This window comes from Telmatherina bonti (assembly GCF_933228915.1).
Source record: "Telmatherina bonti genome assembly, chromosome: 12".
Lineage (NCBI taxonomy): Eukaryota > Metazoa > Chordata > Actinopteri > Atheriniformes > Telmatherinidae > Telmatherina > Telmatherina bonti.
This window is the reverse complement of record NC_136610.1, coordinates 2,760,218-2,874,640: the sequence shown is the minus strand read 5'-3', so window position 1 is coordinate 2,874,640 and position 114,423 is coordinate 2,760,218. Positions and strand designations below refer to the sequence as shown.

At 44.2% G+C, this 114,423-nt stretch overlaps 1 protein-coding gene across 1 annotated transcript; it reads left to right on the top strand.

Moving 5' to 3' along the window:
* Positions 1–21,164: 21,164 nt before the first annotated feature.
* On the top strand, positions 21,165–108,378 carry LOC306763032 (F-BAR and double SH3 domains protein 1-like; the record flags this gene model as incomplete). Its single annotated transcript, XM_079249700.1, has 20 exons — positions 21,165–21,185; positions 28,388–28,485; positions 28,601–28,646; positions 30,828–30,901; positions 42,020–42,164; positions 42,271–42,407; positions 62,285–62,348; positions 62,493–62,621; positions 82,496–82,618; positions 83,828–83,923; positions 86,143–86,259; positions 86,424–86,528; positions 86,607–86,762; positions 88,581–88,706; positions 92,930–93,013; positions 93,090–93,225; positions 94,218–94,318; positions 107,474–107,593; positions 107,672–107,804; positions 108,305–108,378. 20 exons carry the CDS (start codon positions 21,165–21,167, stop codon positions 108,376–108,378), a joined length of 2,085 nt encoding a protein of 694 aa, XP_079105826.1.
* Positions 108,379–114,423: the final 6,045 nt, after the last annotated feature.

The window sequence follows — 114,423 nt, the reverse complement described above, 5'->3', positions numbered from 1 at the left end:
GAATCGCCCTCCTGTCGGGAAACGCCCTCCTGTCGGAAACGCCCTTCTGTCGGAATCGCCCTCCTGTCGGGAAACGCCCTCCTGTTGGGAACGCTCTCCTGTCGGGAAACGCCCTCCTGTTGGAAACGCCCTCCTGTCGGGAAACACCCTCCTGTCGGAAACGCCCTTCTGTCGGAATCGCCCTCCTGTCGGGAAACGCCCTCCTGTTGGGAAACGCCCTACTGTCGGAAACGCCCTCCTGTCGGAAATGCCCTCCTGTCGGGAAACACCATACTGTCGGAAATGCCCTCCTGTCGGGAAACGCCCTCCTATCGGAAACGCCCGCCTGTTGGGAAATGCCCTCCTCTCGGGAAACACCATACTGTCCCAATCGCCCTCCTGTCGGGAAACGCCCTCCTGTCGGAATTGCCCTCATGTCGGGAAACGCCCTCCTGTCGGGAAACACCCTCCTGTTGGAAACGCCCTCCTGTCGGGAAACGCCCTCCTGTCGGAAACACCATACTGTCGGAAACACCCTCCTGTTGGAAACGCCCTCCTGTCGGGAAACACCCTCCTGTCGGAAATGCCCTCCTGTCGGGAAACGCCCTCCTCTCGGGAAACACCATACTGTCGGAAACGCCCTCCTGTCGTGAAACGCCCTCCTCTCAGGAAACACCATACTGTCGGAATCACCCTCCTGTCAGGAAACGCCCTCCCTGTCGGAAACGCCCTCGTCTCGGGAAATGCCCTGTTGTCGGGAAATGCCCTCCTGTTGGAAACGCCCTCCTGTCGGGAAACGCCCTCCTGTTGGAAATGCCCTCCTGTCGGGAAACGCACTCCTGTCGGAATCGCCCTCCTGTCGGGAAACGCCCTCCTGTCGGAAACGCCCTCCTGTCGGAAACGCCCTACTGTCGGAAACACCCTCCTGTCGGGAAACACCCTCCTGTCGGAAATGCCATCCTGTCGGGAAACGCCCTCCTGTCAGGAAACACCCTCCTGTCGGAAACGCCCTCCTGTCGGAAACGCCCTCCTGTCGGGAAACACCCTCCTGTTGGAAACGCCCTCCTGTCGGGAAACGCCCTCCTGTCGGAAACACCATACTGTCGGAAACACCCTCCTGTTGGAAACGCCCTCCTGTCGGGAAACACCCTCCTGTCGGAAATGCCCTCCTGTCGGGAAACGCCCTCCTCTCGGGAAACACCATACTGTCGGAAACGCCCTCCTGTCGTGAAACGCCCTCCTCTCAGGAAACACCATACTGTCGGAATCACCCTCCTGTCAGGAAACGCCCTCCCTGTCGGAAACGCCCTCCTGTCGGGAAACGCCCTCCTCTCAGGAAACACCATACTGTCGGAAATGCCCTCCTGTCAGGAGATGCCCTCGTCTCGGGAAATGCCCTGTTGTCGGGAAATGCCCTCCTGTTGGAAACGCCCTCCTGTCGGGAAACGCCCTCCTGTTGGAAATGCCCTCCTGTCGGGAAACGCACTCCTGTCGGAATCGCCCTCCTGTCGGGATCGCCCTCCTGTCGGGAAACGCCCTCCTGTCGGAAACGCCCTCCTGTCGGAAACGCCCTACTGTCGGAAACACCCTCCTGTCGGGAAACACCCTCCTGTCGGAAATGCCATCCTGTCGGGAAACGCCCTCCTGTCAGGAAACACCCTCCTGTCGGAAACGCCCTCCTGTCGGAAACGCCCTCCTGTCGGAAATGCCCTCCTGTCGGGAAACACCATACTGTCGGAAATGCCCTCCTGTCGGGAAACGCCCTCCTATCGGAAACGCCCGCCTGTTGGGAAATGCCCTCCTCTCGGGAAACACCATACTGTCCCAATCGCCCTCCTGTCGGGAAACGCCCTCCTGTCGGAATTGCCCTCATGTCGGGAAACGCCCTCCTGTCGGGAAACACCCTCCTGTTGGAAACGCCCTCCTGTCGGGAAACGCCCTCCTGTCGGAAACACCATACTGTCGGAAACACCCTCCTGTTGGAAACGCCCTCCTGTCGGGAAACACCCTCCTGTCGGAAATGCCCTCCTGTCGGGAAACGCCCTCCTCTCGGGAAACACCATACTGTCGGAAACGCCCTCCTGTCGTGAAACGCCCTCCTCTCAGGAAACACCATACTGTCGGAATCACCCTCCTGTCAGGAAACGCCCTCCCTGTCGGAAACGCCCTCCTGTCGGGAAACGCCCTCCTCTCAGGAAACACCATACTTTCGGAAATGCCCTCCTGTCAGGAAATGCCCTCGTCTCGGGAAATGCCCTGTTGTCGGGAAATGCCCTCCTGTTGGAAACGCCCTCCTGTCGGGAAACGCCCTCCTGTTGGAAATGCCCTCCTGTCGGGAAACGCACTCCTGTCGGAATCGCCCTCCTGTCGGGAAACGCCCTCCTGTCGGAAACGCCCTCCTGTCGGAAACGCCCTACTGTCGGAAACACCCTCCTGTCGGGAAACACCCTCCTGTCGGAAATGCCATCCTGTCGGGAAACGCCCTCCTGTCAGGAAACACCCTCCTGTCGGAAACGCCCTCCTGTCGGAAACGCCCTCCTGTCGGGAAACGCCCTCCTGTCGGGAAACGCCCTCCTGTCGGAAACACCATACTGTCGGAAACACCCTCCTGTTGGAAACGCCCTCCTGTCGGGAAACACCCTCCTGTCGGAAATGCCCTCCTGTCGGGAAACGCCCTCCTCTCGGGAAACACCATACTGTCGGAAACGCCCTCCTGTCGTGAAACGCCCTCCTCTCAGGAAACACCATACTGTCGGAATCACCCTCCTGTCAGGAAACGCCCTCCCTGTCGGAAACGCCCTCCTGTCGGGAAACGCCCTCCTCTCAGGAAACACCATACTGTCGGAAATGCCCTCCTGTCAGGAAATGCCCTCGTCTCGGGAAATGCCCTGTTGTCGGGAAATGCCCTCCTGTTGGAAACGCCCTCCTGTCGGGAAACGCCCTCCTGTTGGAAATGCCCTCCTGTCGGGAAACGCACTCCTGTCGGAATCGCCCTCCTGTCGGGAAACGCCCTCCTGTCGGAAACGCCCTCCTGTCGGAAACGCCCTACTGTCGGAAACACCCTCCTGTCGGGAAACACCCTCCTGTCGGAAATGCCATCCTGTCGGGAAACGCCCTCCTGTCAGGAAACACCCTCCTGTCGGAAACGCCCTCCTGTCGGAAACGCCCTCCTGTCGGGAAACACCCTCCTGTTGGAAACGCCCTCCTGTCGGGAAACGCCCTCCTGTCGGAAACACCATACTGTCGGAAACACCCTCCTGTTGGAAACGCCCTCCTGTCGGGAAACACCCTCCTGTCGGAAATGCCCTCCTGTCGGGAAACGCCCTCCTCTCGGGAAACACCATACTGTCGGAAACGCCCTCCTGTCGTGAAACGCCCTCCTCTCAGGAAACACCATACTGTCGGAATCACCCTCCTGTCAGGAAACGCCCTCCCTGTCGGAAACGCCCTCCTGTCGGGAAACGCCCTCCTCTCAGGAAACACCATACTGTCGGAAATGCCCTCCTGTCAGGAAATGCCCTCGTCTCGGGAAATGCCCTGTTGTCGGGAAATGCCCTCCTGTTGGAAACGCCCTCCTGTCGGGAAACGCCCTCCTGTTGGAAATGCCCTCCTGTCGGGAAACGCACTCCTGTCGGAATCGCCCTCCTGTCGGGAAACGCCCTCCTGTCGGAAACGCCCTCCTGTCGGAAACGCCCTACTGTCGGAAACACCCTCCTGTCGGGAAACACCCTCCTGTCGGAAATGCCATCCTGTCGGGAAACGCCCTCCTGTCAGGAAACACCCTCCTGTCGGAAACGCCCTCCTGTCGGAAACGCCCTCCTGTCGGAAACGCCCTACTGTCGGAAACACCCTCCTGTCGGGAAACACCCTCCTGTCGGAAATGCCATCCTGTCGGGAAACGCCCTCCTGTCAGGAAACACCCTCCTGTCGGAAACGCCCTCCTGTCGGAAACGCCCTCCTGTCGGAAACGCCCTACTGTCGGAAACACCCTCCTGTCGGGAAACACCCTCCTGTCGGAAATGCCATCCTGTCAGGAAACACCCTCCTGTCGGAAATGCCCTCCTGTCGGGAAACACCCTCCTCTCAGGAAACACCATACTGTCGGAAACACCATACTGTCGGAAACACCCTCCTGTCGGGAAACGCCCTCCTCTCAGGAAACACCATACTGTCGGAAATGCCCTCCTGTCAGGAAATGCCCTCGTCTCGGGAAATGCCCTGTTGTCGGGAAACGCCCTCCTGTTGGAAACGCCCTCCTGTCGGGAAACGCCCTCCTGTTGGGAACGCTCTCCTGTCGGGAAACGCCCTCCTGTTGGAAACGCCCTCCTGTCGGGAAACACCCTCCTCTCGGGAAACACCATACTGTCGGAAACGCCCTCCTGGTGGAAACGCTCTTCTGGTGGAAACGCCCTCCTGTTGGAAACGCCCTCCTGTCGGGAAACACCCTCCTCTCGGGAAACACCATACTGTCGGAAACGCCCTCCTGGTGGAAACGCTCTTCTGGTGGAAACGCCCTCCTGTCAGGAAATGCCCTCGTCTCGGGAAATGCCCTCCTGTCGGGAAACGCCCTCCTGTCGGGAAATACCCTCCTGTCGGGAAACGCCCTCCTGCTTGCCACTTTGAAGGCTGCAGAGAGGATTGCGATTTAGAGAGAAAGCTTTAAGTATGGAGAATTTTATTGGTAGAAAACAATCATATGGGAAAACTTCCACCTTGTGTCACCGACAAAGAAAGGAGGATAATAATAATAATAATGGCAAAAGATTAGATAGTATTAGATTACATAGTACTTACTATAATTGTTAATGCACTATTTAGTATAATATGGTGTTGCTAAATAGCTCTGCGACATTGGCTAGGATAACCGAAAACAGTAGATTATTTTATATTAAAATATAAATATTCATGATGTTCAGGGTGTTGCTGACTGATGAGGCTATCACTCAGACATAAGGAAAAAGCACATGAACAAAATTTAGGATTGTTCTAAATAATTCCCGCTGAGATGCGTCAGCATTTCTCCCAAAAACTGCTGTGGGTTTGGTTGTTTATATTTGTGTGAAATTATCTTTATGTGAAGTTAATGTTACTAATTGGTATTGAATTTTATCTTATTGTACATTTGGAAGTAAAAGGGAGCTGCAGGATACTGTAGTTTCTGGACATTTTTGACAGCTAAATAATATTAGACCGGGTCCTGATAAAAATATTGCATTACTTAGACTTTTCAAACCTGCACTTAAAAATTGTACACATTAAACACCTTCATAAAGTCTATAAAGTTATATATATTTCAACATTTTTAGAAAAATATAAAAATATTTTATTCCTGGTGGATTTGCTCCAGTAGATCTGGAACCAATCATGGATCCTGGAACATCTTAAAACATCTGTTTATATGTGTAACTTGCTGTAGTAGGTGGGTCTACATGATGCTGGTTTGGGGCAAACAGGGTTGACACTTAGAACACATTTACATCAGCCTTTTTGATTAGAATCTGACTCCGTTTGCTTGGAAAATCCACTGTGTTTGGGGAAATGTGAATGCACCAAACGAATTCTGATTCGGACCAAAGAAGCGGACTCGGTCTGCCAACAAACGCAGGTGTTTGTCCTTTTCAAGTGGACCAAATACAGGAAGTGAACTACAAAAAAGTTCCTTCCTGGGACACTCTAGAATGTAGTTTGATGATCGACTTTGTAGTCTTATCATTGCAGTTTCATGTCTTGGACACTCAGGTGAAGAAGGGGGACAGTGCAAATCTAATGGTAAAGCATGTCCAAGGCAGCTGTTGAGTATCGGCAAGCTAAGCAGAATGCAGCTTTGGTGGTTGCCAAGCAAAAACTCTTTGAATAACTTCCGCATGGCTTTGAGAAGATTCTGGTCCACCATAACCATGGCTCAGGAGGGGGAAGCAGTGTTCCATCAACACTAAGGTCCGTCAACAAACCGATGCGACTGGATATTTGGTACAACAATTGAGAGATACAGCTGTTTTGGTAGCAGGCAAGTTTCAACACACTGGGGAAACAAAAATCCAATGTATTTTAAAAGAAGGAAGGGAAGCTTGACAGAAACCATGCTCTTTGTAAACTGTGTATAGTATTGTTGACATACACTGGTGGCACTATAAATATCGACCAGCATGTGAGGAGGAAACATGATCAAGAGTATGGTGAGTTCAACAAGAAGGAGCATGAAGCAAGCAGTGACATACAGCCAAGAGCAGGAAACGTGGTTTTAGACTTTTTCTGGCTACCTGGTCACAATTCAGCACACGCTAAGGAAATCAAGGCATCAATAATGAGTTTTATCGCTTAGTGATTATGTCATTACAGTATAGTTAAGGGGGAAGGATTGCAGAATCTGATTCCTATTAGAGACCAGGTGTAAGATACCTCCACGAAAAGCTACAGCAAGCATGCATGCCTGTGTTGTATGCCCAAGTGAAGAACCACAGTGAAAAAGAACTGGCAAATGCAAAGCGAGTGGCAATAGCAAACAAACGCTTGGACTTCATGTGTGACAATCTTACATCACGGCCCTCCATATTGTTCCTGAATGGAAGTTAAATTTTCTGTCATGATGTGATGTTTGTGTTGTCTCTTTAGTTCAGGTTTCCTGTTTTATTTTGTAGTTTGGTTTCCATGTGTAATGTTGCCCATTTTGCTTACTGTTAATTAGCTCATATGGTTTTGATTTTCTGATTCATTTCACCTGTTTCTCGTTACTCCAGCTGTGTAATTTTCACCCTCAGTTGCAGTTTTGCATTTGCTGGTTCATCATGTTTGTTGAGGAAAAAAGTCGGTCAAATGATGAAGTCTGGTTCTGAAGTGAAAAAGATTATAAAGTTGATTGAACAGAAAATAAGAAGGAACAGAATATTAGAAATTGCAATTTTGAAAAACCCCATTTGGAAGTCTGAAATAGCAGAGATCTGAAGGGGCTCTGACTACAGCTAGACTAAACCATATTTTAAACACTTGCATAAAGGACGTCAATTGCATGTCATAAATTAATGCTAGTTTAAATAGAGGAACATTTTGTTGCTTCTTAGAAGAGGTTAACTCGACCGCTAAAAGGAGTGGAAGAGGGTGATATCAACCAGATGCCAGACCCCTGCACTAAACTAAGCTTTGAAGTTCATCTTCAGCACGGTAGTATTCATAATGATTATATACTAAAGACTATGAAATATATGAATATCTAAAGCTAAAATATGAAATTCTACCACATGTTTTGCTTGTCTGTAGTCATCTGTATAGTCTCCTGTTCAGTTCTGTTCTTCCTGCATCTGATCTGCCTCCTGCCTTTCTGTTCTGCAGCTGGGTCTGCACACCTTCACGAACCTTGACATGTTCATGTCTGTAAGACATGAACATGACGGGGCATTCAAAGGATCCCACACTGGGGAGAATGTCAGCACCCTATTGAAACAGGCCAATCCAAGACTCATCCAAGACATGCCCACCTGGTGCAAAAGTATGCAGAATTTGTTTGAAGGGATCTCAGAAGAGGTGAAGAGGTTAAGGCTAGCACAGGGAAAATGCACAGGCATACTGTGAGTGAATTACTTCACTGAGTGTGAGGTAAACCTATAATTATTAGTTTTATAATTTAGATTTTATAATTTTATAATTTAGATTGCATTCTAGATTGCGCCGTCTGTTGGCAGCAAATTATAGTAGCTCTGACTTGCAATCTTGATTTTTTTTTAAGTACAAACTCTTCTCACATAGATATTACCTAAAATTAAGTATTTTTTTTCTGAGGATTTCATGCCGGTTCGGAGGGTGTGCTGCAAGGAAGATTTTTCTGCATTTTTTTGCTCTTTCGAGACTTGTTATGATGAGTCTCCATAGCAACAAAACACTTGTTTTAATCAACTGATTAGCCTCTCCCAAATCAGGATTATCAGCGAAACAACACATTAAATCCCCGATAGAGTTGAAAAGAAAGAGAAGAGGATGCAGAGCGGGAGTCAGACAGCGGAGAAAGCAATGGAGATTTAAACCATTTCCCACAACCATCCTAATGGGTAACGTGAGATCGCTAGCTAACAAAACGGACGAGCTCGAGATGCTAACAAGGTCTCAGAAAGAATACAGAGTGCAGTATTATGTGCTTCACCGAGACATGGCTGCATGAACACATCCCTGACTGTAATGTGTCTGTACCGGGCTTTAAAACGGTCCATGCAGACCGCAGTAGACAACACAGCGGAAAGCTAAAGGGTGGTGGAATTGCAGTGCTGGTTAACCAGCGTTGGTGTCATCCTGGACATGTTACTGTCAAGGAGAAGATATGCACAAGGGACATGGAACTGTTAGCTGTGAGCTTCCGTCCATATTATTTACCCAGAGAGTTTACCTGTGTTATTCTGGTAGCGGTTTAAATAATACCTGGTACCGCACCAGACACAGCCTGTGATGTCATCAGCTCCGTTGTTGCTCGGCTACAAACACAGCATCCAAACTCATTCATGGCGATCTCCGGAGACTTCAACAACGTCTCCCTCTCTGCAACTCTACCAACATTCCAGCAGTTTGTCAGCTGGAATACGATAATAAGATGTTGGACTTATTTTATGCAAATATGAATAATTGATCCAGTTGTTCTGCCCTGCCTCCTTTAGGAAGATCTGACCATAATCTGGTTCTTCTCACCTCCACCTACAAGCCCATCGTTCAGCAGCAACCAGTCATCACAAAGACTATCAAAATCTGGTCTGCTGAAGCTGAAGATGCTCTTAGAGGAGGCTTTGAGGCTACAGACAGGAACGTCCTCTGTGAACCTCATGGAGACGACATCAACGCCATGACTGAGTGTGTGACAGATTACATAAACTTCTGTGTGGACAGCATCGTCCCAACAAGAACAGTGAGGTGCTTCCCCAATAACAAACCCTGGATCACCAGTGACCTGAAAAAGCTGCTGAACATCAAAAAGAAAGCCTTCAGGGATGGAGACAGGGAGTTCTTGAGGGCAACACATAACAACTTCAAACACAAACTAAGAAGTGCAAGGAGGACTACAGGAAGAAGTTAGAAAGTCAGCTCCAGCAGAATAACCTGAGGGATGTGTGGTCTGGAATGAAGAAGATCACCGGCTTCAAGTTAAAGGGGGACCAGCCTGATGGAGGTCTGGACAGAGCTAATGAGCTGAACATATTCTTCAACAGGTTCAGTTCACCCCCTACCTCCAGCCCAACAGACCACACACCCTCCATAAGCCCACTGCTTTCCTGTCACGCCTCCAATCTGTCACCCTGCAGCTCAGTCATGGACCAGAACACAGCTTCATCTCCCTCCACATCAGGACATCCTGAAACCTCCACCTTGTTAGTCTCCTGCAATCAGGTTAAGAAGCAACTTGAGAAACTGCACCAGAACAAGGCTGCAGGTCCAGATGGTGTCAGTCCCAGAGTTCTCAAGACCTGCTCAGAACAACTATGTCCGATTCTCCAGCACCTTTTCAACACCAGTCTGAGACAAAATAGAGTCCCAGTGCTGTGGAAAACCTCCTGCCTTGTTCCAGTGCCTAAAAAAACCCAACCAGCTGAACCAAGTGACTACAGACCAGTTGCCCTGACATCTCACATCATGAAAGTCCTGGAGAGACTCTTACTGGCTCACCTCAACAAGCAAGTAAACACCTTTCAGGACCCATTCCAGTTTGCATATCGTAATGGACTTGGGGTTGAAGATGCCATCATATACCTGCTCCAGAGAGCACACTCTCATCTGGACCATTCAGGCAGCACTCTGAGGGTCATGTTCTTTCATTTCTCAGTGCTTTTAATACCATTCAGCCTGCTTTGTTATGTGAGAAGCTCCATAAATTCCAGGTGGATACCTCCACAACCACCTGGATCTATGACTACCTCACAAACAGACCCCAGTTTGTGAGACTGAAAGGTTGTGTGTCTGAGATGGAGGTCAGCAGCACTGGTGCACCACAAGGAACTGTACTCTGGCCATTCCTCTTCACTCTGTACACCTCAGACTTCCAGTCCAACTCTGAGTCCTGTCATCTGCAGAAATACTCTGATGACTCTGCAGTTGTGGGGTGTATCAGGGATGGACAAGAAGCAGAGTACAGAGAACTGGTCAGTCAGTTTGTTAAATGGTGCGGTGACAATCATCTCATATTAAATAGCAGCAAAACAAAAGAGATGATTGTTGACTTCAGGAGGAAGAAGAATAAACAAAGCACTGTTTCCATCCTGGGAGAGGAGGTGGAGGTGGTGGAGGAATACAAGTATCTTGGAGTTCAGCTGGACAACAAACTGGACTGGAAATGCAACACTGACTACATCTACAAGAAAGGTCAGAGCAGACTGTACTTCTTAAGGAAGCTGAGATGGTTTAACGTCTGCACCAAGATGTTGCATATCTTCTATAAGTCTGTTGTGGAGAGTGCAGTCAGCTTTGCAGCATCTGCTGGGGTAGTAGCATCAGAACCAGAGACTTGAAGAGAATCAACAAACTGATCCAGAAAGCTGCTTCTGTGCTTGGAGTAACTCTGGAGCCGCTGGAGCTGATTGTCCAAAGAAGAATGCTGCACAAGCTGATGAAGATGATGGAGGATTCTTCACACCCTCTCCACAACACAGTGATGAAACAACAAAGTGTGTTCAGTGAGAGGCTTCTTCAGGTCCGATAGAAGATACAGAAGATCATTCCTGCCAGCAGCCATCAGCCTCCGGAACAAGACCTCCTCTAGTTATTATTATTATATACTATAATATTGAATTTCCCTTTTGGGATTAATAAAGTAGTTTTCATTTCATTTCATTTTCATTTTATTCATTTATACATATATATGTATTTATTTTCTGTAACTTTCTACACAAAGCACTTGTCACTGTGTTATTCACCGTTGAGTGTGTATGAGTGTGGTTTTGCTTTACCTTCCACTCTGGCCTGAGACAACATTGTGAGATGACCACCAGGGGTCATTGTTGTGAGGTTATTGTGATATGGCTTGTTTATAGGTCTGTAAGTTGTTTACATTCTGTTCCACTTCAACTTCTAGAGTTCCCATCTAATAATTCAGCCAGACTGTATATTGGTCTATGTCTAAAAATAAATACACTGACGTGATTTTGTTGATCTGTTTTTATTTATTTTTTTGTCAGTTTTGTTTTTGTCAGTGTTTTAAAGCCAGAGTGCATGAAGATATGTGGTCTTTACATATTTTGAAAGAAAATATTAACTTTCATAGATTTAGTTTCTTTATTTCATTAATTATCTACAACAAGTAATAACCGTCGAGTCAATTCAAATTGTTCTTACACTGTATCAAATCGATTTGTATTGAATTGGTCTGGAATAAATTAAAGGATATTGTTTTTATAATTGAATCGTGACCTGTGCATGGTTTTTTGGAACGATAACTTAGAAGACTCCAATCTTACAATCACATCTTCCGAAGAGAAGCAGAGCCGGGGGACTCAGGGGTGCTCCGCTATCTCTGGGGCTGAGATTGCTAAGGGGGGTCGAAATGCTCCTTAGTGATTAGTGAAAACATCTGCAGGATTCCACATGTTGTAGCTGCAGTGTCTGAAAAGTCATGTTGATCAGCTGTTTCAGTTTAGGAAGCTGCACAGATTTTTGATCTGTTGCTGATGTTATTTATTCATTCATTATTGTAGTCAGTATTGTTTATTATGGTCATGTTAATTACATGACCATAATGACCATGACAATGATATAATATGTTAATACAACTAAATAAAGAAAACTTCAATGTAAACCTGGAAATTATTTCCTGTAATGAGACTCGGTACATGTGGAGGACGGAACAGGGTCTACAGAATTACTCAGCCCAGGGGCCCAACAGGAGGTAAAGGCGGCCCTGGCTGTAGAATAGTTCTGTATGTGGCAGCACTCTGAGTCATACTTAAGGTTTGCTGTGTAGAGGGTATACAAAAATGTTGGAAGGAGGGGGGGATAGTGAGATGAATATTGAGTAGACATGTTTCTTGGAGCTCCTTATGGCACACCAGCAACATTTTAAAAATACAACCACCCATTGATTATCTGTCTTTCTTAGAGCAATACTTTTCCTAATCAAATTCTATTTACAACGACCAACTGAAAGGAAATCATATCAAACAAGAACACAAGAGGCCTCAGAGGAGCAGCTGCGGCTAATGCTAGCTGCAAGAAATCCACCCAGGCTAGTCCATTCATTACTGCATATCAGGAAAGATGACGATGATGACAAGCTCCTGCTCATTGGGCAGAAGGTGTCAGCTATATTCTCACAATCTATCAATGACCATTTCAATAAATTTGAGTAGATTTCCAGAGCATGCTGATTGTTCAACAAGTGCGGGCAGGAAGGCTAACAGCCACAGAGAGCCAAGCTACAGATCATGAGCTACGGAGTAATGCAATGGAAAGTTCAGTTGCAGGTCTACAGCTTGAGAACAAAAAATCAAGAGCCAAACTGTCAGACCTTGAAAGAAGATCCAGGCCAAATAATACAGAGATTGTCAGTGTTCCAGAAGTCAAGGAGAAAGGGAGATGGACCATGATTGCTTCCAGCCTTATCCTGAAGTTGCTGCGGAGCAACAACTTCGAGAAGCCAATTGATATTAATAAAGCACACCATATTCAGCAGCCCTCAATGCTGAATATGAGGGCTGCTCCAGACCTCGCACCATTATTGGCAGGGCACTTTTTGCACAAGATAAAGAAAAGATTTTGCAACTTGGAAAACAGAAAACTCTGGATTACGGAGAACACTGCATCTTGATCTTCCCTCATTGCACCACAAAGGTAACGGAACAAAGGCGAAATTTCCATGAAGTGCTGCAGCAACTGAGTGAAAGGAATGTACAGAACACACTTCGGTTCCTGGCTAGGCTTGTGGATGAGAGCTGCCCAGTTTCGTTTGGGGAAGAAATGGGTGGGGTTCTTTTTGTGGATGTGTTATTTAGACACTGTTGTGGTCCTATTCCCTGGTGGGCGTGTCTGGCATCCTGGCACCTGGATCAGCACCTGATCTTCATCTGGGCAATCAGCAACAGGACTACTTAAGACCTGCCCAGCCTGCTGTTCATCGCCAGATTGTTGAATGCCCTGCGGTACAACTCTCGGCCTGAAAGATTCTTCCAGTGTGAATCACAGATCGTTAACCTGTGTGTTTTTTCCCCGTCAGAGATCCTGCCTGCATGCCCGATTGCTGCCCTACCGCTTGCCTGCCTGCCCGCCTGCCCGCCTGCCTGCTCGCCTCTCTGTCAGCCGGTTTACCTCCCCGCTTGCCTGCCTGCTGACTAACCTATCTCCTGCATCCACCTTGGAAAGAACCCGAAGTCAGAAAGAAACAAATAAAGTATTGTTTGGAACTCCGAGCTGAGTCCGCATGTGAATGCCACGCACTTAACGTCAGCATAACAGACACTGCTTGTACCTCGTCCTGTTAGTCTTTGTTTTTTGTTTTCCTGTTTTGTTTTTCCTTCGGTTGCCAGACCAAATGTTCTGTATTTGTACCACTGCAATGCAAGTAATGTCTCATGTAAATAACAACTCAAACTCCTTGTCCCTTGTCTGTGGTCTCAACAATCCAGTTAAACGCTGTAAAATATATTTCTATATGAAATCACAGAGGTCAGATATTATATTTTTACAAGAAACCCATTTATCAGCCACCCAAAACAGAATACTCTGGGCTAATTGGATTTCACAGACCTATCAGTAAAACAGTTAGCTAGAGGTGTCATATTCTTCTACGTATTCAGTCTGCCACAACTGACTCAAATGGCAGATCTGTAATCATAACTGGGCATATAAATTCACTTCCTGTTACACTTGTTAATGTTTGTGGACCAAACGCGGATTACACAACCTTCTTTTGCAAGATATTTGATCTAATCCCAGATAACGACTCAAGATACATTCTGATTGCAGGTGATTTTAATTGCTACGTAGACCCATATTTAGACAGTCTTCTGCACCCTACTAGGCATTTCAATAGTACAAACCCTTAAAAGTTTGATGAAGTCCAAAAAATTGATAGTTAATTGTAAAGTGAAACATCCATCTGATCAGGAGAATTCTTTCTATTCACATGTACACGAGTCAGTTGCAAGGATTGATTATTTTTTCTTCAATTCAACTGAGTTCAACTATCAGCCATACCAACATGACATAATGTTATCAGACCATAGCCCTGTTAATCTAAACCAGTCTTTTCTAGTTCCAGTCCTCAGGCCCCCTGCCCTGCTTGTTTTTGACATGATCCTCCTCCAAAGCACCTGAGTCAGATTATTGAACTTCCTCATTAAGTTCTTTTTAACCTGTTAATGAGCCCTTTATTCCATTCAGGTATGTTTAAATAGGGTTGCCTATAAAACATGCCTTGTTTTTTTCAATTGTTTTTCAGCCTTTTTTTTTTATTTATTTTTTTTACCTTGCTTAATCACTGCTATTTTTGTTTTCTGCACACAAAACAGATTATCAAGACTGTCTTTGTGTTTGTTTTTTTTGTGGTAAAAGATGACTTGTTTCTTTATTTGCATTCCCTTGCTGTCAATGAACCTGTGTTTCAAAATAATCTAGACCTGGTTCAGTCAGAACTTCATAAGGTTTAACAGCATATGAGCGTGGCTTGACTTCCAGACCACTAACAATGACATCATTTATCTGTAGGTGTTGCTCCTGATCATCAATTTGAGCCTCCAAAATTGGAATTTTTTTTTGTCCTTTTCAGTAGCTTGTCTTTTCAATTCTTTAATTTTTTACATTGGGTTCATAGTATGTTTTTGTTGCTTTGATATATTTATAACCTTATCTGACAGAAAAGTGTAAGACTTTTTTATGTTCTCTATTTCTTCGTCATTGATTGTACTTTATTTCTTAGGCCTCATTCTACCAATTTAATACACACACAACATTGAATGTCCTATAAAAACTGAAAGTCTACCTTGAAGCTAGTTGTTGGTTAGCTGCTCATACAGAGTCTGAGCATAGCAGATCATGGGCCTAAAGGCAGCTGGCAGATCCCGATGAAAAATGCAAGCCAGCAACTAACACTACACCCTGGTACCCTGTTAAGAGTAACCTGGGCCCAATGGCAAGTGATGAATCCTAGGCCTGGTGTAAACGCCATCATCCAACAGATGCAATTGTAAAAGATGATTTGGACTCTGACTTCACATTGTCAGAAGACATAGAAACCATTAAATCATTCTCTAATGGTAGGTCACTGGGCCCTGATGGATTTGGAATAGAGTTGTCATACTGGTATCTCCTATGCTGAGAATGATTCACGGCAGCCTCATGACCAGAAAGCTTCCACCCATCCTTAATGAAGCCAACATTTGTGTCTCACTGAAGAGGGATAAGGAGGAGACAGACCCAGGTAGCTACAGGTCTGTCACCCTTTTAAACTGTGTTCTGAAAATCATTACAAAAGTACTACGACTCAGGAAGAGTACAGCAGATATAATCCACCCGGATCAAACAGGTTTCATTCCAGGTTAATTCTCCTTTTGTAATGTACGGAAAATTCTTCAAATAATGTATCCAAGATACAGGAAAAATGACAAGGCTGTCATACTGGCTCTGGAAACCCAAAAAACCTTGGATATAGTAGCCTTACCTTATAGCAACACTGACAAAATTTGGGTTGATGACATTTTTGTTGATTGGGTCAACATATTTTCTGACCCTAAATTTTACTTCCTTACGAATGGAGATCAGTCTGCAGAATTTCTCCATTTACCTTACAATGTGGAGTTTGCCAGGGAGACCACTTTCTCCCCTTCTTTTGTCATTGCACTAGACCTCCTTTTTACAGGCATTAAGCTAGGCAATATCAAGACTCAAGTTGCCTTATATGCAGTTGTCCTTTTGGTCTACTTAGCAGCCTAGCAACACCCATCCCCAATCTTTTACAATTTATAGATTCCTTTGGGAACGTTTCTGGCTGTAATATAAATGGGGGAGAGAGTGAATTTATGCCATTGATGGGATATGTCTCTCAGAATTTCCTGAACAGGTTAAAGAGGGACAGTTTCACTTATCTGGGACTTGAACTGACAAAAATTCCTTAGCAACTTTTCAAATAGAACTTTGTGAAGGCCCAAGAAAAACTTGAGGCTGATATTGAGTGCTGGATGTTGCTGTCTATAATTGGTAAAGTATATGCCATCTAAATGGTTAGCCCTCCTAGATTTTTCTATCTGATTCAGATTTTGCCTATATATTTAAATTAATCCTTCTTTAAAAAGTCAACTCATTAATACTGTCAGTTATTTTGGGATATAAACACCAACGAATATCCAAAGCCCATCTGCAGAAACCTTTTAAAGATAATGGTTTGGTTCTGCCAGTCTTCAAACACTACTATTGGGTAACTAATGCTACCTTCATCTATTGGAAGAATAATTGTATTGAGGTAGAAGAAAATCCTTCATGGTTGCAGTTGGAAGCTGCCACGATTCAAAAGTCCTCACTTCTGGCCATCTTGCTCTTGAGTCTTACTTTAATGCCCAGAACAAATTAACACAACTTTATCGTAAAGAAGTCCCTGCAGGTCCTAATCCAGATAACGACAGATTATTAGGCATCATCAAATTTTTCCTTCCAGGTTCATATTTGGCCTGAACACAAGTTCACCCCTTGCAAACAGGATGCAGCATTTATGGCCTGGAACAGGAAAGGTGTCAGAACATTTTTTGACCTGTTTATTAATGGCAGTTTGGCATTATTCGCACAGCTTAGCTCCATCTACAGCCTCCCTAATTTGCGATTCTTTCGTTACCTTCAAGTCAGGCCCTGTGTCAAGAAAAGGTGTCCACAGCTCAAGTCACCCACAACACACTCCCTTTTTGAGAATCTTTTGCTTACCCGTCATTCCAGGTGGATTATAGCCAAATTTGTTCATTGCTTTATGGCCGAGGTCTCTTCAGATTCTATCAAGGAAGTCTGGGCTGGAGATTTGAACTGTGAAATGCCTGAGAACCTCTGTAGAGAGGCACTTTCCCAGGTTCATCGGAGAGTGATTCATTTTTACCAAGTTCTACATAGACTACATTATTCCAAAACAAAGATTAATAAAATGTTTCCTTCTGTATCCATAAACTGTGATAGATGCCAAACAGGCTCACTGACCCACCTACTTCAGTTCTGTCCCTCTTTTTATAGTTTCTGGTCTGCAGTCTTTAAATGCCTTTCAGATGTATATGGTATAAAGATCAAGCCCATCAGCAACTTGGCCATCTTTGGATGTTCCCCATGGACTTATAAGTTTCCACAAGACGTACAAACATCTCTGCAGTTGGGAATGGTGGCTAAAACCTCATTCTGCTGAACTGGAAATCCACCACTCCACTCTCATTTAAACATTGCCTCACATAGATAATGCATATTTTTCAGTTATACCGGCTGTGTCTCTACAAACCTCACTCTCAGATCAGACTTGAGTCTGTCTTGAGACATTTCCTGGCATATCACAACATATCCTGACCTACCTTGTGATCTGGATTTTATGGCCTCTATTGGAGGCATCTGGATCCTGGCTTTTCTTGAGTGTAATTCCGTTACATGTAAATATTATGTTTGGTAACATCATCATTTTATTTATTTTTTATTTAATTTTTTAAATGTATTTATCAATTTATTTTTCATTTTTTTCATTTGCTCTCTTGTGATTATTCTTGATTCAAGTGTGAAAACTTAAAAATAAACCATTATTTAAAAAACAAATAGTGCAAGCACCGTGCCATGTGGGGCTCCAGTGCTACTCCTGGTGGTCTCAAAGACAGTTCCCATCCAAACATACTGAGGCAGCCTTGTCAGGTAGTCTGTTATCCAGGAGGCCAGTGAAACATCCACTCCACCCCCTTCCATCTTGTCTCTTAGTAGGAAAGGCTTGTATTGAATGTACAGGTATGAGTAAACTCGATGTACAATGTAGAGCACAACATCCTCCACTTTCATGTGTTCCTCATAAGCAAACTGAAGAGAGTCATAGAGCATAGGACTAGCTGCTCCATGGTCTTCAAAATGTGTGCTGCTAAGGCTACTGGCCGGTGATCATTAAGTCCAGTAGACCTTCCTACTTTGGGCACAGCTTGTTGTAATGACAAAGCCTATAATTAGATACATTTTTTAAGTCTTGTCCCCCTCAACTATAATCCTTCTCAGTGTGAGAAATCTGGGTGTGTCTTTAGAGCTGCATTTTATTCCACACACTAGAAATGTCTCAAAAACAGCATTTGATCATCTTACAAGCATCTCCAGACTCCAGACATTTCTCCCTCTTACCATCTTCATCTTCATCTTCATCTTCATCTTCTGCCGCTTATCCGGGGTCGGGTCGCGGGGGCAGCAGCCTAAGCAGGGAAACCCAGACTTCCCTCTCTCCAGCCACATTTGCCAACTCTGCGGGGGGGATCCCGAGGCGTTCCCAGGCCAGCCGAGAGATATAATCCCTCCAGCGTGTCCTGGGTCTTCCCCGGGGTCTCCTCCCAGATGGACGTGCCTGGAACACCTCACCAGGGAGGTCCAGGAGGCATCCTGACCAGATGCCCGAGCCACCTCAACTGGTTCCTCGATGCGGAGGAGCAACGGCTCTACTCTGTTCTCTTCCCGGATGACCGAGCTCTTCACCCTATCTCTATGGGAGAGCCCGGCCACCCTGCGGAGGAAACCCATTTCAGCCGCCTGTATACGAGATCTCGTTCTTTCGGTCACGACCCACAGCTCATGACCATAGGTGAGGGTAGGAACGTAGATCGACTGGTAAATGGAGAGCTTCGCCTTCCGGCTCAGCTCCTTCTTCACCACGACAGACCGGCACAGAGTCCGCATTACTGCAGACGCCGCACCGATCCGTCTGTCGATGTCGCGCTCCATCCTTCCCTCACTCGTGAACAAGACCCCGAGATATTTAAACTCCTCCACTTGAGGCAGGACCTGACTCCCGACCCAGAGAGGGCAATCCACCCTATTCCGGCTGAGAACCGTGGTCTCAGATATGGAGGTGCTGATTCTCATCCCAGCCGCTTCACACTCGGCTGCGAATCGCTCAAGTGAGAGCTGGAGATCACGACCAGATGAAGCCAACAGGACCACGTCATCTGCAAAAAGCAGAGACCCAATCCTGAGGCCACCAAGGCAGATCCCCTCAACACCTCGGCTGCGCCTAGAAATTCTGTCCATATAAGTTATGAACAGAATCGGTGATAAAGGGCAGCCTTGGCGGAGTCCAACCCTCACTGGAAACAAATCCAACTTACTACCGGCAATGTGGACCAAGCTCTGACACCTGTCGTACAGGGACCGGACAGCTCGTACAAGGGGGTACGGTACCCCATACTCCCGGAGTATCCCCCACAGGAGCCCCCGGGGGACACCGTCGAACGCCTTCTCCAGGTCCACAAAGCACATGTAGACTGGTTGGGCAAACTCCCATGCCCCCTCCAGGACCCCAGAGAGGGTATAGAGCTGGTCCACTGTTCCACGACCAGGACGAAAACCACACTGCTCCTCCTCAATCCGGGATTCGACTATCCGGCGGACCCTCCTCTCCAGGACCCCTGAATAGACCTTACCAGGGAGGCTGAGGAGTGTGATTCCCCTGTAATTGGAACACACCCTCCGGTCCCCCTTCTTAAAAAGGGGGACCACCACCCCAGTCTGCCAATCCAGCGGTACTGTCCCCGATGTCCACGCGATGCTGCAGAGGCGTGTCAGCCAGGACAGCCCCACAGCATCCAGAGCCTTAAGGAACTCCGGGCGGATCTCATCCACCCCCGGGGCCTTGCCGCCAAGGAGCTTTTTAACCACCTCAGCGACTTCAGCCCCAGAGATAGGAGAGTCCACCCCTGAGTCCACCAGCTCTGCTTCCTCATCGGAAGACATGTTGGTAGGATTGAGGAGGTCTTCGAAGTATTCCTTCCACCGACCCACAACGTCCCGAGTTGAGGTCAGCAGCTCCCCACCTCGGGACATGAGGGTGGTATGACGGCCCGACGTCCACAGGTGGGGGTTGTGTTTACAGCCCAACACCGTGCAAGATGTTTGGCATTTGCCAGAGAACACCAAGATTGGTAAATACTCCACTGGCGCCCTGAGCTCTTCACAGATGGAAGCAGGTTCACACTGAGCACATGTGGCAGACGTGACAGAGTCTGGAGACGCCGTGGAGAACGTTCTGCTGCCTGCAACATCCTCCAGCATGACCGGTTTGGCAGTGGGTCAGTAATAGTGTGGGGGGGCATTTCTTTGGAGGGCAGCACAGCCCTCCATGTGCTCGCCAGAGGTAGCCTGACTGCCATTAGGTACCGAGATGAGATCCTCAGACCCCTTGTGGGACCATATGCTGGTGCGGTTGGCCCTGGGTTCCTCCTAATGCAAGACAATGCTAGACCTCATGTGGCTGGAGTGTGTCAGCAGTTCCTGCAACACCAAGGCATTGATGTTCTGGACCGGCCCGCCCGTTCCCCAGACCTGGATCCAGCTGAGAACATCTGGGACATCATGTCTCGCTCCATCCACCAACGCCAAGTTGCACCACAGACTGTCCAGGAGTTGGCAGATGCTTTAGTCCAGGTCTGGGAGGAGATCCCTCAGAAACAGAAACAGAAAATATTTTATTCATTCAGATCTACAACATGTTACTTTAGTGTTCCCTTTATTTTTCTGAGCAGTGTATGTATGAATGAATGAGTGTGTGTGTGTTATCTCTCTCTCTCTCTCTCTCTCTCTCTATATATATATATATATATGTGTGTGTGTGTGTGTGTGTGTGTGTGTATCTCTCTCTCTCTCTCTCTATATATATATATATATGTGTGTGTGTGTGTGTGTGTATCTCTCTCTCTCTCTCTCTCTCTCTCTCTCTCTATATATATATATATATATATATATATATATATATATATAAATAGAGAGAGAGAGAGAGAGAGAGAGAGAGAGAGAATCTATATATATAAATATCTATATATATGTGTGTGTATATATAACGTGTGTGTGTGTGTAAAGCATATATAAGTGTATGGGTCTCCGAATAGTTTTGAAAATATTGTAAAGCGATAGAGAGGAGGGAGGTAGAGAAAGACAGAGGGAGAGAGAGAGATGGAGAGGCGAGGGGGGGTTTAATATGTGAGAGAAAGTCGGAGCTGAAACAAAGTAACTTGCAGAAGTCGGACTGTGAGCATCCAGACATGCAGCCGCCACCCAGGAAGGTGAGTCAAGTTATTTCTGTTCATGTTATATTTACATTGTCAGCAATACTTATAGCTCCCAAACAATCTGATATCTTGGTAGGTTTTCCCCTTTCACCAGAAATCAAAGTAGCGGATTTTCAGTGTCCTTCAGGTCAGATTGTTGCGGCAGAGATCTGGAAACAAATAAAAATGTCTTAGTTTAACCACAACTTCGGGGATTTGAGCAGGTTTTGGAGTGGATGTTAAAGGTTTACAAAGCAATAAAATGGCATCAAACTGTTTGCAGCTGTATCCGAAGATCCCGTTCTGCTGACACTTAAGCCAGAACTCAGATTTCATCGTCTTCAGACTTCCACTACTCACCCCACACCCACCTCCACATTAAACCATATTCTACTGGTATTTGTGGAAGATTTTTAGAACACATTTATTGTGCTGTTAGGAGAGTATTAGAAGCAAACTGTTCAGATGACGCTGGTAAAAATGTATGCAGAGGTTGAAATGGGATTACCAAGAATGGAAGGGGCTGATCAGCTTTATGGTAGTTACAACAGAAAAAAAATGGATCATTTAATCATTTTTATTGAATTAATGTGTTTTTTTGTTTTCAGAGAAAATCAAAATCTGATAAATATTTATTAAAGGCAAGGTATTTTTATATCAGCTGTACTTTTGGTCATAATGCAGCATTTATACAGCGTCATGTCACCAACTGTCTTTTATTATTTTATAAAATAGGAAGTCAATAAACCTGAGAATTCATTCTCCTCACAGTCTCCTGAGACGTCTTCTGTCTCCACCTCTATCCCGTCTGTCTCCTGAGACGTCTTCTGTCTCCACCTCTAGCCCGTCTGTCTCCTGAGACGTCTTCTGTCTCCACCTCTATCCCGTCTGTCTCCTGAGACGTCTTCTGTCTCCACCTCCAGTCCGTCTGTTTCCTGAGACGTCTTCTGTCTCCACCTCTATCCCGTCTGTCTCCTGAGACGTCTTCTGTCTCCACCTCTAGCCCGTCTGTCTCCTGAGACGTCTTCTGTCTCCACCTCCAGTCCGTCTGTCTCCTGAGACGTCTTCTGTCTCCACCTCCAGTCCGTCTGTTTCCTGAGACGTCTTCTGTCTCCACCTCTAGCCCGTCTGTCTCCTGAGACGTCTTCTGTCTCCACCTCTAGCCCGTCTGTCTCCTGAGACGTCTTCTGTCTCCACCTCCAGCCCGTCTGTCTCTTGAGACGTCTTCTGTCTCCACCTCTAGCCCGTCTGTCTCCTGAGACGTCTTCTGTCTCCACCTCTAGCCCGTCTGTCTCCTGAGACGTCTTCTGTCTCCACCTCTATCCCGTCTGTCTCCTGAGACGTCTTCTGTCTCCACCTCTAGCCCGTCTGTCTCCTGAGACGTCTTCTGTCTCCACCTCTAGCCCGTCTGTCTCCTGAGACGTCTTCTGTCTCCACCTCCAGTCCGTCTGTCTCCTGAGATGTCTTCTGTCTCCACCTCTATCCCGTCTGTCTCCTGAGACGTCTTCTGTCTCCACCTCTAGCCCGTCTGTCTCCTGAGACGTCTTCTGTCTCCACCTCCAGTCCGTCTGTCTCCTGAGACGTCTTCTGTCTCCACCTCTAGCCCGTCTGTCTCCTGAGACGTCTTCTGTCTCCACCTCCAGTCCGTCTGTCTCCTGAGATGTCTTCTGTCTCCACCTCTATCCCGTCTGTCTCCTGAGACGTCTTCTGTCTCCACCTCTAGCCCGTCTGTCTCCTGAGACGTCTTCTGTCTCCACCTCCAGTCCGTCTGTCTCCTGAGACGTCTTCTGTCTCCACCTCCAGTCCGTCTGTCTCCTGAGACGTCTTCTGTCTCCACCTCTAGCCCGTCTGTCTCCTGAGACGTCTTCTGTCTCCACCTCTAGCCCGTCTGTCTCCTGAGACGTCTTCTGTCTCCACCTCTATCCCGTCTGTCTCCTGAGACGTCTTCTGTCTCCACCTCCAGTCCGTCTGTCTCCTGAGACGTCTTCTGTCTCCACCTCCAGTCCGTCTGTCTCCTGAGACGTCTTCTGTCTCCACCTCTAGCCCGTCTGTTTCCTGAGACGTCTTCTGTCTCCACCTCCAGTCCGTCTGTTTCCTGAGACGTCTTCTGTCTCCACCTCTATCCCGTCTGTCTCCTGAGACGTCTTCTGTCTCCACCTCCAGTCCGTCTGTCTCCTGAGACGTCTTCTGTCTCCACCTCTATCCCGTCTGTCTCCTGAGACGTCTTCTGTCTCCACCTCTAGCCCGTCTGTCTCCTGAGACGTCTTCTGTCTCCACCTCCAGTCCGTCTGTCTCCTGAGACGTCTTCTGTCTCCACCTCCAGTCCGTCTGTCTCCTGAGACGTCTTCTGTCTCCACCTCTAGCCCGTCTGTCTCCTGAGACGTCTTCTGTCTCCACCTCTATCCCGTCTGTCTCCTGAGACGTCTTCTGTCTCCACCTCTATCCCGTCTGTCTCCTGAGACGTCTTCTGTCTCCACCTCCAGTCCGTCTGTCTCCTGAGACGTCTTCTGTCTCCACCTCCAGTCCGTCTGTCTCCTGAGACGTCTTCTGTCTCCACCTCTAGCCCGTCTGTTTCCTGAGACGTCTTCTGTCTCCACCTCCAGTCCGTCTGTCTCCTGAGACGTCTTCTGTCTCCACCTCCAGTCCGTCTGTCTCCTGAGACGTCTTCTGTCTCCACCTCCAGTCCGTCTGTCTCCTGAGACGTCTTCTGTCTCCACCTCCAGTCCGTCTGTCTCCTGAGACGTCTTCTGTCTCCACCTCTATCCCGTCTGTCTCCTGAGACGTCTTCTGTCTCCACCTCTAGCCCGTCTGTCTCCTGAGACGTCTTCTGTCTCCACCTCTAGCCCGTCTGTCTCCTGAGACGTCTTCTGTCTCCACCTCTATCCCGTCTGTCTCCTGAGACGTCTTCTGTCTCCACCTCTAGCCCGTCTGTTTCCTGAGACGTCTTCTGTCTCCACCTCCAGTCCGTCTGTCTCCTGAGACGTCTTCTGTCTCCACCTCCAGTCCGTCTGTCTCCTGAGACGTCTTCTGTCTCCACCTCTAGCCCGTCTGTCTCCTGAGACGTCTTCTGTCTCCACCTCTAGCCCGTCTGTCTCCTGATACGTCTTCTGTCTCCACCTCTAGCCCGTCTGTCTCCTGAGACGTCTTCTGTCTCCACCTCTATCCCGTCTGTCTCCTGAGACGTCTTCTGTCTCCACCTCCAGTCCGTCTGTCTCCTGAGACGTCTTCTGTCTCCACCTCCAGTCCGTCTGTCTCCTGAGACGTCTTCTGTCTCCACCTCTAGCCCGTCTGTCTCCTGAGACGTCTTCTGTCTCCACCTCTAGCCCGTCTGTCTCCTGATACGTCTTCTGTCTCCACCTCTATCCCGTCTGTCTCCTGAGACGTCTTCTGTCTCCACCTCTAGCCCGTCTGTCTCCTGAGACGTCTTCTGTCTCCACCTCTAGCCCGTCTGTCTCCTGAGACGTCTTCTGTCTCCACCTCTAGCCCGTCTGTCTCCTGAGACGTCTTCTGTCTCCACCTCTATCCCGTCTGTCTCCTGAGACGTCTTCTGTCTCCACCTCCAGTCCGTCTGTCTCCTGAGACGTCTTCTGTCTCCACCTCTATCCCGTCTGTCTCCTGAGACGTCTTCTGTCTCCACCTCTAGCCCGTCTGTCTCCTGAGACGTCTTCTGTCTCCACCTCTAGCCCGTCTGTCTCCTGAGACGTCTTCTGTCTCCACCTCTATCCCGTCTGTCTCCTGAGACGTCTTCTGTCTCCACCTCCAGTCCGTCTGTCTCCTGAGACGTCTTCTGTCTCCACCTCTAGCCCGTCTGTCTCCTGATACGTCTTCTGTCTCCACCTCTATCCCGTCTGTCTCCTGAGACGTCTTCTGTCTCCACCTCTAGCCCGTCTGTCTCCTGAGACGTCTTCTGTCTCCACCTCTAGCCCGTCTGTCTCCTGATACGTCTTCTGTCTCCACCTCTATCCCGTCTGTCTCCTGAGACGTCTTCTGTCTCCACCTCTAGCCCGTCTGTCTCCTGAGACGTCTTCTGTCTCCACCTCTAGCCCGTCTGTCTCCTGAGACGTCTTCTGTCTCCACCTCTAGCCCGTCTGTCTCCTGAGACGTCTTCTGTCTCCACCTCTATCCCGTCTGTCTCCTGAGACGTCTTCTGTCTCCACCTCCAGTCCGTCTGTCTCCTGAGACGTCTTCTGTCTCCACCTCTATCCCGTCTGTCTCCTGAGACGTCTTCTGTCTCCACCTCTAGCCCGTCTGTCTCCTGAGACGTCTTCTGTCTCCACCTCTAGCCCGTCTGTCTCCTGAGACGTCTTCTGTCTCCACCTCTATCCCGTCTGTCTCCTGAGACGTCTTCTGTCTCCACCTCTAGCCCGTCTGTCTCCTGAGACGTCTTCTGTCTCCACCTCTATCCCGTCTGTCTCCTGAGACGTCTTCTGTCTCCACCTCCAGTCCGTCTGTCTCCTGAGACGTCTTCTGTCTCCACCTCTAGCCCGTCTGTCTCCTGAGACGTCTTCTGTCTCCACCTCTAGCCCGTCTGTCTCCTGAGACGTCTTCTGTCTCCACCTCTAGCCCGTCTGTCTCCTGAGACGTCTTCTGTCTCCACCTCCAGTCCGTCTGTCTCCTGAGATGTCTTCTGTCTCCACCTCTATCCCGTCTGTCTCCTGAGACGTCTTCTGTCTCCACCTCTAGCCCGTCTGTCTCCTGAGACGTCTTCTGTCTCCACCTCCAGTCCGTCTGTCTCCTGAGACGTCTTCTGTCTCCACCTCCAGTCCGTCTGTCTCCTGAGACGTCTTCTGTCTCCACCTCTAGCCCGTCTGTCTCCTGAGACGTCTTCTGTCTCCACCTCTAGCCCGTCTGTCTCCTGAGACGTCTTCTGTCTCCACCTCCAGCCCGTCTGTCTCTTGAGACGTCTTCTGTCTCCACCTCTAGCCCGTCTGTCTCCTGAGACGTCTTCTGTCTCCACCTCTAGCCCGTCTGTCTCCTGAGACGTCTTCTGTCTCCACCTCTAGCCCGTCTGTCTCCTGAGACGTCTTCTGTCTCCACCTCTAGCCCGTCTGTCTCCTGAGACGTCTTCTGTCTCCACCTCTAGCCCGTCTGTCTCCTGAGACGTCTTCTGTCTCCACCTCCAGTCCGTCTGTCTCCTGAGATGTCTTCTGTCTCCACCTCTATCCCGTCTGTCTCCTGAGACGTCTTCTGTCTCCACCTCTAGCCCGTCTGTCTCCTGAGACGTCTTCTGTCTCCACCTCTAGCCCGTCTGTCTCCTGAGACGTCTTCTGTCTCCACCTCTATCCCGTCTGTCTCCTGAGACGTCTTCTGTCTCCACCTCTAGCCCGTCTGTCTCCTGAGACGTCTTCTGTCTCCACCTCTAGCCCGTCTGTCTCCTGAGACGTCTTCTGTCTCCACCTCCAGCCCGTCTGTCTCCTGAGACGTCTTCTGTCTCCACCTCCAGTCCGTCTGTCTCCTGAGACGTCTTCTGTCTCCACCTCTAGCCCGTCTGTCTCCTGAGACGTCTTCTGTCTCCACCTCTAGCCCGTCTGTCTCCTGAGACGTCTTCTGTCTCCACCTCTATCCCGTCTGTCTCCTGAGACGTCTTCTGTCTCCACCTCTAGCCCGTCTGTCTCCTGAGACGTCTTCTGTCTCCACCTCTATCCCGTCTGTCTCCTGAGACGTCTTCTGTCTCCACCTCTAGCCCGTCTGTCTCCTGAGACGTCTTCTGTCTCCACCTCTAGCCCGTCTGTCTCCTGAGACGTCTTCTGTCTCCACCTCTATCCCGTCTGTCTCCTGAGACGTCTTCTGTCTCCACCTCTAGCCCGTCTGTCTCCTGAGACGTCTTCTGTCTCCACCTCCAGTCCGTCTGTCTCCTGAGACGTCTTCTGTCTCCACCTCTATCCCGTCTGTCTCCTGAGACGTCTTCTGTCTCCACCTCTAGCCCGTCTGTCTCCTGAGACGTCTTCTGTTTCCACCTCCAGTCCGTCTGTCTCCTGAGACGTCTTCTGTCTCCACCTCTAGCCCGTCTGTCTCCTGAGACGTCTTCTGTCTCCACCTCCAGTCCGTCTGTCTCCTGAGACGTCTTCTGTCTCCACCTCCAGTCCGTCTGTCTCCTGAGACGTCTTCTGTCTCCACCTCTAGCCCGTCTGTCTCCTGAGACGTCTTCTGTCTCCACCTCTAGCCCGTCTGTCTCCTGAGACGTCTTCTGTCTCCACCTCTAGCCCGTCTGTCTCCTGAGACGTCTTCTGTCTCCACCTCTAGCCCGTCTGTCTCCTGAGACGTCTTCTGTCTCCACCTCTATCCCGTCTGTCTCCTGAGACGTCTTCTGTCTCCACCTCTAGCCCGTCTGTCTCCTGAGACGTCTTCTGTCTCCACCTCTATCCCGTCTGTCTCCTGAGACGTCTTCTGTCTCCACCTCTAGTCCGTCTGTCTCCTGAGACGTCTTCTGTCTCCACCTCTAGTCCGTCTGTCTCCTGAGACGTCTTCTGTCTCCACCTCTAGTCCGTCTGTCTCCTGAGACGTCTTCTGTCTCCACCTCTAGTCCGTCTGTCTCCTGAGACGTCTTCTGTCTCCACCTCTATCCCGTCTGTCTCCTGAGACGTCTTCTGTCTCCACCTCTATCCCGTCTGTCTCCTGAGACGTCTTCTGTCTCCACCTCTATCCCGTCTGTCTCCTGAGACGTCTTCTGTCTCCACCTCTAGTCCGTCTGTCTCCTGAGACGTCTTCTGTCTCCACCTCTAGCCCGTCTGTCTCCTGAGACGTCTTCTGTCTCCACCTCTATCCTGTCTGTCTCCTGAGACGTCTTCTGTCTCCACCTCTATCCCGTCTGTCTCCTGAGACCTCCTGAGTTCTGGTTTGTTAAACATGATGGTGGACTCTGCTCATCTTCATCTCCACACAGTAATGCGTTCAGCAAATGAAAGAAATGAGCTGTTTGTGGCCAGAAGTTCTGGAGGACCAGCCCTCCAATAGCTGCCTGATGATCGGAAACATTTTTTGAAGCTCCGGATAGATTGACTCAAGTATCGAGGCCTAATTTAACTGCTGGATGAAAACGTCAATGAGTTTCAATTCGAATTCTGCCTGAAAATATGGAAACACTGTTGAGATTTTGGATAAAGTTGTTTGTTTCCTTAAACGTTATAATAGAACTCTGGGCACGAGAACAAGATCTGTTCTTTTCATCTGGCTTGTAGGTCGTAAAACATTTGCTGATGATACAAATGTGTGTTCAGATGAAGGAGAGCCAACAGCTGAAGCTCGTGTTCTCAGAGCAGCTCAGTAAACTGCAGACCAAACAGCATCAGGACATGGAGCTACTGGAGGAGATCAGGTAAGCTGGGGTTCACCGGGCTGACAAAATCTGCACCAGTCAGATATGGATCAGTTTAAAAACACTGGATCGAAACTGTTAATCTGCAAGATGCAACATGACTTGTGTCTTTCAGGTCTTTCAGTAAGCAAAGAGCAGCTATAGAGAAGGAGTACGGTCAGGTGGGCAAATTCTATTTCAGTCCAGTCTTACTGTCACTGATCCTTCCTATTGTTTACTGGAAATGCTCATAATTTATTGATCTGAGCTCCACATTAGGGCTTTTCATGGTGGTTAAAAACCACATGAAAACAAGAAAAACTGTGACCAGATCCAAATCTGAAGAAAACACCTAAATCAAGCTTTAGTTTCAGGCGAGTGCACAAACAATTCAAAGGCCCAAAGCCAAGAAGGAAACCTTGTCGAAGTGGGACATGAGGCTGATCCAGGAGAGATTTTCTTTGTGAAAATTTGATTGATGAAACTTGTCTGCAGAAATGTAAGTGAGGCATTTCAGGAAAACAGTGTCAGCTCTGTGTTTCTGCACATTGGTGGAGAATTCCTTAAGCATGTGTGCGTAAACATCTGATAAATGTGGATGTATGTGGAAAAACTCAGCGCTATGCTGAAAGAATGAGGACAAATATCTCTACAGAATTCTCTAAGCAGATGACAGAGAGAGAAATGGAGAACTGTAGAATCAGTTCATTTGTATTTTTCTAGTTTAAAATCCACAGAGTTGACCCAGGGCTGCAGGTTCTACTCTATGTTGCAGCCAAATATTCCTAAAACAGTAAGCTCTCCAACATAAAATTGATGAATAATGAATAAAAATTAACAATCTGTAATTGTTAATTTAACAGAGCAAAGAAAAACATTAATTTCTATCCAGTTCAAAATGTATTTATTGGGCACATATAACAATTTGACCAAAGTGCTTCATGATAACAACTCCAGTCAAAAGGCACAAATAAAATAAATAAAATAAAAATAACAAAAACAAACACTACATTTAGCTAGCATTGTAAAGCCAAGGAGAAGAGATGGCTTTCAGTTTAGACTTAAACTATCCTGAAGATGGGATGGACCGGACAGACAGAGGGAGACTGGCTCACGGAGCTCGATCACCTCTGCTTTCTAGTGGGCTCCAGGGACCACCGGTGGGAACTGGTCTGCTGACCTCTGGACCAGACCTGGCTGCAGAATCATTTTCTCTCACCAAAAAACAGCAAAAAACTTTGCACATCATTTAGTGGTTTTCAGACCCCTCTAGAGACAGAAAAAGCAACTCTCAATAAGTCTATTAACTTTTTCTGGTGTTATTCAAGACTTTTGGTGAGCAACATTAAAGCATGTATTGTTTACTCTTCTCTGTTAGCAGAAGATGTTGCTGCAAAATTCCAAGCAGCAACTTAAAAGTGAAGCCTATGCAGATGTGCCAAAAACTACAGTTCCCCCCTCAGCCATCCATTTGAGGTTTAAAATGTCAGGTTTACCTTCACGACAGCTTTCTAACTTCTCTGTTTAGAAATTCTGCATATTTAGGGACAGTTAACAGTGTGATTTAGCTTTGGCTTGCTTACCCACTGGTTAGCTCCTGTTAGCTCAGATAGTTCTTAGCTACAGGCAGGTTGGAGTTCGACAGATGTCATTCATCCATGCCCAAACTCACAGCCCCCCTCTCAGCACCACCTCTTTCCCCATTTTTGTATTTTCTGGGAGAGACAACACACCTGACGCTGCCAAGATGTCGATGGTAGGAACTGCCCAATGAGCTTCAAGTAAGCCCCTTAGAAACCTACTTGTGACGTCACAGAGGCCTCGTCCATCTTTTTTTAAGTACAGTCTCTGTGTACAGTAAATTGCTCCAATATTTGGCTCATTTTTTGTCTCTTTTATATATATATATATATATATATATATATATATATATATATATATATATATATATATATATATATATATATATATATACATACATATATATATACATATATATATATATATATAAAAGCTGTGGAAATCAGTGTTGTCTCCTGATGACGTCCCCAAATGCTAATGTGTAGATTAAAAAGTACTGGGCTTAGGATTGATCCTTGGTGAACGCCACATTTTATTTGATAGATTCCTGAGGAGCATGTAACCATACTTGTTGATCTGAAAGGTTGAAAATAAAACCACTTGAGACCAGTACCTGAGAGGCTCACCAAACACCTGAGTCTGTTTAATAGAATTTGATGATTTATTGTATCAAATCCAGTATTGTAACTGGAAGATATTGAAACAGTGACTCCAGAATATTCATATGTCCATACTTTGATCTGAGCTTAGATAAGAAATCAGGTGGTTGTAATGTTTTGCAGGCTCTTCAGAGATTAGCTGTTCAATACCAAAAGAGAGACTGGCAACGAGGAAATACAGACGACATCACTTCTGGGTAACAGACCACACACAGTGCTATGCACTACCCTACACACCTTCCCGATACACATTCTGATGATATATTGTCTACCTGCTCTGATTAAACAATGTGAAAAGTCTAATCGACTAAACTCTTTCCTAAACACCACAATGCTGAGACAGTAAAATGCAAACTGTTGCATTCTGACCAATTGTTACCATGGTTACAGAGTTTTGGATAGATCTAACCCCAAAGTCCACCTGATTTATTTTTTTTTTTTATTGCAAGGCAAGTCCTGTCAGTGTGGAAGTGGAATCTTTTTTTTTTTTTTTTAATTTATTTTTTTTAACCTGTCCTGTTCAGCATCTCAGCATACAGAACAGCAATCTGCGTGCCATATTTTTGCCAGACAGATTTGCTCTGTCAAGGGAGACATCTCATGTATATAGCTGCCCTTGATAATCTGAATATTTTTATTATTATAATAATCATTTTATTTTGTTTATTTAATTTATTTTCCTTTTATCATTTTGCAATCATCGTCAGTCTTGATATGGCCGAGCTGGACCTGGCAGGGAAAGAGGAAAGAAAAGAGGAAATGAAAGGAGGAAAAAGAGAGAGAGAAAAGAAAGGCGTGTCTAAGCTGCTAAAGTTACCGTATTTGCAAAACAATATAAAGTACTGAAAAAATACAACAAGACATAAGTAGGATAGTGACAATATTCAAAAACAGACAACAAAATGAAAAATAAAAGTAAAAAAAGTAAATGAATTAATAAAATAACAATTACAATACCAACCGGTATTAAACATACCTACAGAGAGTCATCAGCAACATTTAGTAGGAAGCAGATGGGAAGATGAGTGCATGTGGGCGTGCACGTGTGAGTGTTCAACCTGTGGAATCTTTTGGCTACAAGGGCACCTTTCACATTATCTTGAACTCGCAAACACAGACCCTGCTAAACCCATGAAAATGGCAAACCTGCCACTGGCGGCTCTACTTCTGGAGGGAAGCTCACTTCCCTCTGGACCTAAATCCCCATACCACTCTCCTACCCCGCTAGTGAGGAGTGGGTGAGTGGAGGTGGGGGTGGGTGTGATGGGGTGTGTGTAAGGGAGAATATGTGAATATGGGGGTTGGGTAGGGGGTTGCTTGACGGGATGAGTGAAGGTGTGTAGAGGGGGCATGGGGCCCATGTTCTATCTGCCCTGGGCGACCAGTGCCCGGCAGGGCTGCACTTTGCCGCTCCGGACATGCTGGGGCCTGTTCCCCCTGACTGTCATGATGAGTGGTGGAGGTGGACCCAAGAGCAGGAGCTGGAGGCAGGAAGGCTGAATGTAGATGTTTATTGCCAAATACTTGACACAGGAACACAGAAAGATAACAAAATGAACCAGTAATGAGGAACAGAAACCAAGGGGTATAAATCCACAGGATCTAAATGAGACACAGGTGGACTAATGAACCAGGCATGAGACAACTAAACAAGGAAAATTACAAACTAAAACAGGTGACCAGTACTAAGATATAAAACAAGAGTTGTTGCCTGTGCGGTTGGGGCCTGTGCTGGAGTCTAGGGTGGAGGAAACAGCTGCAGAGGTGAAAGGGGCACCCTTGAAGGTGGGCACAGCATTGCCAAACCTGACATAGTACTGGTTGAGGAAACTGGCTTTGTCTACATCATCCTCTATAGAATGACAGTTGTCATTCTATAGAGGATGATGTAGCCAGTGATGGTCTTCATTCCCCTCCACACCTTTTTGATGTCTTTGTTTTCCCAGTTGGTTTTCCACCTTCCTTTTGTACTCCAGCTTGGCATGCCTCAGAGACCTTTTAAGCTCCTGCTGCACATTCTTCTGCTTTTTCTTGCCCCCTGACTGGAATGCCCTCTTTTTTTTTGTTCAGGAGACCTATGATGGCACTGGTTATCCATGGTTTACAATGAGGATGGAACCTAACAGTCCTGACTGGAATCACAGTGTCTCTCCAGAAACTTATGTATTCTGTAATGGTGTCAACATTCCTGTCCAAGTCCTGCTCCTCCAGCAATACAGCTGAGTCAGTGCAGCCAAAACAGTCCCTCAGTGCATCCATTACCTCTGGTGACCACTTCCTGAAGGTTCTGGTGATAAAAGGAAGTTTTTGTACACAAGGTTTGTATGTGGGTTGAAGATAGACCATGTTGTGATCAGATCTGCCCACTGGTGAAAGGGACCTGTATACTTCCTTCCGATTGGCATACAGCAGATCTAGAGTCTTCTTTCCACGTGTTGAATAGTCCACATACTGTACAAAATCAGTCAGGCATGATGTCAGAGAGACTTAGTTTAAATCTGCCAAACGATGAACGCCTCCGGGTGTTGATTTTGTATCCGAGCAACCGTGTCATGTATGACGACACATGCTACTGTCGGCACTGCTCTGGGGGGGAAATATAAACCAAAACAACAACGATGTATGGAATGCTCTGTAGCATATCGGATGCTCAGAAACCAACAGAAAGCAGTTCAATGTCTGGACAGCAAACTCTCTCTCTGACTGTCAAGAACAGGATAACACCCCGACCTCTCCTCTTTCCACTCCTCTCCACGTTGGCACGCACAGATGTGAAGCTTGTTAGATCCACACATTAGTCCGGCATGTTGTTATGCAGCCAAGACTCCGACAAACAGATCAAGCTACACTCTCTGTACAGCTGTTGGTTCCTCCAGTTCATTGCACTTATTCTGCAGCGAGTTGGCATTTAGAAATGTCTTGTACCTCCACCTGTTTTAAATTTTTTGAGCCTTCCTCATTACTCTAGCTCTGCATCCACAAAACAGCCTCACAATTATTTTTCCCCTGTTAAGTTTAAACCCTTAACATCTTTAACACAATAATTATTAATAAGCAGGAAACCAGACGAGGCGTTCTTGTCTTGCAAGGGAGTTCACCCGGTCGGGTGCTACAACCCAGCAAACTCGACCTTCAACAAACCACTTGCATTTTATTGAAAGGTACCACATGACATTCATACAAGTTGATACAAATCAATGTGTGTTAGGTGCACAAACGTGCACGCATGTGTGTGTAACTTCAGTCCATGTGAATGTGTTTGCACAGACTGTGTGTGTGCGTGTTTGCTTGGTTCAAAAGTCCAATGCATATGTGTGCTCTTCTTAAAGACACCATCCTGATAGGAACCAAATGTTTATCAAGTTTAGTCAGACTACTCTGACCTTGCATGTCACTGGAATGTCCTGTTTATCCAAACAGCACACAGAGGAAAAACTTTTAACTTGTACATGAACATTAATGAAGAACAAGATTAATAAAAGATTATCATAATATGAACTGAAAATATTATAACAACTGAAATTCCCAACATCCCCCCAGCATACAATGTTCTCAGGAGTAGATTATATTTTTTTCCACCCCAGATGTAACTCCAACTGTAGATAAGATGGTACTCTTGCTTCGTAATATCGCCGATCAGAATGTATGTATGACCTTATTTAATTTTGACTTCTCACAAGGTAACCCGTCCAGGTGGAGATTTAATAAAACTCTGTTGAATGATGAAAAATACAGTGCTCAGGTTAGACATAAACTTGTGGAATTTATTAGTATTAATACAGACTCAGTTTCAGACAAAGCGACTGTTCTGCTAGCTATCAAAGGCTTTATGCGCCACAATGCATTTGGTTTCTAATCCTAAACGGAGTAGAACACAAAAGATAACCCAATTGGAAAAGACTTGCGATAAATTAGAGAGGGAGCTTAAGGACAATTGTAGTAACAAGGTGGCAGCAAATCTTAGGTCTGAGTTAGATGATATATTGAGACAATGCATTGAATTTCTTATGGACATCACCAAACATAGTTATTAAAGTGACAGCAGCAAACTCAGTCATCTCCTTGCATTGACACTGAAACAAGAAAACCAATTCAGTATTTCCTTTATTAAATGTCCGGTGAATGGGCTGGTTAACAAACAGCAGATATTAGTAATACATTTACATAATGTTTGAGGCTCTCTACTCTTCGAAAGACCAATTCTTACAGGACTCTTTTGATTCTTTTTTTGGCAACCTGAAATGACCTGTGCTGTCAGATGATGAATCTGAGGATGTAGTCATAACGTTAGATGAACTACACAGAGCAGTTTAATTAATAAAGGGAACTCAACAGGAATTGTTCAGCATTTGACTCTCATCAACAGATGTCTATAGACAAGTGTTGAGGATGTATGTTAGATTTGCCAAGTAAACCAAAGTTTGGGGCACCACCTGACAAGTCAGGAACAAAGATACTGAACAATGCCTCAGTCTCAAGAGTCAGCAGTGAAGGCGGAGATAAAGCACTGGCTTTGTCACTGGCAATTTGACACAGACGACTGCAAAATAAGCACAGACGACTTCCGTTGAAGATACACCAGAATTTATTAAACAGATTTTCATCAACAGGTTAACATCAATTGGTTCAATCAATGTGATGCACTCAAATTTCCTATGCTAAAATTTTGTTAATCTAACTACAAAAATATATTAATAAAATGGTTAAGGCATTCATTCATTCATTCATTTTCCGAACCGCTTATTCCAATTCAGGGTCGCGGGGAAGCTGCGACCCTGAATTGGACTAAGAACACTCAGTCATGGCGTTGATGTCGTCTCCATGAGGTTCACAGAGGACGTTCCAGTCTGTAGCCTCAAAGCCTCCTCTAAGAGCATCTTCAGCTTCAGCAGACCAAATTTTGATAGTCTTTGTGATGACTGGTTGCTGCTGAACGATGGGCTTGTAGGTGGAGGTGAGAAGAACCAGATTATGGTCAGATCTTCCTAAAGGAGGCAGGGCAGAACAACTGCATCCATTATTCATATTTGCATAAAATAAGTCCAAGATCTTATTTTCTCTGGTGGAGCAGCTGACAAACTGCTGGAATGTTGGTAGAGTTGCAGAGAGGGAGACGTTGTTGAAGTCTCCGGAGATCACCATGAATGAGTTTGGATGCTGTGTTTGTAGCCGAGCAACGATGGAGCTGATGACATCACAGGCTGTGTCTGGTGCGGTACCAGGTATTATATAAACCGCTACCTGAATAACACAGGTAAACTCTCTGGGTAAATAATATGGACGGAAGCTCACAGCTAACAGTTCCATGTCCCTTGTGCATATCTTCTCCTTGACAGTAACATGTCCAGGATGACACCAACGCTGGTTAACCAGCACTGCAATTCCACCACCCTTTAGCTTTCCGCTGTGTTGTCTACTGCGGTCTGCACGGACCGTTTTAAAGCCCGGTACAGACACATTACAGTCAGGGATGTGTTCATGCAGCCATGTCTCGGTGAAGCACATAATACTGCACTCTCTGTATTCTTTCTGAGACCTTGTTAGCATCTCGAGCTTGTCCGTTTTGTTAGCTAGCGATCTCACATTACCCATAACAACGGTTGGTAGATATGGTTTAAATCTCCATCGTTTTCTCCTCAGTCTCATCCTGCATCCTCTTCTCTTTCTTTTCAACTCCATCGGGATTTGATGTGTTGTTTCGCTGATAATCCTGATTTGGGAGAGTTTAATTAGTTGATCACAATTGTAAACAAGTCTTTTGTTGCCATGGAGACTCAACACAACATGCCGTGAGAGTACCAAAAATATGTAGAAAAATCTTCCTTGCAGGGCACCCTCCGAACTGGTATGAAATCCTCAGAAAAAAAGACCTAATTTGAGCTAATATCTATGTGAGAAGAGTTTTTACTTTAAAAAGTTAAGATTGCAAGTCAGAGCATGACAATTTGCCTCCATCAGACGGTGCAATCTAGAATAGAACGTCTAATTTAGCAGATTGCAAAGTGGTGGACACTCAACAGGAAAGAGGAAGCTTGAACTTCAGCTAGCATTCAGCCGTTCAATGCTGATGTTAGCCTAACCAATGCTAATGTTAATTTAGCAGATTACTAAAATGGCTGACAGGAAGGAGAACAAGATGGCAGACACTCAACAGGAAAGAGGAAGCTCAAGCTTCAGGTAGCGTTAGCCGTTTGATGCTAATGTTAATTTAGCCGGTGCTAATGTTAATTTAGCAGATTACAAAATGGCTGACAGGAAGAAGGACAAAATGGCAGATAGCCATGTGGTCTTAAGATTCTCAGGTCTCTGGAACTTTGAGGGAGACAAAGGAAAGTAGAGAAGTAGGAGATGAAAGCAGTAAAAAAAATTACTTGAATTGGCAGTTCTGAGGTCCTAACACAGGCACAAACATGAGATCAGCTCCCATGGTTGTGGCTGGAATTTAGAAAGGTAACACAGATTTTTCAAGAGGTTTACATAACAATGAGCTCAGTTTTCACTCCAGAAATTGAAATGATTGGAGAAAGGACCCAAAAGCAGCACAAGAGATCTGGGCAGGTTAACAGTCTTTATTTTAGCCACTTGGTGAGGTTCGGTGCTGGAGTTGAACTCTGGTTCCCAATGAGCAGAGCAGAGCAGAGCAACTTTCCTCTGGGCCGACAGAGTTGACACCTAGCACAACAAGCTGAGTGAAAATCCACAACTCACGGTTGGGGGTCCTCCAGGACAGAAACCCAGTAACCACTGGGGAGCAGGCTCCAAGGGCAAGGCAGGAAGCGGAAGTCGGGGACGGATCAGGTCGGTAACGGGCAGGCAATTGTGGTCGGAGTGCTGGAAGGTCAGGCATGAGAGCAATGAACTGATTAGGGGTGTGGCAAGCAGCAATGTTGGAGGAAGCAAGGCTGATTGTGACAGAAATTAGATAAATGTAGATAAACTCAGAAACAAATATAAACACAATAACCAAACCAGCAGCAGCAAAAACAACACAAATCAAAGGGAGATTGCGCTGTCCCCCTTTCATTAGCTAGACCATTAGTTAATATGGTCCCTTAACAATAGTAAAGGAAAGGAAATCACTCTCTTAAACTATCTCTGCTCAGACACAGAAACCTCTTACTTGGCACTGTTTTCGGTAACAGCGAAAAGTCCTCTTTAATCCTACGTAATTCTGGATCCGGAAGCACTTGCAGAGTAGGTCTTGCAGCAGGCCTTGGTTCTGTAGAGATGATCCCTCTGGTAGTAGCAGTAACGTTGACGATTTCAGGTACCTTAAAGGGTTGCCGGATACACAAACAGCTAACCCTTGTAAAGAATTGCTGGATACACAAACAGCAAGCTTAAGGAAGAATTGCCGGATACACAAACAGCAAATCTTTGTTGGATCCAATGGGGCCTTGACTCGTCCAGTGAGGAAAGGCAGATAACAGTTGCAACTTGTCTCTGATGCAAGAAGCAGTGGAAAGACAGAGTGGTCTTCGTAACTGGGGCTTTTAAAGTCTCAGTGATGTTGGTGGGAGACCCTGCAGTAAAAGTGGGCCCTCGGCCAATTAGTGGTGCTAATTGACTGAGGGCCAATTAGCATTGTCTTACACCCCTCTTTTCACACATTGGTGTGAATGGCTGTGCATGCTGGGATTTGTAGTGAGACTCAGGACCCTTTGTTTTCTGAGCCATGTGGCCGAAGGCTTTGTGGGGTGATACATGCCCAATACGTCAGAATATTCTAGGACCAATTTGGCTAGATACTATAAATTCAACTGTAGAAAAAAGTGTTTTTCTCACAGGGACCTAAACACAGCATTTATTTTGGTACTCCCCAAACCAGGGAAGGATTCCCAGAGCTATCCAAGCTATCGCCCAATATCAGTAATTAATGTAGATCTAAAGTTTTTTTTTCCAAAGTTATTGCCAAGCATCTTGATAAAGTCTTTGGGAAATTAATCAATCCAGATCAGACAGGTTTCCTTAATGGACGATTAGCATCAGATAATGTCCGCCGGCTCTTGTTCTTGTATTATCTCAGAAACTAAAAGTCTGACCTACCCTGTGGACTTTTCTTTCTTGATGCTGAAAAGGCAATTGATCACCTGAAGTGGAGATAATTGTAGAATGTCCTGAAAATTTCAAATTTGGCCTAAATTTGATCAAAATGATACAAGTACTATATTCTAATTCCTCTGCAAGGGGGGTTACAGATGTTCACCTTGGTTCTAGACAAGGGTGCCCAGCTTCCTCCTCAACTTTAATTTGTCCCTTGAACCACTGGCCCAATACATACAACAAAGCACATTACTAATTCCAATTAAAATAGGGTCCACATCACACTCCGTATCTTTGTACGCTGATGATACACTTATTTACCTCTTAAAATTGGAATGGTCCTTTCCATGTTGTTCTAAAATGTTCTAAAAATCATTTAACAATTTGGTACAATTTCTGGCTACAACTACTCTCAATCAATTTTAATGCTGTTGAATACTGATTTGATGATGTTAAACCTCCATTCTAGTTTACTGGTGGTGCAAGAAGTGACATATCTAGGTGTTAAAATAAGCCCTTTTATCCAGGTAATAGGCAGAAATAATTTCTCATCTATTCTGAGGAAAGGGTTAGGGTTAGGGGATGACCTTGTAGGGTCACCATTCCCATCATCCATGACTACCAGAAAGGTTACAATAAAAAAAAGAATCTTCTTCCACGTATAAATTTGATTAGTTCTGCTTCCAATGCCACCACTGGCAGGCTACTGGCAGATACTAGAATCAAAGCTTAAAAAGTTCACCTGGAATGGGAGGAAACTATGAATCAAGTGGTTAACATTGCAACGGGATAAACTCCATGGTGGATGGGCATGCCCGAATTTCAAGCTATATTATTGGGAGTTTATATTACATTCTCTAAAATACTAGTTTGATGCAGACTTAGCTTTACCTTGGAAAACACTAGAACATGAGCTTTTCCCCCACCCCCAAGGCTTCAGGATGTGGGCTTCTCTGGGCTCAAATATAAAAAGTGTTATTTAACCTCTTAACAGTCACCCCCGAAAATGCCAAAAATGCCTAAACAGACATACCCAAATTAAATTAAATGCTGTTCTTAAATCCTTTGGAGTACATTAAAAGCATGGTTTCCTTATAAAGGACAACACTTTAAAGTTTTACCCTGAGCTTTCAAATCTTTTGTAACTGTAACCATTCATTCATATTCTGAACCGCTTGTTCCAATTCAGGGTCGCGGGGAAGCTGGAGCCTATCCCAGCTGGCTTTGGGTGACAGGCAGGGTACACCCTGGACAGCTTGCCAGTCCATTGCAGGGCCACACACAGAGAGACAAACAACCACACTCATGCTCACACTCACTCCTAGGGGCAATTTAGAGTGACCAATTAACCATGCATGTCTTTGGATGGTGGGAGGAAGCTGGAGTACCCAGAGAGAACCCACGCATACACGGGGAGAACATGCAAACTCCACACAGAAAGGCCACTGACCAAACCAGCCAAGGATTGAACCAGTGACCTTCTTGCTGTGAGGCCACAGTGCTAACCACTGCACCACCGTGCAGCCCTAACTGTAACCAGCATAAAGTTGTTGAAGTTGGAACACAAGGAAATTAAAGTTTTTTCCCTCGCCTTATTTTTTCTTCTATTTTGTCAATATGCTCACATGGACACATAGAGATATGGACTGGAAAATCAAATGTAGCTGTAGCATGAAACCTTGCCTATTACCAGTTAAAATTTGGTGACAATAACAGCCAAAATGACTATTCTATGAGTGCTTTACTGTAAGTATGTTCATGCGCTCCCTAAATTGGCTATTTGGAGTCTCCAAATGACCACTTGGGATAATTCCAACTCTGATAAGCTGTAACTCCAGAAGAATTCAACATACAGTCATCAATGAGACTCTAATAAAAGGTGGCATCAAGAGGAACCCTGCTGTATAGTCATATTTACTTTAAGCATTATTGAAATTCACCAGGTGATGCATAAACACACTAAAAACCTCATTTTTTCTATTGTGAATTATAATAAAAGAGTCAGAATAAGTTAAATGGTCATTATTTTTATATATGTAAACAATAAAATGCCATGTTATGTAATATAAACAAAATGGAACAATTAAAACACCATAACACAATACAATTGACATATTAGTGGGTATTTGTGTTTTGAACGATTGTCTCATAAAGAGTGTTTGTGTAAAAATAAGTAAAAAAGTTGGAGGGCAGGAAATGTAGCTGTGATGATTAACAGGAGTCCTGGTGGTCTGAAGAGCAGGAATGTAGGCTGAGGTGGTATTATATCGGCCTCATCAACACCATGCCAGCTTTCCAAACCTGGAGTGTATGACTCTCCCCTGCTACTGCTGCTTCTTCCCTCCACTGTTGTCCCTCTTCCTCCTCCTCTGCAAGGAGCTGGTCCTTCTTCATCTGAAGAGCTGCTGGGTTTCCACTCAGATGACAGACTAATAAAGACAAGCAAGAAGAAGTTAGGTTTTTATCCCACATTAGTACTGCAACAGTAATAAGTGTATGCTCTAACACACACATCGCAGGTCTGGAAGAGGAACAGTGTGTGATTATCAGACCACTTGGGTTAACACTCAGTGGATATTATTGGCTAAGGAAGGACAATGGAACAATGCAGTTGGTAAAAAATTATGTCAATCAGAAGGGGAGAGCCTATCAGTGCCTCATGCGTAGTTTTATTGAAATAGAAAACGTCTAAGATATTGTAGGAGCATCCCCTTCCTGGAAGGGGAGGTGGGGAGGTGAGGAGAATGAGGAAGGGGAGGTGGAGATGAGGAGAATGAGGAAGGGGAGGTGGAGATGAGGAGAATGAGGCAGGGGAGGTGGAGGTGAGGAGAATGAGGAAGAGGAGGTGGAGATGAGGAGAATGAGGAAGGGGAGGTGGAGATGAGGAGAATGAGGAAGGGGAGGTGGAGATGAGGAGAATGAGGAAGGGGAGGTGGAGATGAGGAGAATGAGGAAGGGGAGGTGGAGATGAGGAGAATGAGGAAGGGGAGGTGGAGATGAGGAGAATGAGGAAGGGGAGGTGCAGTGGGGATCAGGGTTGATCTGTTTGTACTGTAACTGGGACAGATGCAGAAGAAGAGCAGCAGCCTGGAAGACTGCGTCGTCTTGCTGAAATCTGCAAAACCTTCCTGAAGGAGACGTCTGCTAATGCTGCTCTTCTTCTGCATCTGTCCCAGTTACAGTACTGGGACAGATGTGAGGAAAATGTTTGCCTGTTTAATGGAGGTGAAGCCAACAGAAACTGGTATGTTCAGATGGTTCTCATGTTTCAGGAGTGTGTTTGGTGTGTGGCGGGCGGTGGTCGACGCTACAGCTCAGTGTGCCACCACACGACTCAGCGCTGCAGAGGAATACCGCACACTGATTGGACAAGCTTCCAGAAGTTTCCACAATGCAAAGGACATTCGAAGTAAAAGGGTGAGTTCATACACAAGCATCAAACCCACCTAGGCTACTGTTGATGAAGTCATGGCGTAGACAGTGATGGCTGAGTGAAAGATCCTGGTGTGTGTGTGGTTATCAGGGGCTGGATCGACTGCAGAGGGTTCACGCTGAGGTGGTGGATACACTGCGGGAATTGCACCAGGTCAGGAAGAGGTACCACCAGCTTAGTCACATCACCTGCGTAGCCAGAGAGAAAGCTGCTGACGCTCAGGCCAGGTGAGTGTGTTTGAGGCTGGAGTGGAGAAACCTGGGGTGTCAGTCAGTGCACTAACACGACTTTGAGCTCTATGTTGAAGTACGTAGTGCGTTTGCGCTGTCATTTAAGCAACAAACTCAGTGCACTGAGAGTTCCAAGATAGTCCAAAAAGCTAGGGTGAAATGATGAACACTTGGCACACTAGATCAACGCCATGTTGCTGGTGTAGCGGAAGAGGAAGGACTTTCGACCAATTTTCCAGAGTTGAACGATAGCAGGGATGACCTCAGCGGTGACGGTCCCAGCACAGAGTAATTTGCATAGCCGTAAGTATTAAGTTATTCTGTTATTATTCTAATGTATACTGCAGCCTGCTAGTCTAGCTCTGTTGACAGTTATAGATCCGATGATTTGTTTGAGGCTATGGAAACCGACTCAGTAGAGTTAGCACACGTCAGCTGTTTTTAGCCAGTGTAGCGGGCATTGATAAGTTACGCGTGCTACAAATTATGATTGTTATTGGTTGTGTGTGTTCATTTATCATTGGTGAACTTCCAGACTAAGCATTCTGGTGTCTATGATGTAAACTAAATGGTGCCAGTTTTTAGAGAACCAGCCGGTGTCCATGGTTCCGCCCATGTATCTGAAGAACATATATTGGTTAGAAAATATAGGAAAATCACAAGACCACACAAATGTATTTGCTTCATATGAAGGTGTGTGTGTGTGTGTGTGTGTGTGTGTGTGGTAGAGGAATATTACACACCCCAACCTTTGCAGATTGACAGTAATTGTACCACAGCAGTTCACGATGTCATTTCATATCTTTTTTCCCGATCAGTCTGGGTACTTCAGATATGTCCCATAAAACATCCTAATGTAAAAATATGTCTTTATAGGCCTTCATATATATATATATATATATATATATATATATATATATATATATATATATATATATATATATATATATATATATATATATATGTATGTATATATATGTGTGTGTGTGTGTGTGTGTGTGTGTGTGTGTGTGTGTGTGTGTGTGTGTGTGTGTGTGTGTGTGTGTGTGTGGAGACCAAGACCCGGAAGAAAAGGTGGGAGAAGCTGCTCTCCAAAAACAAGGCTAGACATGCCGTCTTTGCCTTTGTACAGTAAATATACATTTTAATCTTTATTGTACAGACACACAATTTTTTCCAATTAGCCAAATTACTTATTGTGTAGATTTAAATGTAGTTGTGATCTGGGGAGTAATATATCATTGCCATCCTCAGACGGTTCCTGGAGGTATTGGTGCTGGTCCTGCTGCTGCTCCTGCTGCTGGCTGTTACCCAGCTGCCCTCCTAGCATCTACATCACCATCTGGCTCCAGTAGGTCACCGTTACTCGTACAGATGTGGTGGAGGACAGTGCAGTCAACTGACCTCTGGCACGTACTTCACTTCCACCTCCAGAGCCTTCAACAAGATGGACCTCAACCTGGTCTTTAGTGTCTCACAACACGCCTGGCCTTTGACAGGTAGCAGTTGAAGCAAGCTTGCAGGTGGTTTTGGACAGGCTACCTGAAGGGCGTTATGAGGCAGATGGGTTGTGACAAGCAGGAATAGCCACCATCTCTAAGTAGGCAGTACCCTGGTGGGGGGTAGGACTGCTCGTAGTAGCTGGGGCTGTTCTGTAGGACTCAGGCATGAACTGATCCCACATGTTCCAGCTGGACTGAGTGGAAAAGCTTTCTGTTAAAATACCGGGCAGCATCCTGTGCAGGCGGCCTCACCTGGACATGGCAACCATCAACGGCTCCCACCACTAGGCTAAAGGCTGCAGATCCAGCTAGACATGCGAAGCGGGCTCCCAAACAAGGGAGTTCCTCTGCTGTGGGATGGCAGACCAATTGGTAGAGGAGGTCAGCGATTTTTGCACTCACTCTGTTTCCACTCAGGGAATGGTTGCTTGAGTCATGTCAAAAGTCCTCACAACCACGCAGTCAGAGGTAACGCTGGCAAGGCAGAACAGAAACACCAAGGTGTCGATTTCTGGGCCCCAACCATGGTCAGAGGTTTCCAGCACAGCCATTAGGGCGTTGAAGGGCCACCTTATCAGGCGGAAGTCAAACTATAGGTCACTGTGGCCATTAAAGTACTTAAACAGAACACTTGGTTTTGTGCATGAATCGACTAAAGCAAGCTTTCTGAACTACTCTAACTATGCAGAATATGTATTTTGTATTATAAAAGAGTAACATTAAAACAACTCTGTACATAATGCCACCACTACAGGTATGTGACTGCTAAACAGCTTAACTTAGCACATCCTGGTGGCATGATCATTATTGCACCTCTACAACATCAACAAGGTAAGACAAAAAGGACTTCACAATACTGTGCTAAAAAGAAAGAGGTGAAATAACACAAAATGAAAATAAGTAAAAAAAAAAAAAAAAAAAAAAAAAAAAAAAAAAAAAAAATTAATTAGATAAAATAAAGTAAAATTTAGTTAAATGCTAAGGTGAAAATGTGGGTCTTGAGCCTCTTCTTAAAAACATCAGCAGTCTCTGAGGCTCTCTGGCAGGCTGGTCCACAGTCCAGGACCATCACCATGGAAAGAGGTCTCACCGTATGTTTTAGTTCTGACTTTAAAGAAAGAGAGATAAAGAGAAAGTAGCTCAGTGTATCAGGAAATGTCCCTCAGCAGTCTAAACCTATAGCAGCATAACTAAGGGATGCTAACCATCCCTAGCTATAGGACTTATCAAAAAGATAAGTCTTCAGCCTAGTCTTAAAGGTGGGGAGGGTGTCTGCTTCCCTAACACTAACTGGGAGCTTATTCCATAAGAGAGGGGCCTGATAACCAAAGGCTCTGCCTCCTGCTCGGCTCTTTGAGACTCTAGGAACCACAAGTAAGCCTGCAGTCTGCGAACGAAGTACTCTGCTTGGTATATAAGGAACTACGAGGACTTTGATATATAGTGGTGCCTGGTTGTGGAGGGCTTTATATGTAAGGAGAAGGATTTTAAATTCTATTCTAGATTCAACAGGCAGCCAATGAAGAGAGGCTAAAACTGGAGAAATATGATCTCTCATGCTGGTTCTGGTCAGGACTCTGGCTGCAGAATTCTGGATCAGCTGAAGGCTTTTCAGGGCATATTTAGGACAGCCCAGTAATAGAGAGTTACAGTAATCTAGTCTCGAAGTAACAAGCACTTATGAGATCATATAATGATTCCTGATACAATCTTATCCTCTTCTTCTTTATTCATTTTAGTTTTAGAACTTCCTGTTTTACTCAAAACTTTGCCCACTTCAAACCTTAACAGCTCTAGTGAACTGATGGTCTTCTATAGCCTTAGAGGAAAAATCTGTGTTTATTCTTGATAGCAGCTTTTTTATCTTCATATTTTAGTAATATTTTCCAATTTGAGCTACTGGGTGTTTTATCGCGGTCAGATGCAGATAAAAATGGTTTTATGGTCAGTTAATGGAGAGGGTCCAGTTTCAATGTCTTTGTTAAAGCACTCCAAGACTAGCCAGAAATCCAGCCGGGATTGTCTTGGACCTGATTTATTGCTCCAAGAAAAGGACTTATTATTGGGATTTTTTTACTCTCCAAATATCTATTAGATTAAATTAATCCATAAATCTTTTAGGATAATCATATGTTTTATTTTGTTGGGCAGCAGGGAATTTATCCAAATTATTGTCAAACGTTTGATTAAAATTCCCTCGGACTATTAATTATCAATTTTTATTCGTAAATGTTGGTCACAAAAACTATGGCATTATTTTGTCTAATTATTTCACTAATATAACATTTGTTCGGATCACATTCAGGAAGTATGACTTCACCTGAAACCTGTTTTTCAAAGTATACTGCTGAATAGCGTTCAGAACCATGAAAAAGCCATAACGTATTGCCCCACTGGGTTCTCCAAAAATATATTTCTTCTACAGTAGAATGATCTTCTTGTAGGTAAATGAAATTATTTTTAAACTGCTTGGTGTAAAGAAAAATAGCTTTACATTTGACTAAATCATGTAACCCCTTGTATTAGAAGAAACAAAGGATTTTTGTCCTTTTTTAACAAAAGGAACAAAGAATACATAGAATTTTTGTGCTAAAACTTATGGAGGCTTTAAAAAGCACCAAAAATTACTCCATAGCAATGAGATCAACACCAAATAGTGACTAGACTAAATGTCTAACCAGAATTAAACCCAAAGAAAAAAGCTGGGGATAACAAAAAAACATCCTGAATATGTCTAAAATACATCCTGGTCCCTGCACACCAGCCTAAACCAACACACACAGACACACACACACACACACGAGTGTGGCTACACGCGCGCACACGCAATTAAAACAATACAACAGTAGTCGTGGAGAATGTTGGTGATCAGAGGAACTGAGTGTTGCAAATGTAGGTGTAAAATGGCACTTATCCAAGTGTCCAGAGACCGCTCACATCAGTCTGATTGCAGAAGGCTGAAACTAACAAGGTGAGAAGTTGTCCTCCAAAGCAAAACAGCAGTGACAGTCCTCTGCAGGACGGATCCAACGTCACACTGCTGCACCGTAGTTCCATTGTGCCGTCTGAAACCGCAGTTTGTAGACCAGCCGATCACAAGCTGTCATCCTCTGGAGGTGATATGCAAGCTATGCTGTCACGTTAACGCTAGCACCCAGCTCCAGGCCTCACAGAATAGGATGAACAGCTGACGTTGACAGCGGCATGCAGGATCGCAGCTTAGAGCTGTCTTCTGGGCTCGATAAGGAGCACGCAGCCGGCAGCAAAACCCATGAGTCTCTAGAAGGTTGACCAGAGTGAACAACTTGAACGATACTGAACAAACAACCTGTAGCTGCAGCCACGACCTGCCTGCCACCCATCGGAGGATTTGCCACAGACCCAGAAATGAAGTACCGCTGGTTACCAGCAAGCAAGACCCAGAACATAAGCCCTGCATTTTCAGTGCTGCACCCTCTACCAATTGGCTGACAGCAATTGAATGCAGGTGTTCTCTGCAACACCATACTTTTCTAGCTTGTTTGATGGTCAGCCATAGTCTCTGACGGAGATCACAGTCTTCCTTCAACAAGTCCTCAGTGAAGCGCTGGCCTTTGCTCTGAAGGAAAGCTAAGTTTGCCTCTCTATATCTTCTGATTACGAAGTGGTAGATGATCCCACAAGGTCTTAAGTCGTTTTGACGTAGTTTCCCCAGTCGATGAGCCACGTCCACCGCATCTGGAATCCTTACCTGTTGCAATGTCAGCAGCTGCTGACACACCACAATGGCCTCTTCTCTGACATCCTCATCTTCTTTCACAGGTACGCCGTAGAGCCTCTTGTTCCGGCACTATCGGAACTGCTCCAGCTCAGAAACATGGTTTAAACAGTTCTGGGACAATTTTTCATTCAATGCCCTTCATTTTTCCATTCATCATTTTTAACTCTCCACAAACCTTTTTTCAATAGCATCATGTCTTGTGTTGATAAGGTTGCATAGCATACTGTATGTACCACATTGACACTGAAGAATCTGACAGGGCGCTGACTGGTGGTTTTTTGGCTAACGCTTAGTAGGAGTAATAGGAAAGGGTGGGGATTCCTTTTCGCAATCCATTTGTAGCTGACATACTGTGGCTTCTACGTAACTGGTCATTGGCTACAATACATGTCTTGTTAGATTCACATGGCCTTTTATTGGCACTTTTGGGCATTTTCATCCAACTTAGAAGAAATATGATTTAACGAGTCAAATCAAAGAGCTATACAAAAACTTATAGACAGGTCTGGTTGTGCTCTGTCCGCAAAAAAAAAAAAAAAAAAAAAAAGAAAAAACAAAAAACAGAAATAAACTTTGGTGCTGAGAGCTCATAGTCTCTTGACAATTCACACCACCATCTTGAGCTGTCCCCCCTTTATTTAAGTTGAAATACCACAGGCTTTCAATAAGCATGCATGTAGGTGGGTCATACATGTAAAAAAACAACAACAACAACAAAAAACAACTCATGTTCAACCAATCGAAACATTGTCTTGGATGCAACATAGTTTCATGACAAATAGGAAATTCATCCCTCTGAACCAGCACTTTTCTTTAGTTTTGGCAGGCAGAAGAATCATGGTCAAAGTATGTCACTACCGGTAAGTGCACTCTGTCCAGTGGTCCATTTGGGACAACACTTACCCACAACAGTGTGCACTACAGAAAAAAGTGTGCAGTGCCCACTATGCACTACATTCCAGTGCACTAACGTATTGAGACATAGTGCTGGAGCTTCTTGCTTACTAAGCTTCCTAACCTCCTGCTGTATCAGTTCTCATGTTACTTACATATTATATATTTTTATGAAGTCCCTTTTTTTCAAGAAATCACATTTAAAGATAAAGTGAAACTCAAGTCTGCAGTGAGCTTTGTGCTCTGAGTCGGTGTTAAGTTTAAACCCTTAACATCTTAACACTATTATCATTAAATAAGAAGGAAGCCAGACGAGACGATCTTGTTTAACTTGCAAGGAGGCTCATCCCAGAAGCCTGAGCTTAAAAAAAAACAACTTTAATTTGGATTTACTAAGGGAAAATCCTTAGCTCAACTTTTTCTACAGATACCAACGGCCCCGACCATCAAGAGGAAATGTACAGATACTGTTCTTCGTGGCTCTTCTCCATGGCGCAGGTCCCCCCGAGTCCACCGCCCTGTAAAACACAGTTAGATCGCTCTTCCAGTCCTCGATCCTCCACAGAGGAGGGTTTCCTCAGGTGTGCCACACAGTCGTTCCTGCCATGTTAGGTGAGACACTAGTCAGCGTCCTCCGTTTCGGCTGGGAACTGAAACACACGCTTCACATGCGATGCATGAGTCCAGGAAGATTTCCCTTCAAGTTTGACAGCGGTGGGGGTTGCGAGTAAGACACAAAATGGACCTGCCCATCTTGGAGAAGCCCAACACTTCCGCTTGAGAATGCGTACCAGGACGAAATCCCCCGGGGGCCAAAACCGATGGTTCCAACAGAGAAGGAGAAAAGACTGGCAGATCATTGCTTTTAAAAACAGATTTATTCTTAAACATTTGTATCATCCAATCTGCTAATGTATTTTCTTGGTCGGCCTTAGCTTCATCATCCCCAAACATTGGTAGTTTAAAAGCTCTTCCATACACAATTTCGAAAGGGGTTAATCCATTTCCATCTTTGTGATACGCATATACAGTTTAACTAAGTCTAAACAGTCAACCCAATTACGTCCTGTGTGTTCCATTGTTTTACGTAACCTAAGCTATATAGTATAGTTTGTTCGTTCAACTAACCCTGCAGATTGTGGATGATAAGAACAGTGGGTTCTTTAAAGTGATTCCTAAATTAACAGCAATTTCAGAAATTACTTTACTTGTAAAATGGGAACCTCGGTCCGACCAAATAGTTCTAGAAATTCCATGTTGTGGATGTATGATCTTACATATGGCTTTTGCAACTGCTAATGCATCAGCGTGCTTGCTTGGCACGATTTCAACCCATTTAGAAAAGGGACAAATAAGTACTAAACACGGGTTTGTCTTGGATAAAATAAACATCATTCTTCAGCTCGGCTCCTGCAGCTGCTTCTCAGATGTGGGTGAGTTTTGCTGCAAGTCTTTAATGATCGAAACATCAATGTGTGTATGCTGACTCTCTGTATACAATGTTTTTAGACCGTGCACTCTGGTTGCTGCCTGTTTGGCAACTTTATCTGCAAAAGCATTTCTTAAAGCTATGTCTGATTTCTGTGATGCATGAGTTGAGCACTTGCACACAGCAATCTTCTCTGGCAACATTACTGCTTTTAGTAAGTCTGTTATCAAAGATGCGTGCTGAACTGGCTTTCCAGATGACATTACCATCCCTCTATGCTCCCATTGAGCTGCAAAAAAGTGTAAGGTTGTGTAGCGTATTATCATTAACGTTAACCTGGGATCCAATGTCGGAGCGACAGTGGGTGTTTTAATTATTAATTCTCTGTGTCCTTAGACAAGCAGACGATCTCGGGGCACCACCCAGCCCTAAATTTGTTATACGGTCAGGCAGGGAATACCGTAATATGACAATGATATTTGTCTAAAAACAGATAACCATCAGTCTAAATACGCTTACTGTAAGTTCTCGTCAGAGGGAACAAATCACCTCCTTAAAGATCGATCACGCTACCACGACTTCTTAAAATATAACACACTTTATTAAAAACCACACCGGTTAAAATCATTTTTTAAGGCTGTAAGCCTGTCAGTGGGAGCATTACTCCATCACACATGAATACTGGATGAGTGGTGTGCCTGCATGGGCGTCGTCTGGCCTGGGTATTCCCGGCTTGAGCCCCGAACATTTCTCATCTAGCCCCGAATGATTTTTCAGCCCAGAAGAAATAAAGTTTACATTAACTCATCCGCCTTATGATATTAAATAAGAAGGTAGTTTTTTTTAATTTCCTGACTTCAGTGAATGCAACACAGGTACAACAATGTGACCAATCAGAGAAGAAGTTTAATGAAGCGGGGACACCTCCATGTTTTATTGGCTGACAGCCCGGAGTTTTAGTCCTAATCTGAACTCTGCTATTATTTTTAATTAGGGTGGACATCATCAGCGGTTAAAATACACATCAGATTATTTTTTTTAAAGAGGAGAAGCAACACTTGGCTACCAGTGGACAGCCACTGGGTATCTGGATCAACATATGAAGTAGGTAAACAAACTACTCATTTTTATTAGTATGTCTTCAAAATAACATGAACATGAAGCAGATCATTCATGACAGTACTGATACGTCCTAGGTTAAGCTAGTTATGCCAAACCGTTAGCCTGGTATTTGTTCCATACATTTGCATTAAATCCAGTGGGAAAGTGTGTGTGAGACTGCAAAACGTCCCGAATTTCCCAAAACCACGAAGGAGGATGAGCTGCTGGGAGTGTGCACATGCGTGCGTCGTGTAGCAGTAGATAAAAACAGCTTTGACATCAGTGTGGAAGTTTTGTTTCTAGATGCAACTTCAGATGTAGATAGGAAACAAACAGCTTTATAATATTTACTAATTAGTTTACCTGCAGGTCTGCTTCATTATAATGTTATTTACTGTTTACCTGCAGGTCTCTGCTTTATTATAATGTTATTTACTGTTTACCTGCAGGTCTGCTTTATTATAATGTTATTTACTGTTTACCTGCAGGTCTGCTTTATTATAATGTTATTTACTGTTTACCTGCAGGTCTGCTTTATTATAATGTTATTTACTGTTTACCTGCAGGTTTCTGCTTTATTATAATGTTATTTACTGTTTACCTGCAGGTCTCTGCTTTATTATAATGTTATTTACTGTTTACCTGCAGGTCTGCTTTATTATAATGTTATTTACTGTTTACCTGCAGGTCTGCTTTATTATAATGTTATTTACTGTTTACCTGCAGGTCTGCTTTATTATAATGTTATTTACTGTTTACCTGCAGGTCTGCTTCATTATAATGTTATTTACTGTTTACCTGCAGGTCTGCTTTATTATAATGTTATTTACTGTTTACCTGCAGGTCTCTGCTTTATTATAATGTTATTTACTGTTTACCTGCAGGTCTCTGCTTTATTATAATGTTATTTACTGTTTACCTGCAGGTCTGCTTTATTATAATGTTATTTACTGTTTACCTGCAGGTCTCTGCTTTATTATAATGTTATTTACTGTTTACCTGCAGGTCTGCTTTATTATAATGTTATTTACTGTTTACCTGCAGGTCTGCTTTATTATAATGTTATTTACTGTTTACCTGCAGGTCTCTGCTTTATTATAATGTTATTTACTGTTTACCTGCAGGTCTGCTTCATTATAATGTTATTTACTGTTTACCTGCAGGTCTGCTTTATTATAATGTTATTTACTGTTTACCTGCAGGTCTGCTTTATTATAATGTTATTTACTGTTTACCTGCAGGTCTCTGCTTTATTATAATGTTATTTACTGTTTACCTGCAGGTCTGCTTCATTATAATGTTATTTACTGTTTACCTGCAGGTCTGCTTCATTATAATGTTATTTACTGTTTACCTGCAGGTCTGCTTTATTATAATGTTATTTACTGTTTACCTGCAGGTCTGCTTTATTATAATGTTATTTACTGTTTACCTGCAGGTCTCTGCTTTATTATAATGTTATTTACTGTTTACCTGCAGGTCTCTGCTTTATTATAATGTTATTTACTGTTTACCTGCAGGTCTGCTTTATTATAATGTTATTTACTGTTTACCTGCAGGTCTACTTTATTATAATGTTATTTACTGTTTACCTGCAGGTCTGCTTTATTATAATGTTATTTACTGTTTACCTGCAGGTCTCTGCTTTATTATAATGTTATTTACTGTTTACCTGCAGGTCTGCTTTATTATAATGTTATTTACTGTTTACCTGCAGGTCTGCTTTATTATAATGTTATTTACTGTTTACCTGCAGGTCTCTGCTTTATTATAATGTTATTTACTGTTTACCTGCAGGTCTCTGCTTTATTATAATGTTATTTACTGTTTACCTGCAGGTCTGCTTTATTATAATGTTATTTACTGTTTACCTGCAGGTCTCTGCTTTATTATAATGTTATTTACTGTTTACCTGCAGGTCTGCTTCATTATAATGTTATTTACTGTTTACCTGCAGGTCTGCTTCATTATAATGTTATTTACTGTTTACCTGCAGGTCTGCTTTATTATAATGTTATTTACTGTTTACCTGCAGGTCTGCTTTATTATAATGTTATTTACTGTTTACCTGCAGGTCTCTGCTTTATTATAATGTTATTTACTGTTTACCTGCAGGTCTCTGCTTTATTATAATGTTATTTACTGTTTACCTGCAGGTCTGCTTTATTATAATGTTATTTACTGTTTACCTGCAGGTCTACTTTATTATAATGTTATTTACTGTTTACCTGCAGGTCTGCTTTATTATAATGTTATTTACTGTTTACCTGCAGGTCTCTGCTTTATTATAATGTTATTTACTGTTTACCTGCAGGTCCGCTTTATTATAATGTTATTTACTGTTTACCTGCAGGTCTGCTTTATTATAATGTTATTTACTGTTTACCTGCAGGTCTGCTTCATTATAATGTTATTTACTGTTTACCTGCAGGTCTCTGCTTTATTATAATGTTATTTACTGTTTACCTGCAGGTCTCTGCTTTATTATAATGTTATTTACTGTTTACCTGCAGGTCTCTGCTTTATTATGATGTTATTTACTGTTTACCTGCAGGTCTCTGCTTTATTATAATGTTATTTACTGTTTACCTGCAGGTCTGCTTTATTATAATGTTATTTACTGTTTACCTGCAGGTCTCTGCTTTATTATAATGTTATTTACTGTTTACCTGCAGGTCTGCTTTATTATAATGTTATTTACTGTTTACTTGCAGGTCTGCTTCATTATAATGTTATTTACTGTTTACCTGCAGGTGTAGTCCAGCTGTTAAAGACGGTTTTACATCTTATGTTGCTTTACAGTATATTTGGAATAGAAAACCAGTTTTATCATGATCTCAGCTGTTGGGTGGCTATGTATTAATGAGGATGGTGGTTCTTGTATGTGTGGGTTGCTCCAGGATGGGCTGTTGGAGACTGGGAGGGACAAATCACAGTAGACCACTAGACTGAGCTGTATTTGATGTTTGCAGTTATACATGTAGAGATTCGTCAATATGATTATTACCTCTAGTACGACTGTCATTTAGCATTCTTTATATTTTAACAGAAGTAATATTGTGGGGTGGGGGAAAAGCCTGTTGCATTACATGTCAGCAGTCCACCAGCACCTTCCTATGATGTCCTCTAGTGTTTGATGTCCTGCTTGTGTTCTCAGTATGCTATGTAAGACTCTTTGGATAAAAGCGTCTGATATATGACAATAGAATAAAATAGAATTGCAGACATGACATAAATAACACAAGCAGTAAATCAGACAGGAGGGTCCGGCGTGATGAGTGCAGGTCAGACTGCTGGGAGTCCAGTTGGACACAGGTCCTGCCATGCAGTGTGAGAGGATTTTTCTTTTTGTTTGTTAAGATGAGGCTTCCTGATAGAAATGTTCAACATTTAATTTAATAATTTGATTTACTTTGAATGCTTGACTACCATATAACTGAGTGACCTGTCCTGTCGCCTTGCATTCCAAGATTTACTCTGGAAAATAAAATGTTTTCATTATGTTTGCATTTTAGATTTATCATATACACAAATATTTTCCTGCAGGCATAATATCCAACTATCCAGAAAGGATAAATCTAATACATTTAAACCGCTTAGTCGCATATTTCATAAATATACTGGATTGTTGAGCCTATATCCCCAATGAATGAGACTTGAAGGTAAATAATGTTGCAAGGGTCAGTTCCTTTTGAAGATGAGCATGTGGTGTAATTAATTTTGATAAAAATAAATCTGACAAATCTTAAAGAGAACCAGGACCAAGAAGACAGGACAGACTAGAAAGCTTAAATAAAAAGCATTTTTTATGCGTTGGTTCACAGAGATTCCTCTACGAAGTTGTGGGCTCAGCCCCCAATGTAATTATTAGTTAGTTTATTAGTTTATTAGTGATTATTAGTTATTGTAAAGTAGGGACTGAGTTTAAAAAATAATGAGGAGAAAGTGAATAAAATTAAGAAAAAAATGTAACGTTCTGTGTTGGTTGTTTTTGTTGTTTGCTGAACTATGCCAGCTTAGTTTTATATTTTAGTTTATTGTTATTTGGCTGTCTAATGAGACATTGGTTATGTTGTTAGCTGTTAAAACTTTGATGATTGGTATTTGTAATTTTTTTTCTTACTTTAATGTATTTAATATTTGTATATTTTGTTTCCCCTCTGAGGGAATGCCACCTTATTGTGGTTTGGAGTTTGATGTTCTGCCCTGTTTTTGTTGTTTGTGATAGGCCTAACTATTTCAACTTAGCTTAATAGTTTAGTTTATTGTTATTTGGCTATCTAATGAGACGTTTGTTTTGTTGTTGGTTGTTAAAACTTTGATCATTGATATTTCTTATTTTTTTTATTATTTAAATGTATCTATAATTTTGTATTCCTTTCCCCCTCTGAGGGATCGCCACCTTATTGTGTTGAGAGGGTTTGCGTGCCTCAGTGACCCCAAGAGCTATACCAGCAGGAGCTGGTGGGACACCCAAGCTGGACAGGTCTTTGGTTCGAGGCCTTACAAAGTGCAATCTATTTCTTTAGAGTGTGAGACTCTAACAGTCCCATTAACAAATAACAATAACAACAAAAACAGCACAAGCGTGATGTGCACGCATGATGCCCCCTTCACATATCTGCCTGCCCCCTCAAGTATGCATTACTTTAGCATATTAGCCGGCCTTGTGTCAGAAGCAAAAAAATAGTTCAGCCAGAATTGGATAAGTTTTCTGGTGTTAAGCAGTCGAGCGAGCTCACTGTAATAAATAACGAACACAGCGCCAGATGGAGAAAAACACGACTAAAGCAAACATCAAACGAAAACAAGAGAAAAAAACAAACAAAAAAACAAGACGAAACAAGAGAAAAGCAAAAAAAAAAACAAAAGAAGAGGAAAAAAAGAGAAAAACAAGAGAAAACAAAAGAAAAAAAACAAGAGAGCAAGTTCTGGGAAGACCCGCAGTTAAATTTGCCGGCGCTCTGGGGCGGACTTTAGATTATCCAGTCAGAGCGCAGGGGACTGCAAATTGACACCCCTGCTGTAAGGACTCTGGGGTCCAGGTCAGCACATATGACATGGACTTTGGCTGCTTGTATTTTATATCCAATAGGGGTTGAGTAATTTCTACATAGTTAGGAATCCAAGCTCGACAAAAATTAGACCAAGAAACCTGCATCATTTGTTTCTTGGTCACTGCTCGTGGTGCATTTATCATTGTTTCCTTTCTGTCTTCACACAGTCTTCTCCCTTCAACACTTATTAAATTAAACTTCACTTCCTCTTTTACCCACTGAAGTTTTTTTAGTGAGACTTTATTTCCGGTATCAGCTAAGAATCTGAGAAGTTTGAGTGACATTTCTCTACAGTTTTCTTTGCAGTTCGAAGCTACGACGATAGCATTGATGTAGGAAATTACCTGTGAATGGGCGGGGACTTTAAATCCAGCCAAACAGTTTTGGATAGCTGCTGCAAAAATAGTTGGAGAATCACAAAAACCCTGTGGTTATCTCATAAATGTGTACTGTTTTCCTTCAAATGTAAACCCGAACCAACCTCTGGACACTTTTTGAACCGGAATTGAGAGAAATGCGTTACTTAAATCTATCACTATCAAAAATTTCTGTGAAGGTTTCAAATTGTTAAGAACTGTGTTTGGATCAGGGACATTCAGAGCATGACTCTCTACTGCTGCATTCACTGCTCTAAGATTCTGTACAGGTCTCCAACTTCCATCTGCCTTCCTAACGGGGAAGATTGGAGAACTGCAACACACGTCCGCATTTTCTTTGATAATTCCTGTCTTCTTCATATCCTCTATGACCGGTCTGATTCCTTCAATTGCATCTGGTTTTAAAGGGTGCTATTATTACACTACATCCTGAATTAATTTCCTAAGAAGTCCACATAAAATGTCTGCACTGTGATTTTCTGGGGACCTAAATCTTGAACTTGAATCTCATAAGTGGGGTCAGACCCTGATTCCTCTTTAAATCTAAGAGTGACGCTGTTGGCTTATGAGTATCATGAGCTGTCTGTTGGCATTCTCAAGCTTTTCATATTCTTCCACGGTTAATCTTCCTGCAAATTTATACTTCTTGCTCCATTTCTGTAGAAATTTTGTGCTGCCAGGGAAATTTTGTTCCATGAACTTCCCATCTCCCTTTAGGCAGTCTTACTGTTTTTTGTTCCCATTATGACAATTTGTGTTCTGTCCAGACTACGTGTCTGTTAGAGCGTAAATCAAATCCACTCCTTTTGTATACTTCACAAGATCAGATGTTTTTAACACCGTCCCATGATTTCACGAGAGTGGCACTAACACTCACAAACTCTCCTTACACATACACACACACGTGAGGTGAGAAAAGGAGAGAAGGAAAAAAAGAAAGAAAGACCTAACTTTTGCTATAGGCTCACTTCCGGCGGAGCTACCAACACATTTTTAACCTCCTTATTAGGCGGAGATACCGTTGACCTCCTTAAAGAAAGGCGGAGAAACCTTGCTAACTAAATTAATTAGTTAACAAACCTCTTAAGCTCCTTAAAGAAAGGCAGCAAAACCTTCTTGATAACTAAATTAATTAGTTAATGAACCACTTATTTACCTCCTCAAGGTGGAGAAACCTCTTGCTGACCAAATAAATGAGTCAACAAACCCTTGTGTTAACTAGTCAACCAACCTCCTTCTAGGCGGAGATGCCTTACTTAGAAAAAAAGAAAAGAAAAGAAAAACCTTATCTCACCTCTTCGCGTCGTCTGGCTCCAGATGTTCGAAATTACGTCAACCGATGTCCAGTGAGGAAAGTTGTGTACACCGCCGGCCTAGTAACGAATTCACGCCACAGGATTTTGTTACAGGATACCGTCACGCCCCCAGCTGTTGACAGACTAAACGACGCGTCTTCCCCCATCTTCAGCTGTCACCAATCTTGGAATCTGGCTCAAAGGACCAAATATGTTAAGTTTAAACCCCTAACATAATTATCATTAAATAAGAAAGAAGCCAGGCGAGACAATCTTGTTTAACTTGCAAGGTGGCTCATCCCAGAAGCTGGAGCTTAAAAAAAACCCAAGCCATTTATTGAAAGATACCATGTGACATTCATACAAGTTGATACAATAATGTGTATTTAGGTGCATGACCGTGCGTGTATGTATATGCAACTTTAGTCCATGTAAATGTGTTTGAACAGTCCATGTGTGTGCTTGTGGGTGTTTGCTTGATTCAAAAGTCCAATGCATGTGTGCTCTTCTTCTCCGTAGTCCGTTTGGTCAGACTACTCTGACCTTTGCACGTCGCTGGAATGTCCTGCTTATCCAACTTGTACACGAAGATTAATGAAGAATATATCAATATGAGATTAATGAGAAATTATCATAATATAAACTGCAAATTATATAACAAAGTGAAATTCCCATCAGTCAGACTTCCACAGTTCCATTGCCCTAATATACCAATCTAGTAGGGATGTTATTTAAAATGTGAATAAAATCATAGTACAATGATCTGCAAATCCTTTTAAACCTATATTCTGTTGAAGACACTACAAAGACAAGATATTGTAAGGTCCCTCAAGATGGTTTGTAGAATAGATGAAGGCTTATTCCTTGAAAAACAGATTTATTAATCACGAATGGTTATTGTTGGCCGTCACCACACTGAATAACCAGCAACAAAACAAGAGTAAATTTTCCCTCACATGGTCCTATGTCAGCACAGACTCACAGAGAAACTCCCTCCTGTCTTGCTCTACCCCACCTTTCACCTTCTCCTGTAACCACATATCTGTCTCAACCCCACACATATGAAGCATCATAGCCTGTCAACTAACAGAATATTTGAACAGTTAAACTTGACTGTAACATTAATGCAGGATCGCTACAATGTTTAATCTTTATTGGTTTTTTATATACATACTCAGTCATTTTAAATTTGCTGCAGAGAACACATTTCAATAAAGCTGGAGCAGGGACAACAGATTGGGAAAGTTAAGGAATGGTCATAAAACACCTGTAGATTATTCCACTGGTAAACAAGTTTACTGCAAACAGGTGAGTGTCATGACTGGGGATAAAAGGAGCATCCCTGGAAGGCTCAGTCGTTCACAAGCAAGACGTGAGGTGTATATGGATATACACTACCAGTCAAAAGTTTGGACACATCCAAACTTTTACTGGTACTGCAATATATATGCTGCATTTAGGGTTCCACTTATGCATATCAGATAAGCTCATTGCTTCTGTCAGAGGTCTGTCACTATGAGAGAAAAGATCTTACAGCAAGACAAACAAGATCATCCTTCTGAATTAACGGATTCCTTTAGCTTTTTGGTATGGTTCATCCATTCATCCTTTCTTTTTTTTCATTGAAAACAAAATATCAAAAATGAAAACAAAACACTTATTCATTTTACTTTTTTGTTTCCAAATCCGAAACCAAAAGTCAGCAAGCAGAGCAAAATGGAATAGACGGAAAACAAATGTTAAAATGGAATGTTTGATTTTCCATTGGAGGCAGCAGCATGACAATAGCAGTTCTTTCTGCTCCGTGTGCGCTGTGTTGACTGCATTTCCAAAACTGTGTCCAAGTAATTCAGTAATTACTTATATCCTGGAGATATTGATTATTAAATGAAATACTTTATTTCTTGAAAACAGTCTTCATCTAAGAGCATTACATCACATCTGGAGGGGTCTGCGTCGCTCTGCAAAACCCAAGCTATGTTGCCTCGTAGCGGACATGAACCACAGTTATAATGGCCACAATCCGCCACAAAGAATGCCCAAGTTCAGTCCCCCAGTGTTACATGCCTGGGAGGTAGGGGTGTGTATATAGAGGAGTGTTGGGGTGCATGTATGGGGGGGTAGTGGTCTGTGTGCATGGGGGAGTGGGGTGATGTGTGTATGTGTGTGTGTGTAGGGGGTAGGGGTCTGTATAGAGGAGTGTGGGAGTGCATGTGTATATAGGTGTATAGGGGGGTGGAGGGTTGTGGTTCGGAAGGGGTTAGGACTTAAGTGAGAGAGGTGAGGAGTTGGGTGTTCTAGGGTAGGTAGAATGGGAAGAGATGTTTCTTTGGTGGGCAGGAGTGTGAGTGGGATGTAGGGATGTTGGAGGGTGGGCTAAATGTTTGGGCCTGTTTGTGTCAGAATGGGTGTGTATGTGTGTGTATGTCTGTAGGTGTGTGTGTGTGTGTGTGTGTGTGTGTAGATGTATGTGTATACCAGGCTAATGGTGAGGGTGTATGAATGTATTGGGGTATAGAGGAGGAGGGAATGCAACGTGTCTCTGTGTGGGGGCATCTCCTGGGGGTGTGGGGACAGTGGGCTCTTGGTCTGTCTCTTAGTCTGTCTCTCCTTCTGCCCTCTGCCTGCGGGGGTGGGGGGGTTGCTTTCGGGCTCTTGGGGTCCAGGCTGGTCCGGTCCTGTTCCCCCTGACTGTGGGGGACTCTGGCTGGGACCCCCCCTCTGCCACCTCCTGGGTCGATGCATGGCTGGCTCCGGGGTGGGGCGGTTGGGGTCTGTGCCTAGGGGGAGCCGCCGGTGGCCCAGGGCTCAGGGGTACTCCTGGCATGTATGTGTATGTGTATATGTAGAACACATCATCCACACCATCATTCTGCTTGCCTGAATGCTGGACAAGACAACAACAACAAAAAAAAAAAGATGCAACCCTTGCCCTACACACCTGAATCACATAAAACGTCTTGTTACCAGGCCTCTGCAAAGCCGGATGATACGCAGAGGAAGAATTCAGCTATTTGTTTCAGGTGTGTTTCAAATGATATGCATCTAAAAGTTGCAAGATAGACTGGAAGACCGGACTTGGCACCCCTCTGCCTTATGCGATTGTTACCTTAATAATTTGAGTCATTCATTTTAGCGTAATTTGCTTGAGTGATTCGCGGCCGAGTGTGAAGCGGCTGGGATGAGAATCAGCACCTCCAAATCTGAGACCATGGTCATCAGCCGGAATAGGGTGGATTGCCCTCTCCGGGTCGGGAGTCAGGTCCTGCCGCAAGTGGAGGAGTTTAAATATTTCGGGGTCTTGTTCACTGCTTGAGATCGACAGGCGGATCGGTGCGGCGTCTGCAGTAATGCGGACTCTGCGCCGGTCTGTCGTGGTGAAGAAGGAGCTGAGCCAGAAGGCGAAGCTCTCGATTTACCAGTCGATCTACGTTCCTACCCTCACCTATGGTCATGAGCTGTGGGTCGTGACCGAAAGAACGAGATCTCGTATACAGGCGGCTGAAATGAGTTTCCTCCGCAGGGTGGCCGGGCTCTCCCTTAGAGATAGGGTGAGGAGCTCGGTCATCCGGGAGGAGATCAGAGTAGAGCCGCTGCTCCTCCGCATCGAGAGGAACCAGTTGAGGTGGCTCGGGCATCTGGTCAGGATGCCTCCTGGATGCCTCCCTGGTGAGGTGTTCCAGGCACGTCCCTCTGGGAGGAGACCCCGGGGAAGACCCAGGACACGCTGGAGGGATTAAATCTCTCGGCTGGCCTGGGAACGCCTCGGGATCCCCCCGCAGAGTTGGCAAATGTGGCTGCATTTATCTCATGCTGCATTTAGACAATGTTGTTTGTATATTGTGTTATATATAAAATAAATGGGCAAGATGAATTTAAAAGGACCCAAACACCACACACATTTCTGATCTCACCAATGTAATTATCCCATCATCAATGTTCAGTGACTGTACCTGTCAGAAGAGGAAAGATGTGTACTTGTACTGGTCAAAATCATGCACATCCTTCAAAAAGTTGAAACTAGGTGCCAAAATATATTCTACAGCAGTGTTTGGAGATTTCCTGCTGCAACACACCTGACACACATCAGACTGAATTAGCAGACTTATACAGAGCTTTACTTCAAACTGCTGCAATTAGCCACTGATCTGAGTTGGGTGTGTTGCAGTAGGGAAACTCCTATTACAGGATTGTGGCCTCCGAGGACCGGAGTTGCCCTCTCTTGCCCTAAACTGACATCACCACTGCCACCATCACTTGTTACCCAACTGGACCCACCAGGAAGTTATATAACCCAACTCTTTAGATTAGCCCAGTCTTTTCCCTCTAAAACATCTATGAGTTCAGAAATGGACTCTTTGATTAGAATGTAACTTTCTTTAACGTTTACTGGTATTTGAAATTTTATATATTTTGTTTATATACCCAGTTGATATTTTGCTTCCCTGGTGTTTTCCAGAGCCAGAAAGACTGAACACGGGATTTTCCACTTCAAAACAGGACTACATAAGATGACGGCTAAGGTATGGTCTAATGAAGAACAATGAAATCACAGCTTCTTTAATCCGTTTTATATCAGATCTGCATCATGTCTGCAGGTTATTTGTGATGTCATATCTCAGTTGAAGGAAAGACCATTGCAGTTATGTGTTTGTTTCTGTTTGCAGCTCAGTGCGAGGATGAAAGAATGCGACAAGCGTTTGACTGAAGTCCGGAACGAGTACCTGCTGACGTTGGCAGCAGTCAACGCCCACCAGCATCATTACCACAGTCATGACCTGCCATTCATTATGCAGGTAGCACATACATTGAACAATAAAGAGTCATTTGCCACCATTTCGGGTGGAGTACAGTACCAGTCAAAAGTTTGGACACACTGTCCTATTATATTTAATGGGAAAGTGTGTCCAAACTTGTGACTGGTACTGTACCTCATGAAAGTAAATAAAGATTCAATCTAAATAAATGGGTTACACTTCGAAGAACAATCATAATTGTGTAAACCAACATTTGTATATTTTAATTGAGTTTTCATTAGGTTTCATTATGAATTGGGAGGAGAGCTTTATATAATTAGTAAAAGAAGATGTTATACATATTTGCAGATAAACAAAGCGTCCTGGCGACCATTTGAAAGGGAAAAAGAGATTGAGATTGGGGCATTTGTTTCACACTACCCATTTAATGTGGCAGAGATTGAGCTGTGGAAAATCTTTAACTTGAAAAGTGGTGATGACATTAAGTGTTGCTGCTTGTCCTCGCACAAAACCTGCAAGCTGCAGTACAGATAATGGCGAGGTGATTGTGGAATATGAAACATTAACCTTTATTGTGGTAAAATTGAGGACGCTTAGCCACGATGAAGTAGTCTTATTGACAACTATTTCTCATCTAAATGGATAGTGGAGTCCAAGAGAGTTTAGTCTGACATATGCCCAAATACTATGCAACAGTGTATTGCACACAAAGGCCCACAGACAGACATGAATAACATCTAGCCTGTTTGACGGTGCTAAACGAGTGTGGGGAAAATGTCCCAAGGTTTGTCTCACATTATTTAGATCACAGGTGTCAAACTCCAGTCCTCGAGGGCCGGTATCCTGCAGGTTTTTGTTGTCTCCATGCTCCAACCCACCTGACAGAAATTCAAAAATTGGCTAACAAGAAGCTGCTGGATCATTTTGATTGGAATCAGCTGTTGGTAGAGGGAAACAACAAAAACCTTCTGGATACTGGCCCTCAAGGACAAGAGGACTAGAGTTTGACACTCCTGATTTAGATAAACTGACACGTGGCTTGTAAAAAAAAAGCATCAGAAATACAGGCGGAAGCAAGTGAAAACTTGGGGGTTGCGGCTGTTGGGCATGGGTGGTGGCAGTGGAGACGCGCCACAAGTCTGACTTTGATTCTGGGACTCCTAGCACTGCACAAGAGGGGATGCAGGGCCATGCAGGGCCATGCAGGGCCATGCAGGCCCTCTTTGTCAGGAGGATCCCAAAGGGTCTCCTGCTGGGAAGTCTGATCCCCTGGGACCTGATACCAGGGTGGCCAGACCTCGTGTGAGGGAATGATGAGGTCGGTGGGATCTCTTCAACATCAAGAGCTGCAACATTGCTACAATCACAACTTCAGTCTCTGCAGTATTGTTGAGAAAGAAGGTTCCAAAAAGTCAGGGTCCCTTAAAGTGACTGTTCCACCAAAACCCGACAGCAAGCAGAAAAATGCGGAAATAATTTAAATTGTTACTGGAGCAGTAAAACAAAGCTGGTGAAGGTGTTTGCAACTAAGTTTTCTCCTACTCTGGATAATGACACGCTACATGACTACTTATCTGAGAAAATGGAGAATGGAACAGTGATGTGTCAAAAGATCTGTTACGGGCCGATTAGCAGTTATGTAGAATGAGCCACAGCAGGTATGGCTCATTCTACATAACTACTTAATCTAATAATGTGGTTGACATGAATGCTCTAAAACTCTGGCCTCCCGGGATTTATGTTCACTGTTATTATGAGTCCCGTGGGTTAAGGTTATTGGTAATGAGAGGGGAATGAACTGAAATGTGATGGTGCAACTGCAGTGTCACATGAGGACTAGTACACATAGTAATTGTAACTGTGTTGTGTCTTACAATGTACGTGCGTTGCCTGTCGGCCACAGTAAAACTGACAAATCACGCCATTTTGTTGTGGACAAACTGGTGGAGCAGTGAGACATTCTGTATGTACAGGAGACATTCCTGGCTAAGCAAGCACTGGAATACCTAAATTCTAGAAATCTGGATTTTTATGGGGTGGGTGAAAATTAATTTCAAGGGGAGTTGCCACGATGCGGAATAAGAAATACGACCAGATTGTCAATTGCCGCATTCCCATGATAGGAACCGTTTGAAGTACCTCTAATCTTTTCAGTTTTTTTGTGCATTCAGAGAGATCGTCCCTCAGTCCCTTTGTCCCATGACCCCCAGTCCCGATAACCATTTCAGCTGCTACTCAACTTCCGGATCTTTCCAGGGTTCTTTTGGAACACATCTGATGTAGCTGTTTTACATAGGCGGTAGCTACGCGGTAGCTACACGGCAGCTACGCGGTAGCTATGTGGTAGCTACACGGCAGCTACGTGGTAGCTACGTGGTAGCTACACGGCAGCTACGCGGTAGCTACGTGGTAGCTACACGGCAGCTACGCGGTAGCTATGGGGCAGCTACGCGGCAGCTACATGGTAGCTACGCGGCAGCTACGCGGTAGCTACGCGGCAGCTACGCGATAGCTACACGGCAGCTACGTGGTAGCAGTGGCCTCACGCTGAGCGCCACTGCTGAATTTCCACAACTTCAGACCCCGCCATTAAAGCCACTGTTTGCGGTACTATAAATTAATAGAAAACGCAACAGAACCAGTAAATGGGTTGAAACATTGAACCTCATCCTAGGCCACCGACCAGCTTACTTAACATTGGAACAAAGGATCTGGCGCCGGACTTTTGGAAGTATTCAGTTGTGAAAACCCGGCATGTTCAGAAGAGCTTTAAGGTTTGTTCCTAAATTGCTGTGCTGATATACGTCACCATTTTTACAACAATTTTGTTTTTGATATGGTTCTGACCCATGTTAATTTAATCAGAGACGGAACTGGACAGCATTGTGGAAGCTCCTACTGTCACCAGCACGCCTCTCCGCCTTCGTCCAGGTAAACAAAACATTTGTACTGCATGAAGATCAGTCTGCTCTCAGTTTAACGCTGTAACAAATGCCAAATATAAACAGATGATCTATGTTACTTATATTCAAATACTTGTTTAACTAAATGGAAAAATGGAAACTCCCAGAACCACTCAGAACAGTCTGCATAACAGACTCGTTTAGAACTACTGGACATTTGTTTTCTTTGTTCTTAAATGTTAAAAAGTCCTGATAAATAACTGGTAGAACTGCTGATCATTGAGAAATATTTCACATAGTATTGTTTTTCCCCTATTCACTTTTATTATAAAAAACAAACATGGGCATTCATGTTTATAACATTAATATGCTGGAAATGTCTATACCTTCACGTCACCTGAACCAGCCACTGCATAAAGCAGCATCGGCCTGCCAGTTCTGGGAACCAGCACCCTCTGCGCCCCTACACCAGATAAACCTTCCCATTTGTGAATGTGTAATATTTGCTGTTTGATATACTGGCAGTAACAAGTACCAATCACAACCATGTAGACAGCTCTTACTGAGGTTTTGTTCCAGTGGGGATAAATAAAAGGGCTGAAAGAGCCACAAAGGGTCATATAAGTGTAGCTCAAATTCATTTTATATTTTTTTCTATCCCTTCAGCCACTACACCACAGCCAGTGGCATCTCCCTCCTCCAGTCAGCACCAGCCAGCTTCCAGCTCCATCTGCAATCCTCAGCCTGGTTAATAAAACATCATATTGCATCCTAAACATGTCTTTGGAGTTGCACAGAATTAGAATTAATGTTGTGCTACATATCTACCGCCACCCTCACTGTGTTTTTTCCAGTAAAGAGAAAAGGGGCGGACACTATCTGAGCGACTGTGGAGGACATGCTGGCAGCTGATGCAGAGCAGCAGAGCAACACAAATATTGCCCAGATGCTTCCGTTTTTCCAGGAGGGGATAGACAAGAACATGCAACTCCATGTGCAGTGCTGAAAGAAAACAGGCACCAGCAAACACCTTTACCAGAGACTGTCCTGGGTGTGTTGGGCAGGATGGCACAGACACAGCAACGCCACACTGTTGTGTGTGTTGTATTGTAACACAGAAGACAAATTCTTACACATGTAAATAGTATTTTGGTTTTGACACTTTCATTCTTGTGTGTTGTGTGTTTGGTATTTTAACAAATTAATAAATGACTTTTTGGGGAGTCACAACTGTTGCTTTTTGTGTGAATAGATCCAGTTAGGTTATTTTGACCACATCTACACAATATAAACTAATAAAATATTTAAGATTATTAACCTTTGTTACATATTAAATGTTAATCTACAACACACTGTAGTTTACTGCTCACACATTGCTGAATCACGCTGGGTCTTCATTTTTCTTTTTCTGAGCTGATCTTTATTTTGAACACAACAAAAATGCACTCTGAACAAAGTTGTAGTGTCCACGGAACATTTAGTCTCTACATGAATGTGTTGCTGCATCATAAATGCTTTTCTTGACAAAACCCTCTAGTATGACGCTTACTATATGTGATGGTTTTCTGTGATCAGCTGGAAGAAGCGAGGTAACGCATCAAAGTTGCTCGCACTTTGACTGCATCCACATCTTCATTCCTTTCTAGATTGCGCGTCTCATGGCAGATAATTGTAGTAATTGATTTGCTATCTTGATTTCTTTTTAAGTACAAACTCTTCTCACATAGATATTAGCTCAAATGAGGTCTTTTTTCCTGAGGATTCCATCCCAGTTTGGAGGGTGTGCTGCAAGGATGATTTTTCTACATATTTTTGGCTCTCTCAAGACTTGGTATGAGTCTCCATGGCAACGAAAGACTTGTTTAACCTCTCCCAAATCAGGATTATCAGTAAAACAACACATCAAATCCCGATGGAGTTGAAAAGAAAGAGAAGAGGATGCAGAGCAGGAGTGAGGCAGAGGAGAAAGTGATGGAAATTTATACCATTTTTCCAACTGTAGCACGCACAAAAAGGGGAAGAGGGGCTGTCTCCCCCTTAAGCTTCCCCTATAAGGACACCCCTGGTCAGGGCACCTCAGCAGGCCAAGCAACACAGGATAATTAGACAGGTTAAAAAGGTTTGTCTCCTGCGTATTACAAAACGTAGTCCGTAGCTGCCACCTGCAGTGGTTCTGGGCTTTAATCCCAGACTGGTAAAAACACAAAACAACGCTAATAACAGAAAGTGAAACACTAAAACCACATGCAATAAAACCAGTAAAATACAATCCAATCTAAAACTATACCCGACCACCAGGCGGGTGGAGCAACTCTGTACGACAGGAGACCACAAAAAGGGAACAGATAAATAGTTAAAAATGCAAAAATCACTAAAAACAAATGTGCAATAAAACAGACCTCCCCAAGAGCAGCCAGGGTGAGTGGCTCTTGTTTAATGGTCTTATCAAGGACCCAAAGTAAATGTCAGTATTACAATAACCAATAAAACTTTATACGTTACCACTCTTTGTCACTTCCACCCTGCTTGCTCTCAGGTCCCCCTTCCAAGTAAGCAGGACTGTCTTTTATAGTGTCACTGGTCCTGATCACCAATTGGCCGCAGCTGTGACCAGGCTCAGCAGCTCAGCCCAGGTGCCTAAATCTTCCCCATCTTTTTCATAACCATGTCCTCATGGGTCCATAGGCAATATTAATGTCCATATCTAGCAGGTGGCTGTCCTCTAGAAGTCCTCTGGGATCGGCGCAGGACTAGGTCATCTTCCAGGTTCCAGCCTTGTTGGGACATTGTGGGCAATATGGTCCTCTTGCTCAGGCTCCGTTCCAGATGGTAATGGTTCAGCCTCCTCCCCACTCAGCGATGGTCGTCTGGGTTGTGCCATACCTAAAGCAGGAAAAAGACCCCACACCAGCCCTGGTTGACCCTCTTCCCCTCCCTCTGGTGGAGAGTTTAGTTCACCTGTGGGAGCATAATCAACTGGACAGGGGCGCATTGGATTCTGGTGTAAAACCTTCTCTGGCCCTTGCCCAGATTCTGGCTTTACAACAAATACTGGTAGGTCAGCATTGGGTTGTCTAACAACAACATAAGGCTTACTTTCCCAAATATCTGAGAGCTTACCTCCCCTCCTCCGGCCCCTGTGCCGTAGCAGAACCCTTTCCCCAGGAAGCAGTGGTGTGCTCATTGGGTGCCGGTCATAGTTCTGCTTCTGTTGTTGGTGGGAGGTTTGCAGCTTTGCTGCTGCCTGTTGGTGGGCCAGCCTGAGTCTCTGATGGTGTAGCTTAACCCAGTCAGTTTGAGGCTCAGATATATTACTCGTGGTACCCAGTGTTACATCCAAGGGAAGACGCGGGTGCCAGCCAAACAGTAGATAGGAAGAGGTATGTCCTGTGGAGCCATGGACAGTGTTGTTGTACATAAACACCAATTCTTGTATATACTCGGGCCATCGTAGCTTTTGGTTACTCTCCAGAGTGCCTAGGAGAGAGAGCAAAGTACGGTTAAAACGTTCACAGGCCCCATTGCCCTCAGGGTGGTAGGGAGTGGTTCTGCTTTTTGTTGCCCCGTAAAGACCACACAATTCTTCCAAGACAGCTGACTCAAAATTTGCTCCTTGATCTGAATGGAATCTCTGGGGGCTACCCACCATCCGGATTACATTCTTCCACAAAACCTTGGCTGTGGTAGTGGCAGACTGATCGCGGGTAGGTATGGCCCAGGCATACTTTGTGAAGTGGTCCGTCACCACTAACAGATATTGGTGCCTATCAGTTGACAGTGGTAGCTTCAAGAAGTCCATAGCCAGCAGCTCCAATGGAGTGGATGTCCTTATAGGCACCAAAGGAGCCCGTACCATGACATTTGGTGTTTTATGCAGAATACACCTGGGACAGGAGGAGTACCATGCCTTGATCTCTTCTGCTTGTTTCGGCCAGTAGAACCGGCTCCTGACCAGAGTCAGAGTCTTTTCTGGGCCTGTATGACCTGCCTTCTCATGACAGGCTTGCCACACTTGTTGTTTGTACACAGATGGGAGGACTATCTGTTGAATGTAGTCCATGGTCCTTGGATCTTGCATTCTTCGACATAGGATGCCGTCTCTCACTGAAAGGCGGTCCCCTTCCCTGAGGAGCTTCAGAGTCATTGGATGGAGGCGTTTTCTTTGAAGATGATCAGGTGGTCTCTTGGATGCTAATACCTTAAGTACTTCCTGAATGACTGGGTCCTGTCTCTGAGCCTCCTTCCACTGGTCACTTGTTATCCCCACTTGCACGTCACTCAGTTGGACCAGGACCTCAGGAGCTGCCTCTCTCATGCCTCTTCCTGTACAGCAAGCTCTGACAACATCGGCACCCACTTGGCCACAGGGAGCAAAAACAGGAGGTTCCTCATCTGTACTTACTGCACCGTTGAATTCCAGGGGCCTCCGTGAAAGAGCATCTGCATTCATGTTGGATTTTCCAGGCCGGAATTTTATGTCAAAGTTGTAGTTTGCCAGTCGGGCAGCCCATCTCTGCTCCACACTGCCCAGGTTTGCTGTCTGCAAGTGAGCAAGGGGGTTATTGTCGGTGTACACTGTGAAACGAGAGCCCAACAAATACTCGTGGAATTTCTCTGTTTCCGCCCACTTCAATGCCAGAAACTCTAACTTGAAAGAGCTATAGTTGGCATCATTCTTCTCCGTTGGGTGCAGGCTCCTGCTGGCATAGGCAATGACTCATTCTCTGTCATTCTGTACCTGGCTCAGGACTGCTCCCAACCCTTCCTTGCTGGCATCTGTGTACAAGATAAAAGGCAATGAGAAGTCAGCAAAAGCGAGTACAGGGGCTTTAACCAGAGCTTCTTTCAGGCTGTGAAATGCAGTTTCACACCCTGTTGTCCATTGCGTCAGTGGGATGCTGGCTCTGCGAGTTTGTTTTTGCGGACACCCAACCAGTAGTGCATGCAGAGGGGCCGCCACTCTTGCAAAGTTTGGTATAAAACGGCGGTAATAACCAATCAACCCCAAGAAAGCCCTTAGTTCTGTCACTGTTTTTGGTTGTGGCCAGGTGGTCACTGCTTCCACCTTTTCTTCAACAAGGGTGATGCCCTTCTCTGACACCACATGACCCAAATACTGGACAGAGGACTGGAACAGGTGGCATTTATTGGGCCTCAGTTTCAGACCATGTTGGGCCAAACGAGAAAACACTTGCTCCAAATGTTTGAGATGAGTGGGGAAGTCAGGAGCAAACACAATCACATCATCCAGGTAAATCAGGAGTGACTCAAAGTTCATATCACCTAGGCAACACTCCATCAGCCGCTGAAACGTGGCCGGGGCATTGCATAATCCAAATGGCATCCGGTTGAACTCATACAGGCCCATTGGAGTGGTGAAAGCAGTCTTTTGACGATCCTCTGGTTGGACAGGCACCTGCCAATATCCACTAGCCAAGTCGAGAGTTGAAAAGTACTTAGCCTGTGACAGCATAGTTAGGGACTCTTCAATCCTTGGCAATGGAAAAGCATCTTTTCGAGTAATGGCGTTTACCTTGCGATAGTCAACGCAAAATCTCAGGGTGCCATCCCTCTTCCTCACCAAAACGATTGGAGATGCCCAAGGACTGCAACTCTGGTTAATGACCCCTGCCTCCAGCATGTCCTGCAACAGAGCGCGTACCTCTTGGTAGATGTGTGGGGGGAATCTGCCGATGTCTCTCGCGAACAGGTGGTGCATCTCCTGTTGGAATCTGGTGAAATACAACATCTGTACTACCAAAATCCTGGTCAGTCAGGGAGAATACCTTGCGATGACGTTCCAACAATTCCTGCACTTGATGTTGTTCTTCTGGTGTAAGGGAGGCACCAGAAAGGTCAACAGGGATTGGAGTTGCTATGCCAATTGGGCCAGAATTCACTTGCTGTAGGTGTACCTCTATCGCACCTGGAGCTGTCAGTGTTAGACTGACACTTCCACTCACTATGTCTTCTGACTGGATCAAAGTCAGCTGTCCCACTTTCTGGAAGCGTTGGAGGTAGAGAGGCGCATTGGTGATGTTTTTTAACCGTAGCGGAATAAGTCCCCTGTTGGCAGTCACCACTGCTCGTGCCACCAGAAAGGGGGCCGCTTCCACCAAGGGTTCTACCAAAGCGATGTAGGGTTGGCCAGCTGGACCCCCCCCGTGCTCTTGCCAACAGTAGGACCTCTTGTCTGAGCTGAACACAGACCTTCTTGGTAACCCACGCATAACCTACATTGCCCTTGACAGATGAGAACTTGGCCTCTTGACTACAAATTCTCATAGCCTTTTTCCAAGCCTTTTGTCCGAGTGGGCTGGCTTCAACTGGTGGACCCTGTGGTTGTGCTGCATTCTCCTGGAACACTGCCTGCCAACATCGTCGCATCACATTCATACCAAGCAGCCCTGGTACCTGGGATAAGCAGTGGTCTTGTACCACTACCACTCCACAACGTTCCACTGTAACTGTGCCAACAGTTATATCCACCATTGCACACCCAACATATGGGATAATGAGGCCGTTTGCTGCTGTTAAGGTCATCCAGGTTGAAGGGTCTGTCAGTTTGACTCCATTCTCTCCAAACACCTTTCTGAAGGTGCTCTCTCTTAGCATGGTAACTTGTGAACCAGTGTCCACGAGGCATGGGATGGTCCTCCCAGCCATCACCACATTCATGATGGGGCACTCACCAACCAGATGGTCCTTACCCAGCTCTTCACTGGAAACAGTCTTTTCTGGCCCCACTGTCATTCTGTCGGCAGTGGGGCTTAGTAGTTTAAAGTCGATGCAGTGGCTCCATTGTTCTGGTTGGGGTTCCGTTGCTGGTGACAGTGACGTTGGATGTGGCCTACTTTACCACACTGGCGACAAATAGGGTGCCCTTGTTCATTATACCGGTTGAGAGGCCTGTTGATTGATACAGATCGGTCATTGCGTCGTCTCCACTGGGGCCTTGGAGGGTGATAGTGCTGGTTGGGGGAGTGATCAGAGGGCTGTCTATTGGGAGTAGGGGCTCCACTATGATTTTGATTAGTGGGCATAGCTGCTCCCAGCCCCAAGTCTGCCTTCAGCCCCTTAACCAGTTCTTGAACAATAGCAGACATTTGGCTCTTCATCTCAGCAGTGAGCTCTTCCTTAATATCCTTTTTCATTTGCTGGATGTCCAGCGATGGCAATTGGGTGGGTGTTTTGTCAGCAGCCTGGTGACAATAAGCGGCTGGCTCCAGATCATCCCCCTCATCTCTGCTCCGTGCTTCAGTCTCGATTTCTGCAAAAGTCATAGAGGGTGTAGAATGGATTAGGGACTTTAGGTCTCTCCTTAAATGTTTATCCAAGCTACCATCCACAAACTGATCCCGGAGTAGACGATCCATGTCCGCCAAGCAATCTGGATCCCTTCTTTTCAACTTGTGGAATAGCTCCTGTAGCCTCAATGAGAAATCCACCACTGCCTCTCCTGGATCCTGTCTGCAGCCAAAGCACAAGGAGCGGAGGGTGGAGAGGGGCATTTTATCACCATAAAGCTCATTCAGTATTTGGAAAATCATGTATACCGTTTTCCTTTTAGATTCATCAAGAATAAGAACATGTCTCTTAGCTTCCCCCCTAAACAACTGATGGCCATGTCTGTCTGGCTCTGTTCAGACACATTGTATAACCAAAACACCATTTTTAGGTTAGTTTGCCATTCCTCCAAGTTTACCTCTGAATTTCTTCCTGAAAATTTCTGTGTCCCCATACTGCCAGAAAAAAATGGAACCATCATAAGAGGAATGCCCGTCTGGCTGGGCTGTTCCGATGAAGACATACTGCCTGCTAAAGCCTGCTGGTAGTTCTGCTCAGGGACTAATCCTGCCGACAATGCCAAATATGTAGCACGCACAAAAAGGGGAAGAGGGGCTGTGTCCCCCTTAAGCTTCCCCTATAAGGACACCCCTGGTCAGAGCACCTCAGCAGGCCAAGCAACACAGGATAATTAGACAGGTTAAAAAGGTTTGTCTCCTGCGTATTACAAAATGTAGTCCGTAGCTGCCACCTGCAGTGGTTCTGGGCTTTAATCCCAGACTGGTAAAAACACAAAACAACGCTAATAACAGAAAGTGAAACACTAAAACCACATGCAATAAAACCAGTAAAATACAATCCAATCTAAAACTATACCCGACCACCAGGCAGGTGGAGCAACTCTGTACGACAGGAGACCACAAAAAGGGAACAGATAAATAGTTAAAAATGCAAAAATCACTAAAAACAAATGTGCAATAAAACAGACCTCCCCAAGAGCAGCCAGGGTGAGTGGCTCTTGTTTAATGGTCTTATCAAGGACCCAAAGTAAATGTCAGTATTACAATTACCAATAAAACTTTATACGTTACCACTCTTTGTCACTTCCACCCTGCTTGCTCTCAGGTCCCCCTTCCAAGTAAGCAGGACTGTCTTTTATAGTGTCACTGGTCCTGATCACCAATTGGTTGCAGCTGTGACCAGACTCAGCAGAGAGGCAGAGCAGCTCAGCCCAGGTGCCTACACAACTATCATGATGGGTACTGTGAGATTGCTAGCTAACAAAACGGACGAGCTGGAGATGCTAACAAGGTCTCAGAAAGAATACAGAGAGTGCAGTATTATGTGCTTCACCGAGACATGGCTGCATGAACACATCCCTGACTGTAATGTGTCTGTACCGGGCTTTAAAACGGTCCGTGCAGACCGCAGTAGACAACACAGCGGAAAGCTAAAGGGTGGTGGAATTGCAGTGGTGATTAACCAGCGTTGGTGTCATCCTGGACATGTTACTGTCAAGGAGAAGATATGCACAAAGGACATGGAACTGTTAGCTTCCATCCATATTATTTACCCAGAGAGTTTACCTGTGTTATTCTGGTAGCGGTTTATATAATACCTGGTACCGCACCAGACACAGCCTGTGACGTCATCAGCTCCGTCGTTGCTCGGCTACAAGCACAGCATCCAAACTAATTCATGGCGATCTCCGGAGACTTCAACAACGTCTCCCTCTCTGCAACTCTACCAACATTCCAGCAGTTTGTCAGCTGCTCCACCAGAGAAAATAAGATGTTGGACTTATTTTATGCAAATATGAATAATGGATACAGTTGTTCTGCCCTGCCTCCTTTAGGAAGATCTGACCATAATCTGGTTCTTCTCACCTCCACCTACAAGCCCATCGTTCAGCAGCAACCAGTCATCACAAAGACTATCAAAATCTGGTCTGCTGAAGCCGAAGATGCTCTTAGAGGAGGCTTTGAGGCTACAGACTGGAACGTCCTCTGTGAACCTCATGGAGACGACATCAACGCCATGACTGAGTGTGTGACAGATTACATAAACTTCTGTGTGGACAGCATCGTCCCAACAAGAACAGTGAAGTGCTTCCCCAATAACAAACCCTGGATCACCAGTGACCTGAAAAAGCTGCTGAACATCAAAAAGAAAGCCTTCAGGGATGGAGACAGGGAGTTATTGAGGGCAACACATAACAACTTAAAACACAAACTAAGAAGTGCAAGGAGGACTACAGGAAGAAGTTAGAAAGTCAGCTCCAGCAGAATAACCTGAGGGATGTGTGGTCTGGAATGAAGAAGATCACCGGCTTCAAGTTAAAGGGGGACCAGCCTGATGGAGGTCTGGACAGAGCTAATGAGCTGAACATATTCTTCAACAGGTTCAGTTCACCCCCTACCTCCAGCCCAACAGACCACACACCCTCCATAAGCCCACTGCTTTCCTGTCACGCCTCCAATCTGTCACCCTGCAGCTCAGTCATGGACCAGAACACAGCTTCATCTCCCTCCACATCAGGACATCCTGAGACCTCCACCTTGTTTGTCTCCTGCAATCAGGTTAAGAAGCAACTTGAGAAACTGCACCAGAACAAGGCTGCAGGTCCAGATGGTGTCAGTCCCAGAGTTCTCAAGACCTGCTCAGAACAACTATGTCCGATTCTCCAGCACCTTTTCAACACCAGTCTGAGACAAAATAGAGTCCCAGTGCTGTGGAAAACCTCCTGCCTTGTTCCAGTGCCTAAAAAAACACAACCAGCTGAACCAAGTGACTACAGACCAGTTGCCCTGACATCTCACATCATGAAAGTCCTGGAGAGACTCTTACTGGCTCACCTCAACAAGCAAGTAAACACCTTTCAGGACCCATTCCAGTTTGCATATCGTAATGGACTTGGGGTTGAAGATGCCATCATATACCTGCTCCAGAGAGCACACACTCTCATCTGGACCATTCAGGCAGCACTCTGAGGGTCATGTTCTTTCATTTCTCAGTGCTTTTAATACCATTCAGCCTGCTTTGTTATGTGAGAAGCTCCATAAATTCCAGGTGGATACCTCCACAACCACCTGGATCTATGACTACCTCACAAACAGACCCCAGTTTGTGAGACTGAAAGGTTGTGTGTCTGAGATGGAGGTCAGCAGCACTGGTGCACCACAAGGAACTGTACTCTGGCCATTCCTCTTCACTCTGTACACCTCAGACTTCCAGTCCAACTCTGAGTCCTGTCATCTGCAGAAATACTCTGATGACTCTGCAGTTGTGGGGTGTATCAGGGATGGACAAGAAGCAGAGTACAGAGAACTGGTCAGTCAGTTTGTTAAATGGTGCGGTGACAGTCATATTAAATAGGGTCAAAGTACCCAAACTGTTCTCATTGGATAACCTCCTCCAGCCCCTTTTATTGGTTAAGATTCAAAAGGGCGGGCATATTGAAATAGTCCATATGGCCCTGCACTTCTTCTGACTTCTTCTTCTTCTTCTTACTTCTCTTACTTCGTTTTTGCTTCTGTCTGCTTTTTGTAACTTTGCTCTTACTTCACTTTTTACTCTGAAGCTTCTTCTTAGTTTTCTATAAATTTACTCGTCTCGTGCGTCTCGTCACAAGGTGATTTCTTGAGTTTTTCTTTTATTGTTTTTTAGTGGCATGTTTATTTATTTGACTTTCTTTTATGCAATTGCATGTTTGGTTTTATCATTTTTTGCATGACCGATCGACCCTGCCTCCCAGTGTTATTTGAGATTGACCACAGGTGTGTGAACATTGATTGACGAATGGGCAGCCGACAGAGGAGGAGTTTGTTCTCCCCCACAGACCCGTTGGTGGAGATGCGAGGATGAGACAGGCGCGTGACTCAGAATGTAGCGGAAACGGCATCAGCTGGCACCAAACATGGGACGTGGGGCGACTTACAATGTAGCTGGAACGGTGTGACCTAGCACCGAGCAAAGCGGTTCAGAGGGCAACTGGAGTGCAGTGACCTGGCGCTGAGGAAGCGGTTCGGAGTGCAACTAGAGCGGCGTGACCTGGCGCCGAGCGAGGCGGTGGATCGGGTGCAGACGAGACGGCGGCACGTCGAAACAGGAAGTGGTGTCGACGGTAACGGAGCATGCTATGTCGCGGATGGGCAGGGGAGATGACCCAGTTATGCGAGTACAGCGACTTCCCTGCAACATTTTATCGCCGGGTGGAGCAGAATACTCCTGTCGCCTTTTTATGTGCAGGACCGTGAGACGAGGGTTTCCCCCACAGAGCCGGGCCTGGCCACCAGCGGTGGAAGAGCCGCCCTCAATTGGAGTGACATCAAGTCAAGACTGGCTTTAACGTACAGCAGGAACTTGGGAATTTTAGGGATATTTTCCTTTGTTTTATCCTTTTATTGATTTTAACGATTGTATTATCAACCCTCAGTTGTAAAAAAAAAAAATCAGGTTGAATTTACTGGTCCGTCTCCCTGGTGTTGTAGTGATGCTCTCTACTCGGTCCACCTTTTTAGCTTGGGGATTTTTTCTTTTTCAAAGTAGTGTGGCTCATCCTGGTCACATCTCCTCTTCATTGTTCCGTGCACAAAAGAAAGTTAATATTTTTGTTGAAACTGCAACACCAATTGTTTTTATTTTTACCCAGTAATTTTCCAGAGATAAGAAGAACCGCAGTTCCAAACCTCTTAATGCGTCTTTACAAGTACTGTAAATCCGAACATGGTACTCGTGAAACCTGGAACTACTCCTATTTTCGACTAATTTAATTTTGTCACCACATTGCTTCTGGAACTCCACTGGACTCCATGCAGGCCATCAGAGTAGCTTCATAGAGTTACACCGCTCAACACCAAAAGGTCCAGACCCCGAGCCCACGCCGAACAGGGAGCATCCACCCGGCTCAACCAAAACTCAAGACCCAGCATCTAAAAGTAGGATCTGATAGTGCTCTGAATCTTTGTGGTGCCTTGAAACAATACATCAAAACGTATACTAAATTATTAAATTTGATCTTACCTCCAAATTTAATATAATTGAACAAATTCTTATAAAAAATTATTAAAAGATAATCCTTCAGATTTATTATCTTAATTCCACCCTGTTCCTTCCTGCTCCATCTCATTGCATCAATTTTAGCATTCATCATTGTTAGAATTAAAATCCTCACCGATATTTTCATTTCATAATTTTTCAGATAATGTTTCCATCATTGCTTCCATTTATCCCTGTGTGTGTGTGTGTGTGTGGGTGAGTGTGTGTCTGTGAGAGTGTGTCAGAGTGAGTGAGTGAGTGGGAGGGGTGAAAGGGCCTTGGAGCCAGGGGACCTTGCGGCCGGTGCAGCGGGGCGCGGCCTGGCTACCATTCAGTGGCGGTCTGGGTGTCCTGGCTGTACTTTCTGCCTACGGGGTCCGGGGGTTGCCTTCCGGGCTCTTGGGGTCCTGGGGCCCGCACTCTGTCTGCCCTGGGTGACCGGTGCCCGGCAGAGCCGGGCTTTGCCGGTCCGGGCCTGCTGGGGCCTGTTCCCCCTGACCGTCCCCCCCTCTGCCACCTCCTGGGTGGGTGGGCATGGCTGGCTCCGGAGCGGGGCGGTTGGGATCTGTGCTTGGGGACGGCCGCCAGCTGCTCGAGCCTTGGGGTTCTCCGGGCCTTCCTCTTGCCTGCGTGTGGGCGGGGCCACATTGGCATGATCACTCTTCTCTGAACACGTTCCACTCTGTATGTTCTGCATGTTACAGTCACCGAGTCGCCTGCAGGTTCATTCACTAGCAACGGCTGGTTTTCTTCCTGTGTGTCTGATCTAGCTTGTGAGCTCTGGGTTTTCCTGATAGTTGATGGCTTCGTCCTCCCGCAGGGGGAACATGACTCCAGTATGTATAGGTGTATGGATGTGTGTATATATAAGTGGGTGTGTATGTGTGCTTATATACACGCAAATGTATGTAGGCTTTTCTCTTTTTCAATCTTTTTTTTTCCTTCTCTCTCTCTCTGTCTCTCTCTCTCTCTCTCTCTCTCTCTCTAAAAGGTGTTTTGTTTCCTCTTCTTCTCGATTCTCTTTCTGTCCTCTCTGGTCTGATCCAGCAGTACAAACTTTGTAATACTTCTCCTTCATCTTCATGCTGCTTATCCGGGGTCGGGTCGCAGGGGCAGCAGCCTAGCAGGGAAGCCCAGACTTCCCTCTCCCCAGTCACATTTGCCAACTCTGCGGGGGGGATCCTGAGGCGTTCCCAGGCCAGCCGAGAGATATAATCCCTCCAGCGTGTCCTGGGTCTCCTCCAGATTAACCACTGCGAACCCCTTTATTTGTTTGACACTGACCATAGTGTAGTGCTTTGTTTTATTTTTTAGGCAATGCAAGTTTATTTGTAAAGCACCTTTCATTACAAGACAATTCAAAGTGCTTTTAATGAAACATTAAAAACATTACAGAAAAAAGCACAAAAGAAAACAAATAGCAAAATCACAATGAAATCATCAATTATATTACAATAATTAAAAGCAGAATTAATTAAAAGTTACTGAGCAGATATCATGCAGGCGCATGACAAAAGAAATGTTTTTAACCTGGAATTAAAAGTTTCTGCATTTTGTGAAAGTTTAATCTCCACTGGCAGCTAAATGCTGGTCTGGTCTCTGGTCTGGACTAGTGGTCTTTGGATCAAAGAGCTCTGCCTGGTTCATATTCTCTGAACGTATCACAGATGGATTCTGGTCCCAAACCATTCTGGGATTTGTAAACAATCAGCAGGGTTTAAATCTATCCTGTGAGTGACTGGAAACCAGTATGAACTGGAAACCAGTGTAAAGATTTTAAAACTGGTGTGATGTGTTCAGACCTCTTAGTCGTGGTTAAAGCTCCAGCAGCATCTGGATGAGCTACAGATGTTTAATGCTCTTTTTAGGAAGTCCTGTTCAAAGGCCGTTCCAGCAATCCTGTCTACTGGTTTTACTGGGAAGTCCTGTTCAAAGGCCGTTCCAGCAATCCTGTCTACTGGTTTTACTGGGAAGTCCTGTTCAAAGGCCGTTCCAGCAATCCTGTCTACTGGTTTTACTGGGAAGTCCTGTTCAAAGGCTGTTCCAGCAATCCTGTCTACTGGAGATGAATGATTGGAGGAGTTTCTACTGGGAGACTAAACTTAACTTTTCCTGTGGATGTTTCTCAGTTGGTAAAAAGGTGTCTTTTTTTTTTTGGTCTTGTCCAGCATTTAGGCAGCAGAATGATGGTCTGGATGTTCTGCTGAGCAAATTTTCTCTGCCAAGGGAAGCTTTATAGATATAATGATCCCCTTGACTTTCTGAATTTTTATTTCTATATTTGTTTTGTATTATTGTTTGAATTGTAGAGTTTGTACTGCTGGACCAGAGAGGACAGACAAAAGACAGAAAGAGAAAGGAGAAAAACACCTCATAAGAAAAGTGAAAGAGATAAAGGGAGAGAAAAAAAAACTAAAAAATAACCCAAAAACAAAAAGAAAAAAAAACAACCAACAGATGTATACACACACACACACACACACACACACACACACACACACACACACACACACACACACATTTATACACGTATGTACACATATACGCACTCGCCAGTATTAACACATATACATACACATACAAGCCAACTTTAGATCATAGTAACTAAACTATGAATGTAAAAAGTTAAATATAAATGAGAAACAAACAGAAATGAGAAAACTAGCTGCTGTTAGTGAATAAACCTGCAGACGACTCGGTGACTGTGTCACATGCAGAACATGCAGAGTGGAACGTGTTCAGAGAAGATCATGCCAGTGTGACCCCTCCCACACAAAGGCAAGAGGCACGCCAGGAGGACCCCCGAGACCCGGGCCATCGGCAGCCACCCCCAGGCGCAGACCCCAACCGCCCCACCCCGGAGCCAGCCATGCACCGACCCAGGAGGAGGCAGAGGGGGGTCCCAGCCAGAGTCCCCCGCAGTCAGGGGGAACAGGCCCCAGCAGGCCCGGACCAGCGAGGACCGGCCCCACCGGGCACCGGCCCCCCAGGGCAGACAGAGCGCGGGCCCCAAGAGCCCAGAAGCAACCCCCCACCCCCGCAGGCAGAGGGCCCAGCCCACACCGACGGAGGGCCGGGATCCCCAGACCGCCACCGAGCGGCAGCCAGGCCGCACCCCAGTGGACCAGCAGCGCTCCCCGAGCACCAAGACCCTCCACGCACGCACACACACACACACATGCACCCACCCACCTACCCTGCTCCCTCTATAATCACCCATTCTTCCATACACACATACCCCACTCTACACACACACACACACACACACACCCCTCCCTACACCCCTCTATCCACATTCACACTCATTGTACACCCACCCCATCACTTCCCCGTACCACCAACATAACCCCACATACACACCCCCACCCATCTGCATACACCCCCCCTTCCTCCTATCCCAGCGGCCACCCACTTTCCTAAATTCTTACACCCTGATTCCCCCCCCCCTAACATTCGTTCACCACTTCATCCATTGGCTCATGCACGCCCTCACCTTTCTTTCCCAACGTGTCCCCTGTGAGATACCCCCGGGGGAGCAGGGGATAGGAGGGCCCCGATCAGGGCCCCACAACTATCCCCCACCCCTGTCAACGCCCCCCCACCACTCCACACATGCAGCCGATCCAGCACCACCCAGGGCCAGCAGCAGTCCCACCCCCGCCAGGCCAGCCCAGACCCCTGAACAGCACCACTCCCCCCGCCCACATAAAAGTGAAGCTTTTATGTGGCAGCTGAAAGTCAGATGTGAGTCCATCAACACTCCAAGTTACAGACCTGATTGGTGGTTTTGAGAGCTGGAGTCTCCAGGTGTTTACCAACGCAGACCCTCTTTTCTTTGCTACCAAACAGAATAATCTCAGTTTTGTCTTCATTTAATTGAAGAAAATTCTCTCTCATCTTGGTGTTTACTTGCTCCCAACACAGTAAGTCTATTGGACTGTGGTCATCTGGTGACAAAGACACAAAGCTGCGTGTCGTCTGCATAATTGTGATAAAAGTTCTGTATTATTTGGCCCGAAGGGAGCAAATACAAGTTCAACAGAAGAGGTCCAAGGACTGACCCGAGGTACTCCACGAGTCATGGCCGCTCAGATTCATAGCTATCAATTGTAACGAAATAACTCCGGCCATCTAAAATATGACCTGAACCAGTTAAGGACCAGTCCAGAAAATCCAACCCATTGTACTTTAGTATTGTATTGTTATTGTGATATGGATCCTTCTGAGTTTGAAATAAATAATATGTCATGTTTTTGCCTTCCTGCCTACTCACTCGCCTGGCCAGCTGCCCGACTTGCTTGCTTGGTTCTGGTGGTGTGTAAATATTGAACATCACCCACAAAGCGACCAGAGGAAACATGCTGCCATGTAAACCAGAGGAACAACATCAGACTGTTAGTTTTTATCTATGAAGGAGCCATGCTTGAAACTGTTCTAGAGAAAAGCTGTAAACGTCATCTTCCAGTATGTATAGAAGAGGAAACTCTAGATTTTCTTCCTCAGGGTGAATTCTGGTAAACAGTTGTTTTCCCAATATGAAATTCTTTGAAATTTTGTGCAGCTTAATCTGGAGTAACTGGTCGCATAGGCTTTGTTCTTTCTCTCTTTTAAAGTAATTAATCTTAATGCACAAAGAGACAAGGAGCAACAGTAACAAGCTATGTCATGCTTTGTTTCCCTCCTCAGCAGCTCGATGGAGATGTTTACAGGGATTTAAGACACTACTTTACCCTGTTGTGTGGGACAGAGATGGACGCCTGTCTGGCTGCACACAAACAATACAACAAGATATGGGACTGTGTTGCTAAGGTTTGTATTCTTCTGTAAATGTTCCTGTATGATAGAAATAAGAACCATTGTTAATCCCATTCATGTACTGATACTGAACATCAGCAATACAACCACTGTAATTGAAAGCCAGACTGGGACAAACAGTCTGGCCAGTCAAATCATACAGTCATCCCATCCACCTCTACTACTATACTGCACACGTGTGTACATACACACCTATCCAGTTCTTGTCTCTCCTCTACTCTTATCATATGGTTCAGTACTACAGTCACAAGAAGACTACTGGTTTTATGCTGACATGTTAGCAAGTCATTCGGATGCTACTTTACCACCAACATATGAAACAGCAATACCTAATGGAGACAACATTGAAAACAATAAGCTATCAACAGCAAAAACCCACCTGTTCTTAAACAGACAAGATACTTTCCAACCTTCAGAGGTTTTCAAAACTTTTCTATGGAAGAACCCACCTGTTCTTCCATGCAAGCAGCAAACACATCCACAGTCACACTCCATATGGAGTTAACTGAAACGCCCAACATTTAACTCGCAAGCATGAAAGGCTGCATTTGCAACCATTTCCAACCAGATAAACACACTGACAACCTGATTCATTTAAAAAGTTTCACCATCAGCAAGGTGCAGCTGGACTAATAAAGTGGTCCTCATTGGCTCAATTCTGCAGCTGTTTCTGAAATGGGCAAGGACAGATGTGGACAGTATCTATGTACAGGTTAGTTTAGCTGTTAGAACATCTACCTGTCAGTTTAATACAGCGCGTGATATTAACTAATCTTTTATAGAGGTTATCGTCAAGGGGTGGTGAATGTTTGGACTCAAGAGCCAGGAATGAGCAGATTGACAAGAATATATATATAAAATAAGGATAATGGTTGTCGACAACTCCGGGAATAGAGAAATGCCAAGAAAACACGGGAGAGGAATAAATTCCCACGTGGTCTGGTCTAGAAGTAAAACTGGGTCATTAAATATGTTCAAGAGAAATTGAACTGATGTTGAGATTCACTCACATCTGAGTGAAAGGTAGGAGAAGCATCTAGAGTGGGAAAGATCCAGATCCTGAGTAGGTCGGAGAAAATCCCAGTGTGGCCAGGGGAAGAAAGCGCGGTCAGGGTCAGATCCAGATTCTGGGCAGGACAGATCAACCCAGAAGGGCCAGAGGCCTTATTTAAATTCTTGATTGCTTGTTGTCATTGTTTTCAGGTGACCAGAGAGAGAAATATTCAGCAGTTTCTACAAGAATCTTCTTTCTTTAACAAATCACTTGATTTCACCTTCCAGCCTGCGCCACAGGACAAGGTGTGTTTGTTTTTATGCCATTTCTGGGGTCCAGTTGGGAGTCACCGGTGAGTTTTACTAATATACTGTAGCCTGTTAGGAATTGGTGGGTGGAGCTTCCCAGCATACCTTGCTAATACTTATGCTGTTGCACCAGTTTACAGTGGCTGGTACATTGCAGCTCTATGAATAGCGCTTAAAATATAAACTGCTCCTTTACATTGCCACTAGATGGTGCTCTAAGATTAGAAATTAAAAGAAACTGAGCATTTTAGTCAATGGTGCTTTTCAGTTGACCAACAGGTCAGTTGCAAAACTTTTTACCACTACTGCCGGGGCGCTGCCAAGTCCTTTGGTGTTGTAGTGGTTTAATGAGAGGGCTGTTGTTCACAGGTTCAAATCCTGGTACTGCATTGTGTCAAATAGGAATGCTTCATCCACTAATCACTACACATAGAAAACCATGGTTTCAAGCTTCTATGTCTGTTGTGCTACTTCACCCATTCAAATCTTAAACTCTCCAGCTCATTCTGATATATGTGCTTTTGCACTATTTAAAACTATCTTTAGCTTCTTCACAGCAGTTTAGTTCAACCTTTCCCTTATAGCAATCCTGCTGATTACACGCTGATGGAAGTTCTAGAAAGGCATTTCTATCCCAAAAGATTCTACAGTTATGCCATTGCCTTGCCAGCAGACTTATGGTGGAATAGTGGTTACATGAAAGGACTATGGGTCAGAAGTTCTGAGGTTTAATTCCTGATGGTGGACCTTTCCAAATCATGTCAGTAATAATTCTACTCCTATTCTTGGCAATTAATATTTTTTTTGGCCGTTTTTGCATATTGAGCTGAAAACAGCTTCAACGGGGGGTTTGGTGCTCTGCACCAGTTTGCAGTGTCTGGTTTGTCTCTGTCCTGGTCTCCAGTGTCTTTCCTGCAAAATGTTTGAAACGCTACTCCTCCTACACCTTTTGTCTCACTTTAACCAGTCAAGTATCAAACTCTTCAGCCCATTCAGGAGATAAGTACTATGACTTTTGGCCTACGTAAAAAAACTTGAATTTATTCAAGTTTGTCAGTTTTTTAAAATCCATTCTTGTGATTGGATGAAATGGGAAATTCAGCTCAGCAATTGGTCTGTTTTCTGCACACACATTAGTATACAAGGCAAAGTTTCAAATCCATTATTGAACAATGTGAACAAGTGTAGATGGTCTGCACAAAGAAACTATGTGCAATATCTGTCCTCAAAAGTTGTACAATTAATACAAAGTGTTAATAAATATAAACTGTGCAAAAATGACAGTTCAATATTACATCTTGTTAAAATGCTTAAAATGAAACAAAGCTGTTCACGTTGAACAATAAAGTAACTGATTACTCAAGCAGTTCCAAGTGGGTTTCTGCATTGATTAATGCAGTGTAACTTCTGACTTCAAAATTTTAGTTGTTTTTGCAAACTGTCTTAAGCTTCTTGACAGCAGTTGAACCTTTCACATCGTTTTGCAATTCTGCTGACTGGCAAAAGCATTCCTATCCCAATGGTAAAAAAAATTCAATGCTTCTGCCAGAGTCCAGCACAGCGCTGTGCTGGTGTAGTGGTTAAAGGAACAGGCTCTTGTTCACGTGTTCGTGGTTTTGAATTCCGATACGGTACCTTGATAAATCCAGTTGGATAGTTGTGCTGCTTCTCCAAGTGGTGATGCTATTGCATATCAGTCAGCCGAAAAGGACATTCACTGTTGCTCTTCTGCAAGACAAGCAATACTTCTAGTCATTCTACCAAACTTTGGCACACTACTACTTCTACAGCATTCAAGTCACTTCAATCATTCAGACCTGCAACTCCTTCAGGAGATGTGTTATTACTTTCTCATTTTAAATCTTTGTAGTTTGAGATATTGAGCATTTTGTAAAGATAAATTCAGGCTTGTGATTGGATGAAAGTTCTTCAAACTAAACAGAGTGCTGCAAGTTGCTCCATCTACTGACTGCAGCAGTCTCAGAAAAGAGACAGGTTGAAGAGGACACTGAATTAGCTGATTGAAAGGGGCACATCACTTAGAAAATCTGACAAAATTCAGTAGTGCTACTTTAAGACAGAACTTATCAAAATGATTCCACCAACTGTTTTATTCCATCATCCTTTTAGTCTCACAATGATCAATTAATAAACAGATTTCCTATTTATAAAAACAAAGTGAAAAATGAATTTTCTTCTGTCCTTTGCACATTTAGGTGTCTGCTTTGCAGGATATCTCCCTGTCAGATGGGAAAAGTTGTCTTGTGAAGGAAGCCAAAAAATGGGCAACCAAGGCTGCTAGGGACTACAAGATTGTCACTCATGGAGAGAGGGTGTGATTTTATCTCTCATTTTGATCCTCCATACTTGTTACATCTTGTAGCTAAAGCTGCATAAAAAAGTTTAACAAAATTTTAAAGATTCCATGAACTTATAAAAAAATATTACTGTTAGAATGAGAACTAGAATCCGATCTCTTCCTTGTTCTGGACTTCAGGCTCTGAAGTTGTTGGAGAGTCGACTAAACCTCCTGTCTGGGGAAACCAGGCTCAGTGTGGAGCAGAAGATAACTGAAGTTCAGGAGAGTGTCAGAAAAGCCAAGGTAGATATCTGAACACACACACACACACATTGATGTGACAAGGTGTTGTCATGTTGTGTCGATGTGTTGGTTCATCAGCTCAGCAGGGTGAAGGCTGAAGCTCGTCTGGCTCTGCTGTCTGAGATCATCAGAGGAACTGATCACTGGTTTCATGATGCTATGAAGCAGGCGGAGGAGGAGCTGGAGAGGGAGCGGCATCTGAGCGAACAGAGGAAATCTACTGGAGACTTCTCAGTATGAAAACACGTTGCTTTCGGCATTTATCATCAGCATCATCACACCCAAAAAATCATTCTGGGACATTTTATCTCATATGCTTCATTTTAATGGAATTACTTTCAAAATATCCTAAAACAATCAGCTTTGATTTGACATCAAGACATTAAAACAAATTGTTTTTAAAACTGAACTCAAATACTGTCAGCCATTAATATAAGGGTTAACATGTCCTAAAGACATATTAAAGCAAAGGCTCATAAGTCAGATTTAGGAACTATTGTCTTTATAAAATAAATCAGTGGTTACATTCTCTTTCGCTTTTCGTGGAAAGTCTGTGAGCTGAGTGTGTGTAGAAGAGAAATATTTACAATCTTACATACTGACTGCCACAGTTCTGAGGTTTCTAACCAAGCAAACACCAGGTCCTTTACTTTTTCATGTTCCTGAAGGAAACGAGCAGTAAACTGTCATATGATGGGGAACAAATACATCTCAATCAGCCATCCAGTTCTTAATCTACTGAAGGGAGTACTGTAGGTGACTCAACATTCATACATATGTTGGAAGGTCCCTTTTCCCCCTTTAACACTTACCAGACTTATGAAAATATTCATTGGGCCATCATCTTTGTTTTTTTTTTTTTTTTTTTTTAAAACACCTCGTTATCTACTTATGTTCACCACCTGAAGACTTTACACAATTTAATAGGGTTTGCGGGGGCTACCAGGAGAACCCCCCATTCAGTTTCTAAGGGTGCATTCACAGCGAGACAGTCTGCAGGATCCGGCCAAATTAATGTCCAAGAGGAACAAACATAATCTCCTCACCAGAGACGAAGATGGGTTGTCCAGAATCCAAAATCCAAATCCAAGAAACGGCCCAAGGTCCAACATACCGGGAAGACTCACGAGGAGAAGGGAATAGGAAAATGCTGGGGCAGGCTGGAACTTAGGACTGAGGAGAAATGTAAGGAATCCAGGGAGAGCAGGTACTTGATAATAGAGGCTGGAAACAAACAGAGAAACTCTGACGATCTGGCTATCAGGAGTCCTGAGCTTGCTGCTGAAGTAGTGAGAGGCACAGGTGGAACACATCAGCAAATCAGCCCTGGAGGATGCCTTCAGGTACTGCTGGGAAAAAAACCATGACAGGTACAGCCAGATGTCCATGTCTGAGGCCCTGGAAACTGCCAAACAAAGACTCCAAGCATTGGCTGCATGACTAAAGAGATACACAAGAAGCTGAAGCCAGAAAAACAAACTGGTTCTTCTTAACTAACCCAGCCAAATTGTACTCCAAGTGGGAGGGTAATACTGCACAAGCTGACCCACCAAGGCTGGGGTGGCTGAGAGAGGAGTTTTTATACTTTATTAACCCACTGGAAAATTCAAGTTTGCAGCAGCCACATAAATAAAAAAACTAAATGGCATCTTTGACTAAAAACTTCATAAAAACCAGTCATAATGGCAGAAAAGAGCATGGCTTAGTGCTGTGAAAAATATATGTAATGTAAACAGAATAAAGATGCACATCTCTGCATATCTGAACTGAAGGGAAGGTTTGGTGCATCTCAACTGGTAATCTGGGTGGAGGAGCAGCATGCAGAGAAGCTGATTGGAAAAACAGTGTCAGTTTTATTGTTAGAAGAAGAAATAATCCACCAAAACCCAACTGACCCAACTGTTTTTATTTTTAAGGGGATTGTTAAAGCAAAGTGCTGGAACAGAAACTGGAAGGACTACACCTGACTTATTTTAAATTCCCCAGTTTGCAGCAGGAATGATTTAATGCCTCTGATAACTTGTCTTTGGTGTTTATTGTATGTTTCAGGAGGAGGAGTTTGAGCTCACTGACTTTGAAGACTACGATGAGGAGAACGGAGACATTTTTACAGATCCAAGTTCAGCCTCTGGAGTGTGTGTCTACCCTGCAGCTTGCAGAGTTGTCTTCAGCTATCAGGTAGTTAGAACTAGGACCTTATCTCAGAACGCAGATGGAAGATCTGATTATGAACGGTGGCATAGTGGTTAGCACTGTGGCCTCACTTCTAAGCTCACCTATGGTAGAGGTTGGAACAGCGGCTTTTCTGTGCAGAGTTTGGATGTTCTTCTTGTGTGTGCTAGGGTTCTCTGTGGTTCTGCAACTTCCTCCCACCTCCCCATCTCACATGCAAGTTGCTTTGGATAAAAGTGCCTGTAGAATGGCTGTACAGTAGAATCTTCTTGCTTTTAATTGTGTTTACAATCAGGGTCATGCCGGTTCGTCCTCAGGCCTGCTGTGGGACACAGGGAATCTGATGGTGGTGTGGAGGAGTAGATGGGAACAGTCATAAGCAAACAATGTAAAGATAAATGGGTTCAGTACACATTCCTAAGTGCTAGCAGTCCTGATTGTGGAGATGGGAAAACCCAGACTTGCCTCTGCCCAACCACGTTTGCCAGCTCTTCCAAGTGTATCCAGACACGTTCCTAGGCCAGCCGAGAGGCATAATCCCTCCATCAGTGAAAAAGTCAGGAGAACTTAATCAATCCATGGGATTTGCAAGCAGGTTGTGTTTATTATATCCCAGAATTCCATACCACAAGCAACTAATGCATGAGTCAAGACCTGGGTTCTGGCTGAAGGTTTTACCCTCATGGGACTGCTACATTTATTCAGGCTGGGGCAGGACTTGATCCCTTCATCATTGTATGCATCCTCCTTTGACATGTTTGGCAAAGCTTGCTTCTCCCAACATTTAGAATAGTAGCAGTGTGTCATTGGTTTATAAGAAATGTACACAGGGCTCATGACACTTATGTGAGAAGCTCCATAACTTCCAGCTGGAACCTCCAGACACACCTGGATTCATGACGAGCTAACAAACAGCCTGAAGGCAGCAGTGGAGCGCAGTGGCAGCAAGAACTCTCCCAAAGGGTACTTGGAGACATAATCTCAGAAGAGTCAGGCACAGGTCAAACTGTTAAAGGAAAAGCCTCAGGAAACTAATGGAGAAAGGCCAAGCTATGCTAAAGGGATTAGGCTTCAAACTCATTTCCAGGCCAGTTATGATGAGTGGAAAGCTATTGCTAAACAAGCTAGAAAGGCACTTGATGCATGTGTTGGTGAAGGTTTGCATGACCACACTGTTCAGATCCAAAATGCGTCTGAAGAAGTGAAACGTGCCTATGAAGAGCTTTGCAGTCATGACACTCCTGATGGAGGCACTCGGCGCAGAGTGGACACTTGTGATACTGTTTCTCAAAGGATCAAACAACAAGCACTAGAAAATCTTGGAGCAAAAGGAAGTGAGCAAGATGTAGAGAAGAGGTCAGTGTTTTTTAGTGTTCATTTCTACAACTTCCCAAAGTTCTAAGTCCTCAAAGGGTGAACGTTGAAACATGAAACATCCAGAAGGCGCTCACACCCAAGCCTAAACATAAACCTGCACTTTCCAAGCTCAATCCGAGCGCACAGCCATTTACTAAACCCACTATTCCACAATACACCATTAGAGAGCAATCTGTGACTAATGCCATGCAGGAAGATGGAACAACTGCACTGACTAAAGCCTCGGCGGAGTCCATCAACATTAGTTGTCTACCAGTTCCAGAGCCTGCAGTTTGTAGTGGCGATTCTATTAAGTATAAGGATTGGAAAATGTCATTTCAACTTCTAAGAGAGGGTAAGAACATCCCCTGGAGGAAAGATAGGGAGGTTCATTCATAATCGCTAAAGCCTTCAGAGATAAGCTTTCATTGTGGCCAAAAACTGGAACAAAGGACAGAGAGTTTTCAGACTTTCTCAGAGGTTGTGAGGCAGCAATGTCCCAGATAGAGTCTGGAGGTTCTGAATGACTGTCGTGAGAATCAAAGAGTGCTCAGCATGCCTCCTGATTGGCTCAAGGCTCGATGGAATAGGAAGGGCATTCAGATTGAAGAGGAGTGTGGTAATGGAAAAGAATTTCGGGGTTGTGATCTGGAGCTTCCCTGTGACGATGAACTGGGTAAGGCAGGTCTAAAAACAGCTGGATGAATAAACAGCAGCAAAAATTTACTACAAAATTAAAAACCAGAGAAAAAGGCGATGTGACGTTGGATCAGATTCAAAGTTCCACACATAGCAGAAAGATGTGTACAAGCTCCGAGAAGAGATGCTGTAAAACTCAGTCTCACACACACACACACACACACACACACACACACACACACACACACAATGAAAGCAAGGCTACAACTCAGGCTGGCTGGGCTGTGGGATGGAGGCAATGAGCGGTTAATCTAGATGTTCAGGACATGCAGACACGCTGCTGTTTGCCGCGTTGTGTTTACAGAACAGTGTGGTCACTTTAAGAATGGTGGAGCTAGACAGAGGAGAGAGAGACGTCCAGCATGTCGGCAGCAGAGGAGGTTCGCTCTGAGAAGCTGCCTGTTCAGCAGCAAATGCTACAAGCTTTAGCAACAAACACCACAAAGCGGCGTCTGCTTCATCGCTGCTGGGTGACGTGAAGGGAGATCACCCCGAAGCTAGCTGCTGCTTCTCCTCCTCTCAGCCTCCCGAGGAGGAAATCTGCTGCTTATTACACACAGATATAAAGTTTATTATCTTCCTGATCCACTTTCTCATCTACTGCTGGACAGTAAAGGACAGTAGAGCCCACACCGTGTTAAACATACAAATAAATCTTTGCTTTTAGATCACACCGTAGACAAACATGTTGTACCAATTCCATTTGAGTATAATATATAAAACATAAATAAACGTATAAGAACAAAGAAAAGAACAGGTTTTAGATGTAAAGAGGTTATTTAGACCCTAGGCAAACTTTAGTTTCTGCCCCTGATCTATGCTTTTATCTACGTAGTTATCTGACCAGATTCATTTGTACTGATGTACAGATCTAACCTGAAATATCTAGTCCTCATATCCCAACATTTATATATATATATACATATATATATATATATATATATATATATATATATATATATATATATATATATATATATATATATATATATATATATATATATATATATACATATATATATAAATGTATATATATGTATATATATATATATATATATATATATATATATATATATATATATATATATATACATATATATACATATATATATAAATGTATATATATGTATATACATATATATATATATATATATATATATATATATATATATATATATATATACATATATACTGTAGAATGTGTGTGTGGGTTTGTTTATATATAAATTCACATCTGGTCCAGGCTAACCCCAGGTTGTCCTCAAAAGCTGGAGCCCTGGCTTTGGGCGACAGGCAGGGTACACCCTGGACAGCTCGCCAGTCCATCACAGGGCCACACAGAGAGACAAACAACCACACTCACACTCACTCCTAGGGGCAATTTAGAGTGACCAATTAACCTATCATGCATGTGTTTGGACGGTGGGAGGAAGCTGTAGAACCCAGAGAGAACCCACACAGACACGGGGAGAACATGCAAACTCCACACAGAAAGGACACTGACCAAACCAGCCAAGGATCAAACCAGTGACCTTCTTGCTTTGAGGCCACAGTGCTAACCACTGCGCCACCGCTTTCCTGAAATCATTTTTGGTCATTTTATTTGTATTTGGATTTGTAGTAATATCATTTAAAACTGTTTTAATTAAATGTAATGAAGCAACTTAAATCTTTAAATTCTAGTTGAAGTCAGTGTAACGTGGACCAAAGAGGGATGCATTTATTTGCCTGTGTATTCAGTTTTTCATCATTTAACTGAAGAGCTAAAGGAAGAAACTTGACTCATCATATGTACAGATGTGAACATCTGCCTAACTTTGGAAATCTGTGCTTGAATCAACACACAGATATAAAAATAACTTTACACAATAGACAATTCTACTTTTAACCTGGCAGATGTTAAAAAAAACCTTTTTGCTCATTATGTAGGTGTTAACCCCTAAACACCGACTTGTATTTATATCCACACAAAATAAAATCAGAAACAAGACAATGAGAATAAATAATTAATAATAGATCAATAGAAAACTGTCTAACCTAAAAACATTTAAATAACCAAAAAACAAATTAACATAATATATAACTTGGCTGAGAAGTCATAAATAAATGAAAGAAAGAGCCTGAAGAGATTTGGTGGAAATCTGCAGACGACACTAATGTGTTTCCGTGTGTAGGCCAGCCAATCAGATGAGTTATCAATCACAGAAGGGGAGGAGCTTCAGGTGGTAGAGGACGGAGACATGGAGGACTGGCTGAAGGTAACGGTATGTCTGTCTGATCAGGGATTGGTTCCTGAGCGCATGATCAGGTGGATATTTCCTGATGTCTCTGCAGGTGCGTAACTCCTCTGGTCAGGTGGGCTACGTTCCTGAGCGCTACGTTCACTTCCTGTGTCTGCCAGCAAAGGACCCCCCTCCGCTGGACAGTTCAGTCACTTCCACCTTCTCCTCGGAGAAGGAAGAGTGCAGAGGTTGGTGTTACGTTGCTCCTCGACTGCTCTGAGAGGGATTAGAGTAACTTCTCATTCCTGCCATCACAGTACAGATATGTCAGAAAAAACTGTGTTTCCGAGTCAGGCTGGCTTCCGCGTCTCTGCTGATCCAGGAGAAAGAAATGTCCGCGTACCCACGCATGTCCAGAGTTTCACCCTCCACCTCACCTATGTGATCTTTGTTCGGCTGGAAAGGCTTCCTGTGCAGATTTAGAATTCACTTTAGGTAATCAGAACATCACTGCAGCATTCTGTGTGAAGACGTGCACAAAGACCGACATGCTGGCATCAGAGTGCACGTGCATGTGGAGAAAACCCTCATCTAAAATCTCCCATCAACACACAAACCAGCAGTAAATCTGGCTGAAGAGCCATTCAGGCTCAACCGGAGAGATGGAGACGGAGCATTTAGTGAGACTTCTGGATCACTGGACTACTGGGTCTGCTTTCAGGACCCCTGTGGATATTTAGCCCGGCAGAGCCGAGTACATCTGGAGCTAATATGCAACCAGATAAAAGAAGCAAAAAGAAGCTGCAGCGTAGTTAAAGAGGCACCACAGAGCTTGAACTTTTCTCAGCTTTGAGCCGTTCAGGATGGAGCTCCTGTGATAGAGATTCAGTGTTTGCAGATACAACAGTAATGTGTGCTTGTGTATGGACTCGTGTAACTTCAAATTTCTATTAGATTAAAACACATTTTTTAGCTGTTGTACTCATCTGTTGGTAGTTTTTTCATTTTTTCTCGTCATAAGCAGAGTCCAAGGTGCCATAAACTTAGATATCGGATGTCCTCTGTAGCTTTTCCCGTTAAAGAAGATCCTTCTCTGAGGACATGTGGGTTGTGTGCAGCTTGTAGGTTTGGGTTGAGCATCATCATCCACCTTTCTGTTTCCTTTTTTTAATCGTTTTTCCCAGCAGATGATCCATGCATTGACAAGCGCAGGGTTTTAATTCAGTCTCATCTGTCCCAGGTGTTGTCAGAGCTCTGTACTCCTACCAAGCTCAAAGTGCAGAGGAACTTTCCTTTCAGGAGGGGGCGCTGATCCAGCTGATTCGCTGTCGGCAGGGAGAGGTATGGCAGTGTCTCTCCACACCTTTCTAAAACTAATCACATTGTTTCTGCAGTCATCTATTGTTTAACTTTTATGCAGCATCAAATGTAGAGCAGAATGTCCAGTCTGGTCTGCAGGAGTAAAACACTGGAGGAAATAATAAATGTGAAAACAACTGAGGATTTTAACAGTAATACCTTAATAAAGGTAACTGTAATCTCTATTGTGTCCAGGTGAGGTTGCATCTTTTATGTTTCCAATCAGTAGGACATGTTCTATCTTTTCCATCTTTCTGACATCAGCTTATAAGATGAGCCGAGTCCCTTCAGGTGGTCATGTTGACTAAACACATGTGAAAATCTACACGTACGTACATTAAAAATGGCTCCTACATCTGGAGAATTTTACATGTTCATCATGTGAAAAACTGGATTTTTTGTTTGTTATTGGGGAAGCACCTCACTGTTCTTGTTGGGACGATGCTGTCCACACAGAAGTTTATGTAATCTGTCACACACTCAGTCATGGCGTTGATGTCGTCTCCATGAGGTTCACAGAGGACGTTCCAGTCTGTAGCCTCAAAGCCTCCTCTAAGAGCATCTTCAGCTTCAGCAGACCAGATTTTGATAGTCTTTGTGATGACTGGTTGCTGCTGAACGATGGGCTTGTAGGTGGAGGTGAGAAGAACCAGATTATGGTCAGATCTTCCTAAAGGAGGCAGGGCAGAACAACTGGATCCATTATTCATATTTGCATAAAATAAGTCCAACATAAGTCCTTGCAGCACACCCTCCGAACCGCCATGAAATCCTCAGAAAAAAAGACCTAATTTGAGGTAATATCTATGTGAGAAGAGTTTGTACTTTTGAAAAATCAAGATAGCAAGTCAGAGCTATCAGACGGCTCAAAATACTATATATATATATATGTGTGTGTGTGTGTGTGTGTGTGTGTGTGTACTGAAATTGCAACCGACCCTCCTTTCAGCAAAGGCCAGGTAGCAAATCCCTGTCATTTATCCAGCAGTATTCTGTAAAGAATCACAAATAAAGAGATTGTTGCAATGCTGTGGCTGCTCCGGAAAACAAACTCCTTCCACAGGGGACGGTAACGCCATGTCATGACATTGGCCCTGCAGTAGCTGATCGGAAAAGTTGCCATACTTCGAGGCCATTACAAACGATTACAACGAGTATGAGAAGAACTTGATGTGTAGTTGGCTGCAATGTCTGCACAAACCATCAATTGGAAAAAAGACTTTTACTTGTTTCCTACATGGAAGCAAAATCAAGGGAGTCTTGAATCTGATGTAACACAGAAGAGACGCATGGCGTAGATATCTGCCTTTAGACGCACGGACTTGAGTTTTACTGACATCTCAACATCTTTGAAAGTCTGCTGAGGAGGACATTTTCATTCCGGTGAGTGGGATTATTTTGTGTAGTTTGACTATTGTGTTCTTATTTTGTTCTGCTTTCAGTTAAATAATCCATAGGTACATCTGTCCAAAACTATCCGTTGACATCGCGGTAAAGCAAGCTAACATGCTAAAGGAAGGCTAACTCAAACATTGCACTTTAATGGTAATCATGGATTAGATGGTGCTTTCCAAGGCACCTAGAGCACTGTACGTTGAATCCATTATTCATTCCCTCCTCATTCATACTTGGTGACAGTAAGCTGCATGAGTAGCCACCGCTGCAAAGCAGCCAAGCAATGCCAGCGGACTCTCCAGCCCTTTCAGAAGAATGTGAATGGGACCCAAACAACACTCAGCTGAGCTACTCAGATACTGGTGGTTTGGCGTAACCCAGCTGAGGGCTTTTTGAGCTATTTTGTTCTCTTTGTAAGTTAAGCCTGACAAAATCTTCCTGTGATAATTTCCTTTAGTTTGCCACGTTAAGGCAGTTTGACTGTGGAACCTGCCAAAGACATCTGCAAAACCTGCAAAGATCATTGATGTTTTTAAGATCAGGCTGCACATCTTTTTAGCTAGATTTAGCTAAATTTTTATGTGATTTTTTTTTTCTTTACAATCAGATGTGTTGTCAGATTAAAATTTTAATTGTAGGAGAACTTGTATTTATAATGTGCCAAAGTAGCTTTTTACATGAAGCACTGTGTGCTACTTTTTTTATTCTCATGAAATATAATTATATTATATATAAATATAATTATATTATATATAAATAAAATTAGTGGGATCTGAAACTGAATGATGTCTCTAGTCTGATGCATTCACAGCATACTTTGGATTTTAATATGTTCTAATGTGAATTCTTTTGCCACCCTGAAGCTAAACTAGCATATGAGATGGAGGAGTCGGATCCAGGCTGGGTCCAACAATGCATCTGGGCCACTCTGAAGTGAAAGCCACAGTTTCAGACCGCCATGCCCGCAGACAGCGCTGATGTGGAGAATCCAGGGGAAGAGGCCATAATAAACAAATGAGCATGACAAGCCCATAACAGAGAATTGCTGTTGCCAGGTGATTTAGTTTCTGCGGACCGAAGCTTGGATTTCAAGGAAAGTGTGGAAATCATGAGTTCAGAAGTTAAAATTTCTGCATTCACTAAAGGTAGATGTCAACTTGATGCTGAGGATGTTGAAGATACTCGTGTTTTACCTGAGTATACATGTAGATTTTACAAATGGCAACAGAAATTTACCTAATCACTAAAACTTAGTGTCAGTATAAAGTTCAAGAATAAAATAGAGAATATATAGAGCTTCTTAAAGTTCTGGTTCACGCTTTTGTTACTTCGAGACTAGATTACTGTAACTCTCTATTACTGGGCTGTCCTAAATATGCCCTGAAAAGCCTTCAGCTGATCCAGAATTCTGCAGCCAGAGTCCTGACCAGAACCAGCAGGAGAGATCATATTTCTCCAGTTTTAGCCTCTCTTCATTGGCTGTGTTCTGCCCCTTTGTAAAGTGGCATTTAAGTTTTTTTTTTTACAAGTTTTTATTTTATACATTGGTCTGCAGTGCCCCCTTGTGGTTTATAGTGCAGTTGTTTTATTTTGAAGAAGCCAAACGTAAAAAAGTCAAGATGGCTGAACACAGTGACGAGTCGCTCGTGTGTGAATTTGTATAAAACGATTGTTGCCTTGGACAATATGTGTCCGTAAGTATGGAAATGTGCATATGTTCATTTTGTGTTTATTTTGGTGTGTAGCATATGTGTCTTTTTTTGTGCAAGTTATGAGCCTAAGTGAGGTTAGCTTTAAATTAGCATGTCATTCATCATTAGCATTTGGTACGGAGACTTGTGGTTAATACACGTTTTGTATTGTTTTCAGTTTTACGGTTGGTCAAAGAGGACAATGGCTGAACGTCATTCTTCAATAAATCAGCTCAAGGATACACAAGTCTGTTTATTGGAGCACCGTTATCCTGCAGTCTAGCCTTGCAAAAAGTCACTTGGGGTGAGGACAGCATAGTAAAAGGACACGTGCGCAGCGGGCACAACCACCACGAAGGAATACATACAGCGAAACCATTATGAGCCTACAATCAGGACGGCAAAATCAGCAAAGCCTTTCAGATTCTAATATGATGGAGCAAGGGTCTGAACAAAGAGACAATTCAGACAAGCAAAATGCAGAGAGCGTGCAGAGAGGGGGAAACATGGACACCACACCAGACAAGTCTATACGTTCACAAGTATCCACACGTTCATCCAAGTATTCTTCAACTAGCTCTGCAGCGCTAAAGGCACGAGCTAAAGCAGATGCTACACGTGCACGACTCGCATTTTCTGCAAAAGAAGCAGCCATAATAAAACAAAAAGCTGAACTAGAGGCCAGTCTACACATCTTAAACTGTGAAAAGGACGTTGCAGTTGCTGAGGCAGAAGCTGCTGCATATGAAAAGGAGGAAGAATCTGTTAGAACTGAAATCAGCCATGATTTTGTGGCTCCACCTGCCAATCCACTTCAACGCACTGCAGAATACGTACGACAGTACTCAGAACACTGCTATGAGGGATTCACAGCCACAGTAGATCCACATGCTTGTAACAAAGCACATGATCAATGCGAAATTGCTATGGAGAACGAAAGCACACACAGTAAGGTGCACATCAAAGTAGAAGAACAGACATGCAACACAGAGATGTTGAATCCTCCCAAACTGCGTCCATATGACACCCCATGTTCACCTCCAGAAATCCAGGGTGTGCAAGACATCAGCTGGCACGCAGAGAAATGCTGAGCACAGGCCTTTTGCAGTTTGATGATTGCCCAGAGAACTACTGGGCGTGGAAGTCATCGTTTCAAAATGCTATAAAAGACTTGAATGTTACAGCCCAAGAAGAGCTAGATCTAATCATAAAGTGGCTTGGTGTAGAATCTAGTCAGCAGGCTAAAAGAATACGCTCAGTCTATGTCTTCAACCCTGCAGCAGCTCTTAAACTTGTGTGGGAAAGACTCGAGGAAAGTTACGGGTCTCCTGAAGCAGTGGAAAATGCACTTCTAAAAAAGACCGAACAATTTCCTAAACTAAATAACAAAGACAACATGAAGTTAAGAGAGCTAGGTGACATTCTACAGGAAATAGAATGTGCTAAAGAAGGAGGATATCTGCCGGGCCTCTCATATCTGGACACTGCTCGTGGAGTGAACCCCATTGTGGAGAAACTGCCCTACAGACTACAAGAGAAATGGATCACCACAGGAGCAGGGTACAAGGAGGAGCACAGAGTGGCGTTCCCCCTTTCAGCATCTTCGCCAGCTTCGTGAGACAACAGGCAAAAATAAGAAACGACCTGAGTTTTGTCATCACGTCTCCTATCAGTGACAGCACAAGCTACAAAAAAGAGAAAAGCATCAGAGGTAATAACAGGCAAGTGATAAGCGTACATAAAACAGATATCCCCACAGATCCTAATTCAACACAAAACAGTCACAGTAAGCTGACAGAAAGTCCTGATAAGCTCTGTCCAATACACAAAAAAACCACATCCTCTTAAAAAGTGCAAAAGCTTTAGAGGAAAACCAATAGATGAGCGCAAGGCATTTCTTAAAGACGACAAAATCTTTTATAAATGCTGTGGCTCGACTCAACATATAGCAAAAGACTGTAAAGTACAAATAAAGTGTATGGACTGTGGTAGTTTGACAGCGTTACACCCAGGTCCACCTCCTGCCCCAGCCGAGAGCACAGAGCCTGACAAAGATGACGGCGGGGAGACACAGGATAGTGCAAGTGTCTCAATAGTTTCTAAATGCACCAGAATCTGTGGTGATGCAGACAGCCCACACTCATGCTCTAAAATAAGCCCAGTGTTAGTTTATCCCAAGGGTAAAAGAGAACAAGCCAGAAGAGTGTACGCAGTGCTTGACGAACAAAGTAACAAGTCATTAGCTAAGTCACAGTTTTTTAAGCTCTTTAACATTGAGACTCCTTCAGACACATACACACTAAGAACATGTTCAGGACTGTCAGATAATGTCAGAAGAACAGCAGTTAATTTTGTGATAGAGTCAGTTGATGGCAAAGTAAAGCTCCCACTACCAAACCTGATTGAGTGCGACATGATTCCTGACAATAGGAAAGAAATTCCATCTCCACAAGTGGCAGCGCAGTTCCCACACCTACAAAAGGTAGCTGACAAAATACCTCCAGTAGAAGAGCACATTCCTATCCTACTGCTCTTGGGAAGGGACATAATACAAGTACACAAAGTCAGAGAGAGAATCAATGGTCCCCACAGTATGCCCTATGCACAACGTTTGGATTTAGGGTGGGTTATAGTGGGCAAAGCCTGCCTTGGGAAAACTCACAAGCCTCTAAACGTGAATGTGATGAAAACACACGTCCTTCATAATGGTCGAGCTTCTTTTCTCAGCCCATGTCCAAACACATTTCGAATTAAAGAGTCGCCAAGTGGCTCCGACTCTCAGCCTACCACCATGCCTGTGCTTTACTCTGAAAAAGGACATGCAGACCACTTGGGGCAAACTGTTTTCGACAGAACAAATGAAGATGAGAAACCAGCACTGTCAGTAGAAGATAAAAACTTTATTGACAAAATGGAAAAAGAAGTGTATCAGAACAAAGGTAACAGCTGGGTGGCACCGTTGCTGTTTCGCTCGCCCAGACCACGCCTTCCAAGCAATAGAGAGCAAGCTCTCACACGTCTCCAGTCCCTCCGAAAGACACTGGACCGCAAACCTGAAATGAAAAGACAATATTCAGAGTTCATGCAAAGTATGCTGGACAATGACCATGCTGAGCTCGCTCCACCTTTGGACTCGGAACAAGAGCACTGGTACTTACCATCCTTTGGTGTGTACCACCCTAAGAAACCCGACCAGCTGAGAGTAGTTTTTGACTCAAGTGCAGAGTTTGAAGGACAGTCACTTAACAAAGTCTTACTACGTGGACCGGACCTCAACAACACACTACTAGGTGTATTAATACGGTTTAGGAAGGAACCTGTAGCGTTCTCAGCTGATGTGCAACAAATGTTCTATTGTTTTGTCGTGAGAGAGGATCACAGGGACTATCTCAGATTCCTTTGGTATGAGGACAATGATCTGAGCAAAGACATTCGAGACTACAGGATGAAGGTCCACGTTTTTGGAAATAGTCCTTCCCCGGCTGTAGCAATTCACTGTATGAGGCGCGCTGCAGCTGAAGGCGAGATAGAACATGGACATGATGCGAAACAGTTTGTCATGAGACATTTTTATGTAGATGATGGACTTGCATCCACAGCAACATCAGAGGAAGCTGTCAAGATACTGACAAATACACAGAACATGTTGGCACAGTCAAACTTAAAACTGCACAAAATAGCCTCCAACGACCGCAAAGTAGTGGAAGCGTTTCCTGTGGCTGAAAGAGCAAAGGATTTAAAGGACTTGGATTTGGAGTTGGACAATATACCTCTGCAGAGAAGTTTAGGAATCCTCTGGAATCTAAGAAATGACAGCTTTACATTTAATGTCAGTACAGAGCAAAGGCCATACACTAGGAGAGGTGTACTGGCCACTGTCAGCAGTTTATACGACCCACTAGGTTTTGTGTCACCCATCACCATGCAGGGAAAGGCTCTTCTTCATGAACTCGCCACAGAGCAAAACGACTGGGATGAACCACTTTCTGCGAAAAGGGAAGAAGAATGGAACAACTGGAGAAACTCCTTAAGAGATCTGGAGCATCTACAGATACCGAGATGCTATCAGCCAGTGGCACTGCTGTGAGTAAAGAACTGTGCATATTCTCAGATGCATCCACTATGGCGATCGGAGCAGTAGCGTACCTGAGAACCCTGGACAGTGAAGGTCAGTGGCACACAGGCTTTATTATGGGCAAGTCTAAAGTAGCTCCACGACCTGCGCACACAGTACCTAGACTGGAGTTATGTGCAGCAGTCTTAGCTGTGGAGATGTATGAACTCATTCGGGATGAAATGGACACTGAAGCAGATACTGTCAAGTTTTTCACAGATAGTAAAATTGTCCTTGGCTACATACACAATAACACAAAGAGGTTTTACACTTACGTAGCAAACCGTGTGACAAGAATCAGAAAGACAACACATCCTGCACAGTGGCATCACATAGCTACCAGTGACAACCCAGCAGACAATGCCACCAGACCTATTTCAGCTTCCACTTTACCTCACACTAACTGGTTTAGTGGTCCTTCCTTTCCGACACAGCCAAGCTCAGAGACATTGCACTCCGATTCATTTAGTCTCGTAGAACCTGATTCAGACACAGAGATTAGACCTGAGGTCGAGACTTTTATCACCAAGGCTTCGGTAGCTCAACTACAGTCATCTCGTTTTGAGAGATTTTCTCATTGGATGAGACTGTGTCGTACTATAGCATCACTTAGACGTGTAGCAGCATCATACAAGAAAGCATCAAGGATGGCAGTGTTTTAATGACAGTAACACTGCAGAGGAGCTGTCCAAAGCAGCCAAGTTTATTATTCACACAGTACAAAGTGAAACATTCAGGGAAGAATACAGGTGCTTGAAAGAAAATCTGCCACTCTTAAACCAAAGCAGTTTGAAAAAGCTAAACCCAGTCATTGATGAAGAGGGCCTCCTCAGAATAGGAGGACGCTTGACATCTGCAAATCTGACCAAAGATGAGAAACATCCACTCATTGTTCCACATACTCATCACATAGCTGTACTTCTTGTGAGATATTTCCATGAGAAAGTAGCACATCAGGGTCGCCACATAACAGAAGGAGCACTCAGAGGAGCTGGATTCTGGATTATTGGCTGTAAAAGACTTGTATCTTCTGTTATTCACAAATGTGTGCTCTGTCGTAAGCTCCGAGGACAGCTGCAGACTCAAAAGATGGCAGACTTACCCGTTGATAGGCTGTCACCTTCGACGCCTTTCACCAGTGTAGGACTGGACGTGTTTGGCCCCTGGTCAGTGTCAACTCGCCGCACCAGAGGAGGAAGTGCAGACAGTAAGCGCTGGGCTGTACTTTTTACCTGCATGTCTACAAGAGCTGTCCATGTAGAACTCATAGAATCAATGTCAACATCAAGCTTTATCAACGCACTGAGAAGGTTTTTCAGTGTCCGCGGACCAGCACAAATACTACGTTCCGACAGAGGTACCAATTTCACTGGAGCCTGTAGAGAACTGAAAATCAATCACAAGGACACAGCACTCAACACATTCTTGCAGGAAAAAGGGTGTACATGGCTGTTCAACCCCCCACACTCCTCACACATGGGTGGGGCCTGGGAGAGGCTCATTGGAGTCGCTAGACGGATTTTGGATGGACTTCTTTTAGCGTCACATATCCAACTCACACATGAAGTTCTAAGTACATTCATGGCTGAAGTAATGGCGATAATGAATGCAAGACCACTTGTACCAGTGTCAACGGACCCCGACAATCCAACACTTCTCACACCAGCAATGCTCCTCACCCAGAAAACCAATGCATTATCTGCACCAACAGGGAGTTTTGCCCCGCCAGAACTTTATTCAAAGCAATGGAAGCAAGTACAGTGTCTTGTGGACTCTTTTTGGAAAAAATGGAGAACAGAATACCTCTCAACTCTACAACAGAGGAGAAAATGGACTGATGAGAAAGAGAACATTAACGTTGGAGACATTGTGTTACTGAAAGACTCTTTGGCACACAGAAATGATTAGTCGATGGGACGTGTCATGCAAACGATTAAGGGTAAAGACAATAAGATAAGGAAGGCAGAAGTCAGAGTTGTGAAGGATGGAAATGTTAAAGTGTTTTTGAGACCTGTTGCAGAAATGGTTTTACTTTTACCAGATGGTAACTAAGCTGTGTATATGACGTTTGTTTGATGTTCAAATGTCAATGGTAAACAATATTATTAGTGGCACAATTGTATTGTACCAGGCGGGGAGTGTTCTGCCCTTTTGTAAAGTGGCATTTAAGTTTTTTTTTACAAGTTTTTATTTTATACATTGGTCTGCAGTGCCCCCTTGTGGTTTATAGTGCAGTTGTTTTATTTTGAAGAAGCCAAACGTAAAAAAGTCAAGATGGCTGAACACAGTGACGAGTCGCTCGTGTGTGAATTTGTATAAAACGATTGTTGCCTTGGACAATATGTGTCCGTAAGTATGGAAATGTGCATATGTTCATTTTGTGTTTATTTTGGTGTGTAGCATATGTGTCTTTTTTTGTGCAAGTTATGAGCCTAAGTGAGGTTAGCTTTAAATTAGCATGTCATTCATCATTAGCATTTGGTACGGAGACTTGTGGTTAATACACGTTTTGTATTGTTTTCAGTTTTACGGTTGGTCAAAGAGGACAATGGCTGAACGTCATTCTTCAATAAATCAGCTCAAGGATACACAAGTCTGTTTATTGGAGCACCGTTATCCTGCAGTCTAGCCTTGCAAAAAGTCACTTGGGGTGAGGACAGCATTGGCTGCCTGTTGAATCTAGAATAGAATTTAAAATCCTTCTCCTTACATATAAAGCCCTCCACAACCAGGCACCACTATATATCAAAGACCTCATAGTTCCTTATATACCAAGCAGAGTACTTCGTTCGCAGACTGCAGGCTTACTTGTGGTTCCTAGAGTCTCAAAGAGCCGAGCAGGAGGCAGAGCCTTTGGTTATCAGGCCCCTCTCTTATGGAATAAGCTCCCAGTTAGTGTTAGGGAAGCAGACACCCTCCCCACCTTTAAGACTAGGCTGAAGACTTATCTTTTTGATAAGTCCTATAACTAGGGATGGTTAGCATCCCTTAGTTATGCTGCTATAGGTTTAAACTGCTGAGGGACATTTCCTGATACACTGAGCTACTTTCTCTTTATCTCTCTTTCTTTAAAGTCAGAACTAAAACATACGATGAGACCTCTTTCCATGGTGATGGTCCTGGACTGTGGACCAGCCTGCCGGAGAGCCTCAGAGACTGCTGATGTTTTTAAGAAGAGGCTCAAGACCCACATTTTTACCTTAGCATTTAACTAAATTTTACTTTATTTTATTTACTTAATTATTTTTATTTATTTAGTTATTTATTTATTTTTTACTTATTTTCATTTTGTGTTATTTCCTCTCTTTCTTTTTAGCACAGTATTGTGAAGTCCTTTTTGTCTTACCTTGTTGATGTTGTAGAGGTGCAATAATGATCATGCCACCAGGACGTGCTAAGTTAAGCTGTTTAGCAGTCACATACCTGTAGTGGTGGAATTATGTACAGAGTGGTTTTAATGTTACTCTTTTATAATACAAAATACATATTCTGCATAGTTAGAGTAGTTCAGAAAGCTTGCTTTAGTCGATTCATGCACAAAACCAAGTGTTCTGTTTAAGGCCTGTTTCAGCTTTGACTGTTATCTCCAATCTAGCAGTTGTTTTGACTAGTGCTGCCAGGCAAAGGTTGTTTGTGTCTGCCTAAAGATCACTGTAACACTCTGAGCGGGGCAGAGCTCTTGAGACCTCTTGCTTGCAAAAACTGTGCATTGTCAATAAACTGGACAGCATGGTTGGTCTCTAGATTTATTTCTCACCAGATAAATTCCACGACACCATAGTGCACGCATATTCACTTCACACATAACCCGGGATACACTGCGGTGGCCATGTGCCACAGGGAACCAGTCCACACATCCAAACGAACTATGTGGCATTCGGGTGAAATAGGATAAATGCAATCCAGAATATTCCAGCATTTCTCCTTGGGGATGAATAAAGAATTCTTGATTACACTTTTATATGTATTTTTATTATTGTTCCTCTTATTTCTTCTTAAGGTTATTTAACTTCTCTTTTTAACTCCTGTGTTTTCCTTATGGGGATCCTGGGGACGCTGGGGGCCCCACCTGATTGATCTGGGGGCTGTTGCCATGGCGACTGCTCCTGTTTGGCTGGTGGGGGGGTCCAGCACTGCAGCTTGACGGCTGCGGGGCGGGCCCATGGCTGCCTGGGAGTTGGGCGGTTGCTGTGGCGGGGCGGCCTCTATGAGCATGCAGGGACTGGCTCCTGGTGTGGATGGATCCACAGATATTGTTTCCTCACATCAGCATCAATTCCGATATTTATTACTTAATTGAATGTTTTGTCTGTTTTATTAATTATACCTGTGTTCAGTAAAAACACAGTATTCAGGGAATGATGTTATTTGGGGAATGTGAGGGTGGGGGGTGTGTCCTATGGAAAAAGCTTGAGTCTTTATTGTTTCTAAATGTCGTGTTATCATCTGTTTGTTTTAATCTTTGTGACTTGGTTTTTATCTTGTAAAGCACTTTGTGTTGCATGAAAAGTGCTTAAGATATAAAGTTTGATTTGATTTGATAATCTTTGCTTAAGAAAGTTAAACACCTGCCTTGGACTGGGCACCACATAGCAGAAGGTCCCTTTACCCGCTGGGCTCCACAGCCTTAGTGTAATATTTAGCAAGTAGCTCTGGCCAGCACACCCTCCTAAAGATAACTTGTGTCTTCTGTAAGACAGATTCCCAGAACTCCCAGTCTGCAAAGATGCGCACCGCTACAAGTCCTGTTCTGTCCAAACAACTTGGTGACAATAATCTGACTGAGTAACAAAACTCTGTGTTTGTGTAGAATCTGTGGTTCTTTTTCACCAGAAGGTCATCTGCTGGAGACATCTGGAGACACAAGTCTTTGTCCTTCATGTCTGCAGCCTGCTGAATGCTGCATGAATATTTTCAGCATTTCACACCCTTTCCCACCGCAGTCACAGATAATTCACCATCCGCTGAAGCGCCAGTTTCAGGGAGTTTGGTGTTAATCAAGAAACCACACTGTTCAACTTTAAAGTTTCTGTGGTCCGCAGCCCTGGATTAATGTAGGCTTTTTAGCATCTCCCTCATGATGGATACCCCACCTGGTCTGGACAGCTGACCACGATGCCAGTGTGCCTGCTTTACCACAGTTTTGTCTGCAGCTGTAATTGTGCCTCTCCTATATTTGAACCAAGCAGAGGACTCATGCCGTCGCCTGTTCTTCGGTCACACTCACGGTGTTCATGTGTTTTTCACAATACCGCAGGAGAACAGGCATCGTACAGGTTTGTAACGGGTGTGTCCACTGCCCTTTCTTCATCTTCTTGACCTTGTCCACACCTGCGAATTTCTGTACTGTACATCTGGAGCACGACAGCTGCTGGTTACTTTTTAATGGAGGTCTGCACAAGCAAACAGAAAAGTGCTGCTCCACGCTTCACACAGGTTGGTCCATCCTCCTGTTAGCAGACACATAGGAACCTTGTAGCTGCAGAATATATGTGACTGCTGCAAACTTGTGTAAATGCACAAAAACACACCACAAAACTATTCTTTTCTATTCTATTCTATTCTTGTTCAGTAGTTTGCTTGCTTATTTCTCGGTAAGAGAAGGCTGATATATTTAACATCACACGTCCTGATGATGATGAGGGCGGCTGTAGCTCAGGAGGAAGAGCAGTTGTCCTTCAACTGGAAAGTTGGGAGGTTGATTCCAGGCTTCCCCTGACTGAAATGCCAAAGTGTCCTGGGGCAAGACACTGAACCCCAAGCTGCCCCCCGATGTGCCTATCGGGGGATGAGTGTGTTGGATGAGTGAATGGGTGAATGTGACAAGTAGTGTGAAGCGCTTTGAGTGGTCTGCATGACTAGAAAAGTGCTATAGAAGTACAAGTCCATTTACCTGATGAGGTTGTTCTGGAAACCGCTTGATGTGATGTCTTTCAGGTGGATGATGGTTTTTGGGAGGGAGAGCTGGATGGGCGGATCGGCGTCTTCCCTTCATTGGTGGTAGAGTTCTTTCATGAAGATAAAGAGATGGAGGAAAGGGAAGATGAGTGGGAGGAGGTGAGTTTTTCTCCTAAGGTTTGGGATTTAAAACCACTTCCAAGTTTTTGTTATTCCTGACTTTTCTTTTTCCCCCAGCTAACACCTCCAGTCTCATCCCCTGAGCCGAACCCCTCAGTCTCAGAAGGTAGTTCAGCTGGTAGTGCTTCCCCTCCTGGTGGTGTGGACAGTAAACATCAGTCGGTTCTCCGGGAGGAGTCTGTGCTGGGAGGTAGGAGATGAGTTGAATTCATGGAGCGAAAAGGGTACCACGATGAGCAATTAATCTCATAAAAATCATAGTTAACTCCTGATTAATCCCAATTAATCACAAATGTTTATTTATTCTAAATGTCCTTTGAATTATTTTAATACTCAAGAAAAAGTGAAAAGTTTTCCCCTGTGCAAATGTTGTTTTTATTCCCAAACAATACTGTTATATTTGACACTAACATGCTCACTTAATGCAGTCATTCACATTTGAAGCAGAATCTCAGAACACTGTCAGTAAACAAATGACTTAATTGTTTGGGAAACTGATTACAAAAAAATGCCCTTCTACAATTCTGCAAGGGATAAACAGGGTATTACAAAATAAAGTGCACATCATTGTAAACTAGGACTCAGCCTGTGTAAACCATGGCTTTAACCTTTCCTTCTTACGTTTCCTGTGAACATACTAGCAGAGGCTTGTCAACTCAGCCATTAACTTGAGAGCTAGTTTCTTTGTAGCCGGCTCAGCAGGTGGTGCAGACTTCTCCTTCTCCATCTCCAGGAGCAAGGCGTGGATTGAATCCCACACCTGAACCTCTCAGGTTTGCTGAGACACGTGAGGTCCTTAAACCTTGAAAAGAAAAAATAAACATTAAACATTAATAAATGAAATGAATGTTTTTCATCATGCAAACACAGGAACAGGTATAACAAAATTACGGCCACACAACTATCTCTACAATGCCAAAATCAGAACGTAAATAAGGAAGTAAAAATTTAAAAAAAAAGAAACCCAAAACAAACAGAGTAGAGAGAAACACTACCGAGAATGAGTGAAAGAGAGTAGCATAGTAAACTGACCTTGGGTCAAGTGCTGTTGCAACTTTTAGCCATGTGACGTTGGTCTTCTCCTTGCGAGCATCCAAGTCTGCTGTGAAGGTCCCCTTGAACCTGATCAGCTGGGTCGTCCTCTGTGACCTCCTTCACTCGGGACAGGTGACACAATGCTGGCAGCACCACTGAGCAAGAAACACTTTTCTCTCCACCCAGAAGTTCTGACACATATCTGCAAGAAAAATGAAAAGTAAAACCTGCACTGCTCCAGCGTTGCTTCGAACCTCTTCATTTCCTCCAGCTCAGGAGCTGTTGGCATGGCAACGTTGGTTGAGTGAAGGGCCAGTGCATCTCTCAGAGGTTCAGCATTCTGCTGGACACGCTTGATCATTTCAAGGGTACTGTTCCATCTTGTTGACACTTCCTGTGTGAGCGACTCTTTTTTTCTCATGATGTGCAGCTTGTTGCTGTTGGAGCTCCGCGGCATTTGCTGGACTATGCTTGAAGTGTCCTACAATTTTTCTGCATTTTGCTAATGGGCTGTCAAACGGGCTATTGTGTAAGGAAACTGACTGCTCGGTGCAGACTGTGTGCGATGCACAGCATGTGCTCATAAGGGAGCTGCCTGGCCCCAGCTATCACGTTGCGTGCGCTGTCCGTAGTCTGTGACACAATCTTCTCTACGATGTTCCACTCTCTGGCTACTTGCATGAAATGCTCTCCAACAACGTCACCGAAGTGCCGTTCTTCTGTCTTCATAACAGTCAAAGCATGCGACTGTAGTTCCCACCGTGGGTGGAAATTATGGGCTGTTACCCCGAGGTAGTTATCGTTACTGCGGGACGTCCAGTAATCTCCAGAGAGGGCGACTGTCTTTGTTTGGTCCAATACCTGCTGTACCTTCGACCTCTCCGTTTCATACAGACTCTCTATGCGGCTTGTAATGGTGGCTCTCGAAGGAGCTTCATAGGTCCAGTCGCTGGATGCTATGCTAATGACCTCAGTTAGACCCTCGTCCTCCACATTGTTAACGGGCCTACATGTGGTAGCCACCCATTTGGCTATAGCTGCAGTAAGCGTGTTCTTGGTTGCTGTATCCATATTTATCTGTCTAAAGCTGTCGATTGTCGCCTGCTTATTACTAGGAGGATGCGGAGAATTAGCACCAGCCGTATGTTTAGCCTTCAGTTGGTATTTCAGACTGGATGTGCTGCGGTGATAACTCCATTCACAGCAACAGCACACACAGATAACCTTGGTCTTGTCAGTCAACCCATCTGGCAACTTTTTGAAACTAAATTTTTCATTCAGAATCTTGTTCTCATCCATTTCAGTACTCTTTGATTATGCCCGCTAGCATGGTGTAAGGCACATGGGTATGTTCTCTTTCCGTGTTCTTCTTCTCCTTGCTGGGAGGCTTGTTTCTGGGTCCCGCACTGTAGTTTTTTCTCATGTTACCACCACTGGCCACAATGTACATAAAACTACAAGATCATGAGGTAAATCCGAGCGTATATATATATATATATATATATATATATATATATATATATATATATATATATATACATATATATATATATATACATATATACATATACATATATATATATATATATATATATATATATATATATATATATATATATATATATATATATATACGTATATATATATATATATATACGTATATACATATATATATATACGTATATACATATATATATATATATATATATATATATATATATATATATATATATATATATATATATATATATATATATATATGTATATACGTATATATATATATATATATATATATATATATATATGTATATACGTATATATATATATGTATATATATATATGTATATATATATATATATGTATATATACACTTTCTTATTGGATTTAATGGAAAAGTGTGTCCAAACTTTAGGCTGGCATATACATATAAAAGTCCTGCATCACCTGAGATAAACCGCTGTATCACTGTCTTGGAATACATGTCTGCCCCATGCCCCCAGACTGTTCCAGGCTCTCTTATCAATCTCTAATTTTCATCTTTTTCAATAATAAAGCATCTCGTGCTGAAACTGTAACACATGTGTGAAGCTACATTTCCAGGTCTTCAGGGTCATTACTGTGCTCTTTTTCTGTTTCTATTGTATCTCTGTTTGGCCCCTCTAATGCCCTTTTTCAGGTTTCTCCCGGCTTCACTGTGACAAGCTCTGAGTATGGGCCGAATGTTGCTGTCCATCCATGGCTTCTGGTTGGGAAACTGCAGGATGGTTTCGGTGGTTTTCACAGTTTCGCTGCAGAAGTGGATGTAGGCCATTGGAGCTGAACCGTGTTCCACCAGATCCATCTCATCTGGAGACACATCTGCAGAAGAACAGTGCTTCCTTACTCCATACCTGAACAGTTTAGATAGTTGGTCTATTTCTGCAGATCAGAGACTGACTAGATTAAATCAGTGCCAGTAAGAGTGAGGACTGAGGAGGTCTTTGAGGAATTCGATCCACTGACCTAAGTCAAGGTTACCCCCTCCCAACCCATGGATCCAAAGCAGTCCATGGGTCATCTTTCATGCCTTCACTGAAATCCACCTGCATCCCAGTTTTTGCCTTAGCAACTGCTGTACCCGATAGTCTGCCTCTCCTGCTGATACCCGTCATCTGCCTCTGGAGTCCCACAGGCCGAAAGGCCCGATAAGACTCCTCACTGCATAGAGACATGGACTATCCTTAACATGGTTGAAAGGTGACATCTTACCTCTCACTTACTGGCAAGATCATTCCTGGTCTGAAAATCATGTTTGAACAAAGAGACAAAGTTCCTGTGGGGCATCAAAAAGAAATGCTAAAGCAGGGAGCATTCCTGGGGAGTGAATGAGAGTCACACCAGTCCTGAAATACTGAAGGGGATGACGATGAAGTGCAGGTGTGCTGACTAGCGCCAGGGCTGCTGCTCTGCCTGGAGGAAGAGGAGGAAGAGGAACAAAAACCATTACAACAGGAAAAATGCAGAAACCAAACTGAAAAAAGCCAAACCCTGACAAATGTGGTGCAGGTGAATATGTCGTTCAGTTTCGTTGTCAGCACATCACCAGGGAGAGGTGATGGCTCAGGGAGGGGTAGTTTAAGTTTTATCATTCGCATTGATAAGTTAAATAATATTATTTCTAATTGGAATAAATGGATGAAATTTCATTTATTACTGAATGCTGTATGTGATTTGTATGTCATTGTGATCATTTTATTCCCTTATAGATGGAGTCATGGTGGTGTTTACTGAAAGCTTTATGTGCTCTGTCGTCCCATCAGCAGCTGCGGCCATCAGCCGGAACCCCTCCGAGCTCTCCTCTGGACCAATAAGACCAGTATGTCAGGTTTCTGACCTGATTGCTATGAATAATTAAAAGATGAATCTCAGTAATGACAACTACATCCCTCTGACCTCCATCTTGTTGTTTCAGTGTCGTCCTCCTCCTCCTCCTCCAAAACAGAAACCCTCGGCTCAACAGTGATGCTCAAGATGAAGCATGGACACAGAAGATGTCCCACCGAAACAGCCCTCCTGTATCTATCGATCACCAAAACTTTATTAATCCCTACAGGGTAATTCAAAGGAAAATTTAAAATGGAATATTTACCATGTGACCAGACTTTCTGATGAGGCATGAAGATCATAAAAACACCCCAGAATCCAAAAAGAACCAGAATCAGAAGCATCTGATAAAATCCGTCCTATGAGGAGTCAGGACATATTTCACTCGTCTTCATCCTTTCTTTTATGTTCCATGTGGTATAAACCGGATTATAATTTTACTGATGGAGCTTTAACTGATACCTAGATGAGTAATGTATTTATTAATTATAATAAAGTCTGAAATGGTAACAAATCACTTATCAGCTTGATTACATACAGAAGTGATTGATTTATCGGTTTTCTGCTGATTGGAGCTGGCCGATTTCAGATGTACCTGAAAATCTACCAGATACAGGCAGCAGCTGGCAGGCTGCCGGAATTCTGTGGCGGAATCTACCATGCGAGCAGTGCACGTACTCAGGCATTGACCGAGCTGGATCGCAAACAGGATGCCAATCTAGCCCAAACTGGCAAACTGGTGGCGGTTCTGGAGCTGGTACGGTTTTGGTGGAAATTAACCCCGACATCAGGCTGTTTGGAGCAGCCAGTGTGAGACCAGTTATAGACTCAAGGTTGGGAGCTAAATATCATCCTGGCCTGAAACCCATATAATCCGTCTTATCTGGATTTGCAAGTCCTTGGAGCTGGTACAACCCCCTGGGAAAGGAACGTGATGTTCACCGACACTCTGTGCCCCCCCTCCTCCCCATCACATGGACTGTGGCACCTGGCTGTGGTCCACACACACCCTTGACTCACCGCCTCCTGGACTCTGTGTGGTTCATTGTGAGAATCTGTGTTTGTGTGTACATGAGGTTTTTTTGTCTCGAGGCAGTCTGATGGAACCTGATTTTTGCCCTCTACCCTCCATCCTAATGTATCTCTGTTCTTATGTGTGGAAAGGGTCTGGATAAAGCTGGCTATGAGGCCTGAGTATGACCCGATCTGTGACCTTGTGTTATGTTATTGTCAGGGGTCTGGGTTCTCTGAAGTATTTTTCAGGTTCCACCAGAGGGAGCCAGAGGAACCTCTTCTGGAGGGTGATGTTGTTCCCCACAGGTGTGCAGACCAGCACACCTGTGGAGGATTAATGATCTACTACCCAGCACTATATCTGGAGCTGACTGCCAGTCCTTCATCGCTTGAGCGTTGAGCCTTTGTGGTAAAACCCAAGCCCTCCTGTGAATTCCTGTGTCCTCTAGCTTTTGTGCGAAACCTTAAGAATTCTTGTTTTTTCCCAGAGAAACTACATCTTGGATTCTCCTGAGCTCCTTGTGGTTTCCTCCCAGCAGTAAATCATCTCCAGCAATCACTTCTTCCATAACCAACAACCTGGCATTTTCTTCACTGGCAGTCCTCCGGATCTGATCATCTTGGTGCTGCCTGTCCATCGAAAAGACCCTCACTGGCTCCCACTGCCAACACCAGTCCTCTCGGATCACCTGACACCACCCCAATTCACTGCAACTCCAAACAAGTAGGACAATCATCACTTCCCCAGATATTTATTCCATCATTCTGTTACTCATATATCTATGATTGCAGGGAACCCCGCCTTCGGGTCTTCCGGAACCATCCCCTTCATTCTCCGATAAAACTAATTGGGGTCAAACATCTTCACATCATGACAGTTGTGTCTGTCTGTAAAATTTTGGACAGGTTGTACTTGAACCTTGGATTTCTTCTCGGGGGAGGAATGAAGTATTATTGATTTAATGTGTCAGAACATTTCTCCATAAAGTCAAATTTTACAAACCAGACAGTTGAGAACAGAATAATCAGTGTTTGTTAAATCACAAGGGTAACTCTGGTCCTCGGGGCCAGGATTGGTGATGCCTGGTCTTAAATGTTTACACTACAAAAGATGTGCAGTGAACCAGACTTGCTCAGAAGCTGAGTAAATTTTTCATGATCCTTCGAGCTGGAAGAACATCGATGGTGGAAAAGTAGAGTCAGTTATTCTGAAAGTGCGTCAGAGGGTGAGAGCAACATAAGAGCTGAGGAGGTATAGCCTCCTCTGTGTGCATCAAACCGACTTCATAGTGGTGATGATCTTGTGAGAAATCTTATTCTGAGCCTCTTTTAGCTGAAGCAGTAAATGTCCCACATCCTGGCCTGATCAAACGTTTTGTCCCCATGGCCATGATCAA